Source organism: Diceros bicornis, chromosome 3 (assembly GCF_020826845.1).
Source record: "Diceros bicornis minor isolate mBicDic1 chromosome 3, mDicBic1.mat.cur, whole genome shotgun sequence".
Lineage (NCBI taxonomy): Eukaryota > Metazoa > Chordata > Mammalia > Perissodactyla > Rhinocerotidae > Diceros > Diceros bicornis.
Genome location: NC_080742.1, coordinates 58,585,501 through 58,707,911, shown reverse-complemented (window position 1 = coordinate 58,707,911; position 122,411 = coordinate 58,585,501). Strand labels below are relative to the sequence as shown.

Below are 122,411 nucleotides of genomic sequence, written 5' to 3'. Positions count from 1 at the left end.
GAAAGTTTAATAATGCAAGGCAGATGAATCTTAAGGTGCATTATTCCTAGTGGTTAAAAATGCTGTGTTGATGCAGTAATGTATAAAATCAACATGTATAGATTTTCTTTCTGCTTTCCACAGGTTAAAAGAATCTTCAAAGAGGCAATACTATATAACATACTGACCATAATGCATAATGACTAACTTCAGTCCATTTTTCCCTGTAGAAAATGAGAGCCAACAGAGAAATATTTGTAGTGCTGTAGCTTAAGCATGTTTAGTTTTCCTTTGTGTTAGTTTGCTGGGGAAGGAGCTGAGATAATGCGAATACATCCTATTTTGTGGATGAATAGGCGGTAATGACTTCACAAAGTTCTTTTTGTAATATCGAAGGGCCAGTACCTGACAAGCTCTTTTTCACAGTCTTGTCTTCTTTCTTTCTAATTCTGTTTCTTGCGATTTCTTGCCATTTATGTACGAAAAATCTTCTGTATACAATTTTGAAGCAAGAGGCTCTGTGTGTTATTGTAAAACTGAGGTTTTATTTTTCTGGGCTGCCTTCTAAATACACTACTGACTTATTCACTGAGGAAAACTGTAAAGCCTCTACATGATGACATGTAAGGCTTTCTTTCACTTACAGCTGCAATAAAAAGATGGTTGCCCTATTATGAAAGGAATTTCTCAGCTATGGGTGCCAAAGTCCCGTTCATTTTTACTTCAGCTTTGGGAGACCTTATGGATGTTGAAATGTACCAGGCCAAATTCTCATTTTTGATAAATCTGCTTTGTTGTTAGATTAGCTGCCGCCACTGACTGACAAGGATTTGTGAATGACCATTCTGAATGCCCATATAGCCACTATTTAACCTATGTTCATGAGGAGTTACGTGTCCATAGATCTGATTTGTCCTTCTTTCTTACTGTGTTACAGTCAGTGACTCCTTTACCATTTTTCTAGTCCATTATATGAAATTTCATGTTAACTCAATGACTCCCCAACTGAAACATTGGCAGTGCTTACAAGTAAATCTAAAGCATTCCTCCACTTTATTTTCAGCTCTTGCTGTCTTCTTAAGGTTTTCTTTAATGTTTAGTATAGTAATTAATTATACTTTAGTTATATATAATATCTATATTATTTTTGGTCACCATGTATCTAAGCATTTACGGTCAAGTTAGTATATTTGGCATTTTGCAACAGTTCATTTCCCATAACAGAAATTTAATGAAGTTTATGGTCCTTCAACTTTACATATAATGCATTTTAGCTACAGGATATAACCTATCTTCTTCACAAAGCTCCCCAAAACTCTATTTTAATTTAATTTAAATTTTGTATGTAATATTCATTCTACTCTGTTCTGACCGCAAAAGTATTGAATCTTAAAAGAGATGGGAAGTATTGCTGCTGAGAGCAGAGGTGTACTTGGGAGCAAATGCAATATACTTATCATATCAGACTCCAGTGGGATTTTATTTGGTTGTTTTAATGTTAGGCTTCTCCATATCAGATGCCTTTCTTGGGCATGTCCAGCTCATGAAACAAGGCATCATTGTACTGCCTGTCCATGTGATGCCGTTGTTGGATTTTGCACTTGCCTTTCTCCACTGTATCCCAAAGGGTACTTATGGAGAAGCATGGGCTTTGTTAACCAAGCATCTCAAAGTCCTATGGCAGACACCATAGGCTAATTTCTAACTTCTTGCATGTTATACTATAGTATCCACAGATAGTTTGTTTTCAAACACAGCATAGATGTGCTTTTCTTTAAAAAAGCAGTTATGAGTAATGCTTAAATATCTATAGGGCTTAGGATAGGGATTTAATATTTAATAGTTGGCCTGTTGCCAGTGCTCCTTTTAATACAGAGTCCTGCTGCTTCAAGCAGGAATAACAAAAGTAGATGCTATTTTATGTGATGCTACTCAATACCCTGGTAAATTACTGGTCTCCTAAAGTGAATCCGTATCTCAGTTTTCTTTCTAATGAGAATGACAGGATCATTTTAATACTATTTTGACATTTTCCGCAATTGGTGTGTCTCAAAGTAGGTTTGCTTGTTTTTGTTAAATATGGTTTTATACCAGTATTTCTTGACTTCATAACTTTATTTTGTAATTAAGCAACATAAGACAAAAAATAAGTAGAGTGCTTAGAGAAAAGCAAAGACTAAGCAATCAGAGCATGCTCTTGGAAAAATCACACCTGAAATTCTAAATTGGATATATTTTTAAGTATTTGGTATTATTTGAACCAGAAAGAAAAGCACAAATGACATGGAGCTTAACCTGATCAGAGTCACTTTAGCCATGAGAACCGGGGGTAGATATTTACCCCACCAGGGCCTTTCTGAGCTATTCTGGTTGTTGATTCTTACTTAACTCCTTGGGTATTTCAGATTTAAAAGTCTAAAGTCTATTCTACCAAAAGTAATTGTAAGAACTAGATAATTAGTGGGAAAGCCAACTGAATAATAAAGAGCATGAGTTATATATATTTGGAATAAGTTCAGAGTCTCCCTCCAGGTATATTACAGTATCAGAAAGCATGGCTAATGTGCAGTGTTGCTAAAAAAGAGCCCCTGCTTCTAGAACTGCTTTATCTAACCCAGAGGAATTAATTCATAACTTGGTTTGCATATATGATTTGTTTTTAAAACATTTATCAGTAATTCTAAGTTCAATTATTTCTTTTACTTACTTAGTAAATCTTCCCCCTCCTCTGTCCACCCTTAGCAGTATAAAGGTAAACATATCCAGCTTATGTCTAACATATTACAAATTATTAGGTAACAAGATCTATATTAATGAATTTATATTGCATTGCTGGTCCTTTTGAGTTTATAACAATGATATGTTATCTGGAAGGCCTACCTCCATTCCTAGTAGGAGGGCAAAGAGTAGGAGATATTAAGAAGTTTCCTTAAATTCATCATCTAGCAAAAACCTGTGTAGGGCTATACTATAGGAGTTACATTGAATTCTGGGGTATTCCAGGATCTCTGCCCCCACCCTCATCCACATCTCAGTCATTGCACTTCTCCAGCCACAACATTCCCCCCTCAAAAAAGAAAAAGGAAACCCTCTAAAAGCCAAAGAAAAAAGAATTCTTAAAAGGATCCTCATTCCCATAATGTCAATGATTTTTTCAGAGAGATGTTAGGATGTTTATCCCATTTCTGAATTTCATTTCAGGTTTTCAGGCTGTCCTGCTTATATTTAAGCTGAATTACATTGAGAAAAATAAACTTCAAATAAAATGGATGGGTGACTTTACCACCCTATTAAATACGCAGTCATGCTTAGCCATAACTCAGCATCTAAAGTTCAAAAAATTCAGTATGGAATGTGCAGGGACACATATTGCAAGAAAAACAATATTTTTACTCAATTTTCCATTGACTAAGGAAAACTGTTTTTATTTTAAACGTGTATGGAGTTGATAGTTATTACAAATAAACCAATATTATACTCTAAATCTAGACTGGACAGAAATAAATAAAGCACTGAACAGGAAAGATTTTCAGCTGGCTCCTTTAGAGAGCCAGTCTTGGTAGAGGATAGATTTTATACATTTTTGTATTATTTCAGAATGCAAGGATTTTATGTAAACAAGCCAAGGGAAGGTTACAAACTCTTATACCTTTAGAAAACCATAAAATCCTTTCTTCACTACTATTCCATGCCAGTTATAAAATATTCCAATACTTACCTTTCTTCAGCATGCTTCAATATGCAAAAGTTAATTTATAAATATTTGATAGGCAAATAATCCATAAGTATTTTCTGGCCCTTCTTTCTCTGTCCCTCCCTCGATTCCAATCCCCTCCCTTGATATAAGAAAATAAAAACATTTTGGTGATATAATACATCTGGACAAAAAATACAATTTGTTGTATTTTACTTCTGGTACATTAAAATACTGTATTTAGTTGTTGATTTTTTTCTTATTTTCAGAAACCTAGAAGAAGGTCTTTTATTTCCTAAAGGATAAAATTGGATGTAGCCTCTTTAGTGGACTCTCTTACAGATCTACTGTTTGCTGTGTCATTTGCTTAATGAATTGCGTGAGAACAGTCACTGTAATGAAGTGTGTGTGTTGGGGGTGGGGGGAAGGGCATGGGAAATGTTTTATGAAAAAAGAAGTTATAAGCCTAATACTATGAAGTAACATCTAATGAAGTTCTTTTTAAGTGCAATATATTTATTTCTGCTAGAAATGTATTATCAACATTATATAATATTTGAAGCATTACATGTTATTTGTAAACAGCTTAAAATTATATATTACCCAAAATTGTACAGAAGTACAAATGTGTGGATATTAATTTCTTTCATTAAAAAATGGTGTGTTTTTGATATATATGCACACATTTACACCTTATCTTACACACCTTGCTTCATGACTTTTGGTACCTATTTCCTCACCTGAAAAAAAAAGAGGATTAGGTAAGATCAGGGGTCACAACTGGCTCTCCCAGGCCAGACACAGCCCATTGGATTCCTACACAGGGTTTGGGTTTTATCTTTAATGGCACCAAAAGCCTTTTAGAGAAGACATTGCTCTCAAGTCCCCACAAGTTCCCGTTTCCCTACACCCAGCCCCCCTCACTTATTTCCTCTACCTGATGAACCCTTAGAATCCTGGGTCTTTGCACCTCTCTGTACTGAGTGATACTGAAGACTCCATAAAGCTTGAAGAACTCCTACCTGTCATTCCACTCATGATCTCCTGGATGTGCTGTAATGATATTACACAAAGTGGCCTGACACAAAATAAGATTAGCCAAATTCGAAGTCTTAATCCTTCTTCCACATGACAGTCCCTCAAAATATTTGACGTTATCATACCGTCCGCTTTTAAGAAGTCTGCTGTATTACCCTTAATGTTTTGTGCATGCCAAACACCAACCTTTTAAAAATCTTTTATTTGGAATAATTCCAAGCTTGAAAAGTTGAAAGAATAGTATACAGAAACGCTATATACTCTTTACCCAGATTCACCAATTATTAACTTTTTTCCCTGTTTGATTTATTATTTGCATTCACACTGAGTAGTGCACGCACACACACATACGTAATGTACACAAATTGTTTTTCTGAACCATTTGAGAGTAAGCTTCACATATCACGCCCCATTATCCCTAAGCAATTCAAAGTGTATTTCCTAAAACCAAGAAGATTCCATTAAGTATCCACAGTAGAGTTAGCAACTTCAGGAAATTTAACAATACTACAATACTGTGATCTACCATCTGTACTCCAATTTTGTCAAATGACCACTGATGTCCTTTGTAGCATATTTTTTCCTTAAGTACAGATACAGTTCAGGATCAAATATTGCTTTTAGTTATCATGTTTCTTTAGTCTTCTTTAACTGGGTAGTTTCTCAGCCTTTGTCTTTCATGGCAAAAGAATTCCTATTTTTCAATGGTTTATAATTTATTACTATCCTTAGTTACCTTGGTGTTCAAATCATCCCAGATTTGGTCACTAGGAGCCCCTTAAGCTGGTTTCTATGTCCTTTTGACATACCCTAATTTGTTTTTTTTAGCACTTCTTTAATTTCTGGCATAAACGTTGTTCCAGGCTCACCTTGTACCTTTCCTGCCCCAGCCCCGGAACCAGCCATTTCTACAAGGGGCCCAGATTCCTTTTAGTTGGGGAACTGTGTAGAAACCAAGATCTGGGTTCCAGATGTGCTCATTGGGGTATGTTTGTTTCTAGGCCTTTTCAGCCAACAGTTAGGAATACGTATATGTATATAAGCACACACATTCAAATATATGTATGTGTGTGAATGTGTATAAAATATATTAGAAATCATGAGTGTATGCTGATATCTCCAATTCCAATGCACTCCCATAGGGTGCTTTTTCCTTGCTTTGCCCCAGTCCATATGTATATCTGCCTTCTTCCACAGTGAGAACCCTGGCTACCAACAACATCAACATATTTATTTACTCAATTTTACCATACACCCCAAATCATTTCACATTGCTTCACTCCTACAACTACAGTAAACAAACCTTCTAAAATGAGTTCAGGATTTGTTTGCAGTTGTTCCCTCCCTACTCAACCAAGTGTATGAAGGCAAATGACATGTTTAGCAGTTACTTAGACTAGCTCATTTTTTGTTCTCCTGTGTTGGTATGTTATTCATTTGCAATACAATAGGTTTCATTTGTTCAGTTTACTTATAGTTTTAAGGGTTTTTTTTCCTTTTCATTCTTACTGATTTAAAAAAAATAAAAAACATAGAGCATTAATATGCTCCCAAGAAAAAAATTCAAATAACCAACAAGTGATTGTAACAAGGTTGTAGGATACAAGGTTAATATAAATAAGTCAATTGCTTTCCTATATACTAGCAATGAACAACTGGATTTTGAAATTAAAAATACAACACCATTTATATCAGCACGAAAAAAAGGGAAAATAAATACTTAGGTATAAATATAATAAAATAGGTGCAAGATCTATAAAACTACAAAACTGATGAAAAAAGTTAAAAAAAATATGAACTAATGGAAAGAATTCCATGTTTGTGGATAGGTAGACTCAATATTGTCAAGATGTCAGTTCTCCATTTAATCTATAGATTAAACAAAATTCCAATCAAAATCTCAAAAAGTTTTGTGGCTATCAAAAAACTGATTCTAAAGTTTATATGGAAAGAGGCAAAAGACCCAGAATAGCCAATAAAATATTTAAGAAGAACAAAGTTGGTGGACTGACAGTACCGACTTTAAAACTTACCATAAAGCTATAAAGACAGTATGGTATTGGTGAAAGAACAGACAAGTAGATCAACAAAACAGAATAGAGATCCCAGAAAATAAACCACATGAATATATTCAACTTACCTTTGACAAAGGAGCAAATGCAATTTAGCAGAGAAACAATAATCTTTTCAAAAAATAGTGCTGTAATAATTGAACATACACATGCAAAATAGTCGATCTAGATACAGACCCTGCATCTTTCACAAAAATTAATCCAAAATGGATCATAGACCTTAATGTAAAATGCAAATCTATAAAACTCCTAGAAGGTAACACAGAAGTAAATCTGGGTATCACTTCTTGGCCTTTTGGCTAAGATCAAGGGTAAAAGTAAATCTAGGTAACCTGGGCTTTTTAGATATGACACCAAAGCATGATCCATTAAATAAAAAGTTAATAGGACGGACTACATTAAAATAAAAAACTTCTGTTCTATGAAAGACTATTAAGAGAATGAAATAACTGGCCCCAGCTGGGAGAAATATTTGCAAAACATATCCGATAACAGACTTGTATTCAAATATACAAAGACTCATTAAAACTCATCAATTAGAAAACAAACAACCCAATTTTTTAATAGGCAAAAGATCTATCTGAATAGACACCTCACCAAAGAAGATATAAAGATGACAAACAAACATCTGAAAAGATGCTCAACATCATATGTCATTTGGGAAATGCAAACTAAAACAACAACAAGATACCACTACACATCTGTTAAAACGGCTAAAATCCAAAAGACTGACAATACCAAATGCTGGTGAGGATGAAGAGCAACAGAAACTCTCAGTGGTGGTGGGAATGCAAAATGGTACAGCCACTTTGGCAGACAGTTTGGCAGTTTCTTGCAAAGCTAATTTAGTCTTATCACATGATCCAAATAGCTCCTAGCTATTTACCTAAATGAGTTGAAATCTATGTCCACATAAAAACCTGCACATGAAGGTTTATAGCAGCTTCATTCATGCCCAAACTAGGAAGCAACCAAGATGTCGTTCAATAGGTGAGCGGATGAAAACAAACTGTGGTACATCCAGAAAATGGAATATTATTCCGCAATAAAAAGAAAGGAGCTATCAATCCCTGAAAAGACATGGAGGATCTTAAAAGCATATTGCTAAGTGAAGAAGCCATTCTGAAAGGGCTACCTACATACTGCATGATTCCAACTATATGACATTCTGGAAAAGGCAAAACTATGAAGACAGTAAAAAAGATCAGTGGTTGCCAGAGGTTTGGGAGGAGGAAGGGAAAGATGAACAGGTGGAGCACACAGGATTTTTAGGGTAGTGAAACAATTCTGTATGATATTATAATGATGGATACATGACATTATGCATTTGTCAAAACCCATAGGACTGTACAACTCAGAGTGAACCTTAATGTAAACCCTAGTTACATTAGTTAATAATAACGTATCATTATTAGTTCATCAATTGTAACAAATGTACCACACTAATGCAAGATATTAATAACAGGAGAAACTGTGTACATGGGTAGGGAAGAAGGGATATATGAGAATTCTGTACTTTCTGCTCAGTTTTTCTGTAAATCGAAAACTGCTCTAAGAAATAAAGTCTATTAATTTAAAAAAGCCCCAGAGATACCACTTCACACCCACTAGGATAGCTATAATCAAAATGATGGACAATAACAAGTGTTGGCAGGGATGTGAAGAAATTGGAACACCTGAACATTGGTGGTGGGAATAGAAAATGGTGTGGCCGCTTCGGAAAACAGTCTGGCAGTTCATCCAAAGGTTAAACATAGAGTTACCATATGACCCAGGAATTCCACTCCTAGTTGTACAACTAGCAGAAATGAAAACAAATGTCCACACAAAAAGTTGTATGTGAATATTCATAGCAGCATTATAACAGCCAAAAAGTGGAAACAACCCAAATGTCTATCAACTGGTGAATGGATAAATAAAATTTGGTATATCTACACAATGGAATATTATTTAGCTATAAAAAGAAATGAAGTACTGATAAATTCTATAACATGGATGAACCTTGAAAACATGGATGCTAAGCAAAAGAAGCCAGACACAAAGGACCACACGTTGTATGATCCCATTTATATGAAATGTCCAGCATAGGGATATTCATAGAGACAAAAAGCAGCTTAGTGGTTGCCAGGGGCTGGAAGGAAGGAGGAATGGGAATGACTGCTAATGGGTTCGGGGTTTCTTTTTTTTTTTTTTTTTTTTTTTTTTGTGAGGAGATCAGCCCTGAGCTAACATCCGCCAATCCTCCTCCTTTTTTTTTTTGCTGAGGAAGACGGCCCTGGGCTAACATCGGTGCCCATCTTCCTCCACTTTATATGGGACGCCGCCACAGCATGGCTTACCAAGCAGTGCGTCGGTGCGCGCCCGGGATCCCAACCAGCGAAGCCCGGGCCGCCGCAGCGGAGCGCGCGCACTTAACCACTTGCGCCACCGGGCCGGCCCCCGGGGTTTCTTTTTGGAGTAGTGAAAATGTGGAATTCAATAGTGGTGATGGTTGCACAACCTTGTAAATATACTAAACTCACTGAATCCTACACTTTAAAAGAATGTATTTTATGGTGTGTGAATTATATCTCACTAAAGCTGTTATTTTAAAATGTAAAAGAAAAAAAAAGCTACTCAGCAAATCTTTTATTTCCTTTCTTTAGGGTCCAACGTGTCAATTTTGAGGACTTCTAGGGGAGTAAATCTTGTGTACTTGTGAGTTGAGTGGGCAGTCTAGAATCTTCTCCCCACCTCAATTTTTTTAATCTGTAAAAAGAAGATAATACTACCTATTAGATAGCATGTGTGGCCTTATGCTCTCAATTTATACTAGTTTATTTCTTCCCTTCCTTTTTTCCCCCAAGAAGTATCATAGCTGGCTCTTTGGACTCCCTGGGAAAGAAAAAGATGATATAAATAATTTCTTCTCCATCCTGAGCCTTGATATGGTAATAATTTTTAACTTTCATAAAACATTTACTTTATCTATGCACTTTATATACATTACCTTCCTTAATCTTTGCAACAACTCTAGGAGGTAGGATCTATTACTATTCCCTTTTGAGGTATGAGAAAACTGAGGCTCAGAGAGATTAAGTAAGTAAGAAAGCCAGGATTCAAATCCTGTCTGTAATTGTAATTAAGACACGGCACTAACTCCTCAAATAAATACTTCTAAATTTTAAGAATTAAAAAAAAGTCTACCTTGCCTTTTCTGAATCTAGGTACACAGCCTTAATCAAGAAACATAAAAGCTGCATAACTCAATTTTTTCCCCTAACAGATTATAAATTGTCACTAGTAAGTGGCTCAAGAAGAGTTTCAACAGATTGTGTCCAGAAGGGAATTTTAAAGTGCCATATTTATCTTTTGGGGATGGGTCAATATCCACGTGGAAGCAGGACTCTGCTGCCCAAGCCAGAGTCTGGTGGTCTTGATGTAAACACTTATTACTTACTTAGGGACATTTTCCCCTCCCCTTTATACTCTAGTTGCCATTTAGGCTGCTGGAGGATAGAAGTAATTAGAAAATAGGAACAATGAAGCCCACTGTACTTAGAGACTGAACAGCAAGCGGAGTCAGGGAGGAACCAGAAGAACAGAGACCAGGGCCGAGTTGGAGGCCAGGTTGGGGCTGGGCTGAATAGATTAGAGACAGGGATAGGCTTAGCTCATCTGGGATGGCAGTGACAGGGGTAGCAACTGGAGGACAGGATGGGGGACAAACTGTGGGGTAGATAGTAGAGAGTGAGACCCTCAGGGTGGAATCAGAACACACAGCTGAAGACAGGAGGAGAAGGGAAGGAAAGGCCTGGTAAGAAGAGAGTTTGGTACAGGGCACAGTATGACTCAATAGGTCTATCTTTCCAGCTACCTAAATATATGTACAAATACTAACTAGAATCAAATAAATTTAAAAGACTTTAATAAGGTCATGTAGTCCACAGTCTTTATTTCAGAGTTGCGGAAGTCAGAGCTAGAGAAGTAAAGTAAATTGCCCAAAACATACTGGGCCCACTCTAGTGAGATTTCTAGGTCACTATGTCCTAATCAAAGTTACATCTTACATCAATCTAAAATATTATGTGATATAAAACATAGTACACAGATGTCTTATGTATCATTGCTGCTTTTGCTATGTTTTGCATTTAATCTGCCCACATATACGCTACAATTCATTCTTTAACATATTCTAATACTTCTGCTTATTAATATTGAATGTAGTAATTCTTGTATTAGTTACTTTGGTGGTAAATAAAAATAATCTCATTATGTTGGAGTTTGTACACGAAACTGTCATCATTGGGTTCATGGAAAAATTGATTTTGGGGGTATGGCATATGTATATATGTACGTGGTTGTGTATATATTGGTTAAGTCATTTAACAATGATTACTGAGTACCCTTCTGCTCAAATCAGTGTGCATATACTACGCAATCGGCAGTCTCCCCATGTGGTAGGTGAAGGAATTATCCCAATTAATTCATGGATTACCTCCCTTCCTTTGAATGAAACATGCCTACATAAGGCTGTTCAAGGTCAAGGGGGTCTCATTTCATCTGCTATAGGCCTGGGGAACTAAACTGACCAGAGGATGGGTGGCTGAGAGAGCTCCAGTTTTAAAAGGAGAATAGGCCCCTCATGGACGCAGAGAGTAAACCAGAATGCTTAGAAATTCCAACTTATCACAGATACCTTTTCTTCTGTGGACAAAACGCAGTGTTATGCAAAGCATCACATACGGATGCATTTACATTCAAAATGCTTCACTGCAACTTGGTGACTTTTCATTTTCTCCTATGAAGAAGCACCTGCATCCAACTAGAATTGAAGCAGGCTCTATAAAGCAATTCAACAGCAGCAGATGTACTATTGTAAAGTGAATCAATCCAGGAAATGTAATGGTTTTAGACTGAAGCAGTTGTTTTATAAAATACACATGTGCAAAGACATTTCTTTTAGTGGAGGCAGCTTGCTGAAGAAGAATTTGAAAGGATCTTTTAACATATAAAAACAGACCAATTAGAAAATAAATAGCTGCCAAGAACCATGTACCCACGGTTATCCTATTTTTTTGGAGACAAAAATAGAGATACATGATTAAACAAAAAGATTTTTTCATCTTTGTGAATTTATAGGAAGTCTTACAAAAGTATAACAAATGAATCCCATTTGGGATTCATTTTTTTAAAATTTCTTAATTGAAATGAGTAAAATTACTAAATCAAATTGTTCTAAAAGAATCTTGGATATGTGGTTCAATTTTAGTTAACATAAGTGGGAGAAACTAAGAATTCTGCTACCATCTTTGGGACCAACTAATGATGATAGATTGGAGATAAACACTTTGATGCCAATTCCAGCTCCTTGCACCATAAAAGGGAAAAAAGTATTTTAATATATAAGAAACTGTGAAACAGCACAAATAAAAACCCATCTTTTATGCAGAAGAGTATCAAAGTGAAATTACTATTTTAAATTATCAAATTGTAAATGGAAAATTTGACATTTTCAAAATGATGTTCCCTGAACTACCTCTATCTTTTCTCATCCATATAACCAAGCTAGATATAGATGTTACTGATCTATCATTTATATCTATGTATTCATGCAAAGTTAAAACATTTAAATTTGATAAAAAGAATCAAGTAAAGGAAAGTCATTATTATTTGGAAAACCAAATATCGGCCACAATGAATATCTTAATTATTTGGATATATGAAATATGCAATGTAATTATTTTTATGCAAGGTTACATTTGGAATTTCCCTATATTTCATATTTAGTAAACTGATTTATTACATTAATTTTTTTCTTTTTAAAAATGAATTTAAAAACTACCTAAATTTTTAAAATTCTGATTTATAAGTCATTATTGCCATCTGCTGGTTATAGAGTTTCACTACATTTTTTTGTAAAAATTACCCATCGCTTTAAGACAGAGAAAACAGAGATGAGTTTTAGATAGAGTTGACTGGATTAGAAATCTCTATGCAACAGAAATAGTTTGCTAAATCATGAGGCATCTTCATTTCAAAGAGGATAAAATAATGCGAGAATATATTGCATTATATAAAATTATAAAGTGCTATTTTAATGTCAGTTCATCATAGAATAAGTATCAGTCATACTGGTTTAAGTTATTGTCATTATAGCATATAGCTAAAATATAACTCAAATAACTGTTCAAAATAACTAGGTGAAAATAAGTGACTACTGTTAGAGAAGTTATAAAATGCCACGATTCTATTCTACTGAATAAAACTAAGTGCCACGTTTTCCCTCATGTACACAAATCTATTCTTCTCCTTAGTAGGAGAATGCATAATTATTTAGGAAACTGTCTCTCAGTTTTCTGAGTTAACTAATGAACTTAGAACTCATATTACTGTTTAATAATAGAACTAACATATAACTTAGTGACAAAGAATCCAGGTGAGAAAATATTAATTGGAAGTAATACTCACCAGTATACTCTGAACATGGTCAATCTAGAGCAAGATATAGGAACATTTTTTTTTATTAGGCACATATTATGTTTTAGTGCTTTAGCATTTTTCAGATGAGGAAATAAAGATTAGAGTGGTTTACTAGTTCAAAGTTACACACTGGTAATCATCTGTATAGGAGTCCTCTATGTAAAAGATTTAGAATGGAGCCTGGTACACAGTTAATTCTGTGTGTTTACTATATATCTGAATCATATATATCCTGCTTCTTTTACCTTTAACACTATATCATGAGTATTTTCCTATATCATTAAAAATTCATTCAAAATGTCTTTAGTCAATTTAGTAATGCTTCACTGTATCAGCGTTCTATAATTTATTGTTTGGTGTTGAGGTTGTTTCTAATTTTCACTGATATAAATAATAGTACAATGAACATTCCTATAAAAAATATTTTCTAAATGGTAAAAATGACCAGATTTGTACTTTCAAGGGCTAGACCAAGGGTAAGAATATGTTTTATTTTGTTAGGACGCTGAATGATCCAAAAGGCAATTGCAAACTCCAGGAAACAAACAAACAAACAAATTGACCAAAAAGGGAAACATCAGAAATGAGCAAAATAGACTGAAGGGAGGGAAACCAAAATCAGCAAGTTCAGTTCAGAGATGTACAAGAAAATGTCACTGAAAATGACATCTGGCCAACATTCCAGTAGCATCCACTCCTACTTCCCACAAAAATACCCACTCCTCATGAAAAACAAAGACATAAAACCTATAAAATCACTTAAATGAATATTCTAACTTCTAACAAGTTCCCTCAGATTATTTTTTAAAATATTCAACAAGATACAGCTTAAAATAAACACATCTACTAAAATCACAGAGAGTTGAAGGATAAACAGATTTATTGGCCAAACATTAATTTTTAAAAAAGCACAAATGGCCATATTAATTTCAGGTAGAGTTGGATGTATAATTCAGCTGCCTTGAAATGTCTATGGGAAAATGTAAATTTCCCAAATTGACCTCAGAAGAAGTAGACCATGTAAACAGACCAATAATAATAAAGAAAACTGAAAGATTAAAGTAACAAAAATGCTCCAGAACCAAATGTTCTAATATAGACAAAAAGGTGCAAATCCACTCAATTCATTTTATGAATCTAATATAATTCTAATAAAAAAGGAAAACATAATTATAGCACCTCACTTATTATTCTAAAACAACATTAAAATACTCATATGAAAAAATAAGGTATTTTATTTTGAGTTTGCATATTTATTCAATAATATATTTTTATCAACCACCCATAAATACCGTGTATTTTAAGCTCAGTATTGGACAGAATTCATTAGCTATTGAAACGTGGGCAAATTACTACATCCTTGATCCTCGGTTTCTTAATTTGCACAAAGTTATTGTATGAATTAAATGAGAAAACATTTTAAATACCAAACACAGTGCCAGAAAAGTAGAAATGCTCCTTGGAAACAAAACCTCACAAAAGGACAAATTAATAACAGTTCTTATTGACTTTCAATGTGACAAGATGAATAGTACGTTCTGCTTTAGACCTTCAGATGAGGAGGAATTAATGTGGGCTGGAAAACTGGGCTGGGGCCTGGAAAGTGATAGAACGCAGATGGGCAGGGAGAAAAGGATGAAACAGCTACAGGGTGGCTTTTCCGTATGAGTAAAGGGATAGTTACGAAGTCTCACCCTGCGGATCTCACTCGGAATAACTGGAATGGGAGATCTGTGTTCGCGGAAATGGCAATTAAAGTTGAAAGGTAGATTGGGGCAGATTATTGAAAGCACTGATGAGCAAGCCAAGGAGTTTACATTTTATTTGTGGGCCAATGGGAGCCATGAACATTTCTGCGCGGTGTTGCATCAGGAAAATAAACCTGGCCACCATGAGCCGTAGATTAGACGGAAGAGAAGAGAACTAGGAAATTCAATCCGATCCGTCATAAAACAGACGGGAGGTGGACTGGTGTGGGCTCCAGCGGCAAGGCTTGTAACAGAGGCCAGGGAAAATGTCAGTGGCTCCTGTCCATCTTTACCAGCCGCTCTGGCATCACGAGTATAGTGATAATGACCGCGAGGCTAAGAGTTCCCTTCTCAGATGGTCCTGGGTGGTGTCTGGTTGAGGAAGGTGAGAACGCTGAGCACAACGCTTCTAGGGCTGAGGAATTCTGAGCAACCTTGTTGGGATACAGTTTTACTTCAGGAATGGATTAGCTAGTGCTGTCCTCCAACGGGAAACCGCCGAATCACAGAAGGCACGCCAACCTGAGGCTCTGGGGTTAGACTCACCGGGCTCACGCCGGCTCTGCCACACATTGCCTGTGGCCTCGGGCCATTCCCTCAGCGTAGGACACTGAACACCGAATGCAACGTGTCCGTAGGAGGTGAAAAGAGAAGTTCCTAAAGTGCCAGGCGCACCACAGGCGCTCACTTCCTTCCCTCGCTTCTTCTATGGTTATTTCTTTCAACTAAGAGCTCCTTCTCCTTTATTAACCTCGACACATGCAACCTTTTGGTAAAAGTAACAAAAGTAAGCTTGAACTCGAAGAAAGGAATTAAATCGCAGAGCGCTCCCCTGACTTTGCCGCAAGCAGGACTGGGACTTTGAAGTGACGCTCCGCGCGGCGCATGTGGGAAAGTGCGCATGGGCGGTGCGCAGGGGCTGCGCGTGTGGGAGGATGCGCGTGGGGGATTCGCACAGTGTGGTGCTTCGAAGCTGCGCGTGGGGGGCTGCGCGCGTGGGTGGTGCGCGAGGAGGATGCGCGTAGGCGGCGCGGGGCCGCTTGGACCTCACGGCACGCCGTCCGGGTTTCGCGGTCGCCTTGACGACCCCGCGGCCGGCAACGGCGGCGGGGACGAGTCGTTGAGACCGCGAGCCGAGCCGAGCCCCGGCGGACGTCGCCCGACTCTGCTGGGCCCGCGCCGGAGAGAGAGCCAGCTTCATCCGAACAGGGACTATGAAAAAATGGTCGGGCAAACGAGGAATAAGCTCAGAGAACCGGCTTCAGAGCCTGTGCACGCTCCGCGCTGCGTGCAGTCTAGGCGGCGGCGCCGGGCGACCGGGGCCGGGGAGCCGGAGGTGGGGGAGGAGCGGCAGGAGGAGGTGGAAAAGCCGGAGCTGCCTTGGTCTGTAGGCGGCGGGAACCTGCCCGGGGGCGCCCGGCGGTTCTCGCCGCGGAGGACCCGAAACCCGAAAGCGCAGAATTGCGTGCAACTGGAAGTGGCCTCGAGGACGCTTTTTCTCGGCCGCTTTCAATTCCTCAGCTGTTTCCTGGAGCAGCTCCGCGACAAGGTGCACCTACTGCGGAGACGTCATTTCTTGGGCAGGACCACCTATGGCATAGGTGAGCAAGACAGGGCGGGGAGAGCTCTCTGCAGGAGCCCCGACGGCTCAAGGCTGGATGCCCTCTCTCCGGGGCCCCGCGGGGCTAGGTTCGGTTCCGCTTCCGAAGGACCCTCCGGCCCTCTCAGTCTCGGGTTTGAAGTGGTGTTGGTGAGTCTTGAAAAAGACCAGTTGAACAAGCAAGCCTAGTAGCAATAATGACAAGGTCCAAGCTCTGAGAAATTGCTGACAAGAATTTCCAGCCCCCTTAGTTCTTGTTTTAAAACACTTTCCAGGGTTTTCGGGCATAGTATTTTCGGGCACAATGATCATTCCTGTGTCACCAACAAAATGTCATCTTAATCAGGGCAGCCATTTATCACAGGTTGTAAAAATGATAGGCTGTTTCTTGGGGGGCAGACATTATATTCCTCTGCACCTAAATAAAGCAAAATAAAGTGTTGGTTTTTTTAATTAGTTGAGAATCTTTAATAGTGGAAATAGGGTCAAATTAGACAATATATTGCCCCATGTTGGTACCCATTTACTTTCATGTTCTTGTGGAGCTTCAATGCCTAAATTTGGAGAATTTTCTTGTTATTTAAGCTGTTGAAAGATTTTTCTTTATTTACATTTCTCATTTTCTGCAGTTTAAGTGGTAACTTAAATGTTGTTGCTGTTTCAATAAAATCAGTTTTGAACCTAGTCCTTGGTCAGACTGGCTACTGATATAAATTGAAACATAGATAATGTCTCAATGTAAGTTGTTGTGATTTCTTTTCCACCGTAAGTTGACTGCTGATGTTAAAGTAGAATGAGTCTCCACATTTGGGGTGTTAAAAATACTTGAGGAATAATAGATGGGATTTCATATTTAGATTTTATTAGATGTCTAGTTATGGCAACAGATATATTCCACATCAGGAATCAGCATGGTCTTGGATACCAAGCTGTTTTGCTGTTCCAGGGCACCCATGTCCGGCACATGGAAGGCACTTGATGAATGTTGGGTGAAATAATGACTGAGTATATTAAGTTCTGTGAGAGTTCAGCTGAGCAAACTAATACTTTAGGATGGGAAGTGGGAAAAAAGATCGGGGAAGACTTAGGAAAAAACGGGATTTGAATTGTGACAAAAAGGCTAGTGTTTGGATGTGTGAAGCAGAGAACAAGTATTAGAGGAGACCAGCATAATCAAAGTCTATGAAAGTGAAGTGAGGCTGAAAGGAAGGGTACAAAAAGAAGAGGAAGTAGGAAGTGAAGAGGAAGTAGAAAGTGTCACCTTAAAAAGCAAATTCGCCCATTTTATCTTCAAAATGAGTTTATACGGGAATAGCCAAAAGAATTGTAATTCAGGATGTGCGTGCTATGGTAAACTGTAGGCAAATCGGGAAAATGAAGGAGGGGAGCTTGCTTTTATAGAGACAAAGGGGGTGTAGGGAGGGGCTGTTCTAAATGAAAGTCTCTGGGGGGAAAGTAGCAGTTCAGGGTGGCAGTGGCTTCTCATTGGCTGAGCTGTTGCCTGGTAGGGAGAGAAGTCTTCCTTCAGTAGTGAAGTAGTTGTACTTCCTTTCAGAGAGGCAGTGTCTCTTCGTGTTTGGTGTAATTGGTGGTGTGTGATGGGTTGTGTACAGGGTGTGAGACTTCCCCCTACAGGCCTTCCCAACTCCAGTTCAGTTAAGGTTTCTTTTATTAATTTCCACACTTTCCCATTTTGATCAAGATTGTTCTCTGAAATCATTGCTGATTAACAGTCAGATTCTCTGCATGTAGTGGTCTTGTTCCTTGGTGCCAGGAAGAACCTTTCCTGTTTGTTGTGTTGCACGTGGGTGGGAAAGGACATAGTGGTTAGAAACCATTTAGGCCACATTTGAATTACAAGGAAGGTTAGGAAGGAGAACTCTCGAGCATTTCTTAGTCAAAGTCCTATTTGTCTGAGGTTGTAAGCATCAGAAATCATTTCAAATTGTTGAGCTAACATCGCTTTACAAAGGTTCAATAGGCAATAGGTACACAGTTTAAACAAGTACACAAAGCAGGATTAAGAACAATACAACAAGCCTAGTTTGCAGGATGGTTCTAAACCAGGAGCCCAGACCTGAAGGTAACCAGCTGAACAAATCAAAAGACAGTGGAGGGGCTGGTCCCGTGGCTTAGCAGTTCAGTGTGCGCGCTCCGCTACTGGTGGCCTGGGTTCGGATCCCAGGCGCGCACCGATGCACTGTTTCTCCGGCCATGCTGAGGCCGCGTCCCACATACAGCAACTAGAAGAATGTGCAACTATGACATACAACTATCTGCTGGGGCTTTGGGGAGAAAAAGGGGGAAGAAAAAAAGGAGGATTGGCAATAGATGTTAGCTCAGGGCTCGTCTTCCTCAGCAAAAAGAGGAGGATTGGCATGGATGTTAGCTCAGGGCTGATCTTCCTCACAAAAAAAAAAAAAAAAGACAGTGGATTGTTAGGTGAAATTTGTTGTGGCCAATGTGCTTGTTTTCTAATCTTATGTAATTGGGTTTTTATTTCCCCAGAGGTGTTTATCCACATGCAACAGGAGGTGTTCACCACTGCACAGATACCTCCTTGCTCAGCAAATTGATAATCAAGGGCTGTACAGTATCCAAAACCACCTTGGCCGATGAGTTAAGTACCTATTGCTGAGCTGAAATTGCATTGGCTGTGGAGTCAGCCAACTCTTCTAGTGTCAGGGAGAGATTCCTGATGGTTTGTTGGCACTCACTCCAACCCATGGAAAGAAAGCTCTTCCCATGGAGGCAAACCCAGAGTCATGCATGCCTCCTGGAAGTGCTTGTTTAAAGCAGTTATAGTGGTTTAATGGAACACACCAGTAAGAGGCCTCTGTTTGGTTATGTAGAGAAAATGGAACAGTGAATACAGTAAAGGCACATTGTCCTTATATTCTCTAGCTGTTAAGGCAATGAGTTGCCAAAGCATAAAGGCCATTTCTGAAACCTCACAGATGAAGCCTTAATGAGGGGGTGCCCATAAGGACCTTGCATAAGTGATATCATCTATAGATTCATTCATCGGCACAGAGGCATTAGCATTATATAACCAAGACTTGGATACTCAGTATGTTGTTACATACCGAGAGGTTGCCTGAATATTTGGGTATATCAAGAAATTTATAGATGGCCTGGGTTACATTGACAGCCTCACAGAATTTTTCACACAAATATTCAAATAATCTTGTTTTCCCCTCCCAAGGCCGGGTTAAATTAAAGCAAGGAAGGAGTTTAGGTGGGCTTAGCACCCTGAGTTGGTAAAATGGGCCAGCGGAGCAATTTAGACAAACAGCATCTGAAATCCCAGTGAAATTACTTATAGGGTGAACTAAGGGGACTGTCTTGGACAGGCTGAGGTTTCTGTTGGCAAATCCAGCAATCAGAGAGGTTTTCTCCCCTTCTCAAGTGATTGGTAAATGCGAACAAGGGCATTATCCTTCTAGGAAAGAGAGGGAGAAAATAAAGTAAGAAACAGCAGTGGGGTGAGGGCATACAGGCCTGGTCCAGCCATGTTAGGAAATCTGTCTGCCTCAAATGTCAGCTGCTTCTCTTCCTAGTCAGTTTGGTTTGGAGGTGTCCAGTGTTTGTACAGGACTAGATGTCATATGGAGCCTTCTTTAGCTGTGAGATGTGTACCCAAGGCTCAAGTCCCTGAAGTTTGGCTGTCATCTGGGTGGTGAGTAGGGCCTCGTATAGTCCCTTGCAAGGAGATTTCAAGGGCAGTAAAATTGGAAATGTCAGTTTGGAGTATCATATCCAGACATTTAAGGAAAGTAGCAGAATTTAGGATCCAGTCCAGCTTATAGATACAAGAAATCCTTAAAGACGATTAATAGGACTAGAATTTAAAATCTACAAAAGTGCAAACATAATTTCTTTCTCCACAGTTACCTCCATTTTTATTAAAGATAATCATAGTAAAACTAATTTGTATTAAATTTGGCCTGATTATTTATATAAATGCAGCAAGAATATTGATTGACCATATAAGCTCTTTTTTAAGATTGCTTTGCTGAAACCTTGTAAGCAAGGTAGTAGGCCGATTTTTCCAAGCAGTTCCTTAAAGCTATCTGGTCATATCTGAGTCTGTGTACATCTTTCTTGAATATAACATTCACCCATACAATATAACATAAAAAAAAGTTTATCGTCACTTATTTGACCATGCTTCTTGTGTAACTTGATATACCTAATAAGCCTGATAAGTGTAATATCTCTTTTTGTATAAGGAGAGGGAATAAATCTTTTGAGATGTCCTAAGTGCCCTCTGGAAAATTCCAGCATTATATCCAGGTCAAAAAAATGTCATTCAGAATTTGAATATTTTGAGAAGCTTATCAAAAATATCAAAAGGTTTAAACACTTAACTAAATAGGATCACAGGTCATTATGAAATAATACTTAAGTATTTGACCAAAGTAACAATAACAGGTTTCAAAGGCAAATAGAAAACGTTACAAAGCTGTCAGCAAAACTTAACTCCTTTAATACTAAGAAGACTTGGCTCTCTTAAGTAATTAAAGACCTAATGGAAACAATACAGGAAATTATTTTGACAAAGCCCAAAATCTCTGTTTTCTAGGCATATTGCTAGGCACAGTTTGTTTCACCAGTAGACCAGTAGCCCAAGAAACTTTGTACTTTCAACAGAAAAGAAAGCCAAATTTTAATTTTGCATCAGCTTATCTTGATATCAAAATTCATTCATTCCAATCTTAGCCAGTCCTGACCGCTCATAAAACTCTTTTCCCAAAATTTCTTTCCATAAACCTTTTACAGCTTCCTTTTTGCATTCAGATTTTGTCCTGTGTTTTCTCCTTTTCCATTCTGAAATAACCAGCTTCTCTTTAGGACAAAATTACTTTCTTTTCCCTCAATGGAATGCATTTTCATTCCTCATACCTTCTTTTACTGAAACACACATCTTTCCTTGTGTACAGAGATGTTTCCGCTTTTGTTTCTAGTAGCTTTAGTTACGTATATTAGAATTCTTAACCCTCAGAATCCCAAATTCCTAGTGAAAACTAAGAAGTAAGCAATTGTGAACTGGCAGATTTATAAATACATTTCATAATTTCAGAGTATATGCCCTTTTGAACAGTGCAGTCTTTCAGTGTGGCACAAGACATGGTTACAGACCCAAATTTATCTTTAGTTTCTTTGCAATAGGAAACCAAAAGTAGATAAACCTGTGTTCAGTAATTAATGTTTTAGTATTTTATCTTGTTTGAAAAATGATTTAGGTACTCAATGATTACCCATTATTTAGTTTAAGTTGGCATAAACTTTGATCTTATTTACATTTATTTTAACTACTTGCTTTTAACAATCATGCTTGGATTAGACATTAAATAGCCAGCCATCATCTTAAGTTACTTTCTTGCTGACAAATTTTCTAACAGAGATAACATGAGCCTATTTGACCCAAGTGGAGAAAAAGTTGCACATTTGCATTACACCCCATACTAACAACTCTGAAGACATGCCTATTTTCTATTTACACCAACAACCTTAAGCTAGCTTTTATTTACTAAAGGTTAGTCCTAGATCACGTGAACCTGAAAAGCATTTAAGTTAGTTTCTACTATATTTCTGAGATTTAGGAATAGTTAATTTATAAGTGCTTAACTTCAAGACAATTAAATAGAGCTTTTTACAAGTCAGTTCTAGCAATACCATTCAGAGGTAGAAAAATATCACATCTCTAACATACATACGTGGACATAAAGATAGACATAAACAGAGCTCTCATAGCTTTCATTTTAAAACTTTAGCCATGTCTCGGATACAGTAATTTAAAACTCAAAAGAATAGTTGGATCCAAATTGTGTTTCTGGCAGACAAAGTAAGCTAAGGTTACTTATTCAGTTGGCCAGAGTCTTTTACTAAAGATGTTTATTTGCATGCTGTAAGGATCTTTTTAGCACAGTTTTTGGAGTCATTTTGTCTATTATCAAAAGTCTAGGGTAATTGCTATTTAAAATTTTCTTTCCAGTTGTTTATTTGCTCCAGGTAACTTAGAAATAGTAATTAGGGGTTTAGCATTTGAATCCTCAGAGGGTCTGATTTTAAAGGGGTAGATTTTCACAGAGGAGGAGAGAAGAAGATGGTGCCAGGGGCTGAGCCTGGGCACAAGATGGCTGCTGGGGCGGAGTCTGAGACAAAGGAGTCTGGGAGGACAAAGAAGTTGGTGCCTGAGACAAAGAAGAAGGGGGAGGGGAACATGACGCTTCAGAACCCAGTCAGTCTCCCTCAGTTTTTTAGTGGTTTTGGCTAATTTAGACAAGGTATCTTGTAGAGAGGCAGTTTTAGAGCTTTGTGCATATTCAGAAGCCTCCAGGTACCAATGAAAATAGACATAACCATTTATTTGGCTTAATTTTAGAGCATGGTCTTCCAATTTGGTTTTAAGAAAAGCTAATTTGGGGAGATTGAAAGTTCCCCATAATGGCCATTGTAATTCCAGACTGCGTTTGGTCTGCTTGGCCCACTTAGTTAAAAATGTGCATATAGGGGGCCCAAAATTCTCAAACATAAACACAGCCCGGGGGGGGGTCTCTGAAGGAGGGTTCCCCTCAGAACATTTAGATGACAAGGATCTCATTTCTGAAATTTCCTCTGAAAACCCAAGAAAGTTGCTAGAGTAGCCCTGATCCCCAAAGAAATCTAAAAACACAAGTTGCCGAATTCCCATCCCTGATTCCAAAAGGAATCTCAAAACGAAAGAAAAACTCCTGGATTTTTAGCAAGCCTGAGCCCCAAAAGGAACTGTGCTACCTTCAGAAAACAACTGAGTACTCACCAAGGATGACACCTTGAACGGGAGGACAAAGCTCCTCCCCTGAGAAGACAAAGACTTCCCCCATCCCGAATAAAGTCTGAGAGCTCAAAACTCAAGGAGAGCAGAGCTTGGAATCTGAGAGGAGACTCACCAAAAAAAATCAGGTGGCAACTCACAGAAGCAATGAGCACAAGGGGCTCCGTGTGGGTAACTTGCTTGATTCTGGGGGTCACTCTCAGGAGTTTCCTCCTTTGGATCCCACTTTCCTGACACCATATATGTCAAAAAGGAAATTTGCCTGTTATTTTATCCTCAAAACAACTTTATTCGAGAATAGCCAAAAGAATTGCAGTTTGGGATGTGCATGCTGTGGTGAACCTTAGGCAAATGGGGAAAACAAAGGAGGGGAGCTTGCTTTTATAGAGAAAAATGGGGAGTAGGAAGGGGCTGTTCTAAATGAAAGTCCAGTGGGGGAAAGTAACAGTTCATCAGTAGTAAAGTAGTTTTACTTCCTGTGGAGGGTGCAGCGTCTGTCTGTCTCTTCCTATTTGATATAACTGTTGATGTGTGTTAGGGCTTGAGAGCTCCCCCTACAGACCTTCCCTACTCTGATTTAGTTAAGGTTTCTTGAATTAATTTCCACGGAAGTTCAAAAGGTTGGTTGGGAACAGCCATGGAGAGTCTAATTCAAGATTAGGGTTAAGGCATTTGAACTTCATTCTGCACTGATTGATTCTTCTTTTCTTTAAGAAAAAAAATTTTTTAATGAGGTGAAATGCATATAACGTAAAATGAACCATTTTAAAGTGAACAGTTCTGTGGCATGTTGCAAGAGTGATGAAATTATTGATGTTCTAAAACTGTGTAAGTCTCTCCCTTTGCTCCTCAAATCCCCCTGACAGAGGTAAGTACTAGTCACAATTTATGTCCTTATGAAATTTTTCCTTTGCTTATGTAGACAGAATTAGCTAGCCATCTTGTTTGTGTGTGTTCTCTCTCTAGACATATAAGGTAACACATTTGAAATACTTGTTTTAAAGGTATACTGTGATTAAGCAGCTTTTAATGACTTTTTTCTTTTTTGTTTTTTCCAGCTGCATTTGTGGGAATTTTGCACTGGTAAGATTAGTTTCAGTTTGAAATAAATAAAAACATTTGGACTAAAAATTGCCATCACTGTTTGCATACAATAAAACAATAACCTCTTGCTATGTGTATAGAACATCTGTATGTACACCAGTTTACACATATATATTACTTGTTTAAAAACGTCATATGTGAAGCAGCATTTACAAAATTATGCATTAGGGGAATAGTAACTTATGAATTAAAATATTTTTGCTTTACCAAAGGATTCACTACTATATTTTTTAAATATCTAGCTTTTCTAGTGTACTTTGTATGTTTATTTCCTGTAAAAAAAAAAAACTCTCTTATTTTACAGTAATTGTGTGTTGTTAGTCACATAAGCTTAGAGATAAAGTTTTAGTAGCACCTGTCAATAGGAAATCAGGTAGAAATGAAGATAAAGACTGCAATGGTAATACAGAATTAAATGAGCCTTTCAGTGTGCATGCACATGCACCTTATATTACAAGTGATCTATTTGTAAAAATTATATGTAAAATAATAATATTTTTTCTCTGACATATTTTCATTTCTACCTGAGCTCAGGGATTTCTACCTCTGGGAAGAATGGGATCTGCCCATGTCCTGTTGGGACAGTGCTGTTCTGGCCGTTTAGTCTGCAGGGAGATTTTAGTTAGAACTAAGGCTGTAATGATAAGAAACATTTCCTACAGATATGGGTACCCTGGCATATGTCCCACATGTAAATGAAAGTGAGTGAAAGATAGGGCTGATGTATGGAATTTTGCTTTATTTTCTACTTCATTGGAAAGCATCTGCTATGTAAATTAAGGATAGCATGACTGCTGACTGACTAATTTTACTTACCACATATCCTCCTATTTTAACTGCCTACAGCTGTTTTTTAAGTTTCACTAATAAAATATTTTGAAGTACAGTCCTGTGTTCTTTGGCACTTGAAAGTTGATTCCCTTATATGGTATTATACTTATTTAAAAATTGCTTTAATATAAGATAATTTTGTTTAAAATTCCAAATGCTTTTCAGCAGTTAGAGAGGCAGTTCCCAAACCTGGTACATTAGAATCACTTGTGAAACTTAACAAACAAAAACTTGCCTCTGTTCTGATTTAGAGGCCTGGAGTGGGAGGAGGGGTGGAGAGGTCCACAGGAGTTTTAGATATACAATTAAGATTAAGAACCAAGGAGTTAAGGAATTTCAGCTATGTGCTACATTAGATTATAAATGTCTAAAAATATATTAGTAAGCAAGTTATAAAATTATTTCAATATTTATTATAAAAATTCTTTTTCCTTTTCCTTTTTATGATTTTTGTACTTTATAACTTAGTTATTTTAGTACTGGTTTTGAAACACGTTCTTATAATATGGTGCTTCATTTTTTTCTAGGATACATTTAGTAACACTTTTTGAAAATGAGCGTCATTTTTCTCACCTCTCATCTTTGGAACGGGAAATGACTTTTCGCACTGAAATGGTTAGATTCTTTCTTCTAATGAATTCATTTGTAGTTTAAGAATAATAAGATTATAAGGTGAAACTTATTAGAACTGAAATGAATTTTTGGTGAACTGTGCTATTTCTCAAGCTATAGCCTAAGTTTATAATTCAAATAGAAAAGTGTTTTAAGATTCTTTTTCAAGTTCTCTCATTATCTCTCCTCCTTTCCTACTGCAAACTTCTTTTTAAGGTACTAAAGATCAATTATAATAGCTGAGGAAGAAGGAGAACAAAGACAACATTTAGGAAGTGATATAGGAGTATCAAATGTTACCAGAAATTGCTTTCTCTTGGGCTAGAGGTGGGAGATCCCATGTTTTACCTGGCTGTTTTAATTTTTTTTTTTTTTTTTAGCTCTCTTGATTTCAAGATAATCTCTCTCTCTCTTTTTTTTTTTTTGCTGAGGAAGATTTGCCCTGAGCTAACATCACTGCCAGTCTTCCTCTTTTTGTGTTTGAGTGGCCACCATAGCATGGCCACTGACAGACAGGTGGTGTAGGTCCGCGCCTGGGAACCAAACCTAGGCCGCCAAAGCAGAGTGCACCGCACTTAACCACTAGGCCACTGGGGCTGGCTCACAAGATAATCTCTTTTAGGAGACAACTTTTGATACATTTTCTTTAATAATTTTTCTGTTTTGACACCTAGTCTATAAAAAGGAGATAATGCCATCTGCCATACATATTTCACATAATTATTGTGAGGATTAAATGTGATAATGAATGCCAGAATTGCGGAATTTTACAGTTAAGCGAGACCAGGACCATCCTCCAGATCAGCTAGTTAGGAGCCAAATGAAGAACTGAAACTGGCTCCGCTGCTCTTCTGACTCTACTCTAGCCACTAGTGGCTCTTCTAGCCACTACTTTTGTTTGTTTGTTTTTATTTGTGGCTAAAGTAAAATTTAAATTTAAATTTAAAAAATTTAAAAATAGCAGAACTTACCATTTCAACTATTTTTAAGTGTACAGTTCTATGACATTAAATACACTCCTATTATTGTGCAACTGTTACCACCATTTATCTCTAGAACTTTTTTATTACCCCAAACAGAAACTGTATCCATTAAACACTAACTCTCTCCTTCCCCCTCCCCCAGCCCTTGGTAACCTCTGTTCTACTTTCGGTCTATAAATGTGCCAATTCTAGGTACTTCAGCCACTGCTATTTTTTTGTGTGTGAGGAAGATGAGCCCTGAGCTAACATCCCTGCTAATCCTCCTCTTTTTGCTGAGGAAGACCAGCTCTGAGCTAACATCTGTTACCAATCCTCCTCCTTTTTTTTTTCCCCCAACGCCGCAGTAGGTAGTTGTATGTCATAGCTGCATATCCTTCTAGTTGCTGTATGTGGGACGCGGCCTCAGCATGGCCAGAGAAGCGGTGCGTCGGTGCGCACCCGGGATCCGAACCTGGGCCACCAGTAGCGGAGCATGCGCACTTAACCGCCAAGCCACGGGGCCGGCCCCCAGCCACTGCTTTTTAAATCTCACCCTATAGCCCCCTTAAAGCTTTAAAGAATTGGATACGTTAGCATTTGTATGACATTGGAATTTTTAATATTTTATAGTTATTATTTCCAAAGAGAGGATATAAAATATTATTAAATACAGAGTGTAGCTGTGGTGGAGTCTGGGCTTTAGTGACAGATCACTGGATTCAGGTAGCAGTTCTGTGCTTCCTTGTGTGACGGCTGTGGGCTGTGGTCAGTTAACCTCTCTAATTCTCAGTAATCTCATCTGTTAGCTAGAAACAATGCCAGCCTTACAGGGTTTTATTGAAAATGAAGGAGATAATGAACAAAGCACATAGCACAGTACCTGGCACAAAACAATAGCTGTTATTAATAATACTTACTTATATATTTTCTATTTCTCCAAGTGTAGACTTACGCGTGTTAGATATCCTTTCATCGTAGTATTGTCTTGTTGCCCTCATAAGCAGAAAGGAAAAATCCTTACATGAACCCATATTTCACCAATCAAAACTATGAAGAAATGCTCTTTCGGACATCAGCTAAAACAGATCTTCAGTTTAGTAGCCACTAGTGTTGTTGAATTGATCGAAAATAAAGGATTTGTATGAGACAAGAGTGAGTGTAGCATTGAAGATTATTTTTAATTTTTTAGGGGAGAGTGTATTACAAACAATGTGGTCCTTTATTTGCTTTTAGACTTCAGGAAGGTAAGCAAGAAATTGATGAGGGAAGTAATATGAACAACATGCTTTTGTTAATCTTTGAATATTAACTAAACAGCAACCTTTATTAGCCTAATAAAGTCATTATTTCATTTGCTGGAATAACACCTAGGGTAATCCCCTTTTCAGGACACAGCATTCGTGTCATGAGCAACGGTAGTCAATTGACATTTAGTTAGCTTTCACTTTGTGCAGAGCTGTTAGATGGGGCTAGGAAGTAAGTTGCAAGTGTGAAGTTCCTTCTCATGATGCTGATGATCATTATATGTTATTTCTTAAGAGCTGGAAAAAAAAAGATACTTTTCTATATGCAAAGTTGTACAAGGACATGAAGGCGTCTCTGTTTATGCCAAAATTCATCGGATCTCAACTTCTAGGCATCTCATAATGTAGGGGTAAAAATCAGGCTTGGTAGAATTAAAAATATATTGTATACACATTTTAAGACATGGTTAGAAAAGCTCCTTAATACATTTAACCGTCCCTTCAGCTCTTTTTCAAACCTACAGAAAATATGAAAGAACAGTGATAACCTGAAAACGTGTGCTTCTTTGAGTCCAAGAATGCAGTAGCAAGGAGAAATTAGAAAGTCTTATTATTGACCTTTTCCTTTTTTCACAAGAAATTGTTCTAAAAGGAGTTATAAAAATAAATATTTTCAAATTTTACTTACATTGACAATTTGTGCCTTTTTTAAAGGGACTTTATTATTCCTACTTCAAGACCATTATTGAAGCACCTTCATTTTTGGAAGGATTGTGGATGATTATGAATGACAGGCTCACTGAATATCCTCTAGTAATTAATACAGTGAAACGCTTCCATCTTTATCCAGAGGTGAGTAAAATTTTGTGACAAATATTTGTAGAGTGATTCTTTTTTATCAGATAAAAATAGTAAGTAAGCACAATGATGTTATAAAAAGGAGGGGACCTTTAAGGTTTATTGATTGTATGTGTCCTTATAGTTGAGCAGAGTATCAAAAGTTCCTCTCCTAAATTTAAAGACCCCAGAATCTATGTTCACCTTATGAACTCAAAGACTAGAACCTTATTGTTGAAGTAATGACCAGCGTAATAGACAAGACGTGGGAAGGAGTCAAGAAGAGTTCTAAATGGGGATGATCTGTTGGCTTTGGAGACCGTGTGGATGGGCATACTGATCACGTGAAGGGACAGTGAAAGTGATTAGCAGTACAGTGACCATGGAGTTACATTAGTAAAGCAAGGTTTACTTAGTCACATAGCCAGAAATCTATGAATATCTTCCAGTGCTTAGCCTAACAAAGTATGGATTTTGTGGTAGTCTGCAAGTTCTAGAAATTGGAAAAACAACAAAAATTAGTAAATTCAGTTTGTGAACTCTTCAGATAAATGCTAATTTGACATCATGGTAAAGTACTACTTTTGAGTTATCTCAGAATCCAGCAGATTAGTTAAAAATTATTGCTTTTTAGTCCTTTCTTCATATTTTATAGCTTTTAAAAATTATTATTTTGATTTTGAAATGTTTAAAATTACAGAAACTTAGAGAATAATGTGCAAATATGCGTGATCAACCACCTAGAATAAGGAAATGCTCCTCTTTTTGCTTCAGATATTTTAAAATAATTAAAGCATTATAAATACAATTAAAGTCATCTTTGTTCTGCTTCCTGGCCCAGTTTGCTTCTTTCCCCTTCGCACAAGTATCATTATCATGAATTTGATGTGTGTGTCCATCCGGTCCTTGTTTCCAAGGTTTGTTTTATGTGTTTTTGTAAATCCACATAAATACTCTCATGTTGACTATATCACTCTACAGCTTTTTCCTCAATATTATATTTTTAAACCCTGTGTATGTATATATATATATTTTCTTTCTTTAATTTTAACCATTTTATGAATTCCAGAATTATTTGTACATTTCCCTATTCATGGATATTATGTTATTTCCAGTTTTTAAATTATAAACAGTTCTAAAATGTATATTCTTGTATGTGTTTTATAACTGTTTAGGTGCAAAATTTTCTCTAGGATATATTCTAAAAGTAGAGTTACTGTGTTGTAGATGGTGTGTTTAGTCAACTTTATCACATATTTGCTAAAGTGCTCTCTGAAGCGCATGTAGCAATTCATACTGCTGTGTAGGAGAATTCACTTTTTTTCGTATCCTTATTAGATTTCAAATTATCAAAATTTCTGATTTTTACTCTTCTAATGGCTCTGATTTGCTATTTATTTTAATTAATACTTCTCTTATTATTTGTGTAGTTAAGAATGTTTTCATGTTTAATAGACATTTGGATTTGTTCTTCTATCAATAACCTGTAAAATCTTTGTCACCTATTTGGTGGTTGTTTTCTTATTGATTTCTTGGTGTGATTTATATATTTTATAGAGTAATCCTTAGTGATACATGCTGTATACCCTCTTCAGTGAAATGTGTCTTCCTGTTTGTTGCTCATTTATTAATTGGATTGTTTATTTTTTTAATGTTGAATCTTAGGGTGTTCTTTGTATATTCTAGATACTGCTATTTTGTCAGATACGTGGTTTGCAAATATTTTTATCCCAGTCTATGGCTTGTCTTTTCATTCTTCTTTTTTAAACATTTGGTAGAATTCTCCAGTGAGAACACTTGAGCGTGGAGAGTTCTGTTTGGAGAATTTTTGCATTTGAATTCACTTTCCTTAATAGTTATAGAGCTATTCAAATGATCTGTTTTATATTGGGTGAAATGTGATAGTTTGTGTTTTTCAAGGTCCATTTCATCTAAATTGTCAAATTTGTGTGTAGAGTTGTTCATAGTATTCCTTTATTATGCTTTTGGCATATGCAGACTCTGCATTGATATTCCCGGTGTTATTCCTGATACAGGTAGTTTGTATCTTTTCTTTTTTTCCTTGTCAGTCTTGCTAGAGGTTTATCAATTGTATTGACCTTTTCAAAGAACCAGCTCTTTCTTTTCATTGACTTTCTCTATTGTTTTTCTGTTTTCAATTTCACTTATTTCTGCTCCTTACTGTTTCCTTTATTATTATTTTTCCTGCTTTGAGTTTATTTTGCTCTTCTTTTTCTAAGTTCCTAGGTGGGAATTTAGATTATTGATTTTTTCCTTCTTTTCTAGTGTATTGATTTTACTGCTATTCATTTCCCTGTCAACACTGCCTTATCTCTGGTTCACAAATTTTGGAATGTTGTCTTTCATCTTTTTATACACTTTACTTTTTAGAGAAATTTTAACTTCAGCAAAATTGAGTGGAAGGTACAAAGATTTCCTATATCCTTCCTGCCTCCATACATACTCAACCTTCCTCACTATCAGCATCCCCCACCAGAGTGGTACATTTTTTACAACTGATGAACCTACATTGACACCAAAGTCCATAGTTTGCATTAGGGTTCACACTTGGTGGTGTATATTCTATGGGTTTGAACAAATGTGTAATAGGGTATGTCTACCATTATAGTATGATACATAATAGTTTTCCTAAAAATACTGTATGCTCTGCTTATTCATCCCTCCTTCTCCCAAAACCCCTGGAAACCATTGATCTTTTTACTGTCTCCATAGTTTTGTCTTTACCAGAATGTCATATAGTTGGAATAATACGAGTAGTATGTAGCCTTTTCAGATTGGCTTCTTTCACTTAGTAATATGCATTTAAGATTCCTCCATGTCTTTTCATGGCTTGATAGCTCATTTCTTTTTAGCACTGAATAATATTCCATTGTCTGAATGTAACACAGTTTATTTATCCATTCACCTACTGAAGGACATCTTGGTTGCTTCCAAGTTTTGGCAATTATGAATAAAGCTGCTATAAATAGCCATGCACAGTTCTTTGTGTGGATGTAAGTTTTCATTTCATTTGAGTAAATACCAAGGAACATGATAGCTTGATTGTGTGGTAGGAGTATATTTAGTTTTGTAAGAAATAGCCAAACTGTCTTCCAAAGTGGCTGTACCATTTTGCATTCCCACCAACAATGAATGAGAGTTCCTGATGCTCTGTATCCTGGCTATCATTTGGTATTGTCAGTGTTCTGGATTTTACCTTTCTAATAGGTATGTAGTGGTATCTCACTGTTTATTTTACATTTCCCTGATGACATATGATTTGGAGCCTCTTTTCATATGCTTATTTGCCATCTGTTTATCTTCTTTGGTGAGGTGTCTGTTCAAGTCTTTGGCCCATTTTTTAATTGGGTAGTTTGTTTTCTTATTATTGTGTTTTAAGTGTTCTTTGTATATTTTAGATAATAGTCCATTATCAGTTATGTCTTTTGCAAATATTTTCTCTCAGTCTTTGGTTTATCTTTTCATTCTCTTGACGTTGTCTCTTGCAGATCAGAAATTTTAATTTTAATGAAGTCCAACTTATCTGCTTTCTCTTTCATGAATTGTGCCTTTCGTGTTGTATCTAAAATGTCATTGCCCAACCTAAGGTCATTTAGATTTTTTTCCTGTTATATTTGAGGAGTTTTATAGTTTTGTTATTTATGTTTAAATCTGTGATCCATTTTGAGTTAATTTTTGTGAAAGGTGTAAGATCTGAGTCTAGATTTATTTTTTTACATGTAGATACTCATTTGTCCAAGCACCGTATGTTGAAAAGACTATATTTGCTCCATTGTAATGCCTTTCCTCCCTTGTCAAAGATCAGTTGACTACATTTATGTAGGTCTATTTCTGGGCTCTCTATTCTGTTTCATTGATTTGTCTCTTCTTTTGCCAATTTCACATTGTTTTGATTACTGTAACTTTTATCATAAGTCTTCAAGTTGGATAGTATAAGTCCTCCAACTTTGTTCTTCTCCTTTGATATTGTGTTGGCTATTTTGAGTCTTCTCTCTATAAACTTAGGAATCAGTTTGTCAGTATCCACAAAGTAATCTGCTGGGATTGATTGGTATTGTGTTGAATCTATAGATCAAATTGAGCTGACGTCTTGTCAGTATTGAGCCTTGCTATCCGTGGACATGGACTGTTTCTCCATTTATTTGGTTCTTCTTTGATATCTTTCATCAGAATTTTGTTGTTTTCCTTATATAGATCTTCTACATATTTAGTTAGATTTATACTTAAGTATTCATTTTTATGAAGGTGCTAAGGTAAATGGTATTGTGTTTTTAATTTGAAATTTCGGTTGTTCATTGCTGGTATATAGGGAAGTGATTGACTTTTGTATATTATCCTTGCATCCTGCAACCTTGCTATAATAGATTCTTAGTTCCAGGAGTATTTTTGTTGATTTATTTGGATTTTCTACATAGACGATCATGTCATCTGTGAACAAAATATTTTATTTCTTACTTCCCCATCTGTGTACCTTTTATTTCTTACTTTGTCTTAGTGTATTAGCTAGGACTTCTAATATGATACCGAAAAGGAGTGGTGAGATGGGACATCCTTGCCTTGTTTCTGATTTTAGTGGGAAAGCTTCAAGTATCTCACCATTAAGTATGATTTTAGCTGTAGGTTTTTTCATAGATATTCTTTATCAAGTTGAGGAAGTTCCCCTCTAATCATAGTTTACTGATAGTTTTTTTTAAATCATGAATTAGTGTTAGATTTTGTCAGTTGTTTTTTCTGCATCTGATGATATGATCTTGTAATTTTTGTTCTTTAGCCTGTTGATATGATGGATTACGTTAATTGATTTTCAAATGTTGAACCAGCCTTGCATACCTGCAGTAAATCCCACTTCATCATGGTGTATAATTCTTTTTATACATTATTCAGTTTGATTTGCTAATTTTTTTGAGGATTTTGGCATCTATGTTCATGAAAGATATTGTTCTGTAGTTTTCTTTTCTTGTAATAACTTTGTCTGGTTTGGTATTAGGGTAATACTGGCCTCAGCAAGTGAGTTCCTAAGTATTGCCTCTGCTGTATCTTCTGGAAGAGATTCTAGAGAATTGGTATACTTTCTTCCTTAAATATTTGGTAGAATTAATTGGTCACCCCATCTGGTCTTGGTGCTTTCTGATTTGGAAGGTTATTAATTATTGATTAAATATTTATAGATATAGTCCTATTCAGACTGTCTATTTCTTCTTGTGTGAGTTTTGGCAGATTGTGTCTTTCAAGGAATTGATTAATCTAGGTTATCAAATTTGTGGGCATAGAGTTGTTCATTATTCCTTTACTATCCTTTTAATGTCCATGGGATCTGTAGTGATGTCCCCTCTTTCATTTCTGATATTAGTAATTTGTGTCCTCTCTCTTCTTTTTCTTAGTTTGCCTGGCTAGAGGCTCATTGATTTTATTGACACTCTATTGTTAGATGCATGCACATTAAGGATTTTTAATGTCTTCTTGTAGAATTGACCTCTTTATCATTGTGTAATGCCATTCTTTATCCCTGAGAGCTTTTCTTACTATGAAGTCTCCTCTGTCTGAAATTAGTATAGCTGTTCACACTTGCTTTCAATTAGTTTTAGCATAGTATATCTTACTTCATTCATTTACTTTTAATCTATATGTGTCTTTGTATTTAAAGTTGATTTCTTTTAGACAACATATGGTTGGGTCTTGTTTTCTGATTCACTCTGACAGTCTCTGTCCATTGATTGGGGCATTTAGATCATTGACGTTCAAAGTGATATTGATATAGTTGGATTGGTGTTTGCTATGTTTGTTACGGTTTTCTGTTTGTTCCCCTTGTTCTTTGTTTCTACTTTGTCTTCCACTACTTTATGCTTTTTTTGTTTTAATTGATCATTTTATATTATTGTGTTTTCTCTCCTTTATTAGCATATCAATTATAATTCTTTTTTTACTTTTTTTGGTGGTTGTTTTAGAGTTTGTAATATACATTTATAACTAATCCAAGACCACTTTCAAGTAACACTAAATCACTTCCAGGGTAGTGTGAGTAACTTATGATAACAAAATAATTCTAAGTCCTCCCTCCCAACCTTTGAATCATTGCTGTCATTCATGACACTTATACATAAGCAGACATACATACATAATCATATGTAATTGTTTCTATTACTATTTTGAACAAAGCTGTTGTATGTAGATTGATTAAGAATAGTAAAAAGAAAAGTTTTTATCTTCATTTATTCTTTCTTTATGTAGATCCAAGTTTCTAATCTCTTTTTCCATCTCTCTAAAACACTTCTTTACAAAATTCCTCAATTTTTGTTTGTCTGAGAAAGTCTTTATTTCTCCTTCACTTTTAAAGGATAATTTCACATGATACAGAATTCTAAGTTTTTTTTTTTGTTTTTTGTTTTTTTTTTGTGAGGAACGTCAGCCCTGATCTAATATCTGCCAATCCTCCTCTTTTTTTGCTATGGAAGACTCGCCCTGGGCTAACATCCGTGCCCATCTTCCTCCACTTTATATGGGATGCCACCACAGCATGGCTTGCCAAGCAGTGCGTCGGTGTGCACCTGGGATCCAAACCTGTGAACCCTGGGCCGCCGCAGCAGAGCACGCGCACTTAACCACTTGCACCACTGGGCCGGCCCCCTGGGTTGCTTTTTTTTTCTCTCAACACTTTAAATATTTCACTTCACTTTCTTCTTGCTTGAATGGTTTCTGAGAAGTCAGATGTAATTCTTATCTTTATTCCTTTATAAGTAAGGAGTTTTTTCCTCTGGCTTCTTTCAGGATTTTTTCTTTATCTTTGATTTTTGTAGTTTGAATATGATATGCCTGGGTGTTTTTGTGGGTCATGCTTGATGTTCTCTCAGCTTACTGGATCTGTGGTTTGGTGTCTGACATTAATTTGAGGAAATTTTGGGTCATTGTTTCAAATATTTCTTCTGTTTCTTACTCTCTTCTCCTTCTAGTATTCCTATTATGTATATGGTACACCTTTTGTGGTTATCCTACGGTTCTTGGATATTCTGTTTTGTTTTGTTTTTTTGTCTTTTTTTTATTTTTGCTTTTCAGTTTTGGAGGTTTCTATTGAGATAAACTCAAGTTCATGGATTCTTTCCTCAGCTGTGTCCGGTCTACTAGTAAGCCCATAAAAGGTGTTCTTGATTTCTATTACAGTGTTTTTGATCTCTAGCAATTCTTTTTGATTCTTTCTTAGAATTTCTTTTTCTCTGCTTACGTTGCCCATCTGTTCTTGCATGCTATTTATGTTATCCATTAGAGCCTTTAGCATATTAATCATAGTTGTTCTAAATTCTTGGTCTGATAATTCCAACATCCCTGCCATATCTCAGTCTGGTTCTGATGCTTGCTCTGTTTCTTCCAACTGTGTTTTTGGCTTTTAGTGTGCTTTGTAATTTCTTCTTAGTATATGGACATGATGTACTGGGTAAAAAGAATTGCTGTAAATAGGACTTTAGTAGTGTAATGGTAAGGTGTGGGGATATAGGAAGCATTCTATAATCCTGTGATTAGGTCTCAATCTTTTCTGCACCTGTGCCTCTGTGTGAACTTCACAAGTGCTTCTCCGTTTTTTCTGCCCGCTTAGGTGCAACAGGATGGGTAGCGTGGTCTGGAGTTGGGTATTTCCCTTCCTCCCTTAGGTTAGGCTCTGATAAAGCCCTAGCAGGTTAGGCTCAGGTAGAATAGTTTCTCCTGAGGGCGGGCTTTGTGAAGAAGAACAGAGTGCTCGGGTGTATTTCAGAATAGTCCCTTTTCCACTCCCCCTGCCAAAGCAGGAAGAGATTTTCTCTGATATCCACTGTAAGAATGTGGTGAGCTCCTAGAGGTAAAACTCATCAATGTGTGGGCACTCCCCCTATTACTGGAGTTTTTCACTCTCAAACTTGTCTATGCTGTGCTTCTAGCAATTCATCAATTATAGTTTAGATTTTTCTACTCTCCAGCAGATTCCCATGGAGGTTTCTGCCAATAAGTTGTGATTCTCCGTATTTGCCTGTCAATCTCTCCAATTTTGGGAGGTTACAGCCTACCCTGTAACCTCACTTCTCTTATGGATCTAAGAATAGTTGTTGATTTTTCTGTTTGTTCAGCATTTTACTTGTTAGGATGGAGTGGCAACTTACAAGCTCTTTACATGCTGGACTTGGAAACCTTGTATTACATTTTATTCAATTAAATGCATATTTTTTATTTCCCTTGAGACTTCTTATTTGATCCATGGATCTTTTTTTTAAAAGTGGGTTTTTTAGTTTCCAAGTGTTTGGAGATTTTCTTTTTATCTTTCTGTTATTAATTTGTAGCTTAAATTCATTGTGTTTAGAGAACATACTTTGTATCATTTTAATTCTTTTAAATGTTGGTTTGTTTTATGCTCCGGGATATGGTCCATCTTGATATATATTCTGTGAGCGCTTGAGAAAAAAAATGTGTTGTGCTGTTTTTTGGTGAAGTATTTTATAAGTGTTCATTAGATCCTTTAGATGATGGTGGTGTTGATATTTTCTCAACTTTTGCTGATTTTGTGTCTAGTGCATCTATCAGTTGTTTAGAGAGGGATACTGAAGTCTCCAATTATAATTGTGGGTTCATCCATTTCTCCTTTTAGGTCTATCAGTTTTTCTTCACATATTTTATAGCTATGTGTTTAGTACATACTCATTTAGGATTGCTATGTGTTGTTGGATTTTTATCATTAAATAATAACCCTTTCTCCTTTGCTTGTAATTTTGTTTGCTCTGAAGTCTACTTTTTCTGGTATTACATAGTTACTTGTTTCTTTTGATTAATGTGTGCATGGTACATCTTTTTCTATCTTTCTACTTTCAGCCTGCCTTTATCATTATATTTGAAGTGAGTTTCTTGAAGACAGTTGTCATGTTTTTTTTTTGTTTGTTTGTTTGATGAGGAAGCTTGGCCCTGAGCTAACATCTGTTGCCAGTCTTCCTCTATTTTGTATGTAGGATGCTGCCACAGTATGGCTTGATGACTGGTGTGTCGGTCTGCGCCCGGGATCTGAAACTGCAAACCCCGGGCTGCCAAAGCAGAGTGCGCGAACTTACCCACTATGACACTGGGCTGGCACCCACTTGAGTCATGTTTTTTAATCCAATGTGTCAGTCTCTGTCTTTTAATTGGTATATTTTGTCACTTACATTTAATATTATTATTAATATGTTTGGGCTTAAGTCTGTTATTTTTGTTTTCTGTTTGTTCTTGGTTTTTCATTTCTCTATTTTCTTTTTTTTTGTCTTCCTGTAGGTTATTTGAACATTTTTGAATATATCTCTTTAATGTAGCTTTTTTAGTGGTTGTTGTAGCTATTGCATTATTTGTACATAACTTATTACAGTCTACTGCTGTCATCATTTTATTAGGTCAGAGAGGTGTAGAAATCTTACCTCCCTTTACCCTTTCTTCTTTATAACATAATCATCTTAAATATTTCCTCTGCATCCATTTAAAACCACATCAGACAGTGCTATGACATTTGTTTTAGCCATCAAACTTATTTTAAAAGCTTAAGAGGAAAAGGAGAGTCTATTTTATTTTACCCATTTTTTAAATTTCTTCCTTTCTGATGTTCCAAGATGCCTTCTTTCATCATTTCATTTCTGTTTAGAGAATTTTCTTTAGCCATTCTTTTATGGTAGGCTGGCAACATATTTTCTTAGTTTTTTTTTTTTGTCTTGCATGTCAAATTCCCTTCGTTTTCTGAAGGCTGTTTTTGCTGGATGTAGGATTCTGGGTACCATTTCTTCTTTCGCATTTGAAAGATGTGCCACTTCATTCTGGCCCTCTGTGGTTTCTGATGAGAAATCTGTCAGTTGAATTGTTTTTCTCCTTTAGGTAAGATTTTTTTCTTCCTTGTTGCCTTCAATACTTTTTTCTTTTTTAGTTTTCACAGGTGTTCAAAAGTATGATGTTTAAAAGTTTTTGAAAGTGTGATGTATCTTGTTGTAGATTTCTTTGGTTTTATCCTATTTTTGGTTCTCCTGTCCTTTCAGGACTTCGGTGACACAAATGTTAGATGTTTTGTTATAGTCCCACAGGTTCCTAGAGAACTATTTTATTTTTATTTCTTTATTTATTTAATTTTTATTGTATTTTTTGTTATTATTTTTTTCAGTTTTCTGTCTCTTGCTCAGATTGAGTAATTTCTATTGTTCTATCTGCCAGTTCACTGATTATTTTCCTCTATCCCCTTCATTCTGCTGTTAAGCCCATCTATTGAGTTTTTATTTTGGTTATTATATTTTTCGGTTCTGAAATTTTTGTTTCTTCCTTGTATATTCTATTTCTTTGGTAAATAAGACTTTTCTATTTCTTTTGTAAGACTTTCTGTTTTTTCATTTGTTTCAAGCATGTTCCTAATTGCTCATTGGAGCAATCATTCTAATATTTTTATGATCTCATTGTTGGAATCTGTTGATTTTATTTTTCATTCAATTTGAGTTCATTCTGATCCTTGATATGATGAGTGATTTTCAGTTGAAATCTGGATATTTGAGCATGATTTTATGAAACTGGATCTTATTTAAACCTTTGTTTTAGCTGGCACCACTCCTGCAAAGGAATGAGAGGGTGCCTGCCATCTTATTACTGCCAGATGAGTGTAGCAGTCCAGGTTCCCCTCCTGGCGTCTGTTGACCCCGAGATGGGGGTGCTCCTTATTACTGCTGGGTGGGATGGGATTTCTGACTCACCATGTGGTCTCTACTGACACCGTGGTCGGGATGGCCTTGTTACCACTGGGTGGTGGTGAAAGTCCTGACTCTTCACTAGGCCTCCTCTGACATTACCCCATTGGGAAAGGAAAGAAGTGACTCATTGCTGGTTAGGGTGGAAATCCAGGCTCCCCACATGGTCTCTACTGGCACTGTGGGGATAGACGGCTCTCTACTTGGCCTTCTTTTACACCATCCCAGTGGGTGGGTTTGGGTGACTTGTTAAAGCCTAGAGAAGGTTGAAGTCTAGATTCCTCATTTGACTTTTGTTGGTGGGGGTGGGACTACAGTTTTTTTCTGTGGTGTTTGGTTGGAGCAGAGATATTTTTGTCAAAAGTTTTCTGTATTCCTAGGCTGTCCCTTTCTTGGTCCTTTGGCTAGAGAGCAGGCTTTTGTTAGTCCTTTTTGTGTCTGCACCCATTGGTGTTTCTGGTTGTCAGCCTCATAACTCCAAATCTGAGAAAATAAGGCAAAAGGAAAGTCCAGGGAACTCATCACCATGTCATTCCTTGGGTCCTGAGATCACTAGCTAGTTTGCCTTCTTCTCTCTGCCTTTTAGGGTCTTCTTGTATTTGATTTATATAATTCCTAGGAGTTTTAGTTGTACTTGGAAGAATAGTGAAAACTGCATCTACTCCATCTTCCCCAAAGTAGAAATTTGCATTGCTTCGATATTTATATATTGTTTTTTCACTTTCACGCAGTTCAAGTAATTTTATAATTTCCCATGTGATTTCTTCTTTGACTCATTGGATATTTAATATCGTGCTGTTTAATTTCCAAGTACTTGAGGGTTTCTCAGATTTATTTCTTTTTTTGATTTCTATAAGTACTTTTCAATGTAATTTGTCACAGTAACAATTGTATAGTATAGACTTGCTTAAGATCTAAGATGAAAGAAGCGGTTTTCTGCACCAGCTTTCTCTATATCCCAGTTTATCCTTCAGAGGTGCTTTTCTGTTTTTATTTCCTCTGATGATTATCTGTGTAACTCTGTTGTAAATGTGAAAATCAAAGAGACAACCCATTTCTTGAATCCTCAGCTTTAATGTTGACTTACTCTGTGTATATAAGATGAACATTTAGCTTATTACACTAGCCCTATTTCTCCCAGTGTTTGGTAATTATTATTTTTAGTTTTTTGGTTACTTTTGGAACTTTATATAGTAAAATCTCTGTTTCTTGTTCCATTAATTTCTGACAATATGGTCTCAAAGACATTAGCTAATTTTTTCCTCTTTTTTCAAAAGTATTTATTGAATAATTAGCACAGTTTTCAGTTTCTTTGATATTATGAAAAAGTAATCATGGTAATGTAGTTCAGTTGTTTTTAAAACTTGATAGCGTTGTAAGGACAAGGCAACATGGAGTTATTCAGTCTTATTTTCATATCACATGAATACAATATGGAGAAGATCTAGATTTACTTGTAATTGTACGTAGTACTTTAGTATTGAAGTGAATGTCCAAGGAGACATTGTGTTCCTGTGAATACTTTTTGTGTTCACAAAGAGATTAATTTCTCATCTAAAGCTAAAAAGATGAGTTTGGAACAATATGTTTCGGAAAAGCAAAAGCGTTTAACACTTGCTATATCCCAGCACTTATATATGAGCTCTAATCTCTCATCACTCTTGCAAGATGGTTGTTATTAACCTCATTTTAGAGATGAGGTAGGTGGCTGAGGTTCAGAGTTTGAAGGATTACTTCAGGCCATAGAAACCATAACTTGCAGAGTCAGAATTTGAGTTCAATTCTGACTTCAAAGACGTGCCTTCCTACTATGTTAAGCTGTGTCCCAGAAAAGCATATAATTCTAGATTTAGCACATACATTTAATGTGGTAATTTTTTGTACATTTATGATAAATACACAAGAATATAAATGATCAATTTTAGTAGAAGGTCGGTTTTATAAAATAAAGTGATAAAATAATAAATCTATAGTTTTTGGATATTAAAAGATGTTTATGATGTTTAGTGATGTATAGTACATTAACATTTTATAATACATGACATTATATAATATTTAATAACTTTAGCTGTGTGTTTTCATATGCCTAGGGTGAGATTGGAAGGATGATCACCAAAATATTAAAAGTAGTTATCTCTAGGTGGTTTTTACTTTCACTTTGACCTCTTATTTTTTTACTTTTATCCCCCAATGATCTTGCATTAGTTTTTCCAAATCTATAAAATTATTTTAAAAAAATCTCCCAGGCATGAGCATTTTGTTTTTTGTTTGTGATTTTTGTTGTTGTTCTTTTCCTTGTCTTTAAACTTTTTAAAGTGGATTGCAGAATGGGAAGAATTGGTTAATTAAAATCTGCTTGGTGAAAGTTTTAATGGGCACAGGAACTATTATTCCATATGCGGTTGGTTTTATATTTTGTAGACTATGAATAAAAGAAATTCAAGGACCTAAATGAAATGTTATGAAATATTTCTGTAAATCTTTGTATTTTGCTATTAATAATCATATTTTAATTATATATATATTTGTTTTTTGAGGAAGATTTTCCCTGAGTTAACATCTGTTGCCAATCTTCCTCTTTTTTTTTTTTGGCTTGAGGAAGATTTGCCCTGAGCTAACATCTGTGCCGGTCTTCCTCTGTTTTGTATGTGGGTCGCCGCCACAGCATGGCCACTGACGAGTGGTGTAGGTCTGCACCTGGGAACCGAACCTGGGCTGCCAAATCAGAGCACACCAAACCACTAGACCATGGGGCTGGCCCCTTAATTATATACTTTGCTACTATTTTAGAGCTACTATTATTTATACTACAGAGTTGATTACAAGAGTATATTACAGAGATGTTGATCACAACATAAATTTTTGTAGATGCACATTACTCAGTAATACACTTTAGTTTATAATGTGTGTGTGTCTGTATAATTTTTAAATGACTATTTTCCAAATGAAATGATTTAAATAAATTTGTCAAACTTTATAACGTCAAAGGCAACCATTGTAAAGTGGTATTTTGGAAAAATTATTATGAAGATAATATATTTTCCTCCAGTATCTCTTTTTGTATCTTTTGTAGGTAATAATAGCCTTCTGGTATCGCACAGTTGTGGGACTAATGAATTTAATTGGGCTAGAAACTAAAACCTGCTGGAATGTCACCAGATTAGGACCGGTAAATGAAGTTCAAAGCTGTGAAGGCATGTTTCTTCCTAAATGCTGCTGTGTTGTCATTAATGTTTACATAAACATTTTATAATGTTATGACTCATTTTAAGAATTATTGTAAACTGCTATGACTGATTTTTTTTCTTTAAAACCATCTAGAACTGATTCACCTAAAAGGGTATTTACCCTTTAAAGTAATTTTCTGAGAAGGCTATGTACTTACTAATACGAGTATTAATTTGGAATTTAATTTGAATATTGGTATACCTCAGTGTAAGGCAATCCTGATAATGTCATTCTTCCATTTCAGAATAAGAAGATATAAAAAAAAGTTTTAAGGTAGCTTGAATATATAAATTTGAGGGATGTAGATTAGTCACACATCTTCCTGTAATAGTTAACATAAAAATTTAGTTATGCACACATATTTAAAAATCAGATATACAATAATAGATTGATTTAGAAATACTGCTTTTTTATATACTCTCACAGTCCATGAACAGCTGTAATCAAACTCTTCATCTACATCCTATACATCAGTATCGTTGTCAAAGAACCACTTTTGGAATCATCTAACAGTTTTCCAGGATCTATAATTGTCACTTCTGTTTAAGATGTTTGCAATTTAGCACTTTTACAATTTAAGTATAAAGCTGTCCTTTGAAACTCTTATTTGAAGTCACATATATCTATTTGCATAACATTTACACAGTCATTTTTTTCTTTATTTCTTCATATTCTCCACAACATGACTGCTTACTATATTTTATAAATATATTTTTATTGACTTATTTCAATAACATTCATCTCTCAGAATATGTACTAAATCTGTATTTCTGTATTTCCCTTACGTGTTTACTGATTCCCTCACGTGATTTTTATAACATCTAAAATAGCATTGATAGACGATATTTGAGAGGCAATTAGACCTTTTTTTGTGCAAAGTAAAAGAATCGAGAAAATGTGTCATGAAGTGAGAGACTTTGTAAGGACTCAGTCAGTTTAGAAAGTATAACCTTTTCTGAGGGATGGAAAAAATCACCTTATGTATGTACATATATGCTGTTTATAAAGTTGCCACTAAGTGATAGGTTAGTGTTAGTGCTTGGGACCCCAAGATGAACCAGGTAGACATGGGGCTTTACTCTCGTAGAGTTTGTATATAAAAGGAGTGTTAGTGGTTACAACCGTGATGGATACTGGAAATAAAATAAAGTTGCTGAGGTTAGGAGTAAGGGAGGAGAAGTGTTTTAAGAATAGGGCCTAGCATAGTCAACAGTTCTGAGGCAAGAGAGAACTGAAAGAAGGCTAGATTTCCTGGAGCAGAGAGAGAGAGAAGAAAAAATGGTGTGAAATGATGCTGAGAATGTAAGCAAAGGTCACATAATGAAGGGCCATTTTCTGGTTAAGGATTTTGTACTTTATTCATCGAAGAATTTTAATAAATTTGCATTTTAAAAACATTATTTTGGCAGTTAAATGGAAAAGATACTAGTAAAGGGCAAAAGTGAGGTCAGTGAGGCCAGTTAGGAGACTCTTGTGCTCTCAGCAAGTAATTCCAGGAAAGACAACTGGGAAGTGCCTGGATTTTAGTTATTTTGAAAGCAGAATTGACAAGATTTGGTAATTGTTTGATGGGTGAGGGGAAGGAGAATGAAGTTACCTAACACTGGTTTCTGGCTTAAGTAATTGAACCCCTTTGAATGGTAAAAAACATTTTAAAAGTAGCAGGTCTGAATTGCTACATTAGTTTGAAGTACCTGAGAGACCTGAAAGTGGAGATGTCAAGTGGCTACTTGCACATACACATACAGGAATGAGAAGAGTTCTGGGATGAATATAGACTTGGAGTCATCTGTGTATAGGTGATCATTGGAGCCGTGGAAGTGGGAGAATTTCCTTAAGGAGAATATGCAGACCGAGAAAAGGAGAGGGTGTATGACAGAGCCTACGGTGGTCCAACACTGAAGGGGGGTGTGTAAAGGAAATTATTAGGACAGACTGAAAAGGAACAGTTAGAGAAGTGGAAGGAATCAGAAAGGCCAGCCTTCAGATCCTGGGTCCACCAGTAACAGCTAAATAACTTTTGGCAAGTTACCTAAGTTTTTTATTTTCTCAGTCATTAAAAAAAAAGTATTTTCATACCAACTAATCTCATAGATTTGTTAGAATTATGTGAGATGATGATGGTAAAGCACCTAGTAGAGGGTGTGTGTGTTTATATATATATATATAGTCTTATACATGGAATATATTAAGTATTAAGGTTCTGGTTATACATAATAATGGCTCAAATAACTAGATTATCTCATATTGACTAAAGCTGCTTCTTGAGCTCAAGAGCCATATCTTACCTATCCTAGAGCCTAGCAAAAGATGAAAATAGTGCAGTGGATTTTCTCTTGTAATTCAAGTGACTCTACAGACAGTTCTAGATACTGAACAATAACAGCTTCCCTAAATAAAATGAAGCATCAGCTAATCATTACAGTATAATAATACTTCATAAGGCTAAAGTATAAATAGAACTACAATAAAGTATAAATGTAATTAATAACATCTTATGTAAGCAGGAAGTACTAATATAACTATTAAATAGAGCAGCAATCTGAAAAGCAAATGCTTTCGACAAATTCATGAGCTTTTGATTACAAAGCACTGAGATAATTATGCCCAATTGCTTCATAGTCATTTATTCATTAAATACTGAATAATCTGTGTCTTTTTTAAGGATTTGGAGACCCTGCTTACTTTTATGTTGATGTGATTTTTATTTTAAATGGAATAATGATGGGATTGTTCTTCATATATGGTGCATACCTGAGGTAAGGCTACTGTATTAAAAGATCTTTCAATGGGCTTATAAGGACGGGCTGACATTTGTTGAGTTAATGAAAAGGGTAATTAATGAGATTAATTGATTAATAGTAGGAAAGTTCGTAGATTTATTTTTTCAGAAGCTTAGCCAATATCATGCAACCAGAAACTAGAACTGTCACTAAACTAATATCTTAGAAGCCTCCCTTTCATCCTGTGGAGATTTTTTTTTACCTAATTAAGATTCCTTAACGAAGTTTTTAATGAAAATATTTCCAGGTCATGTGTCAAATTATTGTAACCTTAGAGGAGATCTTTGGTTGGCATTAGTAGCAGATTATTCTAATTTTAGTCTCTGTATGTGTGTAATTAAGAAAGCAGTAAAAGAAAATGTTTATCATGTGTGGCAGACACTTACAGTTGATAGCCTATCTTTCTTGATAACAGTACCACAATTTGGTTTGGGGTAGCAGTGTGCCTGGTCTCAGGTGAAAGTTGAAGTTAACTATGACAATCATATATTCTGCTTCCCACTCTCCATTGCACCTTGGGATGGCCATATGAGCTAGCTTTTTCAGTGAAAAATAAGGTGAGGTCAGCCTTGGTTACACTTAGGAAAGCACTTGCCTTTCTCATAAAAGAATAGATTCAGTTTCTCCTCTGTTTCTTCCTGCTTTTACTTGAATGTGATACTTGGAGCTGCTGCAGTCATATTGCAACCATGAGGCCGTAAACATAGCACATATGTCTGCCCTAACATCCTTCTGCTGCTGAACCAATGCCGATAGACACTTATCTTTCATTTTCTTGTTGAATGGTATAATAAACATCCATATTATTTAAGGCACTTTTGTCAGGTTTTCTGTTTCTTAGAGCAGAATATGTTCCTAACTGAACCATCAGCTTTCTTTACAATGTTATTCTTGAACTGTACAACATTTACATTAAAAATCTAGATTTAATCTTTCAACAAGAATATTTTTTCATAGAGTTTATTTCTATATAGAGATTAATATATATACACCCCTTGTTTTAGAAACTTTTCAGTATAAAAATACTAGCATAGGGGCCGGCCCGGTGGCGCAAGTGGTTAGGTGCGCACGTTCCGCTGCGGTGGCCCGGGGTTCGCTGGTTCGGATCCCGGGGGCGCACCGACGCACCGCTTGTTAAGCCATGCTGTGGCGGCGTCCCATATAAAGTAGAGGAAGATGGGCATGGATGTTAGCCCAGGGCCAGTCTTCCTCAGCAAAAAAGAGGAGGATTGGCATTGGATGTTAGCTCAGGGCTGGTCCTCCTCACAAAAAAAAAAAAAAAAAAAATCAGAAAAAATACTAGCATAGAGGGGCTGGTCCCATGGTGTAGTGGTTAAGTTCAGCACGTTCCGCTTCGGTGGCCCAGGTTCATGAGTTTGGATCCCAGGCACAGACCTACACCACTCGTTCAGCCATGCTGTGGCAGTGACCCACATGCAAAATGGAGGAAGATAGGCACAAATGTTAGCTCAGGGTGAATCTTCCTCAAGCAAAAAGAGGAAGATTGGCAACAGATGTTAGCTCAGGGTGAATCTTCCTCAAAAAAAAGTAAATACTAGCATAGAATCAATGGAAAATTGTGACATATTCAACATTGTACCAGTTGTCCTATCCAGCACAGTAAGTCAAGAAACAGTAGTAGTATAGTAAGTATAAGGACTGGAAAACTTGAACAAAAGAAACAAGTGTCCTTGTAGGCAGATCACATGTTTTTATGTAGAAAATTCAAAAAGATCTGTGAGTAAAGTATTAAAATAATAAGAAAACATATATTGTTACTGGATATAAAATTAATACACAGACATTGTAAATCTATACTTTAGCATCAAGCAGAAAATGAAATTTTAGAAAGATTCCATTTAGAATAGCATTGAAAGCATGAAGTTCTTAAGAGTAAATCTATCAAAAAACATATATGACCTCTATGGGAAAATTGTAAAACTTTATTGAGAGACATTTAGGAAGACGTAAGTAAGTAGAGGGACATACCGTGTTCATGGATTGAAAGACTCGATATTAAAAAGATGAGAGTTATCCTAATTGATTTATAGACTCAGTGCACTACCAACTTTGTTGACCTTGATGAGCTGATTTTAAAATTATTGAGAAATGCAAAGGGCCTAAAATGGTTGAGATATTCTTGAAGAAGATAGAAGGACCTGCTTGATATTAATCATTTCTGTATTATAAGGGTAATGTAAATAAGACAATGTGATATTGGCATACAGATCAACAAATAGATCATTGGAATAAGGTAGAGCCCAGAAGCAGAAATGTGCATTTAAAGACACTTGATGTATGACAGAGCAGATATTGCAGATGAGTGGGTAAGGATAGGCTTCTCAATAAATGGTGCTGGAATAATTGGGAGATCATATGGAACAAAGAGAAGTTGGAGCTGTATGAAAAATAAATTATAGTTGGATTAAAAGCTCAAATATGAAAGACAAAATTATAAAATGTTTAGAATGTTATATAAGAGAAGATCATCAGTAACTTGGGCTAAGGAAGGATTTCTTAAGCAGGGTACAAAAGTCCAGCCATAAAGAAAAAAACTAATAAATTTGATGAAAAGAATTTAAGTTCCTCAAGACACAGAATGAAAAGATAAGCCACAAACTGGGAAAAGCTACTGCAAAGCATATACCCAACATAGTATACAGACATCACATTCGTTAATTTGACAAATATTTATTGAATGCTTACTGTGACCAGGAGCACTATTCTAGGTGCTGGGAATACAAAACAATCTTTGTCCTCCTGAAGTGTATATTCTAGGGGCTAGGCAAAGACTAGGAACACAGCCCAATAGAAAAATGGGCAAAATATTTATGAACAGACATTTCCCAGAAGAAGAATTCCAAATTACCAATGAACATATGTGAAGTTGAACACCATTATTACTTATCAGGAAAATACAAATTTAAATCACAATGAGATACTATTTCACATCTACTAGATTAGCAAAAGAAACTTTAGTACTACTATTTTGGAAAAATGGCGTGCATTATCTAGTAAAGTTGAAGATGTAGATAACTTATAACTCAGCAATTCCAATTTAAAGTATATATGCTTAAGAAACTCTTGCACATGTACACCAGGAAATATGTACAAGAATATAGCAGCATTGTTTGTAATAGCTCCAGAGTGGAAACAACTCAAATGTCCATCAACAGAGAAATGTGCATATTGTAGTTTATTAATATAGTGGAATACTATACAACAATGAGAATGAATGAGCTACAGCTACACACATCACCATGGATGAATCTTACAAGTACAATGTTGAATGAGTGAAGGCAGGCACACAAAAAAAATACTGCATACTTCCATTTGTATAAAGTTTAAAAACAGATTAAAGTAAATGATAGTATGATATGTATATAGAAGTATTTATATTGATAGGATAGTGGCTCTCTCGAGGTGGCAAGTGGGGACTAAGGGTGCGACCAATTTTCTATTTCAATGATGTATGGCAGTTACAAGGATGTTCACTTTATAATTGTTCTATAAACTATGTAGAAATTTTGACGCTTTTTTCTATATGTATACCGTATAGGAAAAAAACATTTATATGAACTCATCACAGTATTTTGAGGGCAAAGGATTACTGTGAGATTATGTTGGCAGGCTTTAAAATGTTCTGTTCTTGAAAGTGGTTCGTACTTCTTATGCTTTTTTTAATACGGAAAATGTTACACAGGACTAAATCTTTTTTAAAATTAATATTTTTCATTCAGAGAGCTACCTGAGAGGTGATAGTCTTCTCTAAATTGGTTACAAAGTTCTGGAATATCAAATACATTACTAGGCTCCAGGCTTTAAGGAGAATATGTAGATAAAACGTGTTGGCCATAAAAGTGTCACCAAGACCATGAGGAGATTGGAAACTATGGCATATGAAAAACAAAAGAAATAGGAAATCAGGGAGAAATTTTGTATTTCTATCCCTGGTCACCCTCCCCCACTGGCACTGACTTGGAAGGTAGATATTCCATTTCTGTTTTTTTGGTGGTAAATGATAAAATGTTGACATCCATATCTAACTTGATCAAGTCTAAAATTAATTGATATCTTTCCTCTTCTGATCAATACAAGGAATTTTAGAAGACTTTGCTTCAAAACAGCCCTTCACATCTTACAGTTATCACCACAGTTCAAAACTCTGTTACCCTCCACAGCAGTCATTATTGTTACTGTTTATATTGTCAAATCTTGCTCAGATTTAGCCACATGTTCCTAGTTTCTATATGCAGCATTTGTTCTTGCTTCTCACACTTTACTTCTCTTACTTTCTTCCTTTTCAAAGTGTATCCTTTGAATTTCCTTTTGTGAAATTCTGTACATGGTAAATCACTTCCCATTAGCTTTCCCCTGCTTGGCTTTTTAAACTCATTTCTTTTGTTTCTTCAGTCAATCAACCAATATTTACTGTCTTCCAAGTGTGAAGCTGTGGATACAGTGATTAACAACTTTAAATGGTTCTTAATCTTTGAGGATTATCAGCCCTCCTTGATCTGACTTTTGTCTTCTACATTGTTGTTTCTTTGGGACTCAACAAAAGAATGTTTGCAGTAGTTTAGGCAGTTCAAAGTTACTGCTCAGTGACACTGTTAGACTCTTTGTCTCTTAGTCACTGAAATCTCATTTCAAAAAACAAAAATTTGTCTCCATTCAGAATATTCAAAGAATGCAAGATAGACTCTGAAGTGTGTTTGTTAAAAATTATTTTATGTTCATATCTTATTTAGAAAATATTTTAAATATAATAGATGATAAAATTCAGATTACTTGATATGTACACTTTGTATGCTTGTACGTTCGAGATTAAAACATCAACTACGTGGATACTTTTGAATTTTTTTTTTTCAAAGATTCGCCCTGAGCTAACATCTGTTGCCAATCTTCCTCCTTTTTTGCTTGAAGAAGACAAGCCCTGAGCTAACATCTATGCTAGTCTTCCTCTATTTTGTATGTGAGTTGCCACCACAGCACGGCTGAAGTAGGTTCACGCAAGGGATCTGAGCCCGCGAACCTGGGCTGCCAAAGTGGAGCATGCCGAACTCAACCACTATGCCACCCAGATGGCCTCATGAAATTTTTACTTTTATTTTATGTGGTTGAGTACTATGACATTTTAAATATGATTTTAAATTCTGAGAGATGATTTTGTGAAAAACTCATTATATTTTGTATGAATTATGAATGTATACCCTTTTTTATTTTACAGTGGGACTCAGCTTGGAGGTCTAATTACAGTATTATGCTACTTTTTCAACCATGGAGAGGTTTGTTTTCTAGAAAATAATTTTTAAGAAATAGAAGGGGCTGTATAGGAACAAGGAAATATATTCATCAAAACAATATATAATTGTATATTACTTAGGATTTTGCAGTACTTTAAAGAACCTTGTGTTGTAAACTGATATTTTAATCCTGTTTATAATTTTTACATAATTAGAATTTATGACATGAAATATCTTGCCTAGTTTTTAGTATATATATACATATACATATATTTTGTAGAAAAAGGAAAGACTCTACTCCTTGAGTTCAGGCATTTCATATACATTATCTCATTTACTCCTACCAACTTTTTTGGGAAGTGGTTGTTATCCTCACAGTAGAAGATATGAAATTGAAATTTAGAGAAGTTACTTATCCAAGATTCCACATTCACTACATGATGAAGCTGGCTTTCCCATTCTACGTCTGTCTGGCTCTAAAACCTTGTTTGTTTCTATTACATCACGCTGCCTTTTCAGTGACACAAAATGCTGAATTCCGAATATAAATTAACTTACTAATTCAGCCCAATGGGACATGATCCACCTAAAAAGAGCTCATAGAAACTTTTTTAGAATACAATAGATTCATTCAACAAAATGTTGAGTATATAACAGTGCCAAACTCTGTTAGATGCTGAGAATATGGCAGTGAAAAGTGAGAGAATTTGACTAGCTTTTGGAGACAAAATATGTAATACGTTATGGCACAGGTTATAGAGGGTAGAAGTCTTTATCTATTACTATTGGGAAAGGTAGATACTTGGTTAATTTTTAAAAATGAGTTAGACAGGGGAACCATAAAAATTAATACATAAATATCTTAAATATATTAACTTAAAGCAAACAAATGCATTGTCATTCACCAACGTGTTAATGTAAAGACAAGTTCTTTTCTTTGACTATGCCAGGTGAGTAGCATTATGAGTTGACTTTCTCATACATACCATAATTTATCTTCCAAGGTTTACAATTTTGGTTCCTTAGAAGAGGAGCAATAATTTTAAGACAAATGCAACGTTATAAGTGTTTATATTCTCTCTAGAATTTCAGAATGCTTGGTACAAAACTTTTATATTATTTCACCCACTGTTTTAGAAATAGTTTTTGAGTCTATACAAAAATTTAATACCTTTATTATATGCATCATATCAGTGATTCCCAAACACTTCTAGTTGTTTTTAGAAATTTGCAGTTAACTCTTTTAAAGGTGTATTTCACAAATTCAGAGACAGTCTTAATTACTTGTAATACGTGTCTCTACCCATTAAACTTATGTACAAGCTCTCTTGGTGTTTGTGAGTGCCCTAGGTGACATTTGTCTAGATATTTTTCTGGGCATATATATATCCCAAAACCCTGGGATGCCAGGGTCCTCACTGTAGAGCTGGAATGTAGATCTGGTTTTTCAGTCCCAGAATCCTCACTGCTCCTGTACCTGCCATCTTATTTGTCCTTTGGGTTTAGTTATGCTTGACCTGATATATCTTTCTCTTGTTTCTGGACTTGCTAATTAATGGCTCTCTACCTAATGGTTATGTGCCTGTTAAAAGAGCTCAAAAAACGGAGAAGCTATACCAGGTATTCAGAAATGAATAAGCCTAGTATTAAAATTATTAAAATCATCCCACTCATGATTTTTAGATTAATAATGTTTTTTGCAATGGAACGTAACGTGAAGTAAGCATTTTATTGATTTCAGGCTACTCGTGTGATGTGGACACCACCTCTCCGGGAAAGTTTTTCTTATCCATTTCTTGTACTTCAGATGTACATTTTAACTTTGATTCTCAGGTGATTTTTATTTATAAAACAAGTCTAAATAAATTATAAGTTAATTTTCTTAAAATATACTTCAGTCTATTAAGTTATAATTACCAAATTTAAGCTCACTATCTTTTTTTTTTCAGTTACTTTAAAAATAGAGTATCCAGTTAAGAAAATAATCTAAAATTACTATGTAAAAATTGCTTTCCCCTTAAGAGTCTAGGCTACAGATTTTAGATAAGCATATTATATTTTAATAAATCAGAATGTATGTGTTCATATATATTTGGTAACAGTTCAAAAGTTTTTGAGAAACTGATACTTTTCTTTCTCAAAGCTTATGTACTCTGACTTATTGTTTTCCAATCTGTGATTTTGATGGAGCGTTAATGTATGTTCTATGAAAAAAGTGTTCTATGCACAAATGAATTTGGGAAATGCTAGATTAGATAGATAAGGAGTATATATATTCATATATTTATGACTATTTCTGAACTATTGATGTTTCTAGCAGTTCAACCAGAGTTTCATGTGAACTGTTTTTCTTGGACACATTTTTTTGTTGTTGGGATTAATTTTATAAGCATTTTAGAAATTTAAGAGATCTGAGAAACAACAAAAACATAAATAGCAGAATACTGTAAACAACTTTATGATGGAAATAAGTTTCATAGAGTGTTAGTGAGATCTCTCACTGTGTGAAGTAGTGGTAGCTCTTCTCTAAACTCCCAGGGAGCCTTGTCCTTCACTTACTAGCACCCATCAGATTCTGCCTGTATGAAAATCATTTGTGTACATGTCTTCTTTCTCTTTTAAAACTGTAAATTTGTTAGTCAACCACACACAATTGTCTGCATATACACTTAGTGTATTAAAATTCCACTTGAAACAGGGACCATGCCATATTTATCTCTTTAACCACAGAGCGCTTAGCACACTGCCATGGAGATATTTAAGGCTCTTATATGTTAGCTTGAAGAAGGTAAATAGTGGCATACTAGGTGGCTACCAACCTTGAGAAAGGGGCAGACTAACTCCTGATTTGTTACCTACGTGACAAGTTTTTTTTTGGATTGAATTTGGACTTGGGAATCTGTTCCCCATCCAGATTTCTGTGTCTTTGCTCTGCATGTTACCCTCTTTCAAAGATTATGGTGGAAGAAGCTGCCTGTTTGTTCCCACTCATTCCAGTTAAATTCCTAGAGAGATGGTTTATTTTTCATTTTTTATTTTTATAAGTAATATTAGTCTGACCAGTCAGGGGTTTCATGGAATAAAATGTGTTAATTAAACATTTAAGATGGTATCCCTGAGTACATGTGCTGTACTCTGTACCATTTAAGATGGTATCCCTGAGTGCGTGTGTTAGCCAAAAGTAATTTTTGTTTGATAAATATAAGATAACTGAGTACTTAATGAATATATTTTGTGATAATATTACTAAACAATATGAATGTATAAAGTTTTGCTTTTGAAAATTTATGTAACATAGTACAAGGATTTATCAAAATCCATTATAACCTTATAAAAAGAATAGTTACAGTTTTATTATTTACACAAAATGTTTGCATTTCTTTTTTCATATTCTAAAAGATGCTCAAGTCTTCTTTAGTAAAAAATGTTGATTACTAATATATTTCATAATTGCAGAATGGACATTAAAACTTCAATGTGCAATAGTTTGTATTCTATAATTATTCTTTCTAAGTCATTGTTTTAGATTATTTTCTTCAAATTTTTCTCATAGTTGTTAATTTATTACTTCACCAGCACTTATATTTTCTTCATTGCTGTTTGAAACATGAAACTGGTGGTATATAAAAGCTATTGCTGCTCATATGGGGTAAATATCTTGCAGTACGAAGGGTCAGTTCATGTTCTATTTTCTGACCTTCTTGCTGAAATATTAAATTTCCAGTGTCATGCATAGTTAGAGGATAATAAACTTTTATGTTTAGAATATTTACTGATAAACTAGATACAATATTTTATTTAAAGCTCTAATTTTGATTGTTTTATACTGTTTTTATAATGCAAGTATTTTAATTTCTTTTTAATGAGCTTTTAAAAGTTGACTATATTTTGTTGTCTTGTATCCAAGGTAAGGGGATAATTAGATTTCATCATTTTGCAATTAGTCTTGCTGTTTAGTGATAGATGACTTTTATGGTAAAACTTATTGATATCAATTCTCTCCATTAAGGACCTCGAACAATAGTAGACGGCATTTCATTGCACTCTGTCTTGCCAATGTTGCTTTCATGCTTCCCTGGCAATTTGCTCAGTTTATACTTTTTACACAGGTAAGATGATTTTAAACTAATTTAAGTTGAATGCAAGATGTACTTGGTGTTTCTATAGAAGTTTTAGATTGTGATTATATTTGTGCCCTAATAACTCTTCAAAATATGGAATAATTATAAAGTTTACATACATGTGTGATTTTTTAAAAATCATATAATTCTATTTTCTATTAATGTCTTGGCTAGACAGATATTAATGATCAACATGCAGAAGAATTTTTGCTATTATTTTAGTTCACAATTTTTTATGTTGGTATTTGAGATGATCTCTGTAAATCTACCTGCAAATTTTCCTTTTGCCTTGGGAATCATTTTGGATGCCAAGCTACACAACATGATAAGGGCCAATACTACGCTTCATGCTAGGGAGTTTCTGCTTTTAATCCTGCTAAATTTTGGCTGTTTTGTCTGAAGAGCAGAAGCTTATTGGACACTATTTCTCAGAGCTTTATTCATGATTTGAGTGAATTGAGACCGTATCCTGTTTCCCCAGACAACTAAGTGACTAATGGCAAGAAACTGAGCTGGGGAAGCAGAAAAAGGTCAATTTTGATGAAATTTCGTGATACTAAGATTTTCCAGTAGAACTTCTTTCCACCTAACTAACAAACGCTGATGATAATAATGTTTTTCATTGGCAGTGAGAAATTCTGCCAAGAAGCCTTGTACTGCCAGTTGTCTACAAAGAATGAAATTATAACCTCAACTTCGTTGGTGCTGCATGTTTAAAGTGTTTTCTCTGCTTTACTTCCTTATAGTTGGCCCTTTCAGGTTATAACACAGAAATTCTATGGTTTTCATTATTTGCACATGCCAACATAGTAGAATAGATTTCTAATGTGTATCACTTCCTTGCAAGCAAATTTATTAATCCAGTGGTGCTGGTGAAACTATTTAAGTAGCTCTTTTAGGTAATTTTGATATTGCTTTAATGATTTTCTATCCATTCAAAAGATATACTAGGCTTTTAGGTTTTTTTTTTCTTTTTTTATTGAGATATAATTGACATGTAACGTTATGCAAGTTTAAGGTGTACAGTGCATTGATTTGATACATTATTATATTGCAATATGATTACCACCTGATTACCATCACAATATTAGTTAACACCTCTATCAAGTCATGTAATTATTATTTCTTTTTTTGTGCTGAAAACATTTAAGATCTAGTCTCTTAATAACTTTGAGGTATATAATACAGTATTGACAATAATCACTGTGCAGTGTATTAAATCTCCATAACTTATTGATCTTCTAGTTGCAACATCTTTGTGCATTGTCTCTCTTATTCCCCCAGCCCCCAGCCCCTGGTAACCACCATTCTGCTCTCTGTTTCTATGAGTTTGGCTGTTTTAGATTCACATATAAGTGATATCATACAGTATTTGTTTGTCTCTTATCTAACTTGTTTTCACTTAGCATAATGCCCATAAGGTCCATCTGTGTTGTTGCAAATAGCAGGATTTCCTTTTTTCTCATGGCTGAGTAATATTCCATGTATGTGTGTGTGTGTATATATATATATATATATATACACACACACACATATACACACATACACACACTGCATCTTCTTTATCTTTTCGTCCATTGACAGACACTTATGTTGTTTCCATGTCTTGGCTATTGTGAATAATGCTGCAATAAACATGGAAGTGCAGATGTCTCTTTGATATTCTGTTTTTATTTCTTTTGGATATATACCTAGAAGTGAGATTGCTGGATCATATAGTAGTTCTATTTTTAATTTTTTGAGGAACCTCCATGCTGTTTTCCATAACGGCCATACCAGTTTACATTTCCACCAACAGTGCTCAAGGGTTCCTTTCCTCCACATCCTCTCTAACTGGTGTTATCTATTGTCTTCTTCTTCTTCTTTTTTTTTTTGTGAGAAAGATCAGCCCTGAGCTAACATCCGTGTCAATCCTCCTCTTTTTGCTGAGGAAGACCAGCCCTGAGCTAACGTCTGTTGCCAATCCTCCTCCTTTTTTCTTTACCCCCCAAGACCCCAGTAGATAGTTGTATGTCATAGTTGCACATCCTTCTAGTTGCTGTATGTCTCTTGTCTTCCTTTTTTTGTGTGTGTGTGAGGAAGACCAGCCCTGAGCTAACATCCATTGCCAATCCTCCTCCCTTTTTTTTCCCCCAAAGCCCCAGTAGATAGTTGTATGTCATAGTTGCACATCCTTCTAGTTGCTGTATGTGGGACGCCGCCTCAACATGGCCGGAGAACCCGGGCCGCCAGTAGTGGAGCATGCGCACTTAACCACTAAGCCACGGGGCCGGCCCCTTGTCTTCTTGATAATAGCCATTCTACCAGATGAAGGGATATCTCATGGTGGTTTTGATTTGCATTTCCCTGTTGATTAGTGATGTTGAGCATCTTTTTATGTACCTGTTGGCCATTTGGATGTCTTCTTTGGAAAAGTGTCTATTCAGTTCCTCTACTCATTTTTTGATCAGATTTTTTTGTTGTTATTGAGTCATATGAGTTCTTTGTATATTTTGGTTATTAATCTTTTACTCACTATGTGGTCTGCAATTATTTTAGTTTGATGTAGTCCCACTTGGTGATTTTTGCTTTTGTTGCTTCTGCTTTTGGTATCATAATCCAGAAAATCTTTGCCAAGACCAATGTCAAGGAGCTTATTCACTATGTTTTCTTCTAGGGGTTTTACAGTGTTAGGTCTTGTGTTTAAGTCTTTAATCCATTTTGAGTTAATTTTTGTGAGTGGTATAAGATAAGAGTTCAATTTTATGTGAATATCCAGTTTTCCTGACACCATTTATTAGAGACTATCCTTTCCCCACTGAGTATTCTTGGCTTCCTAGTCAAATATTAGTTGACCATATATGCATGCATGTTCTGGGTTCTCAATTCTGTTCCGTTGGTGTATATGTTAGTCTTTATTCCTGTACCATACTGTTTTGATTACTATAGCTGATAGCCTAATCAAGATTCTGTATAGGTTACAATCTTTTATCTTTTTTTCTCTTACTGCTTTTAGGATTCTCTTTGACTTTGATTTTTGACGGTTTCATTATACAGATCTTCCTCGACTTACAATGGGGTTACATCCTGATAATCCCATTGTAAGTTGAAAATATCAAGTCAAAAATGCATTTAATACGCCTAACCTACAGAACATCATAGCTTAACCTAGCCTACCTTAAATGTGCTCAGAACACTTACATTAGCCTACAGTTAGGCAAAATCATCTAACATAAAGCTTATTGTATAATAAAGTGTTGAATATCTCATGTAATTTATTGAGTACTGTACTGAAAGTGAAAAACAATGATTTTATGGGTACATAATGGTTGTTAAGTGTATCAGTTTTTTACCCTCATGTTCGTGTGGCTGACTAGGAGCCACTGCTGCCACTGTCAAGCATCCTGAGAGAGTATTGTGCTGCTTGTCACTAGCCCAGGAAAAGATAAAAATTCGAAGTTTGGTTTCTACTGAATGCGTATTGTTTTTGCACCATCATAAAGTCGAAAAATCATAAGTGGAACCATTGTAAGTTGGGGACCATCTGTAGAGTGTCTTAGAAAAGGTCGTTTTCAATTGCAGTGATGGGGTGATCTATTAGCTTCGTGAACTTGGGTGTTCAAGTCTCTCCCCAGGTTTGGGAAGCTCTCAGCTATTATTTCTTTAAATAACTACTTGTCCCCTTCTACCTTTCTTCTTCTAGAACTTCAATGATTCTGATATTTGATCCTTTGATGGCATCATATAGATCATGTAGGCTCCTTTACTCTTTTTCATTCTTTTTTCTTTATTCTTCTGATAGAGTTATTTCAAAGTTCCTATCCTCTAACTCACTGTTATATCTTCTGTCTGGTCTGTTCTGATATTGATACATTTTTTGTATCAATTGATGCATTTTTTATTTCATTCATTGAGTTCTTCAGCTCCAGAATTTCTGTTTGGTTCTTTTTAATGATTTCTATCTCTTTGTTAAATTTCTCATGTTGTTCATGTGTTGTTTTCCTGATTTCATTGAATTGTCTTTCTGTGGTTTCTTGTAGCTCATTGAATTTCCCCAAAACAGCTATTCCAAATTCTTTATTGGGTAAATCACAGAATTCTGCATCTTTGAGTTCAGTTTCTAGAGGATTATTGAGATTTTTCAGTAATGTCATGTTTCCTTGATTCTTCATGTTCCTTGGAGTTTTGTGTTGCTGTTTTTGCATTTGAAGTAGCAGTCACCTCCAGTCTTTTCTAGTTGCCTTCAGGTGGGAGATATTCTTTGTTGGTCCTGCTTGTATCTGGGGCTTTCTCTGACCTTGTGTGGATACACCAGCTCGATGCTTCTTGCTGCCTCTTTGTGGCAGAATTACTAAGTTGTATGTCTTTTCTAGATCTTACAACTCACCAGGCTGGCTACTGGAAACCTCTTTTGTTTTCCAGAAGGTGGCACTACAGCTCAAGTTTGTGGTTTCTCCCTTGCCCGCAGACCCTGGCCTGTTTTCTGCGTGAGCTCCTTGTCTACCAGAGCTCACTTTTGCTGCCACACTCAGGAGCATGCACAAGGAGCTGGCTGCAGAGTAGGGGTGGTGTGGGTTTAACACTCAGGGGGTGTGGGATGCCTTTGGGCCAAGTGGGGGGATCCTTGCTTGAAGTTTTCCCAGCAGCTGATGGGCAGGTTTCCTGCTAAAGTCCTGACTGCAGTCATAAGGATCCACATCCTTTTAATACCCTCTTATATTCTTATCTGCCTCTTTCTTAATCTCCTCCCTCCCCCCAGTCATGGAGGTCACACCTCACTACTTTGGGTGCTGTGGGAGAGAAATGTTTTTTCCCAGCAGTGTCCTGCACAGCTGGGGAATCCAGGCACATATTCACTGCTCTCCCTTTCCCCATAGGAGAGGTTGCCACTTGCTAGTTCAGCCCCACACTGTGCCACCTTGGAGGAGGGGCAGTGCTAGCAAAGTTCTTCTTACCTTCTCCAGTGCATCCCAACTCATATATATATATATATTTTTTTTGCTCCAGTGGAGTGTTGGAGCCTCTCCTCAGGAAGACTGGACTTCTACAAAGGGTCTCTCATTCGCATCCGTGGGTGTCTGCCCAAGTTAGTACTCTCCAGGTTTTTCCCATCTGCGGACAAGAGGGGCTGGGGACAGTTCACTGGCTCCTGCTGGTTCCACAGCCCATACCAAGGTCTGTCTGCCTATTACCCAATGCATGGGTGGGACCCTTGGCCTATGGTGCTGGATCCCACAGGGGCACTTTGTTCATGGATGGATGCCAGATTTTAGTTGTTAAAGGGGGGAACAAAATGGAGGGATGTCTTATGATGCCATGATACTGACATCACTTCTGGCTTTTCATTTTTTTTAACTAATAGATAGAGTTTTGTTTGTATGTGTGTTTGTTTTTTCATGCTAACAGAAGGATAATTCAAAGTTATTTTTCTGGGAGTATTTTAAGACTTTTATTCTTGATTATATTTTTCGTAGGTTAAGGTTAAAATTAGTTCATGTCTCCTGAACATATTGTCTGATAAATAGGGGTGAAGGAGTCAAGAATAGGCTATATTTTAAAGAAAAAATTACAAGAGACCATTGTAGAAACCCAGAATATTTGGGGTGATAGGACCTTAGATATTATCCTTCTGAAGACACTGAGAAATTGTGACTTATTTAGTAACTGGATTTTAATTTATAATATATTCTATTTTTCTTGCATTTTATTAGAGCATTCCCAGTCAGATAGGAAAGATTGTTATGACTAAGGAAAGTAAAAGGGATTAAAATTAGAAGTGATAGAGATACAAATTATTTCCAGAAGAGATAGTATTGATATATTGTATTTATAAAAAACCGGTTATCAATTTCATTTTCTTTCTTCATATAACTAGTTTTTTTGTTTGGGGTATGTATAAGGCCACATCTCTTTTAATATTTAGATTAATGTGACTCTATGCCCTTATCCTGCTTGTGACAAGATTATCTTTTTCCGTTCCTGGAGTTTCTCTTTCTTTGATAAGCACATCAGCCATTTATTTGGTCCAAGGATCAGGGCTAGATGGTTTCGCCTCACCATTGGAGCCAGAAATGGGACTGCTTGTATCTGGAGGATTCTGTAGCCATTACAGATCTGGGTACACAGAGGATGCTACCACACTGTTGTTTAGCAAAATGTTTTCCCCTTTTGCCTGAGAATTTGACCCTCAGTTAACCTTTTCGCTCTCTTCCCTTGGAAACCTACTAGTGTGTTGTGTCCATGATGTTACCAGGCACATTACTTGGTGATTGCCTAATTGCATCCAGAGTGGAAGGAATTGAACTAAGTTCTACCTGTAGGGAATGCCATAACTTTGGGCTTCCTTAAGTGAAGTAATGTTTTAAGTTGCATTTCCCTTGTGGAGGTTCCCATGGGTTATGGAGCTCCTAAGTCAGGTTGGCTTCTGCATTTGCCTGCTGTGTGTCTTCTTTTTCTGCTCTGGAGCTTCCTCAGGAAAGCTGGGGTGAGGCTGCTGTGTAGATTTCTTTGAGGGTTCCCACTGAAGAGCAATGTCTGAAGCTGCCCTGCTGACAAATCATGTTTCCTGTCCTACAGAACAGGAATGTCTGAATGAACCTGAGGCCAAGTGTGAACTTAAGACCCTCTGGCTGGCATTGACGTCAAGAACTCAGATTCACCTTCTTGAAGACAGAAAACTTCTGACAGCCGTAGATGCTGGGTGCTTCATACTAAAATTGACCTGAACTCCGTGCTTTCACTTATGAGTGGTACAGCTCTCTTTTATGTAAATATGGTCATTTTGTCTCATATCATGCGTGTGGTGCTGAGAGAGCTAAGTCGAGTCAAGGAATCTCAGCATCAGCTAAAGGCTCTCTGCAGAACTAGCCTTCTCCTAAGAAGAGACTAGAGTTCTGGCGTTGTGTGAGCTCACAAGTTCCAAGTTCTCTTGCCTGTGCTATGTGTTTGTTTTTCAAGTTCCTGGGGGTCCTGTCTTGTCAGTTTACCCACTGTTTTCTTGGAGATGTTCAAATATGGATACATCTCAGAAAAGAAAGATTTTTCCCTCAGAAGACTCCTGGTTCCCTATGAAATTTTTTTCCAGGTCCTCCCTCTTCACTGAACATCAAATTTTGCACACCAAGGGTCTGAGAAAGGAGTCTTTGTCAAGCCAAACAAACTTTGTTCAATTCAAGAAAAGTGGGTGCCTACTCACCTTTGACCTTCAAAAATAGAAGAGGCCATTAAAATGTTTTTTTCTCAGGGGACCTGATGTTTCTTCTACTAGAATTAGAGGCAGCTTCTCTTACTATAAATGTCAGCTTCTCTCTCTAAAAGTTTTGTCTGAGCTGGCATCCTGTTCTAGTAGTTGAATTTCTAGTTGATTTCTCCTTGTTAGTATGATAGTGTTTATTATGGCTACAATGGTTAAAATATAGTTTAAATTTTATATATATAAACTAACAGGGAATCAAAAATTAGCTTACAGAAGAGTTTTATGGCTTCACTTCTTAGATATAATTTTATTTAAAGTGTCTGCATTCATCTCTGATTTCAGGAACAAAATTGGTCCAAGGGTTTGACCAGATTCAAAATTCTTTTTTGTTTCCTGGAAGCAAATTTTGACCTACCATCAGACCTACTGACCTTGAGGCTAGTATCTGCAGAAATATGATGAAATCTTCAGCTGGGGGCAAGAATAGAAGTCACTTCTCTACGTTTTCAAACAGAATGTCGACTCAGCTGCTTGTATCTAAATTTTCACCTGTGAAGTATTTTTCTTAGCCAAAGCTTAATTGTGACATTTAAGAAGGATGGTCCAGATCTGCATATCCTAATAATATTGGTCTATGAGAAGAAGCAAAGGGAGACTAACATATGCCCGACTTCAGTGTTAATTTCATTTAATCCTGAAGGATTCCAGTCAGATGGGTATTATTTAGTCTTAAAGATGAAAACACTGAGGCTCAAAGATTAAATTAAAATCAAGTCTTGCCAAAGCACCAGTACTTCCCAGTTTATTTTTGTTGCGTCCCTAGGGTCTTTGAATTCTTCTCTATTGAAGGTTACATCCTCGGCTATATTATCTTATTTCCTTGCTAAAATGCCTTTGGTTTTCATGCAGCATTAATAAAAGAATTATGCATTTGAAGAATAGTTATGTACCTTTGGTGAAACTATAATTGAGTCTACTCTGTTACCTAATTGCTTTCCTATTTAAGAATCTATATGATACATTTTTCATAATCAGTGTCAAGATTAATTTTCCTCACAAGGTGAATTTATGAACTTCTTTTTAACAACTGTAACTTTTTATAAAGGAGCTGGACTCAACAGGAGACAAGCAGAAAGCAACTGTATTCTTTCTCTCAGTGCCTCTTAAAACCTATGTTTTAGGCTTGTTCCTCCCCCCTAATTTAGATGAAATCTCAGGAGGTCCCACACATATTTCTTTCCTTTTAATTTTGAAGAAAGGTGTCATTTCAGTAAATAAAAAATTTTGAGATCTTTAAATATGTTTGTTTCTGACCAAAGAACATAATATATATCTCCACTTATTTAGTTCTTGTTTAATTTCTCTCAATAATGTTATATAGATTTTTAGAGATCTTACACATCTTTCATTAGATTTGTTTCCAGGTATTTTCTATTTTTGATGCATTTTAAAAGATTGGGTATTTTATATTTGCTAGGTGTATAGTTCTACATGTGTTAGTTAGGCAAAGTTGTTAATTGTGTTATTCAGATATTTTAGATTTCCACTATTTTTGTTTGCTTATTTCAGTTACTAGAGGAGGAATGTGTTAAGATCTTCCACTGTAACAGTGGAGTTGTCTATATCTACTTTTAGTTCTGTCAATTCTTACTTTAAACATTTTGATGCAATATTATTATGTGCACAGCTGTTATACCTTCCTTTTGTTTCTAATACTTGTTGTCTTTTGTTTTTTTAACAATAGCCATCCTAACAGGTATGAAATAATATATCATTGTGGTTTTGATTTGCATTTCACTGACATTGAGCATTTTTTCATATATCTATTGGTCATTTGTATATCTTTTTTGGATAAATGTCTGTTCAAGTCCTTTGCCCTTTTTTTAATCGAGTCATTAGCTTTTTGCTAGAGTATTATAAGTTCTTTATATATTTTGCATATTAATCCCTTATCAGATATATGGTTTGCGTATGTTTTTTCCCGTTCCGTAGGTTGCCTTTTACTCTGTTGATTCCTTTGCTGTGCAGAAGCTTTCTGGTTTGATGCAATCTCACTTGTCTATATATCTGATAAGGGATTAATATCATCAAGGAATCAAGGAGACAAGATGGGGCTGGCCTGGTGGCGTAGTGGTTAAGTTCTCAAACTCCACTTTGGCAGCCTGGGGTTCGCGGGTTTGGAACCCGGAGTGCGGATCTACGCACCACTTTACCAAGTCATGCTCTGGCAGGCACCCCACATATAAAGTAGAGGAAGATGGGCATGAACGTTAGCCCAGGGCCAATCTTCCTCAGCAAAAAGAGGAGGATTGGCAGCACATGCTGGCTCAGGGTGAATCTTCCTCACCAAAAAAATAAACATTAAAAAAAAAGAAGACAAGAGATAACAAGGGTTACTGAGGATGTGGAGGAAAGGGAACCCTTGTACGCTGTTGGTGGAAGTATAAATTGGTGCAGCCACTATGGAAAACAGTATGGAGGTTCCTCAGAAAATTAAAAATAGAACTACCATATAATCCAGCAATCCCACTTCTGGGTATTTTATCCAAAGGAAATGAAAACAGAATGTCCAAGACATATCTGCATTTCTATGTTTATTGCAGCATTATTCACAATAGCCAAGATATGGAAACAACCTAAGTGTCTGTCAACAGATGAATGGATAAAGAAGATGGTATGTATTTACAATGGAATATTATTCAGCGAGCAGAAAGAAGGAAATCTGCCATTGGTGACAACATAGATGGACCTTGAGGGCATTATGCTAAGTGAAATAAGTCAAACAGAGAAAGACAAATACTGTATGATATCACTTATATGTGGAATCTAAAAAAGCCAAACTCAAAGAAACAGAAAGTTGAATGATAGTTCCCATGGCCTGGGGTGTAGGAGAAATAGGGAGATATTAGTCAAAGAGTACAAATTTGTAACTAGAAGATGAGTAAGTTCTGGGGATTTAATGCACAGTAAAGTGATTATAGCTGACAATATTGTTTCATATACTTGAAATTTGCTAGGAGAGTAGATCGTAAATGTTCTCCTCACAAAAATGAAATGGTAATTATGTGACATGACGGAGGTGTTAGCTAACACTGCGGTGGTAATCATATTGCAATATATAGGGGTATCAAATCAACACTGTTATAAATCAATTATATCTCAATAAAGCTGGAAAAAAGGTAATAGGGGAGCCCTTGGTAGAGAGTCTAAGCTTAATAAAAGGGATACAGTTCTTAACTCCAGTCAAGTTCTGATTATCTGTTAGCTGTAGCATCAGTTGGAACCGCTTTATACCCGCCCCATCCATTTTTTGGAAGGAGGTGGGTAGTGAGGTATTTATGCTGTGAGAAGAAGAAATGACAAGGGGTTTGAGAGTAAGGTGTTAGCGTAAAACTCCCAAATTCTGGGTAGTTGATCTGTAGAATAAACTTGTAACAATTCATGCATTCTTTGGCTCTGAGATTTGAGGCTGGCTTTCTGCCGTGCTTGAGCTTGCTTTATGAGACGCTTGAGAATGTGTTGAAAGGAGGTTTGCCGAGCAGCTGTGTCCTTGCCTTTTTTCCACACCACCGGCAAGTAAGTTCTTTTAGGATGGAGATAACATTGGCATTCTAGTATCCATTGAATGGACTTGAATTTATAGCACTGTTTCTAAGAAAACCGTATTTTAAGCTCCAAGCAACTAAGTTATAAGCCAAGTTCTGGGAAACAATATTCAGGTAAATTGGTTATTACTTGAAAGTGTTACCATCTTCGACTGGTACCACTTTAAATCAAACATCTCTTTCGGATTCTTGAATGAATTATTCATTGCTTTTGTATTTATAAATTTTTTGAAATTATATAGTGAACTCATAACCTGGTTACTACTAAATGTTAAATTGCATGGGGCTTTTCAAAGGCCCTCACAAAAGAATTTCTGGGCCCAGTCATAATAATTATTGTGAATATAGTCCTCTAAAGTACAAGAAATAGTAATACTGTAATTCACAGTAGAGCTCTGCAATCTTTAACGTAGTAAAATACAACCAAAATAAAATATCATACAGTTGGAATCACAGACCATGTCAACCTTTTCAGACTGGCTTCTTTCACTTAGCAATATGCATTTAAAGTTCTTCCATGTCTTTTTATGAGTTGGTAGCTCATTTCTTTTTATTGCTGAATAATAGTCCACTGTATGAATGTACCACACAGTTTGTTTATCCATTCACCTCTGGAAGGACATTATGGTTGTTTCCAGTCTTTGGTGAGTCTGTAAACATTCGTGTGCAGTTTTGAGTGGACATAAGATTTCAACTCAATTGGGTAAATACACAGGAGTGTGATTGGTGGACTGTATGGTAAGACTATGTTTATTTTTGTAAGAAATTGCCAATTTTATCAGGTTTTTGGATTTTAGCCACTCTGATAGGTGTGTAACAGTATCTCATTGTTTTAATTTACGATTCCCTAATGGAGTATTATGTTTAGCATCTTTACATGTGCTTATTTGCCATCTGTATATCTTCTTTGGTAAAGTATTCAGATCTTTTTCCCAGTTTTAAATTGGATTATTTGTTTTCTTATTTCTGAATTTTAAAAGTTCTTAGTGTATTTTGCGTACCAGACCTTTATCTGATATGGGTTTTGCAAAGATTTTTCTCACAGTCTCTGGCATGTCTTTTAGTTTTCTTAATAATGTCTTTTGCAGACCTGAGGTTTTTAATTATAAGGAAGTCCAGTTTATCAGTTTTTTTTCTTTCATGGATCATGTTTTTGGTGTCATATCTAAAAACTCATCCTCAAACAGGGTCACCTATATTTTCTCCTATGTTATCTTTTAGAATTTTTATAGCTTGCATTTTACATTTAGGTCTAAGATCCATTTTGAGTTAATTTTTTTGAAAGGTATAAGGTCTAGGTCTAGATTCACTTTTTGTGCATAGATGTCCACCAAGTCTTCCAGCACCATTTGTTGAAAGGACTGTCATTCCTCCATTGAATTACCTTTGCTCCTTTGTCAGAGCTCAGTTGCCTGTAATTGTGTGGATTTCTTTCTAGGATCTGTATTTTATTCCATTGATCAGTTTGTCTGTTCTTTCTCCAATACCGTGCCGTCTTGATTACTGCAGCTTTATAGTGAATCTTCAAGTCAGTTAGTTTCCAGATCTGTTTAAGAGTTTTCTCCTTGCCTTTGGTTTTGAGCAGTTTTTATTATGCTATTTGTAAGTGTGGTCAGGTTTCATTTGTTTTAATTTATCCCTTGTTGGGGGTTTGTAATACTTTATGAATCAGTGCTTGATTTCTTCCATAAATTTTGGGAACTTTTCAGGTATAATCTCTTTAAATATAGCTTTTACTTAATTCCCTCATCCCTTTCTGAGATGTAAAGTATAGTGTATTAGGTCTTTATATTATATGATCTACATCTTTTATGTTCTTTCATATATTTTTCATCCCTTTGTCATTTTATGCTTTCTTCTAGATATTTTCTTCTGACCTATCTTCAGTTTATCCCTTTTTTGTTTGGCTGTGTTAAACCTGCTTTTAAACCCATCTTTGATTTCTTAATATTGATTATTTAATTAATTAATATTTAGTTGTACATTTTAAATTTGGTTCTTTTTTTATGGTTTCCAGTACTCTCCTGGAATTTTCAAGCCTGTCTATTTCCTTGCACATGTCAAACGTAAAGTCTATGTCTGACGATGCCAGACATGTTTTTGAATGGTTTGCAAGCTGAGTGGTTTTTACATTTTTAAAGTGTTGTTTAGAAAAAAGTTAGAAGAAGAATATACAACCAGAGATTGTATGTGGCCCACAAAGCGTAACGTATTTACTATCTGACTTGTTTACATAAAAATTTTGCTGACCCTGAACTAGATTCTTTATGGATCTGTTTCTGTTGTCTTAGAGATAATGTCTTATCTCCTCCTGTATCTGGTTAGTTTTGATGCGCTTTTTGACATTGTACATGAACAGTAATAGAGTTAATTTGAGACTAGGTTAATATTAACTTCTTCCAAAGAAGATTAAATTTGCTTCCAGCAGGCAAATAAAGGCAGTAAAAATCTTGAATCATTTTCATGCAATTAGAGAATGAGGTAATTCAAAGGTGGGCTTCAGTCTTTCTGAGGGTTGCTTGATTTCTGGTTCTCTCTTCTAGTATAGCCTTTTGAAGCCCCAAAGCAAAGTCTGGGGACTTAGTAGGGATCCCGTTCTTGGTGCGCCCTGACTGCTGAGTCTGGACTCTCTCAGCTGGCAGGCATCTACTTCTATTGAAATTGGCAGGTGCCTCTGGGACAAAAGTGACCCAAAATGTCATGCTCGTCACTGTAGATTTCCATCTTTTCTCTGGTCTTAGTTTCCTAATCCTTTTTTGCCTTGTTAGTAATCTGTGGCTTTCATACAGGTGATTTTTATATTTTTCCTAGCTATTCTAGTTCTCAGTGAGAAGGTTGGTTCAAATTACTTTGAATTATTATTGGAAATAAAACTCTCCTCTTATGTTTACTTGGCTTATGAATAGCAAAGTATTTGTTTTCTACATTTTTTTTCACTTTTGCTTTTTTTTATATTTTTATTTCAGATAGCCTCATTATTTCCCATGTATGTTGTGGGGTACATTGAGCCAAACAAATTTCAGAAGATCATTTATATGAACATGGTAACATTTTTAATATTTATAAGTCAAATATTAAAATAAAATCTCAGGGTTTATAAAACAGAACTTATTCTGTTTTAGGGGTACCTTCTCTCAAGTAGTATTTAATGCGTATGATGTCAATAATATCCAGAAGGAAAATGGGAAATGTACATTATAGATACCATATTATAGAAGGTTATACTTTCTCAACTAGACTGTAGATGTTTTGCAATCTCTGAAACTTTTTAAAAATTTTATGTTTTATTTATTATTATTGTCACTACTTTTTAAACTGCCTTTTCTCCCTTAGACCTGAGATTTTTAACACTTTGCATGTATATGAGGCTGCAAATTTTATGTTTTTGCATTTTTTGTTTTTATCTTAGTTTCCAAACGCATCTCCTTTAAGAACATAAAAATAAATATCTTTTAGATAAGAACGTAAAATAGAACTTTATTAGTGATGGAAACTCTCAAATAGTCCAACAAAAGTAAGATTAGAAATCTAATACTTGTAACTAAGTCTTTCTTATTATATCACTCCATTATTGAAACAATAGGTTTTTTTTCCTGTTTTCTTTCTAACAAGTAGCAGATAGAGAAAAAAATGAAGAGAAAAAAAATTAAATTCTGCTGTATAGAATTTATGGTGTTGAAAACACTTAGAACCTATCGGTGTGTTGAAATTCTATTATCATTTGTCCAAGATCTATTTTTTAGTCTTATTTATACAAATAAAGTTTGTATTAGAAATGGCTATATGCCTGTAGACTAAGTATACATTATATTATATATCTAATAACTATAAAACATTCTTTTATTCAATTTTCAGATTTCGGTTCTCCTTTGTTTTGTGTTGATGTTTGGAAATCCAATGTATTTATCTTCTTACTATTCTTCATCTTTGTTAATGACATGGGTAAGTGTTTGCTAAGCTTATGAAGATTATGTGTGTGTGTGTGTGTGAGGAAGATTAGCCCTGAGCTAACAGCCATTGCCAATCCTCCTCTTTTTGCTGAGGAAAATTGGCCCTGGGCTAACATTTGTGCCCATCTTCCTCTACTTTATATGGGACGCCGCCGTAGCATGGCTTAATAAGTGGTGCGTTGGTCTGCGCCCAGATCCCAACCTGCGAACGTTTTTATATGTTATAAAAACATATATTTTTACGTTTTTATATGCGGACATTGTATATGCCAAAGCGGAGTGCATGAACTTAACAGCTACGCCACTGGGCCAGCCCAAGAATTTTTTCTTTACCTGTCAAATAGCAGATTTACCCACCTAATATAGGTCTAGGGGAATACATAGGGCCCTTTCCTGGTTATTACTCACATGAAAAGGTTTTACCCAAATAACACTTTTTTTCTATCTCATCCTTGAAAAATAATATAGTACAAAGTTTACCTTTTTGAAGCAATGCCCAAGTAAATATTTAAAAAAGCAATCGTAAAGTAATGAGACTTACTTTTAAAATATGCCATAATTTATGATAAAAATTAATTATTTCCTTCTAAGTCACTTCAGTAGGCTAAGTACTTACTGCAGTGACACTGCCATTGCCCCAAACATTTTTGGAACTCCTCTGAATTGCCTTCACAGACTGTGGCACATTCTTTGAATATCCTCAAAAGTGACAAATCTTTGTCTTTCAAGGGTGGGTTTGAATTTTGAAAACCAACAAAGTCCTGTGAATAAGTAGGTGATTGGGCTGGGTAATAGAGATCTTAATCAAAATATGGGGTAACAGTAAAGGGGCCAGCCCAGTGGTTTAGTGGTTAAGTTCACGCACTCCACTTTGGCAGCCTGGGGTTCACAGGTTCGGATCCCAGGTGTGGACCTATGCACCGCTTGTCAAGCCGTGCTATGGCAGGCATCCCACATATAAAGGAGAGGAAGATGGGCACAGATGTTAGCCCAGGGCCAATCTTCCTTAGCAAAAAGAGGAGGCTTGGCAACGGAGGTAGCTCAGGGCTAATCTTCCTCATCAAAAGAAATAATAATAATAAAAAAAATATGAGATAACAGTAAAGTAATAAGACTGATTTTCTTACACCCATAGCTGAATTATCTCTGAAGGCACGTTAGAAAGAGGAATGTTTTGAGCAATGGCAACATAATTAGAATAAGTGTATAGTCTCATGTGACTTACTTTCATAGATAATACTCATTTGGATATGTATTTGGAACAACAGTTCAGTAAATCAGTTTTATTACTTTATAGTCACACTTCTGGTATTTATAAGCCAGACCTGGAATGTTCCTGGGATGTTCTCTTTCCACAGTGATCATAAATGATACCAACCGCAGTAATACCAAAATACAACACTTTTCCATGTATGGTTCATTGATTGAATCTTTGGGGATTGCCTTTATGTTTTAACATTTTTGCTCCCCATGCCTTTTTGTTAATCGTAGTAAGTAATCCCTCTTCTTTCTCTCTCCCAAAAAACATACATTCTTTCTTTTCAACATTTTGTCAAACTTTTTCAGCATTACAAAGTAGAGGACTTGTAACAGTGTGCTCATCCACCTCTTTCTGTGACAACTTTTTTTTATGTTGGAATATAGCACAGATACACAAAACTGCATAAAACAAATGTTTTATGTACTGACCTAGTGCTAACTAGTACTGAGTAGTACTGATTAATGAACTGTTATTTGGCAAACATCTTTACACTACATCAAGTCAAAATCAGAACTTTTCCATCCATTCTAGAAGCCCTCGATGTGACCTGCCCCAATTATAACTCCCTTGCAGTGCTCTAAAACAGTAATGCCTACATTGAATATGGTAATCACTTCCTAGCTTTCCTTTATAGTTTCATCACTTAAGTTTCTATTTTTATCTACAGGTTTCCCATATACCTCCCTGGTTTTTTCCCAAGAAATTTATTTGTTGAAGAACATGGGTCGTTGAACATATGGAGGGTTCTGTGGTCTAGATTTTGCTCTTTGAATCCTCATAGTGTAGCTTTACATTTTGCTTTGCCTTCTGTATTTATAATATATAGTAATTAGATCTAAAACTTGGACAGGTTCACTTTTGATCCCTTTGGCAAGTCTATAGTATTGTATTTTCTTCAGGAGGCACATAATGTTTGATGCCTCTCTTTTTATCATAGCAGCGGTCAATGCTTGGTACCAAATCCATTCATTCAATAGGGATTGCAGAAGGGTGATATTCCAATCCTCCATTTACAGTTCATATAGGAAAAGTAAAGTACATGTCTCAATGAGGGGAGTTGGGAGGAAGTGGAAAAATATTTGAAGAATTAATGACCCAAAATTTTCCAAATTTGTTCAGAATTATAAATTCAGAGATGAAGAATTTAAATAAATCCCAAATACAAGAAACATAAAGAAAGATATATTTAGGTACATTATAATCAAATTGCTCAAAATCAGTGATAAATAGAAAACCTTAAGAATAGCCAGAGAAATAAGACATGTTAAATATAGAACAAAGGGTAAGAATGTCAACAGATTTTTCATAAGAAAAAAATGCAAGCAACAAGACAAACAACATCTTTAAAATACTTAAAGAAAAAATACTGTCAATCTAATTCTATACATAGCCAGCATATCTTTCAAAAATGAAAGCAAAATAAAGGCTTCATGACCAGCAGATTTGCACTAAAACAAATGTTAAAGGAGGTCCTTCAGAAGGAAGGAATATAATATTAGATGTCAGTGTGGCTCTACACAAATGAAAGGCACTAGAAATGGTAGCTAAAGGTGAATATATAAGGTTTTCCTGCCATTTTGACAACATGGATGGACCTTGAGGGCATTATGCTATGTGAAGCAAGTCAGATAGAGAAAGACAAATACTGTCTTTCCATTTGTGTCTTCTTTAATTTCTTTCAGAAAGTTTTTGTAGTGTTTAGTGTATAAGTCTTTCAACTCTTTGATTAAGTTTATTCTTAATATTTTATTCTTTTTGAGGCTATTGTAAATGGGATTATTTTCTAATTTCCTTTTCAGATAGTTCACTGTTAGTGTATAGAAATGTGACATACTTCTGTATGTTGATTTTTGTGTGTGATACTTTGCAAAATTTGTTTATTAGTTATAACAGTTTTGTGTGTGTGTGTGGAATCTTTAGTGTTTTCTGTGTGTAAGATCACGTCATCTGCAAACAGAGATAATGTTATATCTTCCTCTCCAATTTTTATACCTTTTATTTCTTTTTCTTGCTTAATTGCCCTAGCTAGGACTTGTAGTACCATGCTGAATAGAAATGATGAGAATTGGCCTCCTTGCCTTATTCCTAATCTTAGAGGAAAAGCTTTCAGTTTTTCACCAGTGGGTATGATGTTAGCTGTGGGATTTTCAAATATGACCTTTATTGTGTTGAGGTAATTTCCTCTATTCCTAGTTTGTTGAGAGTTTTTATCATGGAAGGAGTTGAATTTTATCAGATGCTTTTCTGCATCTATTGAGATGATCATGTGATTTTTATCCCTTATTCTGTTAGTGTAGTGTATCACATTAATTGATTTGCATATGTTGAACCATCCTAGCATTGCGAAGATAAATCTCACTTGATCATAGAGTACGATCCTTTTAATGTGCTGTCAAATTCAGTTTACTAGTATTTTCTTGAGGATTTTTGCATCTGTGTTCATCAGGGATGTTGGTCTAGAGTTTAGTTTTCTTCTAGTGTCCTAGTCTGGCTTTGTGTCAGGGTCATGCTGGCCTCATAAAATATGTTTGGAAGTCTTCCTTCCTCTTCACTTTTTTGGAAGAGTTTGAGAAGGATTGACACTAATTCTTCTTTAAATGTTTAGTAGAATTCACCAGCAAAGCTATCAGGTCCTTGTCTTTTCTTTGTTAGGATGGTTTTGATTACTGATTCAATCTCCTTGCTAGTTATAGGTGTGTTCAGAGTTTCTGTTTCTTCATGATTCTGTCTTGGTAAATTGTATGCTTCTAGAAATGTATCCATTTCTTCTAGGTTATCCAATTTGTTGGCATCTAATTGTTCATAGTAGTCTCTTATTATCTACTTTGCTTGGGTTTAGTTGTTTCAGATGAGAGAGTAAATGTGATTCCTCTTATATCAACTTGATCAGAAGCAGAAGTTCCATCCTGATTGATTTTAGTTACTTTATTTTGGAGGTGAAATATTACCATGTTTCTAAGAATAAGAAATATACAAAAAGTTGTACTCAGAAAATGTCACTCCTCATTCCTTCCACCTCATTCTCTCCACCTTTCTTTTCACTTTGGTCCTACCTCTTTCTTGTAAGATATCTCGTTGGTTTTCTGGTTTACCCATTTAGTTGTTTTTTCTTTTTTGTACTAATAAATATTACATATATATTTTATTATAGCCCCTCTTACTTACTTAAAGGGTAGCCTACTATAGATAGTCTTTTGTACTTTGATTTTTCAGCCTCTCCTGAATATCACTCCATATCAGTTCGTAGAGATCTTCCTTATTCTTTTTTATAGTTTTATAGTACTCCACTGTGCATGTTCCATTGATAATTCAACCACTGTCCTATGTCTGGGCATTTAGGTTGTTTCCTATATTTTATGTTTACAAATAATGTTGCAATGTATAATCTGGTACATTTATATTTTCCTGTTGGAAGTTCAGGAATCCTGGCTTACGGTGGTCTAACTAGATGGTGCAAAATATTCCAAATCTAAATAATACATAGGCCTAAGATTTCAGTTTCTCATGGGAAACCTTTTTTTTTTCCACCCCAAACTTGGGAATAAACAAAGACTGCCATAGGTTCTCTCTTAATTAATGTTTTAGTTTTTTAAATCACCTTCTTTTCTCTGGCACCTGAAAAGTTCCTTTTCTTTCTTAATAAGTTCAGTTATGCATTTTTAAAGATTTTAAAATATTTTATTTGGAGTTTGGAGAGGAAGAATTTTCATGTTAACTTAGCCCACTAATTTTTCTGGATAACTTACATATACACTGACACAGACACACCTTCCACACACCGTCTACCTCCTCAAAGGAGTTGTTCTGCCTAAAATGTCCCAAGTAACTCAGAAATTAGCTTGATTCTAGAGGCAACTTTTTGGCACACAAAACATTTGGGAATTTTGCCTTGTCCAAGGAAATTTGCCATGTCCAAATTTTGAAAAATCAACAATTAAGAAGGAAAATGGCCCAGTGGCATAGTGGTTAAGTTCCCACGCTCCACTTCAGTGGCCTGGGGTTCTCAGGTTTGATCCCAGGCACAGACCTATGCACCGCTTTTCAAGACATCTTCTGACGGCATCCCACATACAAAATAGAGGAAGATGGGCACAGATGTTAGCTCAGGGTTAATCTTCCTCACCAAAAAAAAAAAAAGAAGAAGGAAAATGGCTAATGATAGCCAAAATGGAAGGGGGTGGCTGTGCAATTTTTGAAATGTATCATTCATATAAAATATAAATATTAGTTTTATTTAATTCTTTCCTTTTATATCAAATGCATTTCAGGTGATAATTCTAAAGAGAAATAAAATTCAAAGATTGGGAGTGTCTGAACTCAACTTTTGGGTAAGGTTCAAAATTTTTAACACAATTTTCTCAAACTTTCTATTTCTATAAACAATACAGATAATATACTTAAAAATTTGAATGATTTATAATTAATAAATCTTATAAATAGGTACTTGCATAAAGTGGGAAATTGTCTTTAGCAACATCTACAGGTCATTTTCAAGAAATTAGTTCATTGATTTCAGCACTATCCTCAGGCCTTTCTTCCTTTACTTTTTATTCTGATATACTCCTACTACCTTGCTTTTTAAATTTCTTTCTATTTGCCTTGGGTTTCTGTCTTTAGATTTACTAACCTTCTCTTCAAAATAACTCAATTTGTACTTCTGTCCCCACCTTCCCTTTTTCTTTTTGCTACATCTGTCCATCCTCTATCCTTCCTTCTGCTTCCAACTTTAGACTATTATTTTTGTCCTTTTGACATTTTCCTTAAAATCTCCCAGCCCCTTCTTATTTCAACTCAGCCACTACCTAATCTTTGTTTGACTTCTTCCCAAATATACAAATGGGTGGCCCATGTTCTCTCTCTGTTTGTGTGTTTTGTTTGCAAGTAAAATGTATTTATTAGGTAGGCACTGTAATTACTAATTCTTGTAGTATCAGACAGATGACATTCATTCTTTTTCTCTGGGTATTTGATGTACTACTACTAAAAAATAAAACCTGCCACATTGAAGAACTATGTGAATACATATTATATATTGATAGGGTAAACCTGGAATAGTTATCGTAAGATGAGAAGGTAGATTTCTACTCAGAATACAAAAGAACAAAATGGATTGAGTCGCCAGTTTCTCATTGCTGGAGGCATTCTCCCATCCTTTATGGTGAAAATGTAGAAATATTTGTGCACTTAAGTTTTTGGATGACCCGAACCTTCTAGTATATGATTTTTTTTTACTTCAGAAAAATTGGCATTGGTTGTTTTTTTTTTTCAAGATTAAACGAAGAAAACAATAGAAAATTCACAAAAGAAAGTCAAATTTCAATTACAAACTATTGAAAAATGACAACAAATAAAACAGTGTCTGTGGACATTTCAGGAATTCTGCCAAAGCTGTGCTCAGAGGAAAATTTATTGTCTTAAATATTTTCAGTTTTAGATTGGAAAGAGTAAAAATTAAGCTTTCAGCTTAAGAAGTTTAAAGAAACGAAAATGTAAGGAGAAAAAGTTGACATGTAATGAATGTTCAGCTAATATTTGTGTTTTGAAACTGATATAATTGATATTGTCAGTCTCTTGCAAAAGGGAGAAACAAATCATGATAGTCATCTAAACAAACAATGCAAAGATATTCTGGCTTTTTATAGCTTTTTTTTTTAATAGAAGATAGTAAAAAAGGAGAAGCAAAGATATTTTTGTAAACTGATACTTTTTCTTACCAAAAAACCTGTTTTATTACTCCAACTAATTCTTTCATGCCTGTGGAATAAAGATTATATAGCATATCTTACTCTGTCATAATTTGAAAATTTGAAATTAAAGAAGTTATTATATTTTCACATTGAGTAACAGTAAAAAGTCACTAATGATGGATCGAAATCTAATTTTAATATTCTTTACCTTCATGTGGCAAATTGAGGGAAAGATTCTTTTTTTTTCTTTTTGCCTTCTTAGGTATTAAGTCTCCTCTATTTTTTAGCTCCTATATGTCTTTAGCGAAGATAAGTATTTATAACCTAAAGCCTGAACAAGGTACTTTCAGACCTAAGTGATTCACTTTATAGTTTTCTTCAATAGGAGGAAATTCAGTGCTTAATGGGAGACTCCAATTTTTGGTTGCAAGGTAATTATTGAACTGAGCTCATGCTGAAATTTACTCAGAAACACCCAGGGGAACTCTGTGTGTGTCATAAGAGATGAGAATCCTTACAAGAAGGGAAATAGAACCTCATTGGTAATCTAAAGCTTGATGCTAAGGTCAGGCAAGGACAGCACGAGAAAGGCTATTCTTACTCGTAAACATAGATTTAAAGTTCCACCTAAATTAAAAACACTCCATGGATATAAAAATACAAAAGAAAAGATAAGCAACTCAAAAACAGCCATATATATATAAAAGATAATCAATTCTGATCCAATTGGGTTAATCCGAGGAGTACAAAGATGTTTCTGGAAAATCCATAAATGTAAATTATCACACTGACAGATTAAAGGAGAAAAATACCTGACAATCATCCCATTAGATGCAGAAAGTGAATTTGATAAAATTGAACACCCATTTATGATAAAAACTCTTAGCACAGTGGAAATAGCAAAGTTTTCTTAACCCAATAAAATTCTTCATCAATCATTGTTTTTACAAATGAGGTATTTGGTGTGTTCCATTTAAAATAAAGACTAATATAAATATTTTTTTCACATTTTATTAAAGGTCCAAGCTAGCACATTAAAGCAAGAAAGTAAATAACAGGAATAGGAAGGAAATGGAAAGGAAAAATAAAAATTCGTTATAATATCATTATTTACATAAAAAAAATAATTTTCAGACAAATTATTAGAAATTATAAATTCAATAACATGGCTAGATATAAGATTAATATTCAAAAGTCAGTTGCATTCTATTCTCTGACAGCAAACAAAACATTTTAAAAAATATATTAGGAAGAAAAGAGACTACTATAGTCTCTGAGTAAATCTAACAAAATACATACAATATTTGTATGATAAAAATTATTTTAAAATTAAGACATAATATCCAAATAAATGGAAAAATATGTTTATGCATGGGAAGACTGTATGATGTTAGTTCTCCCCAATTCATGTTTAGATTCAAAGCAATTCCATCAAGATTACCTTGCAGGTCACTTTTCAGTGAATGATGCTGGAATAATTTATGTATGCGGGAAAACTCACATCATACACAAATATCAGTTTCAGATTTGGGCATTGTGAATCTTTTCAAGCTTTGTCCTTTCCCCTTTTGATCTGTCTTCACAATTCTTTGTGTACTTCCTTACATTCTGGTTCAACAAGTTGCTCCAGGCTCATCTTGTATTTTCCTTGCCCCAACTCTAGAATCAACCATCTTCCCAAGGATCCCTAGTTCCTTTTAGTGTACAATGGTATTTAGAAACCGAGATCTGAGTGCTAAGTGTTCTCATTGCCGCCAGTGTGTCCTTGCTTCTAGACCCTTTTATTGCATGTATGTGTGTGTGTGTGAACTCGTGTGTGTGTGTATGTATATGTATGAAATCATGATTTCATAACTATACCTCCAAGTCCAGTCTGGTGCTGTAGGAAGACAGACTGGCTAGGCACTAGCTAGACTGGCTAGGACTCAAACACAATAGGCTGCTTTCTCCTGAAACTCCACCCAGTGGAAGAAGAAGTGGTAGCCTTCTACCCAGTGGTACAAATCTGCCTAGGTAGATGCTTTTTTCTCCCCTGGGGCTCTGGCAAAGATTGAGCAGAAACCCTTTCAGCACTGGGGGGTGCAACAGAGGGAAGGAGGGACTTGGAGAGTGGGACCAGGGAAATGCTCTCCATCCTACAGGTCTGGAATCTACTGTCCTGTACCTGGCATCAACAAGCCTGGCTTCCCACTCAGGTAGCACCAGTAGGGATCAAATAGGAGCCCTACTAACACTAGGCCAGGAAAGAGCTTTCTGCCCCCCACAAGCTTGGTGTCTCCCTCCCCTCACCTAGTAGCAACAGGACTCAGGGTAAGCACATTCTTCCCTGGTGGACAGCACAAGTAGGGACTAATAAGATGGAGCACCAGGAGCACCACGTGAATTAAGCCGGCCAGAATAGCACTGCAGAGGCTCTGAAATGTAAATTGTCATTGCCCCTATAATACACGAAAGTAGGCCAGGGCTTGCGTGCTAACCCTAAACAAGGTGACTGCTAAAATAGAATGTTTAAGTAAGATCCACAGTCTCCAACATAATATCCAAAACATCCAGGATACAATAAAAAACCATTTATCATAGTAAGGATAAGGAAAATCACAACTTGAATGAGAAAAGGCAATAAGTAGATGTCAACACTGAGATGAATAGGATGTTGTGATTATTGGGCGAGAATTTTAGAGCAGTCATCATAAAAATACTTCAGTGAGCAATTATAAATACCCTAGAAGCAAACAAAAAAATAGAAAATCTCACCAAAGAAACAGAAATTTTTTTTTTAAAAAAAAGAACAACTTGGAAATTATGGAACTGAAAAATACAATAACTGAAATAAAAAACTCAGTGAATAAGCTTGATAGCAGAATGAATATAATAGAGGAAGCAATCAGTGCACTTGAAGATAGAATAATAGAAATTACCCAATCTAAACAACAAAGGAAAAATAGACGGAAAAAATGATAGAGGTTTAAGGACAAAAGATCTAATATTTGTATCATCGAAGTTCCACAAGGAGAGTAAAAAGAGTGGGGCTGGAAAAGTATTTGAAGTAATGGCTGAAAACTTCCCAAATTTGGTAAAAGACATAATCTACAGAGTCAAGAGACTAAGTGAATCCCAAGTAGGATAAACCCAACAAAATCCATGCCAAGACACATCGTAATTAAACTTCTGGAAACTAAAGACAAAGAAAAAATCTTGAAAGCAGGCAGAGAGAAATGACACATTACCTAAGGGACAAAACTGATTGAATTACAGCAGACTTCTCATCTGAAATTATGGGGGCCAAAAGGAGGTGGCACAACATTTGACAAGCGCTGAAAGAATTGTCAACCACAAATTGCTTATTCAGTCAAAGTCTCTTTTAGGAATGAAGGAGAAATAAAAGACATTCTCAGATGAAGGAAAACTAAGAGAATTTGTTGCTAGCAGAGCAACCCTTAAAGAATGGTTAATGGAAGTCAGAAAGAAATAAAGAACAACAAAATTGATACACATAGGGGTAAATATAAAAGATTATTCTCTTGAGTATTTCCTTTCAGTTTATTTTGTTGTTCTTTATCTAGATATTTGAGTCAAGGTTTTAATGTATTTATTTTTACTCTCATTTTTATTGATATGAGTTTTTGAGGCCATGGATTTTCTTCTGATCATTGCTTTACATGTCTCCCTGAGTTTCTAATAGATAGTTTTCGTTATCATATTTTTAAAAAACTGTTTGTTTGTGTTTCCCTTTCACTTAAGACTTGTTTAATAGAAGCTTTGTTAATTTCCAGGAGAAAGGGCCTTTTGATTTGACTTTGTTATTTATTTTTAGTTTTATTACATCATGATTACAGAGGGTGGTTTGTAATATTTTTGTTTTATGTAGCTATTGGATGCTTTCTCTCTGACCTAATAGGTGATCATTTTTTGTGTGAATAGTTCGTGTGTGCTTGAGATAAAGGTGTATCGTTTGTTATCAGGATGCCAAGTTTGATATATTTATCCATGAGATTTACTTGTTAACATCATTTTTGTCTTTTATATCTTTATGTCTTATTTGCCCCCTGGCCTATCTTGTATTGAAAAAGTGTTTGCCTTCTATTATTAGTGTGTTTCTATTTCTCCTTATATTTCTAGTAACTTCTGCTATATAAAAGGTGGTTGCGGTGCATAGATATTCATACTTCTTATAGCCTCATCGTGAATTATGTCTTTTAGTGTTAAAATATTTTTTATATCTAATGCTTTTTGGTGGAAAACTTTTAATGATATTAAGATTATAACCTATAATTTCTTATTTGCTTTGGTACACTTTTGCCACTGTTTTATTTTTCCCCTGAGTCTGTTTTAATATGTCTTCTCCACACAGCATAGGTCAGGTCTTGCTTTGTGAAGTAATTTGAAGATTTTTATTTATGTTATAAATGTTGCATATATTTTTATTATATTTATTGTTTGTCTACATATTTCATTACATGATTCTCTTTCATTTTTAACTTTCTTTTTATATTCAGGAAGGTTGTTTCCTCAGTTATCGCATGCTTGAAACTGTTTTTCTGTAATCTTTATGCCTGAATGACAGATTGGCTAGATATAAAGTCCTTGCTTCCTGCTTTCTTGAGTTTTCTGAAAATGCTTCTGCCTTGCTGTCTTGCTTTGTGTGTTTCTTTTGGTAGTCTGGTGTTAGCCAAATTCTCTTGCCCTTATGAGTTATGTGGTCTTTGTACCTGGAGGTTCTGAGGAGTTGTTCTTCATTTTTAATAGTTTTACTAGAATATGTCTTGAGGCACTTTACCATACCAGATCAATTTTCCCAGTAACTAGTGGGTACTTTTCAAATATAGATTGTCGTCTTTTATTTCCAGGAAGTTTTCTTGGATTATAGTTTAAATACTACTTCTGATTCGTTGCTTGCTTTTCTTTTTCAGAGACTCCCATCAGAAGTATGTTGCCTGTCTTCCGTTTCTACCACTTTCTCTGATTCTTTTACTTCCTCCTTTAATCTCATTTTCATTCTTTTGGGGTTTTTTTACTGCCTTTACTTCAATGCCCTTATTAAAGTTTTATTTGAATCCTTTCTCCTTTAATTACTTTGAAATTGTCTTCATTTTTTTAATAATCTTCTCCTTTTCTTCCGTTTCTTTTCTATGTTTAATCAGCTCTCTATTTATTTCTAGTTTTGTCCATTTTTATTCTCAGTTTTTGAAATTCTCATTTAAGTTTTTTTAAATATCTCTGAATGCTTATTTGAGGATACTTAATTAAGCTTTTATTTCTGCATTATAGTTTCTTCTGCTTTGTGAGATTTTTGTTGTTCATTAGGATATCATCAGCTGAAATATTTGACTCTCATTTTTGTTATCTTCTTATAGAAGCTTTATGTAGATAACACAGGCATCCTTTCATCTAAATATTTTGTGGACAGAGTTGGTGTTTTTTAGTCCAAGTGCAACCTCTTTTGTCAGTTTAACAAAATGTGGTTTTATCAATTAATAACTTTCTTTCTTTCGATGGCAGCAGTGATTTTATCTTTTGATTTGTTTGGTTCTCATTTATCTTTCTATATACTAAATTTTTCCTTCTTATTTCGTTCTCTATGCATTATTGAAAGGGTTTCTCTCTTTGCCTTGTTCCTTCCTCTCTTTCCAGATGTACTGCCTTTCTGAGATCAGTATTTTTTATCCTTCATCCTTTTAAGTTCCTGCTTTGTAGTCCATTCTTTACTGTACCAGGACTCTTTTCATACTTGAAGTGAACTTTCTCTTTCTTAGATTATTTTAGTTCAGTTTTGGGCGCCTCACTTCCCTCTTCCATATAGTTTTGAGACTCCCCTTATTCTCTGAAAAGGCTTAGATCAGGAACTTGACATATAACTTTGCTGTATTTGTTGTTTCTTTCTATTTACAGGTAGTGTGAAGTTTGTACTGTTATCTGTTTTCTGTATGTGTGGTTGCGTTGTTCTACTTCTTGGATAGTGTGGAGAGGTTTGGGTTTAGGCTGCTATAATTTTCCTCAGGCTACCCAGAAGTCCATTTTTGTGCTCTTTCTAATCAAGGCTAGCCAAAACATAAACAAAAAACAAACAGAAACCCCCTTGTACATTTTAGTTCATATTTCTCTCTTAAAAATGAAAGCTTAAGTTTTCAAATTTCAAGTTTTCCTTTCTTAAAGAGGGACTCATGTAATTATATTTCCAAAAGAGTGATGGAGGAATTTTTAATGATGTAATCCTACTAAAAAAAAAAAAGAAAAGGGGCCGGCCCGGTGGCGCAAGCGGTTGGGTGCGCGCGCTCCGCTGCGGCGGCCCGGGGTTCGCTGGTTCGGATCCCGGGCGCGCACCGACGCACTGCTTGGTAAGCCATGCTGTGGCGGCGTCCCATATAAAGTGGAGGAAGATGGGCACCGATGTTAGCCCAGGGCCGTCTTCCTCAGCAAAAAAAAAAAAAAAAAAAGAGGAGGATTGGCGGATGTTAGCTCAGGGCTGATCTCCTCACAAAAAAAAAAAAAAAAAAAAAGAAAAGATTTTCAGCTAGAAAATAATATTTGGAAACAAACATATAACCCCCTTCTTTTCTTTGCAGAAATTGAAAAGAAATAACTTTAAAATTCCTTTAGATTTAGGATATGTAGAACTCTAGTGTTGTTATGTATTTTATAGCAGTGCCATCAGTTTCAATTCTTTGAGTTTAAAGAAAATTTTCTAAAGGAACATCCTTTTTTTAGACCTCCTCACTAATACACCTCACATGATTAAAATTTTCCTGTGCCATTTGTTGGTATAATTTAATATTTTCACTGGGTAATTTATAATTTTGAATACCTGACTTCTATTTATTTTATTTATTTTCTAGCTAATTCAAGGTTGTGCTTGGTTGTGTGGAACAATCACTTTGAAATTTCTGACATCTAAAATCCTAGGTGTTTCAGACCATGTAAGTACTTTCTAGTTAATAGAAAAATTCCTTATAAATATATAGCTGGATGAAAACTTTGAAACCATCTGTTTTTACCTCTTCATTTTATAGAGGTTAAGTGCCTTCTTCAAGGTCCCCACACTAGTTGTTGGCAAAGTCAATACTAAAACCCTGCAGTTCAATGATCTGTCCAACCCACTAAGAAAAAGGTGTATCAGTGAATGCTGACTTAGCCTTCTAGGAAGAAAATTAATAATATGTTAAGTAGTTATTTGTTTATATTTCATTTAAAATACAAATAAACATTTGTTTAAATAATAAATTTATTGTAGATGTTAACACATGAGCAGTCTGTACTGAGCTTTGAATTATAGAACTCTTAAAATCTCAATATAGTTTTATTTATTTATTATTATGGACTAAAATTAAGATGTGATTTGATATTTTTAAAGCTTTTCTTATAATGTAAAAAGAGAACATTGAAAGTTCTCTATCTTTTCATCTTCTAGGAAATATATGGACCTCTTATCCCTCATGTGTGATGTTTCTCTTTGTTTTAAGGCTCATACCTTCAGAATGGCGCTTTTCAAAGCATAGGTCTCTGTTAACTAATTAGGGAATAGAAAACAATGCATGAATTTACTTTTGATGTTTCACACTTTCTGTTTGGATATGAGCATACATGAGTGTATCATACAATAATCTACTCTGAAATTTACCTTATCTAGTACTATCCAATTAGGACCCTGTCTAAAGCTGAAATTACTTCACCTTTAACAAGGGATTATAGTATTTATTCTCTAAAAGGTTAAGTGCTATCACTATCCAATGCAATTGAGCTTGCGTACATGTTCATGTTAAATAAGATTTCCAAATTAGGGATTTATTTGCCATTTATTGCAGCTCTGCATAGTGGTTTATTAGGTTTATTTTTTGCTGTTGTTTCTGGTATGTCTGACACATTTTCTTTTTTTCTTTCCGTTTTTATTGTTCCTAACTTTTTATTCTGTAGAGGGTATGCATTTTATGATAAACTTTATTTAGGCCTCCTAAGTTATTTATTTATCTATTAAGTTGATCTGTGATTTTCTTTCTTGCCTTGCTCCACGTTGTCACCCAGCTCTTTACAAATCTTAAACACACACACGCCCTTGGTACTCTTAAGTGTCTTTCTTTATGTGACAGCTGTGAGAAAGACTTGAAACTAAAGTGGTTTGGTTAAATTATTACTAGTCACCCGCCTACCCTAAATTAGAAAAATAAAGTCAACTCTAAATTATCCTTGGCACTGGTAGATAAGGGGAACCATGAATAAATGAAATCCATGGACAGTTAGCACACTTGATATAAAATCATTTCTGTCCCTGTAAAATAATTTGAATTAAGGTTTTACATACCAAATATTTTCTTTTTTCTGGCTTTCACTGCATTATAAGAATGCAGTGAAAAAGTAGTTGTCTCACCAACAGTAAGTAATAAATAATCAGTAGAAAGTAGGAGTTCTGTGTTGGGTTTGGTTGGTGGTGTTTATTTTAAAGGCCTTGCAGATCAAGTAACTGAATTAAAGTAGTGTAGTTGTCGTATAGTATATAGTTGTCGTAATTCTTATGAAGAATAGCTCTCATATTTAATGGCTTGGATGTATGTCTGAAAAATCCAAGAAGCACCAAAAATGGCAATCAGTATATGAGGCTTTGTGAAAATGACAATGCATAGAAAATTTGTTTGTGACTTATAATGTGTGGTGAAAAAGGTTAACATGAAATTGCTTTTTTCTTGATGAATGATCTGATTGTAAAATCTCATGATTAACTCCATGGTGGTTTCTGCCCAGCAAATGTTGATTTTAACTCACTCTTTACATTATCATCTTCTCTGCTTATTTTTTCTGACCTCTTTGTACTTTTCATTTCTCTTGATGTTTCTCTTTGTTTTCAGTTTTCTTCATAATTCAGTGAATAGCAAGTATGGTTCACTGTATTTTCTTTATTTGACAAACATCCATGTACCTTGGATTTATCTGTTCTGCAGACTCTATGACTATTACATCAAATCAATTATTATTGATATAATTATTTGTGTAAAATTCCTTTTACTTTATTTTCTTCCAGATTCGCCTGAGCGACCTTATAGCAGCCAGAATCTTAAGGTATACAGATTTCCATACTTTAATTTACACCTGTGCTCCTGAATTTGACTTCATGGAAAAAGCGGTATGAATGTTTCTTTGTTTTTTCCTTCTCTACAGGTATGATGGTCTTTTTCTCTTTCATTTTCCTTTTAATATGAAACTCAAAATTTTTATTCAGAAACACCCAACTTTATTATTTTTTACTATAACTTTTACTAATCGTATGGCCTTCCTCGCCTGTTTTCTTACTTGTAAAATCAGTAAACAGTGGCCCCTATCTTAAAGAATTTTTGATAATGGTTAAATGAGATAATCCAGAGAGAGTGCTTAACATACTATATGAGCCATAGTGAATTACTATTATTATAGTTCAATTACTTTTAATAATCTAGGTCACTTGGAGATATGGGACCACTCAGGAAAAATAAATCCAAACTCTTGTTTTCATTTTTAAAAAAGTTCAGTTTTATTTCATCTAATACCCCAAATATTATGAAATTTTTTAACAAGACGTTGCCAAGAAAGGTATACTACTAATCATACATTATTCTCTTATCTGTCCAGCCAGTCATACTTACATTCAAAAGGTATTATTGATCACCAGTTATCTGTGAGGCAGTTTGCTGTAGGACTACAAAGAAGAAAATGACTTGGTTCCTGCCTTCAAGAAATATGTAATTTAGTTACATGGTGAATCACTCCCTATCACAATAATAAGTCCTGAGAGTTATTCAGCTGCTGATATTATTTCAGTACTTATTCATTACTTAGGCTAGCTTTCTTCCTTGTTAGTTCTAGTTTCACAAATGAAAATACTGGAACATTGCAGCCCAGGAAATGATAATGTAGGGCCCAGGGTTCAGTAAACACGCATTTTGAAACTTAATATTATGTAAATCGAGGAAGGAAAATACCAAAAGAAAGGCAAAAAATAATAGACATAGCTGATTTTTTGTTTAATAGTTTTTATCATTAAAATTTTTGATAAATTTGTGTAACTTTTTTTAATTTTGATTCTTACATTAGAACATGAAAGTTGATAAATAGATATTCTGTTAATGACAAAGACATTTTTACCGTTAAGAAATTTCATTATGACATTCAATTTGACATAGATTTTTACTCATTTATTATAAAATTTAATAATTGACTATTTTAAATAATTTGCTATATTTCAGACTCCACTGAGATACACAAAGACATTATTGCTTCCAGTTGTTATAGTGATTACTTATTTTATCTTTAAAAAGGTATTTTAAAAAAATTTTATCACTTGCTTTTGGGTTCAAGATAAGGACTATAATAGATTAATGCTAATAGCTCAGAATTCTGTCTTATTTTTAGGATGAACTCTTCCTCTCCCTAACAAGTTTTTTATTTAGATGTTTCTTTATCTAGTATTATATGGGTTTTTTTTTTTTAGAAAGCCGCATTAGAAAAGATATTCTTATTTATTTTTTCAAAAGAAATTTATCAGTTACCCACTATATACCAAGAACTACGTTAACATTGTAGGTACACTGGGAAAATAAGACAGGCCTGCTCCTATAGTCTGGGTATGGGGGGGACGTTAAGCAAATAATCACACAAATGGTTAAAGAATTACAATTGTTATAGGTGCTATGAAAGAAAAGTACAATGACAACTTGGTATCTTTCAAATATAAAGCACATTTATTTTATTTTATTTTGTGAGGAAGATCAGCCCTGAGCTAACATCCATGCCAGTCCTCCTCTTTTTGCTGAGGAAGACTGGCCCTGGGCTAACATCTGTGCCCATCTTCCTCCACTTTATATGGGACGCCGCCACAGCATGGCTTGACAAGCAGTGTATCGGTGTGCACCCGGGATCCGAACCCTGGCTGCCAGCAGCGGAGTGGGTGCACTTAACTGCTACGCCATGGGGCCAGCCCCTAAAGCACATTTAAAGAAGTCTTGATCCATTTTGAGACATACACAGGAGAAATTGCATAGCCATTTTAAAAAAATCATTCTCTACGTGTTCACTATTTTCACAACAGAGGAAAATATTATCACAATAGAAGAAATAATGTTTAAAATACCACTGGCAGATTTTCTTGGTCTGAGAGTGGTTTATCTGAAAGCCTAGTTAAAGACAGTGGTCTTTCGTTTTTAGCGCTTCTTTTTTTTTTCTGTTTCTGCATTGATTACGTCATGTTCACCACCCAAATACTAATTACAATCCATCACCACACACATGTGCCTAATCATCCTTTTTGCCCTCCTCCCTCCCCTTGAACCATTTTTATTTATATTGTTTAAAAGTTGACTTGCCTTAAGTCAGTATGTATTTATTTTATACTTTTAAGCAGATAGCAATAACATGATGGCGTTACCACCATACCAGGTGTTTTCCTGTTCAAATTAGTTTTCTGATAGTCAAATTGCATATCTTCCTGAGGACTCACTTTAACAATAAAAACTCTTCTCTCTAGTGGGGGGATGTTTATGTTAATGAATCAGGGCATTTTAAATGTTACATAATTCCTTTAAAAAGTTTCACTGATTTGATTCTATTCACAGGCTTTTCGTGATATTTTGTGTGTCTTATCTACGAATACTTATCTAAGGTAATTATATCATAGTTGTTTTTAAATCATACTATATTCAGTTATTAAATAACTTACTGTAATATCAATTTTTCAAATGAATGTTATTAAACTTCAGCGTTATGATTAAGAAGGGAGACATGAACCAAACTTAGATGTTTTCTTTAAAAAAAAGACTATCATTCTTATGGATCTCTTTTATGTATCTGAACTTGTTTTGGAGATATTTATATTTGTGAATTAACTCAAAGTTTAAATTGGTTTAGTTTAATTTTAATATATGACTAGAATTTAAAGTCAGTAAACAGAAATAAGCTAAAGTTTTATTTTGGTGATTCTTATTTTTTTTAACTTTCAGAGAAAACATAATTTTTTGTTTTTCTGAATATTCATGAAACAGTTTTTGCTACATTTATTGTTAAAACTATTTGTCATATCACATTTTTTGTAGTTTTAGTAAAGTCACTATAATTAAGGCATAAAAATATACAGGAAAAATATTAGTCAAATAAATCACACATTGCTACAGGACATGGGGGGTAAATTGTGAAGAAAGCTCCTTCTGAGGAAAATCTTAACTCAAATTACATTTTATATTTGTAGATATGTCATAAGATTTGCTGTAGTTAATGAAATTTATTTTTTAGGGCAGTTGTATATTTACAGAGAAATTGTGAAGATAGTACAGAGAATTTCCATGAACTCTGTACCCTATGATTATATTTTCAATAAACAGGATGGTTGCCAGAAGAGCTAATTAGAATCTTATGGTTGAAATCTTTGAAATGATAGAATCTTATCTGTTGAAATCATTTCCAAACTAAGGGAGGTAATAGACCGACTCTACTTTTTTCTGGTTAGATGGAGCTAAGGGGAATGTGTCTTGACATTCTAGAGAGTATATTTAGAAGCTGAAAACTATTCCCATAAGGAATGCATGAAGGGACTTGGGATATTTAATTGGATAATAGAAGCTTGAGGGGTACATGGCAGCTGTCTTCAAATATTTGAGAAGGTATAATGTGGAAGAGGACAGACTTGAGGGAGCCAATGAGTGGAAGATACTTAGCTCAAAAGTAAGGAGGGCTTTCTTAGAGGTTAAATACCTGAAAGGGACAGCCCCGAGTGTTTGTGTATGGGCAGAGGGGTCCTTTAAATCACACAGGTAGTACATGTTTATAGTAATACATTCTGACAAAATAGTATATCAAGAATAGAGGGTGCTGATTGTAAGTGGCTTTGTATGTATCATTGTAGAAAACACATACAAAAACATAAAATGTATATTTTTAATGGAATCATAGTATTATTATTCTGTAACTTGTTATTTTTGTTTAACAGTATGTCTTGGGTGTGTGCCTAGATCTTCCTCTTACTTTGTAGTGGTCTCCACGTTTTATTGTTCATCATCATGAGTGATGACCAAGTACTTAGCCTTTCCCACATTAATGGACGTTTAGATTATTTTTTTGTCATAACAACCAATGCTATGAGTAATGAACATCTTTATACATGTATCTTTGCATACTTATTTTAGTATTTAGAATATTTGAAATGGGACTGCTGGATTTTAAGGTATGAATTTTTATAATTTGATAAATACTGAGAACTTATAATGATGAGTGTCCATTGCCCTGTATCTCTGTGAACACCAGTGTTATCAAACTTTTAACATTTTCTGATAGGTAAAAAAAAAATAATGACTCATTTTATCTTATAAGTCTTTACCAGTGAAGTTTTACGTCTTTCCAAGTTTATTCTCTATTTGTATTTCTTCTTGACCATTTGAATATTCATTTGTAGTGTTTTTTATATTATAGACAATAATCTTTTGTCTGTTACACATATAACATAGTTTCTTCCAGGATACCAATTTATAGTTTATTAATAGTCTTTGCTTTATAGAAGTTTAAAATTTCTATACAGTCACAACTGTACATTTTCTGTTTTCATTTGTTGCTTAGAAACACTTCCCCACATCAAAATCATTAAAATATTTCCACGTATTTTCTTTCATAATTTTCTTTGGCAACTCATAGATCTCTATTTCTGTGGGGTCAGTTACTGGAAAATTATTGCGTTCTTTTGGTTATGTCACGTTTCCTTGATTTTTTGAGTTTCTGGTAGTTGCTGTCTTCACATTTGGTGGAGCAATCACCTCTTCCCCTGGGGGGTCCACAGCAGCAATGGCTGTTGATTACCTCAGTGGTGGAAGCTGCCAGTATCTTCTGCACAGCAGGCCCTTGAGGTCTATGCTGACAAATGCTGTGGGATCCTCTGCTGTGAAAGATGTTGAGGTCCTCACTGACAAAATCTACTTGGGTCCCTGCAGAGCAGGCCTCTGGGGACCACTATGGCGCCTGCCCCGTGGCTGAAACCGATACCCCTCACCCTTCCTCTTTGTTTCTAGCCATCTCCAGATGTCTCAGCTAAGCTGATCTCCTTAGCGATCCTTTCTGAATAGTTATTCTCTGTTTTTGGCTCCACTGATAGGTTCTTTTTTTATTTTTTATTTTTTGGTGAGGAAGATTGGTCCTAAGCTAACATCTGTGCCAGTCTTCCTCTATTTTGTATATGGGACACCACCACAGCATAGCTTGATGAATGGTGTGTAGCCCCTCCCCACCCCTGGGATCTGAACCCACGAACCATGGGCTGCTGAAGCGTAGCGTGCAAACTCAACCACTACACCACCAGGCCAGCCCCGAGTATAGGTTCTTAATTGGACTCTTGAGACCTCCTGGAACAGTTTTCATTTGTGGATAGCCATCTAATTGTTTTTTGTGGAGGTACCAAGGCAGGTATCTCCCACTTCACTGTCTTGCTAACATCTTCCATAATTTTCTGTTTTACATACAGATGATTAATCAACCCTGCATTCATTTTGCAGTGTGTTGACATATAGGAATCTACCTTTTCCCTCTCAAATGAGGTATTGTCCCAACACAATATTGTGTAATCTGTCTTTTTCCCCAATCATTTGAAATACCAGTTTTAATCACATACTAATAAATTCTCATATGTACTTGATTCTGTTTTAGATTCTCTCTTACATTGATCTATTTGTTTGTTTCTGAGTCAGAACAGCACTATTTCAATCTCCCCTTTATTGTTATTGTTTTTCACACTTACTTTTCCAGGTAAGCTTTGGAATAAATGTGTCTAGAATCACCCACGCCCCCAGGCACCCACCGTAGTCTATTGGAATTGCTTTAGATTAATTCAAAGAGAATTTAATCTTTATGTAATTGATTCTGCAATCCAGTAATATGATATATCTCTACTTATTTGTGTGGGCAAGTCCCTGAACCCCTCTGTGCCCCAGTTTCATCATCTGTAAAATGGGAATAACAACATCGACCTCGCAAGGTTGCTGTATGTATTAGAAGTGTTAATGCATGTGAAGTGCTTAGAACTGCTGACAGGACAATCACTCAAGCGTTATTATTATTGTTGTTATTGTTCTAATTTTTATACTTTATTAAAGCTTTGTAGTCTTTTTGCCCTGTGAGTCTTACTAAGATTTTTAATTCTGGATCTTAGTAAGGTTTTTTCCTTTTTTTCTTTTTTTGCTATTGAGAATGGTAATTTTTAAATTACATTTGCTAATTTATCATTGCTAGTTTATAGAAAAGCTGTTGATTCTTAAACATCAATTTTGTATCCAGCCACATTACCAAACTTTCTTTTTAATTCTTACAGTTTTTCAATTGGTTCTCTAGATTTTTCTAGGCAGGTTATCATATAATCTACAAATAATGATCATTTCTCAATATGTATACCTCTCTTTTTTTCCTTATCTTACTGTATTGGCTAGAACTTCCAGAACAAGTTTGAATAATTACAGCAATAATAGGCTTTGTCCTTTGTTACTGTTTTGTTTCTGACTGGAAGGTGAATGTCTTTAGTGGCTCAGTGTTCTGTTTGCTGTTAGTGTGTAATGGGTAGCCTCTATTTAGTTAAGGAAATTTCCTTGTAGTCCATATAAACCAAAATAATTTTTTAAATTAAACTTCAGTGTTGAAAGTGTGTAGTATGTGAATTATAGCTCAATAAAACTGTAAAAAAATGATATTAAATTTTTAAAAATAGCTTTTAAAAAACTTTTGCGGGGCGCTGGCCCCGTGGCTTAGCAGTTAAGTGCGCGTGCTCCGCTACTGGCAGCCTGGGTTTGCATCCCAGGCGCGCACTGACGTATAGCTTGTCCGGCCGTGCTGAGGTGGCGTCCCACATACAGCAACTAGAAGGATGTGCAATTGTGACATACAACTATCTACTGGAGCTTTGGGGAGAAAAAGGGAAAAAAAAAAAAACAGGAGGATTGGCATGGATGTTAGCTCAGGGCCGGTCTTCCTCACACAAAAAAAATATATATATTTTGGGATCATTGTATGACTTTTCTCCTTTACTTTATTAGGTATTTGTAAATAATATACTAATGGGTTTCTTAATGTTGATCTATTTCTGAACACCAAGAATGAAATCTATTTGGTCCTTGTGCATTATTCTTTTAATACTGTGCTGAAACTTATTTGCTAATATTTTATTTAGTTTGTGTGTGGGTGTATGTGTGTATATATATGACTGCTCTATAGAGTTTTTGTGAGCTATCCCTACCTGGTTTTGGAACCAAAGTTATATTCATCTCATAGTTTTATTTGCTTTATATTTTTCTCTGTTCTCTGAGGATGGTTTAATTAACATGGGAATTATCTGTTCCTTAACCATTTGACAGACTCACCCATAAAAATATCTTGGCCTTTTTTTGAGAGTAGGGGCCTAGCCCTGACTATTTTTTCAACATCTTATATAACAATATATGTATGCAGATGTTCTTCTTGAGTCACTTTTGTAATCTATATTTTTATGGAAAATAAGCCATTTCATTTCATAGATCATAAATTGTAGAATGAATTCTTTTAAAACAATTTCATTTGTATTTGTAATTATATTTCTCTATCTTAACATTGTATATCTGCATTTTCTATCTTTTTTCTTGTTGAGATTTATCAGAAGTCTTTCTTCTTTGGATTTTTCAAAGAACCAACTTTTTGTTTTCTTTATCATGTCTATGAGGGCTGTTCTCCATTTTATTAATTTCTGCTTATATTTTTACCTATTTTTATTCTTTCTTTTGGTGTATTTTTGTTGTTTTTCTGTGTTTAATGTCCAGCTCATTTATTATCAATTTTTATTGTTTTCTGGTAAATTCATTTAAAGGTATAATTTTCCCTCTGAAGACCAGTTAGACTATATCCAGTGGGTATGTGTAGCGTTAACATTGATGTTCATTTCTATATAGTCTGTGGTTTGAATTTTGATTATTTAATCTGACAATCATCTAGAAGAATGTGTTAAAATTTCTAGCTAGTTAGTTTCTTCTGTTTTGTATTTCGCCTTTATGGTTTTATTTATTTGCTATTTATCGAAATTAACGTTCAGTTTTTGTAAATGCTCTGTGAGCATTTAAAAACGTGCATTTCATATTTTGGGGGAGTTCAAAGTTAAATATTGTATGATGTAATTAACAGTGCTATTCTAAATTCTCTAGTATAGCAATTTATTTTTCTTTATGTTATTTTCTCAGAATGCTATCTTCATGTGTCGTGTTAAGAATGTATTTTGGCTTTCAAAATTGTAATGTTAACAGTTTTTGCTTTACATATTCAATGCTGTTGTTCATTACATGATTATTATAGAGTATACCTTTGATTATTCTAAAGGATATTCTTTACTTTATTTAATACTTTTTCCTTTGAATCCTTCCTCATAGAAAATTAATTTGGCCACATCCACTTTCTTTTTTAGTATTTTCCTGGTGTACCTTTATCTATGCTTTATTTTCAACCTTTTTGTGACATTTTGGTTTAGGTATATTTCTCATTGTTGGATTTTATTTTTTCTCTTCAATCTAAATTCTCTTACAATTCATTTTTAAATTGGCTAATTAAATCCCTTTTCATATTCTTTGTGATAACTGCTAAATTTGGACTCACCCTGCCATCTTTTTTTAGATTTTCTCTTCATCACACTTTAAAAAAATTATTTTCTTGACATTTGCTGAATCGTTTGTCTACATCCCGTTTCTGTTTTCCTAGTTGTTTCCCTTAAATTATTAGAAAATATATTGATATCAAGAACTAATTAGTTTCTAAAACCTGTTACTCTCAACAATAATAGCTAACATTTATTGACTATGTGCCTGATAGTACTTTTAAGTTTCTTATTTGTATTACGTCAGTAAATCCTCACAACCGCTCAATGAGAGAGGAGTTCCGTTATAATGCTCATTATTTACAGATAAGGAAACTGAAGCACAGAGAAGGTAAGTAATTTTCCCAGAGGCACACAGCTAGTAAGTAGTAAAGTCAGGATTCAAACTCAGGTACTCTCGCTTCAGAGACCTACTTGCTTCACCACTGTGCTATGGGAACACTTCTCCCTTCCTACACACCCTCACCTCCCATGTTATACTGAAATGATCTGAAATTTTAGCTAGATTGTTGTAATATCTTCTGTTTTAAGAAGTGTCTGAACATTTAGATTAAAGACAAAAGATATTTTTGTACTTCAAATTCTACCAGTTTGTTCTTGACTGTTTCTTATAGCTCATGTTTTTCCCCTTCTTAGAGTCAAAGACTACATCTGCTCAAATGATGTTTTTTAGAAAGAGTGTAGAGATGGCATTTCTGAGTGCTTTCTTGAGGGAAAAGTGCTTTTATTTTGCCCTTATATTAGATTGATGGATTGGTTAGTAAATATTTCTGGGGTTTATTCAGCATTTTGTAGATACTGCTTCACTGTTTCCTAGCATGGAGCATTACAGATGAGGAGTCTTACGTCTTTACTTTTGCTCTCTGGAAATTTATAGAGTTCTGAGATTGTGTGTGTGTGTGTGTGTGTGTTTTATATTTTTATTAGTTCATGGGACATTTTAACTTGAACGCTCAAATCTTTCTTTAGCTCAAGGAATTGTTCTCTATTCTTTTGCTTTAGGCTCTCTTTTTTTGAACATCTGTTCTTACTTTTATCATATTCTCTATTTCTTTTTTCTCTTAGGTTCTCAGAGAATTCCCTGACTGGATCTTCAGCATTATCAATTTAAGCTGTGTACATTCTGCTATTCATCCTTCTTTTGATGTGTTAAATTAGGCACATATGTTTTTCCTCAGAATTTCTGAAAGCTCTGTATCATTGCGGCTTGTTCTAATTGTATGGATGCAATATACTCTTAAACTTCTCTGAAGATAATAGTTGGAATTTTCCACCTAATACCCTCTTTTACTTCTTGCATTAACTGTTTCCTGAGAGGTCAGTTCATTTGCTCATTCATCTTGGTGTTTCTCTTTCATGCTATTTGTGTCTTATGATTCACTTGCATATTCATATTTTAAATTGGCTACTAGATTTATTTGTATCAATAGTTATTGTCAAGTCCTTGGCGATTATAATAATTACTTACCTACCAGCCCTCTCCCTTGAATGCAACAGCTCTCCACAGGATCCTGTTGTGACTGGCAGATTTCGGGACAGTGGGGAGTACATCCCCGCCCCCCACCCTTGACTGCATGAGTTAGGAAGGAGCTGTGATGGAGGCAAAGTAATCTTGTGATTTCACTGCTATCCTGAGAGGGCTTCCCCCAACTACCCATTTTTTTTTAATCACTAGATGTGTGTGTGCCCTTGAACTGCTGTATTTTTACTTTCTTACTTGAACTGTCTTCTCTTTGCAACCCCAAAATTCATATTAGAAGGCCTCTGCATCCTGTAAAGGCTTTTTGTAAAACTAAAATATCCAGTCTTTTCAATGGAACAATAAAATAGGCAGTCTGGTAGTCTTGTATGAATCTAAAGTAAACTCTATGAGGGTAAGAACAGCCTCTACACCATCCCCACTGTGCTCACGGCATGGTGCCTAGAACGTAGCAAGTGTGCCATAACAATGTAGTAAATTTTTAGAACTAAATATTTAGTAAATTTGTTGGACAGTTTTCCTGGAACTAAAAATATTTATAGGGCTTTACCCAATAACTTTACTTCTAGAAATTTATCCTAAGGAAATACTCAGAGATGCTCATAGTTTTATGTACAAGGATGTTCATGTTATTTATAGTTGTCAAAAATGAAAACAACTCAGAAGTTCGGGATTGCTTATTTAAAGTATTGTATATACTGTACATGGTTGAATATTTAATAGAAATTCTGTTTATTCATATATCCTTCCAGAGGTACAATCTCCAGCAATCAGTAAAATCTATTTTATCTTAACCAAAGAATGGCTTTTTGATATACTTTAAATAGGATGACTATAAATCATGCCTTTTAAATTGCTGTAATTTTTAGTGATATTATCTAATATTTTTATTTTTATTTATGCTCCTAAGTAATTTAGAGAGAATCAGATTTTCAAAATCTAAAACAAATAAATGAAGTTTATTTTTATGTAATAATGGGCATTCAGTAAGTAGAGAATATTTTTGTTTTATTCCAGAAAACAGCTCCTTGAACATGGTGAGGTAAAGCTTTCTTTTTAATCTCTGGTAGATTTGTGTATTAAATTCTAGCTCGAGGATAATTCACAAAGGTATAACCTTGCTGCTGAGGCACCATCAGCAGTGCTTGAGTGGTTCAGCCTTGGTGATAAATTTCTCCTGATCCTTTCCACTCTTGAATCTGCTCTGTTTTGAACAGTAGTAAGGATTTGAAAGCCAGAAGGCTGATTTATGACCATGGAACATAATTAAATTACCTTCATTCATTCAGTCTTTCCTTCATTCAGCAATAACAAGCATTAATTTCTAGCCTGCAGAGCTAATCGCCTACAGCCCATCAGGGCAGGTACCCATGGCCCTGTGACTGGTGGCCTTCTGCATCACACAGACTTGATGGTCAGCCAGTTACAAGCTTAGCAGTGTTATAGGATACAGAAGATGGTATAGCAATGTTCCTGCCCTCAAATATGTGTGAGTTTTCAATGGAGACATGAAACAAATAAGACAGCATTCTATATGGTGCTGAATTGTTTTGTAGTGTACAAAGGGAAGGATCAGCATGGGCTGGAAATACAATTTCCTAAGTAATAAAACTTTGAGTCTTAAGGTGAAGGTCAAATTTAAAAGAGAGGGCAACTAAGTTTGAACTTAATAGGAATAGCTTATGATGATAACTATTATTTTTTGAATAGTTACTATGTGCCATGTACTGTGCTGTTTAATCCTCATAATATGAATATCATTTTGCAAATAAGAAAATTATGGTAATTAGGTGGTACTACCTGTGACAGAGATAAACACTAACATTTCAATGACAACTCAGTAGAGGTTTAATTATTTGCTCACATAAAGTTAAAAACAGGAGTTCCTGATTAGCAGGTGGCTCTCCAACAAGCAATGATTGACAGACCCAGACTCCTTCCATATATGGCTCTGTCATCTTCAACATGTGGTTTCCAGAGTTGACGTGCTTGTCTGCGTCAAGCCAGCAGAGGAGAAAGAACATGGAAGATCATGCACTAGAGGTTTTGTAAGAGATAGGCCTGGAAGAGGTGCACACCACTTCCTGCCCACAGCAGGACTCAGGCACATGGCCACAGCTGATAGCCAGGGAGGCTGGGAGACAGAGTCCAGCTGTGTGTCTAGGAAGAAGAGCAAAGAGCAAAGGTCTCTGCCAAGAAATAGAGATCTAGAGAAATTAAGTAGTTTACCTAGGAGCTCACAGCTAATTTATACTAACGCTTACATTTGAACCCAAGCAGTCCATTTCCAGTGCTCTCAAAGTAATAGTCAGCACTTACTGCGTCCTGTGTACAGGGTATTTTTTGTACATGATTTACATATATTCATAATTTCTTTCTCATAACAACCCATTGAGGTAAATACTATTGTTGTTTATATTTCACAGATGAAAACCACTGCAGTATAGAAAGGCTAAATAACTTGCCCAAGTGACTTGCCTGAAGCTGAAGTGCCCTTAGGTTTGTGGAGCCAAGGACTTTGAGCCCAGGCAGTGTAGCAGGAGAATCCATGCTGTTAGCCATTCATCCTACTACTGCCTAATGTGAACTGCTTTTATGTGTATCAGCCATGTCACATTACCCATTTATCATACAGTATTTAAAACCCACTTCTTTTTAGAAGCGTAGTGTTCCTTAATTTTCTGCCCTCCTCTCACATCATTATTTTGCTGCTTTCTCATTGTCTTTCATTTCTCCATTTATTCTTATTTTGCCCATTTTTTCTTTTTTTCTACTAATTCTATATACTTATCAGTTCACTTTTCATAATGTGCTTATTATACACCAGGTCCCTCCTTTTATGGAATTTAACGTATAGTGGAGGAAGACAAAAAATGTGAACAGATGAGTATAAGAACAATGATAAAGGTCGATACAAAAGTCATACAGAAAAAAAAATGATTAGATCTGTGTGGAGGGGGTGGGGCAGTCGGAGAAAGATTTTTTTAAATTACATTAGAAGAGGAGTTTGCCAAGGTCAGAGGATATGCACTGAAGGCATAAGGTAATATGTTTAGAGCTATAGGCAAATCAGTATTGCTGATGCATAAAAAGGCAAGAAGTAGCAGAAAACGAGATGGGGAAAGTAAGCAGAGTTCAGACTATGGTGGCTTCGTATGCAAAGAAGCTGGAGTTATTCTAGACTTTGTAGTAAAGCAGGAGATGGTACAGTCAGATCTGAGTTTTAAATATTTTAAGTCTATTGGCAGTAAAGAGGATGTTTTTTTAAAAAGGCAATCAGAAGTCAAGCCGACAGTGAAGGGCACTAAAAGGAAGACAGTGATAGCAAATCTCTTAATCTTTTTAAACTAAAGAGAGTATGTTAAACTCCTGATGTACAGGCAGATTAGAGATTTAAATTTCTAAAAACAGTAGATCTTATGGAAGGAAATGACGGATTTCCATGCAGTACCAGTGTGAAGTCTTAGGTCTGCCGGATGAGAGGCTGGCTCCTCATCCCATTCCCACTTGTGAGTCACACTTGGTAAATCTCTCTCCTTACAAGGTTTAGGAGAAGGGGACTGTTTTCACCTTAGGAGTGATAGGGCATGGAAGGCATAAACCTTGGGAGGGGTGCAGGGCTGTGACTCACTCTGAATGTGATATGATGACAAAAGGTTACCATTCCAGCTTGTTTCAGGATTAGGTGAGGATTGCTTAGGATGATTTTATCACCAGAGACTGAGTTCTCAAGTCCTTGCTTTGTGCCAATCCTCTGAATCAGGGACAGTTTGCATCCTTCCACTTACTAAACAATGCCTGGGTTATCTCCCCACTGTCATGATATTATTAAAGCGTGTTAGGTTAAAGGAGTCTGTTGTGATTTTTCCTCATAATTTCATGTAATTATCTGTATTTATTTATTCTATCAAATTAATTTAACCAATTTTTCTATTTTATGGGCTTAGAAATTAGTGAAGGAATACCCACTAATTCATGGGAAAGAAGAAGAAGGGAAGGAGAGCTAGGAACAATATTTATTGCCAGAATGTCAAAGTCCCTGTGAGGAGCTAGTGTGAGGATAGGCTAGGGAGAGAGAACATTGAGAGTATTGGCTCCTCAGTTTCCTTTGGACCCACTCAGACCTCATTTTGTCCATGACAGCCAGTCCTGCATCAGCCTTCACTTTTTTTTTCTAATCCCTACAGTTTATTCTATAATTTGATCCTTTATATTTTAAGTCAGTTGAGTTTGTGTTTTCTGTTATAAACGAAGTTTTTCTATTACTTACAGCCAAAGGGTTTTCTGTGACATACAGTGAAGGCATCTGGACCAATATAGAGGTATTCTGTAGGAATAAAGTGATGGGGAGTGAAGTGATACAGCGTTTGAGAGAAGAATTACTTCTTCTGAGAAACGAATTGAGTGATATATGTTGGGAATCTCTACACTTCTGTGTTCACAGACTAATAGAACCATGTTGTTAAATAGTTTATTATTTGGAGAGGAAGCACAGGATAGTGGTTAAGGGCATAGACTCGAGAGCTGGACTGGACTCAGATCCACTTACTAATTGTGTGATCTTGGCTAAGTAACCTCATATCTTTTGGGAAACAACAATAATTATAATAGTACTTATATGGTTGCTTTGGGATAGATGAGTTATATGTAGGGTACTTACAGTAATGCCTAGTGTAAGTTAAGCACTGTGTAAATGTCCACTTTTACAAGTGTGCTTTCTGGACCAAGACTTCAGGAGGCTCCAACTGTTAATTGTGCCAGCGAAGGGCACCTCTTTAGTATGCTCTCAAGGCATCTTCACACTGTCGTGGGAGGTGGTTTTGACAGGAACAGCCCACCATTTGGACTGGCCTCAGACACTTAGTTCTTGTATTCTCTCTGCTTGTTAGCTGCTACCTCACGTTTTACCCAGTTGGCCTCGCTTATTCCAAAGATGGGGAATGAACAGTTTCCTGAGCTTCTCTTCCTTCCTTGCTTCCAGCCTCTAAAAAGTGTTGTGAGAATTTTCCTAGTAATTTTTATGTGGAAAGAAGCACTGATGATTTGGCAGTAGTTTACATACAGTAGTGATTTTGGGGTTATACTTTTTGACTGTAGCCTTGTGTCCTCCACTTGGTGGTTGAAAAGAAAGCTATGTAATAGAATGGGAAATAAAATAACCATGGCAAGAGAGCTCAATGTTAACTCCGGAGCCAGAGAGTAGAGGAATGGTCAGGAGCATTTGGGTGAGAATGTGATGCCATTTGGAATAGCTATTCTGTGTCATCCAGCCACAAAAACATCACGCAGGGAAGACAAGGAAATGGCAGGGATCTTTCAAGTCTCCATATGAAAAGAGTCCTTTCAGTCTTCAGATGATAGAGGAAAGTCAAGGAGAATTACTACTTTGAATTTAGTTTTGGTCATATGAGAAGTTGTTGCTAAAGTAGAAGTGAGGAGAATAGGGGAGAAAATGATAGTGGCTCAAAATAACCAAAGGAAGGAATATTGGAGGAAGTCAGATGTGTGCTCACATTGATGAGACCACATCTATTATAGTCTGTTTCTAGATGCCACATTTTAAACAAACATGATCGATCTGTACCACATCCAGAGCAGGGCCACCAGAACTGTGACAACACAGAACTAATGATTAAAGGTTTCTGAATATTTAGCCTAGAAATAGCAAGCTTTCTAAGGGTGAAGGTGGGGATAGTGCAAAGTTGTAATTATAGTATTTAAATAATAAAAAACTGTCAAGCACAAATGGGTTTAGACTAATTTTGTGCTGTTCCAGAGGTATGGAGGTTACCAGGAAACATTGGTTCAGGTTTAGAAAAGATTTTCTAACATTTACTGCTGTCCATCATTATAATAGGCACTCCTGTGGGCATAGTCCTATTCAGAAAATAGTAAATATCCAGTTCATAGATTTATAGGAAAAATCCCTGTTTTGGATAGATGATTAAAGTAGATGACTCATGTAATCTACCAATCTGTGATTCAGTGGTGTCTTTTGTTCCCTCCACAACATGTCCTTGATTTTACCCAAAGATGACTTTGACTAAAGAAAAAATGAAGGGCTGATTTTGAAATGGATATTCCACATTCCAACTTTGGGTCCAAGAATTATGAAAAATATTAACAATTTCATTTTTAAACTTCTTAAAAAAAAAAAAGCTTTGGTTACAGTTTTTGCTATTCTGTTTTAAATATAAATTATGTATTTCTGATTATAAAAATGACACATTGAAAAAAAAATTGGAAAATGCAGAAAAATCACCATTCAGATATAACCTGTTAACTTTTTAGGTGTGTTTTCTTTTTTGTGTGTGAGGAAGATCAGCCCTGAGCTAACATCCATGCCAGTCCTCCTCTTTTTGCTGAGGAGGACTGGCCCTGGGCTAACATCTGTGCCCATCTTCCTCCACTTTATATGGCACGCCGCCACAGCATGCCCTGACAAGCGGTGCGTCAATGTGCACCCGGGATCCAGGCCCCCGGGCCACCAGCAGCGGAGCTCGCGCACTTAACCACTAAGCCACAGGGTCGGCTCCATAAGTATATTTTCCTATAGCCTTTTCCCCCATGGGTGTGTATACATACACACACAGATGGTTTTCACAGAATTAATGTCATTCTGTGGTGTACAGAGTTTTATACTCTGAAAACTTTCCCATGCCATTAAATAACCTTCCAATATGAAATCTTTTAATGGTTGTATACATGTGGAAATGCAATAATTTACTTACTCATTGGCCACTTAGGTTGTTTCTGTTTTTGCTGCTAAAAAATTCACTCCAGTGATCATCTTTGTGCAAGTGTTTTTGTGTTTTGATTATTCCTTTAACTAAATCCCTAGAACAGAAATTTAAGTCAAAGGGGTTGCCTCTTTTCTAGTGTCTTGATAAATATTACTAAATTACAGGAATATACCAATTAATTATTTCAGGGTGTTTCATGGCATCCTCTCTAACACTCAGTATTAATTTCATGTTTGTCAGTTTTATAGATGAAAATATCTTTAACATTTAATTTGTTTAAGTGTTAGTGAGCTAGAACGTGAATATTTAGTTGTGACTTACTTTGGGTTGCGTTAATTCTTTGTCCATTTTTCTAGTGAGGAGTTGTTTGATATTTTATGAATTATGTCTGTGAGAAAAGTTTTGTTTGAAACCTTTGTTCAGTGGAACCCCATCTTAATCAAAATGGGGTGTCCTACTAATTAGTGCAAATATTTATGTAATTCCACTACTTTTAAAATAATCTCGTTTATATTTTGCTGTGATTTTTGTTGCTGACTGAATTTTGCTGACATGCCGATTTGTGAAGCATTCCACATTTTTATGACTCTGTGACTCACTTCCTGACCTTGTGTAGGTCCTTGCTCAAATACCACCTTTTCAGTGAGGCCCACCCTGATGATCCCACTTACGATTGCAAGAGTGCAACTCCTCCCCGCTGTGGCCTCACACCACACCCTGCGCACTTACCGCTTTCTAATAGACTATATAATGGGTTTATTTATTTGCTGTGTCTATTCGTTTTCTCTCTCTCCTTACTAAATGTACTAAACTGTAAGCCTCACAAGGGCAGAAATTGCTCACTGTTGTTTAGTTCACTGTTGTATCTGAAGCACCCAGAACAGTACCTGGCACATGGTAGGCATTCAGTAAATCTTTGTTGAATGAATAAATAGATATTAATAGACTTAATACTAAGTTAAAAGATCCTGTCCATACGCCTGAAATTTATATAATATTAAAAAACAATCTTACCTCAATAAAAAAATAAACTAAAAAAAGGTCCTTGTCCTAATGAATAATAATAGTTTTAATATACTTTGTTTTATATTTATTAATTTTAAAATATATAAAGTGAAATGTCATTTTGTTTTTTGTTTTTATAGCTAATTTTTCACACATTGCAGTTGTTTGCATTTACTGCTCTTGCCATTTTAATTATGAGGCTGAAGCTGTTTTTGACACCTCACATGTGTGTTATGGCTTCCTTGATATGCTCTCGACGGGTAAGGTATTCACTCTTGTATAGCTACATTATAACTGTAGTAACAGCAGTGTAGTTACTGTGGCTTTGCTGAGTAACCCAAAACGTAAAAACACTAAGTGGTTTTATCTTAAATGATTTAAAATGTTAGTTCCTGATTCACTATAGAATAAGAAAAGCACCTTCAAGTAGCTTTGAAAATTATTGCTGGATCTTAACTGATTTCTTCGACAAGTGATGAAGCACACTTTCCCCTATTAGTCAGCTGTCCACAGACAGTTTTTGGAGTTCAGGTCTGTGCAAGAGTTTCTTGGCCCAGCAAACCTATCCTCAAGTACTCTTCTAGTACTCATAGTAGATGCAGGGTCATTGCTCTAGTATTGTCTTATTTGGCTCGAAGAATCCCTAGGAGAAGTTGTTGATTCTGGGGTTCCATTATTGTAACTAATATACGAAAGAGTTAGACAAAGTAGCTAGAATTTAGGGACCAAGATCCTCTAGAAACACCTTATTTAGTTTTGATTATGAGAATCTTGTCTTGGAACATCATAGTGCTTATTTTCCTGAGCGGAATGTACATGTCAGCACTAGTGGAGTTCCCTAGTTATTCAAGATATCCATAAAGGGAACCAGGTGTTAGTAGGATTTAGTTCTGAGATGTTTTAGAATTGTAATTTGCTAATTTTAATCCCTGGTAGCAAATCGGTACTAGAAGGATCAGATATTCCTTCCTTAATTCTTTGGAGAGGGAAGAAAGCTCCATTTTTAACTGGGCCCTGTATTTCCAAAATATTTACTCTTTTTAAACAATAGGTGATGATAGTTGTGTATATTATTAGTGTACTGATAGTATCAAATGGTAACCACCATGGTTTAAGTAGCAAGGTGAGAATTTGTTATTGACCCTATAGTACTCTTCATATAAGAATTATAAATAAATGGTTTCTTTCATTTCAGCTCTTTGGCTGGCTTTTTTACAGAGTTCGTTTTGAGAATGTTATCTTTAGCATTCTAACAGTGATGTCAATACAAGGTTTTGCAAACCTCCATAATCAATGGAGCATAATTGGAGAATTTAATAATTTGCCTCAGGAAGAACTGATACAGTGGATCAAATACAATACCAGACCAGGTATGTAGCTGTTTAGTTATATGTATAACTAACTTTATATACACGCACACACACATTTATTTATATATGTGTATATAAATTATATAGCTATCATTTCATGTATGTGTGTGTGTGTGTGTATATATATATATATATATATAATTTAAAAATATGCAGTCATTCATACTGTCACACAGATTTCGAGCCTGCTAATTGCAATGTCTCAAATCAAACCTTTTCAAAAAGTGATTTTGTGCCCTCTTTAAACCCCTCCTAGATAACTGTCAAAAAGAATTTTAATTAACATTAAGAATTAATGATTGTTCACAAGTTATGTGCTGTAACTCTGAGATCATTATTGTATTTTAACCATAACAATGACACATATAAAGAAATAAATCTTTAATATCAAAATTTCACACCTTATGACGGGCCCCTGGAGAAGATACTTTTGGCTGTAGGGAGGTTAACAACACCCCTTCCATGACTTCAGTTGCTGCTGTCTGCTCTGAGTCTGTAAAACCAGTCACATGCACAAGAGTTAAAATCTTGGATATTTTATCTTCTTCACTAAATCATCTCATACATCCTACTTTTAAATACTCAAAAGTATTTTTTTAACTTATCTTCTTTCCTTTGTATCTTGATCCAAAACCACCTGAAGCAGATAGATATTTCACTTTTAAATACCTTTCCAGAGAATAAGTATATTCTACAGTAAGTAATCTATAATCTTGTCCAAGACTCTTTTTGATGTTCAGTAATTTTCTCTGGCACAAATTCTTTACTTGGTTTGTTTAAATTTTTATGACTCCTTGAATTGATTTCCTCTTATCTCTCATTTGATAGTTACCATTTTACTAATTAGCCATCATTAAAGTAAACTTTTATAAACTTCAACTGAGAGATTTGGTCCATGGCTTTCAAAGGGTATAGGTGACAGTGTCTCATCACTTAGAGCTGCCAGGCAAGTTTAATCAGAACATTTGAATTAATCCTCTACTGACTTTTTCCCTAGAGGAGTACAAGATAGGTACCCCCTTTAGTCTCCCTTGCCCCTCCCCAATTACAGCTATTTTTCCCAAGCTTTAAAAGGTCCCTGCTCTTTTAATCTTTTCTTGTGTCTTTCTTTCTTCCAGTTTGTGTCTCGGGTTCTTGGCAGAGAGAGCCTATGCTTGGCAACTTACCCTTCTAAGATAACACCCACCAACTCCTACCTCATTTTTAGCCACCTCTTCTTTATCTTATAAATCTTTTTCATCCCTGTATTATGAGTTCTGTCATGGTTACCACATGTTTATTAAATGCAGCATGAAGTTCTATACGTGGGGGGACTAGTGCTTATGTTCGGGTCCACCATGTAGTGTAGGGTTGTATAGTTTGCGCACTGCACAAAGGTGCTCAGTTGAGAGAACTGGGAACTGAAATCCACCCTATGGTCCACTCACCAAGTCACGTGTTAGTGAGGTTCTGTCAAGTCAGAAGGGATACTTTTTTGTAATGCAATCATGTGCCACAAAACAACGTGTAGGTCACGATGGACCGCATGTACGACGGTGGTCCCATAAGATCAGTACCATATAGCCTAGGTGTGTAGTAGGCTCTGCCATCTAGGTTTGTGTAAGTACACTCTATGATGTTCGCATGACAACGAAATCACCTAACGACACATTTCTCATAAGGTATCCCCTTCGTTAAGCGAGGCATGACTGTACATGCAGTAGGGTAAGAGGAGACCTAAGTATATTTATAGGAAAAGATCTTATTCTTTCCCTGTCGAGCTCATATTTACTTCACCAAGAGAAAAGAAGCAGGTGGGGATTATTTCTTCCCCTCGCTCTGCCGTAGGTGGTTTCTCCTCAGTAGTTCCAGCTCTTGCTGGACAGGCTTTCCTAGTTTCTTCTGGATGACCCTGGCCGTGGGCTTTTGGGCCCTCTAGCCCAGGGTTTCTCAACCTTGGCACTGCTGACATTAGAGGCTGTCCTGTGCATCGCAGAATATTCAGCAGCCCTTCCATCTACCCAGCAGATGCCAATAGCACCCTCTGCCACAGGGTGCCAACCAAAAATGTCCCTAGAAGTTGACAGTGTCTCTAGGAAACAAAGTCACCCCTGTTTGAGAACCATTGCTCTAGCGTGATAACCAAAATAAATACACATTTCTAGTTCAATTGATTATTTTCCAATTTAAGGCATATAAAAGAGATTTTCATTCAAAGTTACATTTAGAATGCTTAGTTATATTTGAAAGTGAACATTCCATTATTTACAGTAGATCTGAATAACATGCTTTGCTCTTACTAGTGATTTTATTGTGCCAATTAAAAATTGTCATAACCTTTATATAATCATTTATTATACAAAAGTGCAGGAAGTAAGCATTTGATCTTTTTGTCTTCCAAGAGACAAAACTGAAACTGAAGCCAGACAGGAGATTTTAGTGTATCCCTTGTTATAATCAAAAGGCAATACATTTGTACATGCCATACTCCAAAAAATACTACTAACACGTAATGAAATGATTTGATGGAATGTCTAAATTATATAAAGTCAAACAAAAACTAAGAAAACTTAATTATGAATGTTTAAGGATGATCTGAGGGAAAAAAAACAATGCTTTCCTCTGGCAAGTCCTCAGGTTTACAGTTCACAACCTGCAAAAAGTTGTTTTTAAAGATATATCATAAGACTTGTCCTGTATAAGAGTCTCTCAGTTCCTAGGGTTTTAAATTATTGGAACAAGATATGAAATTTTGCAATTCTTTCTAGTCCTGTGTCTTTGTAGTACTATCTCTTAGCATAGTGCTTGAATGTGGCAGGAAGCTGTAGTGAAGTGGCTCAGAGGGTGGGCTCAGATACTTCCTCGCTGTGTAGTCTTGGGCAAGTCACCTAACTTTGCTGTGTCTCAGTTTCCTCATTTACAAAATAAGAATAACATAGAACTCACCTCAAAGTTGTGAAAATTAAATTGTTTAATCCTAGTAAAAATATTTAGCACAGTTCCTGGCACCAAGATAGCATTGAACAGAAAGTTGGCTATTATTATAGTAGTCAATCAGTAAATATTGAGTGAAGAAAAAAAATGATGTCCATGGTTATTATTTAAATGTTCTTAATCTTTCTTAATTTAGGTTCAAATATTATAGATAAGTAACTTTTGATTTTCTTTAAAACGTGTTATTAAGGAAGATAATCTTGTTTTTCAGATGCTGTATTCGCAGGTACCATGCCTATAATGGCAAGTGTCAAGCTCTCGACTCTTCACCCCATTGTGAATCACCCACATTACGAGGATGCAGACTTGAGGTTGGTAACTGATAGAATATTTCAACCAGACACACTTACAACCTAAACTGACTCTTAGTAGTAGGGAAAAATTTTTACACACACACACCTTCTCATCCTTGTATTCATGATAGAAATTTAAAAAAATGTAAAATAACCATCCAGAAATTACAAAATGTACCTGTTGACTCTAAAGCAAGCTTAGTAAACCTCTGAAAACTGAAAAAAGCAAAAGCCAATTTTTCTCAAAATGAAAACTGTGTCACATTTATGACTAGTCTGTGTGAGTGTGGAGGGGTATGTGTGTGTTCCAGTAAAACTCCTAAGTAATAGTAGTAGAAAGTGGGATGGGTTTGGCTCATGGCCGTGGTTTGCCAGTCCCTGCTCTAGATTCCACAATCTCTCTGCCTGATTTAAGAAACCATTCTCGATCTTACTGGTGGCCAATGACTAGCCTTTTTTAACAGAAAAAGTACACGAAATTTACTATATTACATGCCTTTATGAAAATTTAGAGTGTTCTTTTGCTAGCTGATTATGAGAACTCCAGTTTCCATTGAGGTCTGAAAGTTTTGTTTTCCTTAAATGACTTAAAAAATCATTTTAGGAACTGTCAGGGTAATTGTTTTCTTTTAATACATTTTTGGCCTATTGTTAGAGGTAAAATTTTAAATTATTTAAAGTTTTATGTCTGTCTATGGAGATTGGGCATCCCATGTGTTTGAAATCCTAAGAAATATCTAATGCATAAATGGTAATTTGTTCAGGAATTTCATAAAAACTCCAATTTAGGGCCAAATCATCTATTGTACCCTATTATAGTGAACATCCCTAAAATTTCTCAGGGATCTGTTAAGGCGCGGTCTCTACCTGACTGCTACCCTGGATGTCCACTGTCTAAATGTTCTATTTCCTACGTGCGGCGGCAACTCATATGCTTTTCAGAGCTTCTGTAGATGAAATTATCTGCCAAAATCTATATTTTCACTATATTCAGCCTCTACCGAATGTGTTCCATGAGCAGATTATTTTATGAATTATGCAAAGCAAATTTTGTATTCTGAACTATCATCCTGCTACCCAACTCTAGACATTAAAGTGGTTTATGCACTAACAAGCAATACCTGCAAAATTCAAACTGCTGGAAGTTTTAGCACATGCAAAATATAAGTAGGAATATGGAAATTGCTATCCCCAAAATAATTCATGCTGTTTGGGGGTCACATATATCAGTGCTCCTTTCAATGAGCATTGAGATTTTAATTGCTAGCAAAATTTCTGTAATCCATTTTATTATCATTTATTTAAAAAAATTTTTAACCTGTCGTTTGAATTTAAAGGGCCCGGACAAAAGTAGTTTATTCTACATACAGTCGAAAATCTGTAAAAGAAGTGAGAGATAAATTGTTGGCATTACATGTGAATTATTACGTCTTAGAAGAGGCTTGGTGCATTGTGAGAACTAAGTGAGTATGAGCGCTCTGCTATATGACATAGTATTTTTTTAAGCAACAAATGTTTAACTTTATTACAGTAGTCCTGATTCTTTAAGAATTTTTATTCTAAATAAATTCCATTAAAATATTACCCTGATATTTTATTTAAAATTATTTCATGTAGGAAAGTAAAATTATACTATCATTTAAGTAAAACCTTATTTCAAAAAATTATAGTATATTTTAGTATCCTATTTTTTCATTTTAATTTAATATCTTAAACTTAGCTTTTTTTCCCGTAATTTTTCAAGTTTTTCTGATAACTTTTATTAGATGTCTGAAATACAGATTTGAATTCACAGAAAAGCGAGGTATTACCATTCTGCTACTATAGCTGAGTTACATTGGATTTATAAGACTTATAAGAAAAATTTCACATAAAAGGACATAATAAGAAATGTTACTAATTAAAATTTTTAAATTTCTAAATTTTGAATCTCTAAAAATCATAAAATTTTAAATGTTTAATGGATATCTTGAGGCCTTGGTTTAGACTCCTTGATTGTAGTAGGTCTAACATCTAAGTAAGACTCCTTAGTTGTAGTAAGTCTAACATTAAGAATTTTCATTTCTTCAATGGATAATTAGGAATAGGGTATAACAAATTTTTGAAAAGCTAAGTTCAGAAATTTTAGTAGCTAATTTTTATATCAAATTTTAATATCAAATATATCTAGGAAGAAAAGGCATCTTGCAAAAGAAGAAACAGGAACATCATAATAATTTAATTTAAAATTTAGTAAGACAAAGTAGACTTCAGAACAAAGCATATTACCACAAAGATGGACATTTAATAATGACAAAAGGATTAATTTATCAAAAATACATAGCAATTCTAAATGTGTATACATCTAAACAGAGCTTCAAAGTACACAAAGTAAAAATGTGTAGAATTTAAAAGAAAAAATTTATATGGAACAACAAAAGACCCCTAATAGCCAAAGGAATTCTGAGAAAAAAAGAATGAAGCTGGAGGTATCACAGTCCTTGATTTCAAAATATACAACAAAGCCATAGTAATCAAAACAGCATGGTACTGGTACAAAAACAAACACACAGATCAATGGAACAAAATTGAGAGCCCAGAAATAAACCCACACATCTGTAGACAGCTAATTTTTGACAAGGGAGCCAAGAACATACAATGGAGAAAGGAAAGTCACTTTAATAAATGGTGCTGGGAAAACTGGACAGCCACATGCAAAAAAATGAAAGTAGAGCATTATCTTACACCATACACAAACATTAACTCAAAATGGATTAAAGACTTGAATGGAAGACCCGAAACCATGAAACTTCTAGAGAAAACATAAGCAGTCTGCTCTTCGACATTGGTCTTAGCAATGTATTTTCAAGTACTGTGTCTGACTGGGCAAGGGAAACAATAGAAAAAATAAACAAATGGGACTACATCAACATAAAAAGCTTCTGCACAGCAAAGGAAACCATCAACAAAACGAAAAGACAGCCTAACAATTGGGAGAAGATATTTGCAAACCTTATATCTGATAAGGGGTTAATCTCCAAAATATATAAAGAACTCAGAGATCTCAACAACAAAAAAACTACCAACCCAATTAAAAAATGGGCAAAAGACCTGAACAGACATTTCTCCAAAGAAGATAGCCAGATGGCCAACAAGCACAGAAAAAGATATTCAACATCATTAACTATCAGGGAAATGCAAATCAAAACTATAGTGAGATATCACCTCACGCCCATCAGAATGGCTATAATTAACAAGACAGGAAACAACAGGTGTTGGAGAGCATGTGGAGAAAAGGGAACTCTGCTGGTGGGCGTGCAAACTGGTGCAGCAACTATGGAAAACAGTATGGAGAGTCCTCAAAAAATTAAGAATAGAACTACTATACAATCCAGCTATCCCATTGCTGGATATTTATCCAAAGAACATGAAATCACAAATGCATAAAGATACATGCACCCCTGTGTTCATTGCAGCGTTATTCACAATAGCCAAGACTTGGAAGCAACCTAAGTGCCCATCAAGGGATGAATGGATAAAGAAGATGTGGTGTATATACACAATGGAATACTACTCAGCCATGAGAAATGATGAAATCCAGCTATTTGTGACAACATGGATGGACCTTGAGGGTATTATGTTAAGGGAAGTAAGTCAGAGGGAGAAAGTCAAATACCATATGAAGTCACTCATAAGTAGAAGATAAAAGCAACAAGAAACAAACACTTAGAGGCAGAGATTGGATTGGTGGTTACCAGAGGGGAAAGTGGGAGGGAGGAGGGTGAAAGGGATGATTAGGCACGTGTGTGTGGTGATGGATTGTAATTAGTCTTTGGGTGGTGAACATGATGTAATCTATGCAGAAATAGAAGTATAATGATGTGTACCTGAAATGTATATAATGTTAAAAACCAATGTTACCGCCAAAAAAAAAAAAGACATAAAATACAGCTATTGTCAAAAAGAAAAAAATAAGCAAATCTTCAGTCATAGTTGGAAATGTTAACATTCCTTTCTCCACTGAGAAAAGTAGATGAAATGTCAGTAAGGATATAAAAGAGATGAACAACAAATAGTATCAAATAACCTGACCTAATTGACATTTACAGAACACAACAGGAAACAGCTGCAGAAGACACGTTCTGTTCAAGGACACGTGGGATGTTCACAACGAGAGAACATATGCTGGGCCGTAAAAATGGTCTCAATATGGTTAAAAGATTTGCAATTATACAGGATTAAATTAGAAATCAATAATAGATATCTACTAAATCCATACATATTTGGAAATTAGGCAGTAAACTTATGGATAACTTATGGGTCAAAGAAAAAAACACCACAAGGGAAATTAAAAAATACTGTTTTTTACTTGAATGGAAAAGGGATCTTCTCAACAATGTTGCTGATCTAACTGGATATCTGTATAGAAGAAAAGTTGAACCCCATGACCCATACTACACCATACACAAAAATTAACTTGATATGGATTACAGAACTAAATATAAAAATTAAAATTGTAAAGATTCTTTAGAACACAGAGTACTAACCATAAAAAAAATCAATGAATTGTGGGCCAGCCCCAGTGGCCTAGTGGTTAAGTTCAGCGTGTTCCACTTCGGTGGCCTGGGTTCAGTTCCCAAGTGCGGGCCTACACCACTCGTCAGTGGCTGTGCTGTGGCAGTGGCTCACATACAAAATAGAGGAAGATTGGCCACAGAGGTTAACTCAGGGTGAATCTTCCTCAGCAAAAAAGAAGATTGGCAACAGATATTAGCTCAGGGGAAATCTTCCTTAGCAAAAAAAAATATATCAATAAATTATATACATCAAAATTGAAATATTTTCATCAAAAGATATTGTTAAGAGAATGAAAAGGCAGGCTACAGACTGGGAGAAGATATTTGCAAAGCATATGTCTGATAAAGGACTTATAAATATAGTTTATATAAAGAAATTATACAAATTAATAATAAAATGACAGTACAATTGAAAATGGGCAAAGACTTGGACAACATCATTCACCAAAGAAGATGTGTGAATGACCAGTAAATAGATGAAAAGTTGCTCAATATTCAAGGATACGCAAATTAAAACCACAATTACACGTATTCTAGAACAGATAAAATTTAAAAAACTAAAATACCCAATGGAGAGGATACAGATTAACTGGAAATATCTTACATTGCTAATGGGAGTAAAAATATACAACCATTTTGGAGAACTATTTGGAGGCTGCTTATAAAATTTGAGCATATATCTACCATCAGCAATTCCATTCCTAGGAATTTAAACAAGAGAAATTAAAACATGTGTCCACAAATGTTATAGCAGCTGTATTCCTAATAGCTCAAACTGGAAACAACCCAAATATCTATCAAGAGAAGAATGAATAAATAAATTGTGGTATATTCATACAATAGAATACTACTCAGCCATAAAAAGGAACAAACCACTGATATGGGGAGAAAAAAATTAATTTCAAAAACATGCTGAGTAAAAGAAGCCAAACACAAGAGAGTACATATCATATGATTCCATTTCTATGAAATTCAAAACAGGCAAAACTAATCAATGGGAATAGAAATCAGAATAGTGGTTGGCTGTGGTGGAGCGGAAGATGGGAGAATATACAGGTCTGAGGAACTTTTGTTTTTCTTTTCTCTAGAGTGATGGCAGTGCTCATCTTGATTCACATGTTTGTTCTATGGGTGTATGCGTTTGTCAAAACTCATGGAACTGTACACTAAAATCCAGGCATTTTTACTTATAATTCATTATACCTCAGTAAAAAGTTACTCTCAATATAAAGATAAATTTTTATGCGAACAACTCTTTTAAAGTTCTATGACTAAAAAACCTTTTAGAACTATTGCTAATAGACTTCTGAGAACACCAGGAATAAGGTCCAAAGCAAGAATAACAAATTTTTTCTCAAGACAATTCTTATTGGTAGTATTAGTGTAGACCATGTTTGAAAAGGATTCTGAAAACACACCTGGGCTCAGACTGAAAAACAGCTGTGATTGATTAGTAATTCCTGTTATGGGTTTGGCATTAAGAACCAGATGGGTATGTACAAGGCAGTGCCATCTCTTAGATAGAAAGCACTAAGATACAGCTTGTTTTCACAAAATCGGCTGCTTCTACTTTTCTTCACAACTGTATTCTATTAAGTGTTACATACTCCTTGCCTAAAGGTCCTCAGACTATGACATAGAAGGAAAATAATGTAAAATTCTAATTGGCTTTTATAGTTTAGACAAACTGAATTTAGGACTTATTGGTCTAAGGTCCAAAATAATTAAACATAAGACCCATAAGAAACCAGTTTTAGAGCATTTCAGTTAATATTGGCAAGAAGAGGTTGAGTTATTTCTCCCAGAGATTACAATTATAAGAACTAGGTGAAAACACAAGCACTCTTTACTTTGCATGCTACTATATTCACTGAAACTCGGGCTTGTCAAAACTATGTCCTCGCTTTGCATGGTTCCATGGAAGCTCAGTGTCACGTTAACTGAAACTCATCTATATTGGAACCATGTCCTCTCTAAGAGTTATCATGGAACTATTTAAAGCAAGGACATAGTTCCAGTGTGTATATGCTTCAGTTAATAGGATGCCATGCAAAGCTAGGATGGACTGTATTTAAAACGACTATTTGAAGACTCTGGAAAGTGACACAGAAGCAGGGAGAAACTTGGAAAAAACTTACTCTTAAAGAACTTCTATGATTTTGTGACTTTCTTACCTGAGAGCACTTCATAAACCACCCTCTCCCTGCCTCAGGTATAGCAGAAAGTCACAGCCTACTGGCTTGAGGGGACAGACGAAAGACTTCTGAGTAGCAAAGCAGCTGGATATTTAAAGGACACGTTTTGGAAGCAAGAGCACTGCAGAAGGGCTGAAATCTAAAATCTGACTATAAATTCTGCCTAAATCATTGGTTAACTACTATTCTACACTTTCCCATGGGCAACCCCAAGGAGCCTAGAGAAAGGGCAGGCAGTAACTAGGGCAAGGAGTCTATCCTTGAAAGACAGAACTTCTCTTCGTGAAATTTGCTAATTTCCTGTGCTTTTGACTAGGTATATTCCCCAACTTGCACCATACCCCAGGAAACAGAAAGTAGAATCATGACTCACTCAAGGTATCAGGAGCAGAAAAAAGGGATACCAAAGAAACTACACATTTAGGGGATAACCCCTGAAGCAAGGGAAATACAGAGAAGATGGGCCTCCAAATATGAGTATAACTCTGCCCATGGCTGATAAAAACACAAGGAAAGCCCCAGGGCTAAAAAAAGAAGTAACTGGAATCTTCAGAAACTGAGAAGAGGGGCCGGCCCCATGGCGTAGCAGTTAAGTGTGCATGGTCTGCTGCTGGCGGCCTGGGTTTGGATCCCAGGCGTGCACCGAGTTGAATCTGTGGGTGCAGGCCATGCTGTGGCGGCGTCCCATATAACATGGAGGAAGATAGGCACAGATGTTAGCTCAGGGCCAATCTTCCACAGCAAAAAGAGGAGGATAGTCATGGATGTTAGCTCAGGGCTGATCTTCCTCACAAAAAAAAAAGAAAAACCTGAGAAGAGAGAGCTGCTGCACATGACAGGAGATCCAGGCAAGTTAATTGCCTATGGAACAAAAACAACAAATAGACAATTATTAGAAGAACAAAACAGATTCCAGCATCACTACAATGTATTATCTATAGTGTCCAGTTTCCAACCAAAAATTAATAGACCTGCAAAAAAAAAATGGGAAAATATGACCAGTGCTCAGGAAAAAAAGGCAGTTAGTCTAAACTTATTCAAGTAGGTCCAGATATTGGATTTAGCAGTCAAAGACTGCAAAGCTGCTATTATAGTCAAAGAATTAAGGAAAATATGGTATCAGTAAATGATGAGATATGGAGTCTCAATAGAGAAATAAAAACAGCCTCCCTAGAAAAATGGAAATTCTAGAGCTGAAAAGTATAATAAGTAAAATGAAAATCCTTTATGTGCTCAACAACAGATTTGATATGACAACAGAAAAAAGTCAGTGAATTTGAAGGTAGATCCAAGAAAAAGTAGCCAATCCAAAAAAACAGGGATCGAAAAGATTGAAGAAAAATAACCAAAGCCATAGAGACCTGTGTAATATTTAGTTCAACACATGAGTAATATAGTACCAGAAAGAATGAAAGAAAGAAAAGTGGCAGGAAAAAAATACTTGAAAAACTGTTGGCCAAGAATTTCTCAAGTTTGCCGAAAGCCATTAGCTTAGAGATCCAGTAAGCTCAACAAATCCAACTAGGGTAAACCCAAGGAAAACCACACCAAGGCACATCATAGTCAAACTGGTGACAAAGGAAGAGAGAAGAGAAAATGTTGAAAGAAACAAGAGAGAAGTGATGTGATATGTTCAACACTTGACTTCTTCTCATAAACAATGGAATTCAATGGACATTGGAATAATAATTCAAAATACAGTCACCCCTCAGTATCTGCAGGGGATTGATTCCAAGACCCCCTGTGGATACCAAAATCCATGGATGCTCGAGTCCCTTATATGATATGGCATAGTATTTGCATATAACCTATGCAATCCTCCTATATACTTGAAATCATCTCTAGATTACTTGTAATACTAATACAATGTAAATGCTGTATAAATAGTTGTTATATGTATTGTTTAGGCAATAATGACGAGGAAAAAAGTTGCACATTTTCAGTACAGATGCAACCATCATAGGCCTTTTAATCCACAATTGGTTGAATCTGTGGATGCAGAACCTGTAGATACAGAGGGCCAGCTGTACTGAAGAAAAGTCAATCAATAATTCCATACTCAATGAAACTATGAACTATCCTTTTAAAATTAAGGCTAATAAAGACATTAAAATCAGTAAAATCTAAGATAACTTGTTGCTAAAAGACATACACTTGAAGATGGAACAAAAGTTCTATAGGCTGATGGGAATTGATACCAGATGGTAACTCAGATATACACGATATACTGAAATGCACTGGAAATGGTAAATATGTGGATAAATATTAATCACTATATATGTATATGTATTTTTTCTTCTCTGAACATTTTTAAAAGACATGACTATTTAAAGCAAAGATGATACCATTATAATTTTGAGTTTATAATGTAAATAGTTTGAATATGCATGACACTAATAGCACAAGAAAGGGAAGTAAATGGAATTAAAATCTATGATTTACTGGAAATAATTCAATTTTAATGTTAAGTAAATTGTGATACATTGAAGATGCCTGTTGTAATCCCTAGAACAACCACTAAAAAAAAATGCAAAAAAAATAATTAATGAGCCAGTAGACTTTTTCTTGACATAAAAGAAATCAATAAAGAGAAACAGGTGATCAAAAAGGGGATGAAACAAATAGAAGAAAAAAGACAATTCACAAGCCTTAGTCAAACCATATGAGTATTTGCAAGTATGAATGGGGACTAAACACTCCAATCAAAAGGCAGAGATTGGCAGACTGAATACAAAGCAAACTCCAACTATGTGCTGCCTATAAGAGATGCATTTTAAATACAAATACATTGAAGGAAAGGTTGAAGGAAAAAGGATGAAAATGTTGCCATGTGAGTAACATAAGAAAGCTGAAGTGGATATGTATTAATATCTAGCATATTCTAGGAAAGGCAAAACGATAGTGCAGAAAGATCAGTATCAGTGGTTGCCTAGGCTATGTTTAGGGGAGGGGTTGACTGCAAAAGGTACAAGGGAACTTGTTGGGGTGATGGAAGTTTCTGTATAATGATTATGGTGGTGCTTATACACCTGTATGCATTTGGCCATACTTATAAAACTTTACACATAAAATGGGTGAATTTTACTGTACATAAATTATACCTCAATATAGCTATTAAAAATGTAGAACCCAGGGGCCGGCCCGGTGGCGCAAGCGGTTAAGTGCGCGCGCTCCGCTGCGGCGGCCCGGGGTTCACTGGTTTGGATCCCGGGCGCGCACCGATGCACTGCTTGGTAAGCCATGCTGTGGCGGCGTCCCATATAAAGTGGAGGAAGATGGGCACCGATGTTAGCCCAGGGCCGTCTTTCTCAGCAAAAAGAGGAGGATTGGCGGATGTTAGCTCAGGGCTGATCTCCTCACCAAAAAAAAAAAAAAAAAAAAAAAAAAAATGTAGAACCCAATTTTGCCTGACTTCTTCCCTTTAATGACTCTCATGCAAGGTTATTCTCAAGTGAGAAATATTGTCTCAGCCACCCAACCCAAGATGGGAAAGGGTTGAGGAAAACAAACTTGGCATAAAAGCTTCCCTTCCTTGCCTTGGACTTTATGTTTTCATGCTAATCCAAGTCACATTAAGCTCAAAAATATAAAATTCAACAGGAATTAGATTATATTTCCTCTAATTTGTCTCATTCTATTACTAATGGGCCTCATGTTTACATGGCAATATTATGTAGAAAATATATTTATATTTAATTTTGAAAATAAATTTTATATATTTCTGAATGTGTATTGAACCTTTATTATTCGGTTCAATAATATATTGGTTATTTGGTTAACTGGAACATAAAAATGCAACATACTTAATTTCATTTTTATCTCTAAATGTTGAACTTATGTTTTTTGAAATGATGCTTTAAAATCTTTAATTTATTGTTAGTCTCTAAAAATCTAGGAGAAACTTTATAATTTACCTATTTCCTCTAGATATGAATGCATTTTTAATATGGATATATATGTACCTATTTTATTTCAGGCCTGGTTGCAGTATGCTTGAAATTTGGGATGTGGAAGACCCTTCCAATGCAGCTAACCCTCCCTTATGTAGCATCTTACTCAAGGATGCAAGGCCTTACTTTACCACAGTCTTTCAGAATAGTATGTACAGAGTGTTAAAGGTTAACTGAGAATGAGACTACCGTTACACTGTGGTACAAAGAAGTGTGTCAAAAACAATCATTTTTTGGCTTATTTACAGTAATAAAAATCACAAGCTTTAATAAGGGACCCTTAAAAAGAAGATAATAAAAATGATTTCAAGTGTTTCTAATTACTAAAAGGTAAATTATTTCATTGTTTTCCATTGAATGTCAGCCTTATTAAGCTTGTCATTTAAATGATTAAATCATTTCATACTGCATAAACAAATGTTCATCTTAAAGTTTGAAAGAAAACTGTATGTAAAAGAACAATGAAATTTAATAAATCAAGGATATGTACATCCTTTTGTATCCAACTAGGTGAATTGCTTCCGATTTTCTCTAGAACCAGGATGTACCAGCTGAAACTCTAAACCGTTTAGAATAGACTAATACAGTTTTCTGAAATGACACTTTCTTAAGATCCTGATACTGATCACAGCTTCTTTACCTCTGTGAGGAAATTTGTAACCATGTGTCTATTAAGTTTGTTTTTGCTTTTACTAGCCCTCAGGAAAGATATTTAATAGCTTTTAATAACTTTTTTGGTATCATTTCATACAAGTTAAGTATTTTTAAAAACAGCTTATTTTGTAATGTTTTGAATCTCTTGAAATTTATTTACCCAACCAGATAAGTATTTTCTACTGATTATTTCTTAACCTAAGTCCAACAGGTTATTAATCTGTCTATAGAATCCAGTGGTTTTTCTTTTAATATCCAGGTAAAATAAAAATTGCTATGGTACGCAGCCAAATTTGGGAGTTAAACAGAATCATAAAAGAAAATTTAGTTAAATTTATTAAACGAGGTTTTAACATTCTAGATCTGAATGAAGCAAAGGCATTTTCATCTTGATAGCCCCGTAGCTCATTGGAATAGTCTTTCTTTCTAGTCACCATCTTTATAATAACATATTTTTAAGTTCTCATTTATTTTTGGTTTTGGATGGAAAGGTGACGTTTTATAAATTGTCTCCTCTAATATAAAACCTATCCAATAATAATGCTTTGAAAAGTGGTAAATAGTTATCTTGAAGATACTGTTACCAAATGCAAAGATAAACACTCTTTTTCTCTGCTTGGTAGATATTAAATATGCCACATCTATAGTATTTTAATGTACATCTACTTTAATCATCTTGGAGTTTTTGTGATTTCCTTATGTTCTAGCCTCTCTACACTTGAGATAACAAAATGACTTAATTCCATAGATCAGTTCACTTATAGTAGGTAGGAGATTATATACACGAAAACCAATAAAATTGTTCTTCAACTTTTATGGTTGTAAAATATTTTAATACAAGATACAAAACAGCTAAGAAAGCGTGTCACATTATATTTATATTAGCATTTTCAAATGATTTGTTTTGGTGGAAGTATGGAGCAAAGAAGGAAAGGAGATATAACATTCATAAAAATTAAAATACATTTTGGATGATGTTTTCCTAGGAAATATTTTAATAACATTGGTATAACTTTTTTAAAAAAACATCTGTAATAGCTAACAAAATATTTGATACAACTATATTTACATGGGTTTATAGATAGGAAAACCAATAAAATTATTTTCAACTTTCATAGTTGTAGAATATTTTAATACAAGATACAAAGCAGCTAAGAAAGTATGCCACATTTTACTTACTGTAGCCTTTTCAAATAATTTGTTTTGATGTAAGTACAGGGCAAAGAATGAAAAGAGACATAACACTTAACATTCATAAAATTAATACATTTTGTATGGTGTTTTCATAGAAAACATTTTAAAGAAGTTGGTAGAATTCAACAACAAAAAAGGGATAAGTTGTATTAAATAATGTTCCATACAAATATGGTGTATTAATATGGATTTATGTTATTTTCATGTACTATGTATGTTTAAAATTAAAGAAGCCCTTGACGATCCTCTGTGTGTTTTTTATCTTTCCTCATCCTTTCCCAACCGTACATTTTGAAACTGAAATAGCTCTGATCTGAAGGTAGACATCATAGGTTCCTAGATTTATCAACCATGTTTCATTGGCAATGACCTATCTTAACCATTTTTTAAACAATTCTGCAGAGTCTTACACAGAAGGCAGTGTACTGTAATGGAAATAGTGTGGGCTTTGTAGCCAGATGGAGCCAAGTTTGAATCCTGGCACTTACATTTACTAGGTGTATTACCTACCATCCGTTCAAAAGATATTTATTGAGCACTTGGTGTATGCCAGGCACAGTGCTACGCTTGGTCATGTTACTTGACTTTATGAGCTTCAGTTTCTTCACCGGTAAATCAGAATTTAAAATCCCTACTTGACAGGGTCTTTATGAGGATTAGTGAGATGTGCTACAGTGCTTGGCACATACAGGCACTCAACAAATGTTAGTTCCATTTGCTCCCTCTCCCTCTCCCACTGAATAAACAGTTCAGTAATATTAATTTACATGGTAGGTTATCTCATCTCAGAATTCCAAATAGTCCTACCTTTATCTTGTGTCAATAAGTAGGAATACTGGACTACAGCTTTATACAAATTATGCTATTGGCTTCTTGCCTGCATATATTTTATTGTTTATTCTTTTGATATGTGAAGACTGTGCATGAACACTGTGGGTTGAGTGAAGAGTAGATTTTTCTTCAGTACAATGAAGTGTTTTCCTTAGTTCCTATGATATTTCATATTTTTGCACATTTATTTGAAACTAAAAGTGAGCTGGAAGAAGTGAATTGCACACAAGCTACAGCAATCCCCTCCATCACCCAGTTGTCACAAGCCGAGGTGCAGCTTCAATGAATGATAGCACGCTTGCTGCTAACAGATACCACGTGAAAAAACATTGAGTACTTTTCATATTTTAATTATGTTTATAATATATGTTTCTATTATACAAGGAATACAAGCTTATCAGAGAAAGCTTGAAAGAAGGGGAAAATTATTCAACAGGCACTGTTAACGTCTCATTGTTTTCTTCCAACCTTACGTTTAAGCATAAATTTTTTGCTTGTTTTCTTCTTTTAACATAGTTTAATCAGTTTTATGTTGTGTTCTTCATATATTAAATGGAAATGTTATATATAGATTATTTTTAATGGCTACATAACATCCTATTTTGTGTATATATATATAGTATATATATATAAACATGTTAACCATTGTAGAGCTATTTCCATTTTGGCTACTACACGTATGTATATATAGAACACTGCAATAAATATTGATTATTTTTTAATTTTCAGATTATTTCCTTAAGGTATATTCCATAAAGTAAAATTGCAGTAAAAGAATGTGGACACCCTTAAAGCCTTCGA

General features: G+C 35.3%; 1 protein-coding gene across 1 annotated transcript; it reads left to right on the top strand.

The window, feature by feature from the left end:
- Positions 1 to 16,201: 16,201 nt before the first annotated feature.
- Positions 16,202 to 119,120, top strand: DPY19L2 (dpy-19 like 2). The gene is made up of 22 exons (XM_058569085.1): positions 16,202 to 16,594; positions 24,472 to 24,496; positions 25,876 to 25,963; positions 28,881 to 29,018; positions 42,795 to 42,915; positions 45,615 to 45,708; positions 50,963 to 51,020; positions 52,720 to 52,811; positions 54,988 to 55,087; positions 68,845 to 68,922; positions 69,734 to 69,820; positions 75,358 to 75,417; positions 83,610 to 83,690; positions 85,784 to 85,885; positions 86,982 to 87,053; positions 88,347 to 88,393; positions 96,864 to 96,888; positions 103,735 to 103,854; positions 104,790 to 104,964; positions 108,149 to 108,248; positions 109,568 to 109,693; positions 118,958 to 119,120. Exons 1-22 carry the CDS (start codon positions 16,216 to 16,218, stop codon positions 119,106 to 119,108), a joined length of 2,319 nt encoding a protein of 772 aa, XP_058425068.1. The 5' UTR covers positions 16,202 to 16,215; the 3' UTR covers positions 119,109 to 119,120.
- Positions 119,121 to 122,411: the final 3,291 nt, after the last annotated feature.

Bases quoted from the DNA above. Each gene is read 5' to 3' on its own strand.
- DPY19L2 (XM_058569085.1), top strand. From the start codon at position 16,216: ATGGTCGGGCAAACGAGGAATAAGCTCAGAGAACCGGCTTCAGAGCCT. The intron at 69,821-75,357 runs GTAAGTGTTTGC...AATGCATTTCAG, and splicing joins CATCTTTGTTAATGACATGG to GTGATAATTCTAAAGAGAAA. The intron at 87,054-88,346 runs GTATTTTAAAAA...TTCTATTCACAG, and splicing joins CTTATTTTATCTTTAAAAAG to GCTTTTCGTGATATTTTGTG.